At 43.5% G+C, this 112423-nt stretch overlaps 1 protein-coding gene, 1 non-coding gene and 2 pseudogenes across 5 annotated transcripts; all 4 read left to right on the top strand.

Moving 5' to 3' along the window:
• The first annotated feature begins 17023 nt into the window (after window positions 1-17023).
• On the top strand, window positions 17024-17537 carry LOC132226289 (large ribosomal subunit protein uL22-like; annotated as a pseudogene).
• Window positions 17538-19706: 2169 nt separating this feature from the next.
• LATS2 (large tumor suppressor kinase 2) lies at window positions 19707-111506 on the top strand. Of its 4 annotated transcripts, none has more exons than XM_059684199.1 (8): window positions 19707-19929; window positions 41507-42032; window positions 95023-95155; window positions 96512-97800; window positions 100176-100758; window positions 101941-102123; window positions 105785-105891; window positions 109237-111506. In XM_059684199.1, the coding sequence occupies exons 2-8, from the start codon at window positions 41697-41699 to the stop codon at window positions 109729-109731; spliced, it is 3126 nt and encodes a 1041-aa protein (XP_059540182.1). In that variant the 5' UTR covers window positions 19707-19929; window positions 41507-41696; the 3' UTR covers window positions 109732-111506. The 4 variants fall into 4 exon arrangements, with proteins under 4 accessions (XP_059540182.1, XP_059540181.1, XP_059540184.1 ...); XM_059684198.1 differs by having other exon boundaries at window positions 41503-42032; XM_059684200.1 differs by lacking the exon at window positions 19707-19929 and adding an exon at window positions 70917-70992 and having other exon boundaries at window positions 41893-42032.
• Window positions 41893-76088, top strand: LOC132228209 (ATP synthase subunit O, mitochondrial-like; annotated as a pseudogene).
• On the top strand, window positions 42706-42812 carry LOC132228882 (U6 spliceosomal RNA). The gene has a single exon (XR_009451492.1). It is a non-coding gene; the product is annotated as a U6 spliceosomal RNA (small nuclear RNA).
• Window positions 111507-112423: the final 917 nt, after the last annotated feature.

Genomic DNA, 112423 nt, shown 5'->3' with positions numbered 1-112423 from the left:
CAAATATAAAAAAATTTCTATATGTGACACAGCACCAGAGTTAAGTTAGGGTTTTTCAAAATGCTGACATGCCGAGCTCAAAAGGTTCGCCATCACTGCCTTAAGCCAACCTGGAAGGGACCTGATCCAGTCGTACTAACCACCCCCTCAGCTCTCAAAGTTGCAGGACTGAACACCTGGATCCACCACTCCTGGGTAAAAGCAGCCCACCAGCTGGACAATCAGCATCCAGAGTGGAAGGGGACCTCTGACCTGAACCACCCGCTGTGGATCATCTTCAAGAAGACGGTGGATTGGGTTGACCCGACCTGAATTTCTTTATTCCCTCCTATCTGGATAATTATTGTGTGTGTTTTCTTTCCTAACAGTTTTATTCTGTCTTCATACAAGTGTCACCAGAACCCCAGACTGGTAACAGGAGGAGAACCTCTCTGCCCTTGCTACTTGGATGACCCCCTTGGGGAAGATGAGGAAGACTTGGGATACTGAACCCCCATTTTTGTCAGCCCCCCTTCAGCAGGAAGTAGCTAGAGTGGTCGTTGACCTTATCTCCAGTTCCTGAGTCTTTTGTAATCCCCAAGGCTAAGAATAGCTTGTGGAACAAGAGGGGAGAATGAAAAGGAAAATGGGGGGGCTTGCAACCTAGTTCAGTATCTGGTTAAAATTGTAGTCTTGCCCTAGCCCAGTGGTCGGCAAACCGCGGCTCACGAGCCACATGCGGCTCTTTGGCCCCTTGAGTGTGGCTCTTCCACAAAATACCACGTGCTGGTGCGCACGTTCAGTGCGATTGAAACTTTGTGGCCCGTGCGCAGAAGTCAGTTTTCCAGCCTGGGCGAGTCTATTTTGAAGAAGTGGCATTAGAAGAAGTGGGGGGTGTCGGTCGGTCGGGCGACAGGAGATGCGGCGCAGGCGGGTCGCAGGATACGCAGTGCGGGGGAGGCGTGCGATTCATGCACGAGTTGAGTGAGCCAGTCAGTCAGCAGTCTCATGGGCAGTGGTTAGTGCTAGTCACATTCGCAAATCACGCACGGGTAACAAAAGTACCTACTCGAAGCATAAAGTTACCTGTATTTTTCCAACCAGCTACAAATCCTGCAGGTATTTTTGTCATCAATTTAAGAATTGTAATTATTTTGTGTTGGTGGCTTTATTATTATAAAATGAAACATTTTTTTAGGTGCCCTGTTTGACATGGCTACAAAGAAGAAGCAAAGAAAAACGGAAGACGAAAACCGTGAATTTAAAGTTGAATGGACCGAGACTTTCGCGTTTATTCAAAACTTAAATGGCCTTCCGACCTGTCTTATTTGTCAGGAAAAATTGGTGCATAACAAGAAATCAAATTTGGAGAGACATGTTACAACTAAACATGTGTCATTTAGTACTAAATATCCTGTCGGTGATGCAAGGAAGAAAGCAGTTGAGGAACTTCAGAAGAGTCAAGAAAAATCAAGTTCTGTATTTAATTACTGGATGCAATCTTCCAACAAGGTTAATATTGCAAGTGTTGTGGTTAATCAAGAGATTGCTAAGAGAGGAAAACCAAATACAAATGGCGAATACATAAAAAGTTGTTTTATAAATGCATCCGAAGAGCTATTTTGGGATTTTAAGAACAAAGCAGATATTCTAAAAAAATTTAAAGAGTTACCATTGTCTGCTAAAACAGTGAAAGATAGAACAGTCAAAATGTCTTCGAATAAACCAACCAGCAAGTCGAAGATCTTAAATTGGTTTCAGCTTTATCAATAGCGGTTGACAAGTCTTGTGACATAAATGATACAGCGCAAGTTTCACTTTTTGTGCAATTTCATCTACAGGTCCTAAAGAGAACTTTTAGGATTATTGCCACTCAAAGGTCAAACACGTGGAGAGGATATAGCAAATGCTGTAATTGAGTGCATTGGAAAACATCATATTCCACTTGATAAAATTGTCTCAATTTCAACAGACGGGTCGAAAAGTATGACTGGCATAAGAACCGGGTTTGTTGCTATTTTGAAAGAAAAAATTAATCACGAGATACTTACTTACCATTGCATCATTCATCAAGAAGCGATTTGTGTGCAGACATTTCCAGAAGAAATTTGCAAAGTTATGGAATTGGTGATTAAGATTATCAACTCCATTATAGCTAAAGCTCTTAATCATCCCCAATTTAAAGAATTTTTAGTTGAAATGGAGAGTGAGTACGCAGATCTTCTGCTGCATAAGAGAAAACGTTTTGAAACATTTCGCTTCCTTATTAACAGAAATTAAAGCATTTTTCCTTGAGAAGGGTGTTTACTATCCAGAACTAACGAACGATCAGTGGATCCAAAAATTTTATTTCATGGTAGACGTTACGTCTTGAAAGGACAAAGCAGAAACGAACTCTCCTCCACTTTATCTTGTAGGACTGGGCCCTCAGCCTAAACCCCCTCCTCTTTCTGAGAGTGACCAGAAGAATGCCAGTAATATCCTAACTCCCCCAGCCACCACCTGAGTGGACCAATGAAGCTCCAGGAACACAGCTAAGGTCCTAATAAGGCTATAGTGGGGGACGGCTCAAACCTCAGGATGTGTTGGTCACTTCCTGACCCTTATGCTGTAAAACCCTGCTGAAAAACCCTGACCAGAGTGACCAATCTCTGTAACTCATGTCACTTACCTAAGCCCACCCAAATGACTAGCCCTATATAACCTTTGTTCTCTTGGGACTCGGGTTCTCTCTCGCATCCAGTAATGGAGGCAGAGGGGGACCAAGCTGGCTTGAATAAAAGACTCTATGCTTTTGCATCGGATTTGGCGCTCCCTGGTGGATCTTCGGGAGATCTTGAAATCTGGGCATAACAGTCTCATCTAAATCAGCTTAATCGTAAACTACAGGGGAAAGGAAACACAGGTTTTTTGATGTTAGAAGAAGTTATTTCATTTGAAAACAAATTATCTCTCTTTGCTCAAGATTTTGAAAGAGAAACTTTGATTCACTTTCCAAGCCTGTTGAAACATCGCCAAGAAAATAATTCTGATATTGACATTTGCTATTTCAAAACAACACTTTTAAATATGAGGGAAGCTTTTCTCAACAGGTTTCAGGAATTCAGAAACAGCAAAGCGACGTTAGCCTTTGTTAAAAAAAACCTCTCAATGCTACTGTAACAGAATTAAATTTTTCTCCCTTTAATATTGACATTGGCAACTTTGAAATGCAATTGCTGGATTTAAAAAACAAAGAACTGTGGAGCTCGAAATTTGAACGTCTTTGTGCTTATATAGAAATACTGTAGAAAAACAAATGTGAACTTAGTTCACAGCACAAGTGGTCTGCTTTGAAAGACCTGGAGAAGGAAGAGATGTTGATTTTTAACACCTGGAATAGTATTCCTGACTCACATAATCAACTGAAAAAACTAGCACTTGCTGTTCTTTCCTTATTCAGGTCTACATATTTATGGGAACAATCATTTTCAAGCATGAACCGTATCAAGAGTAAATTGAGAAGTCGTCTTATTGATGAGAACCTGGAATCGTGCCTAAAATTAAAAACAACAACATACAAACCTGACTTACCCAAAATATCCAAGGAGATGCAAGGCCATTGTTCACATTAGTGTTTGTCAGTCATTGTCATGATTTAATTTTATGGATATTGTAAGGTAAATTGTAAGGAATTTAATTTTATCAATAAATAATATCATTATTAAGTATGATATAAAGTTTTATTCAACGTACCTATAGTTTAACTAAGACTTAAAACTTTAAGTAAAGTTTATTAACACATTGTTTGCGGGTAGTTTTTATCATGCGCTAACAGGTGGCACGGGCCATTTTTGCTAATTTTTTGCGCAAATGGCAACATTCAGTAAAATTATGATAACTTTAGTTTTACATATTTTTTTCAATGAAACTTTTTGTGATTTACTATAAAATGTATACTGAATTATTTTTCTTAGAATCGCACTGACTGCATGGCGAGGCAGAGAATTATGTGAAGGGATGACTCTACGCAGTTGAATAGATTACCGTTATACCTGGAAGTACATACATAATTCACCATTGTATGTGTTAGAGACCCAAATTTTGTCCTTTGGAATTCGTATATCTGCATGTTAGCATCCTTTTAGAGCAATAAAAAAGTATAAAAATAAATCTATTTATACGTTACCCGCATTCTACCGCTAGTCTATAAAAAACGTATTAATATGTGTCCCGCACTCTACTACCAGTCAACGTAAAACGTATAAATACGTTTCCCGCATACAATGTGTTAATTTTAGGGAACGTTGTGGAGTGAAAGAAGAGGTAGTGTCAAGGATTGAGAAAGGTATGTTGAGATGGTTTGGACATATAGAGAGGATGAATGAAAGGAGATAGACGAAACAAGTATACAATACGAGTGTGGATCGAAGAGTTGGAAGGGGTCGACCTCAGCGAACGTACCTCAATCAGATTGAGGACGTTTTTAGCAAAGGCCAGCTTAGGAGTTCCCTAATTAAGTTAATAACAATGTACCTACCTATATAGTTTAAGTTTAAAAAATTTGGCTCTCAAAAGAAGTTTCAATCTTTGTACTGTTGATATTTGGCTCTGTTGACTAATGAGTGTGCCGACCACTGCTTTAGCCGGTTTGGCTCAGTGGATAGAGCGTCAGTCTGTGGACTGAAGGGTCCCAGGTTCGATTCTGGGCAAGGGCATGTACGTTGGTTGCAGGCACATCCCCAGTAGGAGGTATTCAGGAGGCAGCTGATGGATGTTTCTCTCTCATTGATGTTTCTAACTCTCTATCCCTCTCCCTTTCTCTCTGTAAAAAATCAATAAAATATATTTTAAAAACAACAACAACAAAAAAAAAACCCAAAAAACTGTAGTCTTACTTCCCCACTCTGACTGTTGAAGTTACTAGAAGCAGTCTGGGAGCTCAAGGAAATAGCCCTCATATCTCCTGTCTTTTTTTTTTTTTTTTTTAATCCTCAGGTGAGGATATTTTTCCATTGATTTTTAGAGAGAGTGGAAGAGAGAGGGAAAGACAGAGAGAAACACTGATGTGAGAGAAACATATTGATTGGCTGCTCTCCCACATGTGCCCCTAGGAGGAGCCTGCAATTGAGGTATGTGCCCTTGACCTGAATCAAACCTGGCACAGCTTCTGTCCGCAGGCCGACACTCTATCCACCAAGCCAAACTGTCTAGGGCTCTTCTGTCTTTATTTGAGCCTGGTTTAATTTTCTCTCACATCTGTGATATTTCCCAAATAATTTTTAGCTCTTTTCTTCTCCCAAGTATTAATGGGACAATACACAGTCCCAGAACTATGTCATCTGATCTCCCCTTCTTCTGTTTACTCATGTGCCTATTTCTCTAATTCCCTCTGCATGCCTTAAATACCAGGCTTCCCCATGACTTGTTTCTGCCCTTTCCCTTCCAAATATCTGTACCTCCAACTGTGGTTCTTCCTTAGCTCTAGGGCATTTTTTGGTTCTAACCCCAAACCCAGAAACTCTTCTTGTCCTGGGGTTACTGCCGCTCAAATACAATCTGCATGAATGCTTCCTGACATTTATAGATTTCCCTTTGCTCTTTGAAACTTGGCAGCCTGTCTGCCACTGGCTTCCTTCCACTTCTACAATGAAATCGCCTTGTCATAATCCCGTCACAGCTTTCCTTATCAAAACCCATTTATCAGGCATCTGAAGATAACACTCAATTTCTCTTTTCAAATCTAGTTGATAAAGCAAAATACTTGGTCTGAAAAGCAACTGTGCAATAACAACCAAAACAACATTTAGTTATTAATTTAATTTAATTTATTATTATTTTAAATCCTCATCAAGGATATTTTTTCCATTGATCCTTAGTAGTCATTAAATTTAAATTAAAAGTTAAAAATAGACCGTGAAAGTGTTTCTTTTAAAATTACACAATTAAATATCTATTGTCAATTTAGATTACCTCAAACAGTTCTCTTTGGAAATTTTAATTTATTATAGAAATTAATTTTGTTGAGACAAGAGTTTGAGTCTTACACTTTTTGTTCTTTCTAAAGCAAGTATTACCAGTGTTAACTGCAAAAGATTAGATCAAAATTTTTTTTGTTTTCTTAGTATCACTTATTTATTTATTTTTATTTTTTTATTTTATTATTTTTTTAAATTAAATCTTTATTGTTCAGATTATTACATTTGTTCCTCTTTTTTCCCCCCATAACTCCCCTCCTCCCAGTTCCCCCCCCCCCCACCCTCCGCCCTCACTCCCCACCCACTGTCTTCATCCATAGGTGCACGATTTTTGTCCAGTCTCTTCCCGCATCTCCCACACCCCTTTCCCCCCCAAGAATAGTCAGTCCATTCCTTTTCTATGTCCCTGATTCTATTATGATCACCAGATTACTTATTCACTTGATTCTTAGATTCACTTGTTGATAGATACATATTTGTTGTTCATAATTTGTATCTTTACCTTTTTCTTCCTCTTCCTCTTCTTAAAGGATACCTTTCAGCATTTCATATAATACTGGTTTGGTGGTGATGAACTCCTTTAGCTTTTCCTTATCTGTGAAGCTCTTTATCTGACCTTCAATTCTGAATGATAGCTTTGCTGGATAAAGTAATCTTGGTTGTACGTTCTTGGTATTCATCACTTTGAATATTTCTTGCCATTCCCTTCTGGCCTGCAAAGTTTCTGTTGAGAAATCAGCTGACAGTCGTATGGGTATTCCCTTGTAGGTAACTGAGTTTCTTTCTTTTGCTGCTTTTAGGACTTTGTCTTTGTCTTTTGCTCTTGGCATTTTAATTATGATGTGTCTTGGTGTGGTCCTCTTTGGATTCCTTTTGTTTGGGGTTCTCTGCGCTTCCTGCACCTGTAAGTCTATTTCTTTCACCAGGTGGGGGAAGTTTTCTGTCATTATTTCTTCAAATAGGTTTACAATATCTTGCTCTCTCTCTTCTTCTGGCACCCCTATAATTCTGATGTTGGTATGCTTGAAGCTGTCCCAGAGGCTCCTTACACTATCTTTGTATTTTCGGATTCTTTTTTCATTTTGCTTTCCCAGTTGGGTGTTTTTTGCTTCTTCGCATTTCAAATCTTTGACTTGATTCTTGTGCTCCTCTGGATTGCTGTTGGGAGTCTGTATAGTATTCGTTATTTCAGTCCATGTATGCTTAATTTCTAGTTGGTTCTTTATCATAACATCAAGGGTCTCATTAGATTTCTTGTAGATCTCATTAAGTTTATCGGCAGCTTCTAGACAGTTCTTGAGAGACCTTAAAAGTGTGGTTCTGAACTCTATATCTTCCATTGACAATTTTGTCCTGTTTCTTTGTCTCCACATTTTTTATGCTTTCTTGGTGCACCCCCTAGTGGTCTTTGTGCGCAGTCTTGTTGTAGTTAAGCCTTGATTGTTGTAGTTAATACTGGGGGGATTTGACCTCCAGGCCAACTGGCTGTGAGAGTCAGCTGTGTCTGCAGTGGGAAAATTTCTGTCCTCTGGGGAGGTGCTAATCTAGCCTTTGCCTGAGGCTATCTGGCAAATGGCTCTGTGCAGGGCTTGGGCGGGGTGGGTCGCACGGGATCAAACAGGGCGGGCCAGAGGGAGCAGTTATGGCTGCTCTCAGTTCCGTCCCTAGGGGCTCTGCCTCACAGAGTCCCAGCAACTGCTACAAACCCTGGAGAGAAAGCTGCCTTCGAGTTCCGACCGAAGCCAGACAGTCCCGCTTCTCCCGTTTGAGTCTGGGTCCCTAGAGACTCACCCAGATCTGGAGCTCAGAGTCTGAACCTCCCTCCTGATTGAAACAGACAACCGCGCCCTCCACCGCCAGCCCGCTCTGCGCGCACTCTGCACCTGAGTATTTCACTTCAGCACTGCGCCTCCTCTGAGTCTGGGTATGATATTCTCTTTCCTCCTAGTTGTAGAATTTCCACTCAGCCAGCCTTCCTGTGTTTCTGGATGATGTCCGTTCCGTCTTTTAGGTGTACCCTTGAATTGGTTGTTCGAGGCAGCAATCTCCGGTGTTAACCTATGCCGCCATCTTGGTTCTCCTTTATTTATTTATTTTTAAACAAAGGCTTTCTTTTTAAATCTTTATTGTTAAGAATATTATAGATATCCTCCTTTTTTCTCCCTATTGCCCCCCTTCACCAGGTTCCCGTCCCACCTCAGGCCTTCATCACCCTACTGTTCCTGTCCATAGGTAAGATTTTTGCTTAATCTCTTCAAACTCACCTCCCCTCTTCCCTCTGAGATTCATCAGTCTGTTCCATGCCTCTGTTTCTATTTTATTCACCAGTTTATTTTATTAGATTTCTTCTTCGTTTATTTTGACTTTTAAATTGTTGATAGAGATGTATTTGCTACCATTTTGTTCATATTTTTTATTCTCCTTCCCCTTCTCCTTCTCCTTCTCCTTCTTCTCCAAGAATACCCTTCAACATTTCATGTAATACTGGTTTGGTGTTGATGAGTTTTTTTTTTAGCTTTTTCTCATTTGTGAAGCTATTTCTTGTTTCTGACCCTCAATTCTAAATAAGAGCTTTGCTGGGTAGAGTAATCTTGGTTGTAGGTCCTTACTATTCACCACTTTGACTACTTCTTGCCACTCCCTTCTGGCCTGCAAAATTTCTGTTGAGAAATCAGCTGACAGTTTTATGGGTGCTCCCTTGTAGGTAACTAACTACTTTTTTCTTACTGCTGATTCTCTCTTTGTCTTTAACCCTTGACATTTTAATTATGATGTATCTTGGTGTGGGCCTCTTTGGGTTCCTCTTGTTTGGGACTCTGAGCTTCCTGGACTTGTGAGTCTCTCTCACCATGTAGGGGAAGTTTTCTGTCATTATTTCTTCACATAGGTTTTCAATAGCTTTCTCTCTCTCTTCTCCTTCTGGCACCCCCATAATGTGAGTGTTGGTTGCTTGAAGTTGTCCCAGAGGCTCCTTACACTATCTTCATAATTTTGGATTCTTTTTTCTTTTCGCTCTTCTGATTGTGTGTTTTTTGCTTCCTCATATTTCAAATCATTGATTTGATACTTAGGATCTTCTTTTTTTTTTTCTAGTATCTTCTATTCTACTGTTGAATCCCTGTAAATTCTTTTTTATTTTAGTTAAGTGTGCTTAATTTCTTACTGGTCCTTTTTCATGTCTTTGACATTCTCACTAAGATCCTTGAAAGTCTTATGAAGATCCTTGAGAAACCTTATAACCATGGTTTTGTGCCAGGGTCCAACCCCAGCAGGTCCAGGGGTTCCCAAAGGCGTAGACGGAGTCGGCGAAGAAGGAAGGACACGGAGACAGTGTTCAGTTGATCAGCAGCCTAACCAGGATCTCCAGCCAGGATCTCCAGCCAAGTTCTGGTCTGGATCTCCAGAGAGGTTCTGCTCTGGATCTCCAGCGAAGTTCTGGTTAGGATCTCCAGCCAGGTTCTGTGTCCATGTTCTCTTGCTAGGTTCTCCAGGTTCTCCAGCCAGGTTCTGTAGCCATGTTCCCTCACTAGGTTCTCTAGCCAGGTTCTGTCCAGGTTCTCCAGCCAGGTTCAGTCACAAGGTTGTAGTCAGGTTCTCTTGCCAATTTCTATAGTCAGGTTCAGTCCAGGATCTTTTGCCATGTTCTCTCGCTGGGTTCTGTCTCTAGGTTCTGAGGCCAGTTTCTGTCCAGGATCTTTTGCCATGTTCTCTCCAGCGAAGTTCTTCTGTCTCTAGAGAACATTCTGTGTAGGTTCTGTGCCTAGGTTCTGTCTCTCTTGGTTCTGTCTTCTAAGTTCTGACTTGTTACATCTGTATTTATACCAGTTGATTCCAATCCTATCAATCTCTATTCCAAAGGTTAGGGCGTTTCTTATCTCCATTCCAGGGAGTAAAGATTATGTAGCTTAAGCATGATTGTTCGTAGTTAAAGTGATTAATTACCCGCCTGGCATTTAGTTAAGAGGTTTTATTCCCTCCCTAACTTCAGGGGAAAATCCCTACCTGGGGAAACCACCTTTCTCAGAGACCTTGGTTAAAACACATAGTGCCAAGAAGGTGAGCAAACATATTAAGAACAGTATGCCATATATGCTAGGTCCCTTGAAACAGCAAGCATGGACCGGCTCCCGGCAGTTTTGAACTCTATTCATTAGTTTGCTTGTTTCCATTTCTTTTGTTTGTGACATGTTTTTTTGTCTCTGCATTTTGGCTGCTTCCCTGGTTTTGTTTCTATGTATTAAGTAGAACTGCTATGTCTCCTAGAATTGGTAGAGTTGCCTTGTGTAGTAGGTGTCCTATAGGGCCCAGTGGCTCAGTTCCCCCAATCATCTGAGCTGGGCACTTTAGGTGCATTCCTGTGTGGGCTGTGTGCCCAGAGGAGGCCCAGTTGTGAAACAAGGGGGACTGATGCTAGTGCTGAGTCTTGGGCCTTTTATTAGTAGGTTTGGGGCACCCTGACACCAGCTGCAGCTTTAGCAAAGTCTGAAGCCTGAGCCAGGACAGGCCTTTCATTTGAAAAAGCTGCTGCAGCCCTAACTGGTTTGGCTCAGTGGATAGAGCGTCGGCCTGTGGACTGAAGTGTCCCAGGTTCAATTCTGGTCAAGGGCATGTACCTTGGTTGTGGGCACATCCCCAGTAGGGAATGTGCAGGAGGCAGCTGATCGATGTTTCTCTCTCATTGATGTTTCTAACTCTCTATCCCTCTCCATTCCTCTCTGTAAAAAAAATCAATAAAATATATAAAAAAATGAGTCTTTAAAAAACACACAACTGCTGCAAATAGCTTGGGTGGGGCTGCAAATTAGACGGGGTAGGATCTTAGGGAATCCACAGGGTGGAGCAAATCATGTGATCTAGGCTGATGGAGACTCAGATATGGCTATCAGTCAACCCTGCAACAGGAACAATGACCCCTGTGACCACTCACATCTGGGACAAAGCTACTCTGAGTTCCTGCTCTTATGCCAGGCAATCCAATTCCTCCCTGTATGTCTGGATCCCCTAATGCTGTCTGGTGCTGGGAGTCCAAGTAAATTAGTGCTCTGGCCCTTTAAATGGAACACCTGACTCTTTAGCAGCCTCCATGTCACTCAACCACAATCCCTGCTGGTTTTTACAGCTCATAGTTGCAGGGACTTCTCTTCCCAGTCTGGAACTCTGGGCAGGGGATCTGGTGTGGGGCTCAGACCCCTGGCTCCTCACAGGCCGCCTCCACAGAGACATCTCCCTCCTGATTGAAAAAACAGCACAACATGGGTGTTGGACCAACCCATTTGGTACCTCTGCTCCTCCTACCAGTCTCTATGTGTTTTCTTCTTCATTTCTCTTGTTGTAGGACTTACATTCAGGAAGCTTTCAAGTGGTTCTGAATGATGGCTATTCTGTATTTTAGTTGTAATTTTGATGTGTGTTGTGGGAGGCAGCATGTACTGGCATTTACCTACACCACCCTAGATTAAAATTTTGAATGGAAGGTTTTGGTGAAATTTTTCTTTCAATTACTTTCAATTCTGCTCATGTCTGCAAATGAAATAGAAATTGCAGCCAAATATGAATGTAATGAAAAATAAGTCAATAGTAGGTGTTGCTGTCATAGTTCACTCAGTGCAAAAATAAGCTAACAGAGTATGTGGTAAGAAAATAAAATTTGTTTTTATCAATTTGTCTCTTAATAACATAAAGTGACAACATAAAATTCTTTAAATGCAGAATGTGATTTTTATCTTGACAGATTCTCTTTGACATCTTCTGAGAACAAATCTTGTTAAATTATTGAGCAATTCTGACTTATGCAATGACATACTTCATTACTCATCTCAGCAGCAGGTTGGCAATTCAGAGAATGAAGCTACCCTGTGTTGTTAGAGGTGGTTGGAAAGGCAGGTCCACGGAGATGGGCAAGGTGGCCACCCCAGAATCCTTGCTGAGACCTGGGCCTTCCCCTAAATATGCACTAGAGGATTTTTATCGTGTTTGTGTTTTTTGTTAATCCTCATCCGAGGATATTTTTTCCATTGATTTTTAGAGAGTGGAATGGAGATAGCGGGGGTGGAGTGAGGTGGGGAGGTAGAGAGAGAGAGAGAGAAACAACAATGTGAGAAAAACACGTGGATTGGGTGCTGCCCACATGCTCCCTGACCAGGGCCTGGGATGGATCCTGCAATCCAGGTATGTGCCTTGACAAGGAATCAAACCTGAGATTCTTCAGTGCACAGGCCAATGTTCTAACCACTGAACAATGGCAGCCAGGGCTGCACTAGAGGTTTTTACCAAATTTTCCAGAAGGTTCTGTTTTTCAAATGGCTAAAAGTAAAGCAATTAGAAATAAATTAAAATATGAGAAAAGTTTACTCTCTCATGATTTTAATGCTGGAAAACAGACACGTAAGAATTGAAATTTAATACTGGGGATTTCCCCCCCTGCTATCAAAATTGTTTTCATTATTGTAAAAAATAAGTGTTTGTACACTTAAAAATTGTTAAGGTGGAAATTTTATGTATATTTTCCAAATATATATTTTTTTAATTTTAGAGGGAAGAAACAAGAGAGAAAAACATTGATGTAATGAGGGAAATATTGATCAGTTGCCTCCCCCACTTGCCCGACCAGGGATCAAACATGTGCACTGACTGGGAAGTGAACCTGCCACTTTTTAAAAAATAATAATTGGTTTTATTTAAAAAATATATTTTTATTGATTTCAGAGAGAGGGAGAGAGAGTTAAAAACATCAATGATGTGAGAGAATCATTGACTAGCTGCATCCTGCATGCCCCACACTGGGGTTCAAACTCGCAACCTGGGCATATGCCCTGACTGGGAATTGAACTATGACCTCCTGGTTCATAGGTCGATGCTCAACGAGTGAGCCACACTAGCCAGGCTGAATCTGCCACCTTTTGAGTGTATGGGACAATGCTCCAACGAACTGAGCCACAACAGCCTTCGCTAAAATTATTTTCAAAAGAATCCTAGTGGTGAAATCTATTAAATAAAGGCTTTTAAAAATACATGCTAAAAGTCAATGACAAGCCCTAGCTGGCTTGGCTCAGTGGATAGAGTGTCGGCCTGCAGACTGAGGGGTCTCAGGTTCGATTCCCGCCAAGGGTACATGCCTGAGTTGCAGGCTCGATCCCCAGTAGGGGGCGTGCAGGAGGCAGCCGATCAATGATTCTCTCCCATCATTGATATTTCTATCTCTCTCTCATTCTCCCTTCCTCTCTGAAATCAATAAATACATATATTTTTTTAAAAAAAGTCAATGACAAAAACAAAACTAGGCCCTACTAGGCTGGGTAGCTCAGTTGGTTAGAGCATTGTCCAGATATGCCAAGGTTGCGGGTTCAATCCTGGGTCAGGGCACATACAAGAATCAACCAATGAATGCATAAATAAGTGGAACAACAAATTGATGTTTTTCTCTCTCTGTCTTTAAAAAAAAGAAAAATCAGTGAATGCACGAATGGGTGGGACAATAAATCAATGTTTCACTCTCTTTTGCCTTCATCTCTCTCTCTCAAATAAATAAAAATTAAAAAACAACAACAAAGAAAAAGACAAAAAATACAAGATAGAAAACATTTGTTTACTCATCTACTGCCTTTTCATCTATTACTCTCTGAAAAATAATAGTAATCCACTTTTCCATATATCTGACTTCCAATAATATAAACTTTTTGGGACATGTCTGGGAACTAAAGAAGCAAAAGGTCTTTTAATGGTTGAAGTAGCCATCACTGATAAATTGAGTCCCTGAGCCCATAGCTCCAGCATCATCTCTGCTCTGACTAGTGCTAGAGATACAGTCTTTGAGCTGATCTCTTCCTCATTCCACAAAAACCACTCCTTTCCCCTCAAAGTATAAAGGGGTAAATTTGGTTGCAGTTTCCTAGTTATAAGTACACAAGAGGCCCGATGCATGAAGATTTGTGCAAGAATGGGCCTTCTTTCCCCTGGCTGTCGCACCGCCTTCGCTCTGGCCAGAGCCGCCTTTCCACCTTCCCACGCTGCCCAGAGGCCTAGAGCAGCTGGGGCCATGTGGAATGCCTGCATCATTGCCATCGTGACAATGCAAGCATCCCGCCCCGTCCCCAGCCACTTGGTGCCTGCATATGCAAATTAACCTGCCATCTTTGTTGGGTTAATTTTCATACTCACTCCTGATTGGCTGGTGGGTGTCACAAAGGTATGGTCAATTTGCATCTTACTCCTTTATTAGTATAGATTGTAATCCACACTTTGTGGAGATTCCCTTTAGAGAGCCTATAATTCAGTGTTTCCAAGCTCTGGAGTTATATCTATGAAGGTTCGAATCCCAGATCCTTGATCTGGGGCAAGTTGCTTCGGTTGTCCATGTGTTAGGATCCTTTTGTATAAGATGGGATTAATAATATGGTTGTCTAGAGGATTGAATGAGATAATACACAAGTTTAGGGCAATACCTGGGATAGAGAAAGACACACACACATCCTCACACACATATAGATGCTATCTTAATAAATTAATTTATACGCTGTAGCATTGCCACTATTGTAGGCTTTGTACTCACCTGGCCTTGTGTTCTCTTTTTCCACCTTCTCAGCTGGATGCATTATGTGGATGTACTTATTTACCTGATTATTTAATTTCAACATAATTTTTGTTGTTTAAAATCACACAGAATCACTATACCCCTTTATCCCTTTTAACATTTGGCTGCATCCTTTTCTGGAATATATATTTACATTGTTTCACAAAATTAGGTACTGTCACTTGCTTTTTTTCTTGAACAGACTGTAAATCCCACCAGGAAATAGATCATATGGTTTTGCTCACCCCCCTGTACCTGGTTTAGCCCATGGATCATAGCAGGCACTCACAAAATTAAAAAAACAAAAAGCCCAAAGGAAGGAATGACACCATGTTAATAAACACTTATTCACAGAATCATTAATCATAATCACATACCTATATAGGTATGTCACAGTTTCCCCAAGCAAGCTTCTAAACTTATTTCCAATTTGTTTCATATATATATATATTTGAAATATTTTAAAAGATATTTTTTAAAAGGAACAAGGAATAACAGCACACATTATTAAACCTAATCATCCAGAATCAAATTTTAAGATTCTGACAGTTTTGCTTCACTTTTTTAAAAATTTTTTTAAATCTTTATTGTTCAGATTATTACATTTGTTCCTCCCCCCCCCCCATAACTCCCCTCCTTCCAGTTCCCACCCCACCCTCCTCCCTCACTCCCCACCCACTGTCCTCATCCATAGGTGCACGATTTTTGTCCTGTCTCTTCCCGCATCTCCCACACCCCTTTCCCCTCCAAGAATAGTCAGTCCATTCCCTTTCTATGTCCCTGACTCTATTATAATCAACAGTTCATTCTGTTCATCAGATTATTCATTCACTTGATTCTTAGATTCACTTGTTGATAGATGCATATTTGTTGTTCATAATTTGTATCTTTACCTTTTTCTTCTTCCTCCTCTTCTTAAAGGATACCTTTCAGCATTTCATATAATCCTGGTTTGGTGGTGATGAACTCCTTTAGCTTTTCCTTATCTGTGAAGCTCTTTATCTGACCTTCAATTCTGAATGATAGCTTTGCTGGATAAAGTAATCTTGGTTGTAGGTTCCTGGCATTCATCACTTTGAATATTTCTTGCCATTCCCTTCTGGCCTGCAAAGTTTCTGTTGAGAAATCAGCTGACAGTCGTATGGGTATTCCCTTGTAGGTCACTGAGTTTCTTTCTCTTGCTGCTTTTAAGATTCTCTCTTTGTCTTTTGCTCTTGGCATTTTAATTATGATGTGTCTTGGTGTGGTCCTCTTTGGATTCCTTTTGTTTGGGGTTCTCTGCGCTTCCTGGACTTGTAAGTCTATTTCTTTGACCAGGTAGGGGAAGTTTTCTGTCAGTATTTCTTCAAATAGGTTTTCAATATCTTGGTCTCTCTCATCTTCTGGCACCCCTATAATTCTGATGTTGGTATGCTTGAAGCTGTCCCAGAGGCTCCTTACACTATCTTCGTATTTTCGGATTCTTTTTTCATTTTGCTTTCCCGGTTGGGTGTTTTTTGCTTCTTCGCATTTCAAATCTTTGACTTGATTCTTGCGCTCCTCTGGTCTGCTGTTAGGAGTCTGTATAATATTCGTTATTTCAGTCCATGTATGCTTAGTTTCTAGTTGGTTCTTTATCATAGCATCAAGGGTCTCATTAGATTTCTTGTAGATCTCATTAAGTTTATCGGCGGCTTCTAGACAGTTCTTGAGAGCCCTTAAAAGTGTGGTTCTCGCCAAAACCGGTTTGGCTCAGTGGATAGAGCGTCGGCCTGCAGACTGAAAGGTCCCAGGTTCGATTCCGGTCAAGGGCATGTACCTGGGTTGCGGGCACATCCCCAGGAGGTGTGCAGGAGGCAGCTGATCGATGTTTCTCTCTCATCGATGTTTCTAACTCTCTATCTCTCTCCCTTCCTCTCTGTAAGAAATCAATAAAATATATTAAAAAAAAAAGTGTGGTTCTGAACTCTATATCCTCCATGGACAATTTTGTCCTGTTTCTTTATCTCCGCATTTTTTATGCTTTCTTGGTTCACCCCCTAGTGGTCTTTGTGCACAGTCTTGTTGTAGTTAAGCCTTGATTGTTGTAGTTGATACTGGGGGGATTTGACCTCCAGGCCAGCTGGCTGTGAGAATCAGCTGTGTCTGCAGTGGGAAAACTTCTGTCCTCTGGGGAGGTGCTAATCTACTGCTTCACTTTTTTGGATAAAAGAAATAAAGCATGGCAGATAAAGTTTAAAGTCTGCATTTTTCTTTCCTCAGTTTAATTTGCCTTCTTCTTACATGGCCAATAGCTGTTATGGATTTAGTGTGTACACCTTCAATCCATGTTGATACTTACAAAAAGTATGTGATTCATATGGATTCTGTGGGATTTTGTTTATTTATAAATATGGTATCTTAGTGTATATCTAGTTCTGCAACTTGCTTGTTTGTTTGTTTTGTTAATCCTCACCCGAGGATATTTTTTCCATTGCTTTTCAGAGAGTGGAAAGGAGGTAGGGAGGGACTCTCTTCCCCAAAGCAGCCACAAGTGACCTCTGAAAATGGTTTGCTCTTCGCTTGACCCCGAAAACCCCACAAAATCATGCAAATCAAGAGGCTCAAATCTTCGTATTCACTTTAAGAACACTTGTGAAACTGCTCAGGCCACCAAGGGTATGCAAATTTGAAAAGCCACTAAGTATCTGAAGGATGTCACTTTACAGAAGCAGTATGTGCTATTCTGTCATTACAGTGGTGGAATTGGTTAAGTGTGCCCAGGCCAAACAGTGGGGCTGGACACAGGGTCAGTGGCCCATAAAGAGTGCTGAATTTTTGCTGCATATACTTAAAAATACAGAGAACAATGCTGAACTTAAGGGTTTAGTTGTAGATTCCCTGGTCATTGAGCACATCCAGGTGAACAAAGCTCCCAAGATGCAGTGTAGAACTTACAGAGCTCATGCCACATTGAGATGATCTTGATTGTTTCTAAACCAGAAACGGAGGTGCACAGAAGAAAAATATCCCAGAAGAAACTGAAGAAACACAAACTTATGGCCCAGGAATAAATTCAGCATAAAATAAATACTAATAAAAGTAAAAGCAGACAGAACCTAGAGACAGAACCTAGCGAGAGAACATGGCAAAAGATCCTGGACAGAACCTGGCTACAGAACTTGGCTGCAGAACCTGCCGACCAAACCTGGCTGGAGAACCTAGAGAACCTGGCTGGAGAACCTAGCGTGAGAACATGGCTATAGATCCTGGCTGGAAATCCTGGATAGAACCAGGCGAGAGAACCCAACCATGCTGGTCAACTGAACGCTGCCTCCGTGTCATTCCTTCTTCACCGACTCCGTCCACACCTTTGGGAACCCCTGGACCTGCTGGGGTGGGACCCTGACAAATATGTGCTTCACTCCTTCCTGATGCCAACTCCACCAGCTTCAGCCACTCAAGAGCTCCACAGGCTCCCTTTGTCTTTGTAAAACATCAGGCCATAGTCTATTAAGCTTAGCAGGATATGGAAGGGGTAGTATTCTTCAGTGTTTAATTACCTACTGATTTTGTGTGTCCTAAACCTTTCAGTTTATGACTGAAATGGTAGAAATACTGTATGACATTGAGAAAGTTGATTAACCTCTAGGTGCCTCAATTTCCTCATATGTAAAAATGGGAATAGTAATTTCTTTTTAGGGTTGTTTTATGTAATAAATGAGTTTACACTTATAAAAAAAAAAAGTAAAAGCAAAAGAAAAAAAAAAGGAGAGAGGGAAGGGGAGAGAAACATCATTGTGAGAGACACATTGATTGTTTGCCTCCCTCACCTGCCTGATCTGGGTGGGGATTGAACCTGCAACCCAGGTATGTGCCCTGTGCCCTTGACTGGGACTCGAACCACGATCCTTCCATGAATGGGCCGATGCTAACTGCTGAGCCACACCAGTCAGGGCTGCAAATTTCTTTTTTCCACTCTGCGATTATTTTGACTTTTACCCACAATCATTTATCCTTTGAAAAGTATCAAGCTATTTCATGTGTCATCATTTGAATACCTTTCATTTTCCTCTTATTCTCTACTGCTGGACATGTAGGTTCTTGATTTTTTACTATTGCAAGCAATGCTATAAACGGTTACTGTCATTGCAACATTTTATTGTTTTACACATACATCTTAAAGCCAATTAAATTATTTTTATTTACAATATTTCATTTGACAAAAAAATCTTTTATGATTACATCTTTGAAGACAGAGCAAGGGTAGGACCTTTAAACACACACAAAGGAAAATTGGCAGCCTGTCTTGTGGCTTGGGACAGGGGTGGAGAACATGTGCTCAGTGTGTGAGTAGAAGATACACTAGATGAGTGCAAAAGGGACCCCCACTACAGAACATTCCCTACTTGTTCTACTCCAAATACCATGCAGGATGCCTGGGAAAGTACAGGATAAGACTGCAAAATGAAATTGAATTCTGAGCTGCACAGTAATGATCTAATAATCCAAGCTCAAAGGAGAGAGGAAACAGGAGATTGGTGTGAGGAGGTTCCCTGGAAGAGCAAAGGTAGAGGCTGAAAATCTAGATGGGGTTTCTGGACTGGAAAGGTTGCTAAAGTCATTCCTAGAAAATGACCTTCACTACTCAAATGTTAATCATTCGAGATTAACATTTAAACATTCAGAAGGGTGCATGAAAAAGGAAATTGAGTTGGCTTTTAAAATGATATTAGTCCTCAGCATCTGGGACCACAGTGTGATATTAGGTTGAGGATTTGGCGTCCAGTGTGACTTCTGTTCCCTGTCCCTGCACATGTCCCAGCACCAACTCCAATGTTCCCAGTGCAAAGACAGCTCAGCGGCTGAGATGTCACTTGCTGGCGAATACCACTACACCATTGTGTACCTCACACAACACTTCTACACAAAATGCGAAAGGCACTGGACGAGACTGAGTTAAATCGATTGAATTTGGGCGTTTATCTCACGCCCTCTTCTGTGGCTTGATACCCTGGCCTGAAAGCTGTGTCTGCGCTCACTTTCGATGGCTGACACCGACTTGATGGCTCCCCGAGGCCTGTTGACTTCCAGTCCGCACGGTGGCTGGGTGAGAGGACAGTGACCTAGGGACAGCGACCAACTCTCACTGCGCGCCGCGCGGGCGGGGACAGCGCCGGGCCGCAGGTGGCGGCCGGACCAGGAAGCGCGGGCGGGGCAGATCGAGCGTGACGCGCGGTCACGTGACGCCCGTGGAATGCCAACAATGTAGCGAATGTCCCACTTGGGTCTGCGCGTCGGAGCGGAGCCACGAGCACCCGGGAAGATGGAGCCGCCGCCGTCTGCGCCGCCGCCCCGGTCTCCGCGGGGCTACCAGCCGCTGCCGCCACCGGCGCCCGGTCACTCGGTGCGCGAGGCCCCGGGGCCGCGGACGACGGCGCCCCCGCGGCGGTAGACGGTGCCGAGGTGAGGCGGGCGAGCGGGGCCGGGAAGTTCTTCGCTGGGGCCCCGCCCGGAACCGCCGCCGCGTCGTCGTGGTCCTGGTCGCGTCGCGGGCCCCAGTCGGCGGCCGGGAAGTCAGGGCGGGCGGCGCCGCTTTGTTGCGCCGGCCGGGCGGCGAGGGACTGCGTCCGCGCAGGGCCCACCTCCACCGGAGTCCGGGACGCGTCCCTTCCGTGGGCCGCGCCGTCGCAGGTCCCCTCCCCCTCATCCTGGGGCCGCGCCATCTCGTGTCCCCACCCCCTCCCTCAGGGCCAAGCCGGCGCCCCGAACGTTCCGTCCTCACGGCCGCCCGGGCTCCGGGGGTTTCGGGCTGGCCACCGTGACGCGGCCTCTCACGACTTAGCCCCCGGGACTGGGGAGGGCGGGCTCCGAGGAGCTCACACTCCCCTGCGCTCCCCCTCGAGCCTCGCCTGGAGCGCTAGGAACTGCGTTCCGGTGGGGGACGTGCTCGCTTGCTCTGACCCGACCTGGTCCCAGGTCCCAGCCTCGGGGTGGCGGGCCCCGGGCCCCGAGCACACTTGCCTGCGCGGGGTAGGGTCCCGGGTATGCGGCCGCCGCCTTGCGCTCCGAGCCCTCCGGTGACAAGTCCCCCCTTGCTGGGACAATCGTGGAAGTACACGTTGTTTGTGCATCTATTTATGTTGGCAGTTTTAAATAAAACTGGCATTTTCACCCTCATGTGGGACATAAGTGAGAGTGTTCTGAATGTCAGAAGAATCTGGACTTAAAATGATTTAACCTTCACTTGTAAACCACAGCGTCCCTGCCGCAGGTAAAACCCAAGGACCCTGCGGTGCTATTCTCCTGAAATTTTTACTTAGTAGTTGAAGAGCCTTTCAATAATGGGGAAACTAGCTGGTGGCTGATTATCAGGAAATTTGTACTAAATCAGGCTTCATATTTTTAGTGAAATCTCCGCTTCAGTCCCTGCGTGATGGATCATCGTTTCTGAGTGCCAAATCAAGAGACAACGCTGCTTTATCTTTTATGTTTTTTCTTTAGCTGTTGTAATGAGGAAGTAACAAAAATCTTCCAAAATAAGAATGCAGATACTATTTAACAAAGACTGTTTTCAGTTATAATTAACAAGACACTATTAGCTTCAGACAATTTGGTCTCATTATCCAGGTACATAGAGTGCTGTTTAATGAGTAAATCAGCATTCCTTTGAAATTAAAGTTGCTGAATATTAATAAACCTACAACAGCCGAGCAATATAAAGTGGTATCTGAGCAGAAGACGTTTTGCAAAATTATTAGTAAATTTCTAGAATCATGGCATTTTAGAACTGGAAAGGGATTCTTCTAGCCTCTCTGTCCACTTTGAAATAGTTGGACACAAATGTAAATTGGAGCTGTACACATTTCTTTCTTTTTCTTAACAAATCACAAAGGTTGGTGGGAGGGATTTTCCTTTGATGGGAGGCGAATGCTTTTACAATAAGATGCCTTGCTATTTTATTTATTTGTTTTTTATATATTTTGTTATTGATTTCAGAGAGAGGAAAGGAGAGGGAGAGATAGAAATATCAATGATGAGAATCATCACTTGGCTGCCTTCTGCACGCCCTACTACTGGGGATCAAGCCCCCCACCGCAGCCAACCGGGTATGTGTCCTGACCAGGAATCAAACCTCCTGATTCATAGGTCCAGCCCAACCACTGAATCACGCCCCCGGGATATTCCAAATGCCGTGTTGTAAATAGCCAGACCTGGGCTCCTAAATCCCACTGTGTGTGTGTGGAGATGGGGAGAGAATTGACGCTGATAAATTTGCGTAAACACACAGGAAGAATTTTGGGAAGAGTTAAATCCAGACCAGCACAGTTTTTGAAAAGCTGCTTTTATATTTTATTTTATTTTATGATTATAATAATATGAAAGTTTTAAACAGTATTTCTTATTGATTGCTTTTAAACTGTGGGCTTGAAATACAGAAGATGATTCTGTGCATTTACTTTGTCGTGACTGTAAATCTGCTGTAACAAAGAGCAAAGTATCCTAATCAACAGAATGAAGGGTTGGCCTTGATAATCCTTACAGTGATGGATTGACTCATAGGTCGATGCTCAACCACTGAGCCGCACTGGCCGGGCTCCATTGATTTTTTTTTAGACAGAGTGAAATGGAGGGGGAGAGAGAAAAAAACAGATATAAGAGACTGACCCTGCAACCAAGGTACGTGCCCTTGACCCGAATTAAACCTGGGACCCTTCAGTCCCTGGGTGACGCTCTATCCACTGAGCCAAACTGGCTAGGGTGTGACAGGTGATTTAAGTTAATTGTATACTTTTTGTTCATGTGCCAGTATTTGACATTCATTGGAATTTTTCTGGAGGCTAAATGAAGACTCATATTTAGTAGCAGTGGTTTGTATGTAGTGTTAACTAATGGGTACAATATTGTGGTATAGGCATATGCTATAGTCTCTAAAATAGGCATATGCTATAACCTCTGAGTTAGCCTCATATTATTCTCACATTGTTTTACATGAGCCTCCTATATAGGCACTGAGCCAGGCTGGCTGGGCCTGAGGATCTTAAGAATTTAAGTTGAGCCGTGGCTTGTGTGGTTCAGTTGGTTGAGCATCGTCCCATGCACCAAAAGGTCACTGTTTTGGTCTTTGGTCAGGGCACATACACAAGTTTCGGGTTCAATCCCAGGGTTCAATCCCCGATTAGGGTGCATGAGGGAGGCAGTTATCGATGTTTCTCTAACTCCTTCTCCCTCTAAAATCAATAAAAACATATTTAAGAAAAAAAAGAATGTAAGTTGGCTTTTGAATGGTGTGGGCTTCCTTTTGGAGCGTAGGCCTCTGCCTCCAGGCAGTTATCTTGAGCATGAAAAGCTAAGGACCAGCATGTTCCATTACTAATTAACTCATCATACCTCAGGAGTCTCACACTCCAGTGTTTCCATTAAGGGGATTCAGTACCTGCCTCTTCTCCAACATTATCTGTCCATCTTTCTCTTCTATTTGAGCCTTTTTTACCAGGAGTTCCAGATTCCAAGAATAGCCTCACACTTCCTCTGTCAAATCACATCCCTTTAGCCTTTCCAATTTTGGTGAACACTCCTTTCTCTAGGTTTTCTCCAAATAGGCACATGCACTGGGATTCTTTGGAAAGTTACAGTATTACCTCTGTTCTGACTTCCTATCTGGGGGATACCGAAATTTGGAGGGAAGGAGGTGTACAGGAGGGAGGCCTTTCTGGGTTATGGAGTGGAGTATAAGGAGACCCATCCTGTGCCCTATATCATACGGATATCGTGTACAAAGGTAATGGAGAATGTGACGGTTTGCTTTTCCCCTGATTGTAAGTTTAATTTAGAGGTGAGACTTGTTCTGCCTGGATGAGACCTCATAATGTCCAGCAGAGTATTTGATACACATATGGCACTTAAAAACCCCATGTGGCCCTGACCGGTTTGGCTCAGTGGATAGAGCAGCCGTGGGCAAGCTACGGCCCACGAGCCGGATACGGCCCGTTTGAAATGAATACAACTAAAAAAAAAAAAAAAAGACCGTACCCTTTTATGTAATGATGTTTACTTTGAATTTATATTAGTTCACACAAACACTCCATCCATGGTTTTGTTCCGGCCCTCCGGTCCAGTTTAAGAACCCATTGTGGCCCTCGAGTCAAAAAGTTTGCCCACCCCTGGGATAGAGTGTCGGCCTGCAGACTGAAGGGTCCCAGGTTCAATTCCGGTCAAGGGCATGTACCTTGGTTGTGGGCACATCCCCAATAAGGGGTATGCAGGAAGCAGCTGATCGATGTTTCTCTCTCATTGATGTTTCTAACTCTCTATCCCTCTCTCTTCCTCTATGTAAAAAATCAATAAAAATCAATAAAAAAAACACCGGTGTGATGACACTGCTCATTGGAGAGTTTTCCTGGATTCCCAGAGGAATGTAATCACTGATTTCCCTAGAGATCCTCATTATGAGGGTTTCCGGGCCTGGATAGCCCTGGGAGGTACATCAGCCTAGTAGTGGCTTATGACTCTTGACAGGCCAGCATCTGGCTGGAGGCCTGGTCTGTCATCCTGATTCAGTTTATCTTTGCTAGGTAATTATAGTAAGGACGTTATTTAAAGAATAAATGGAATTTTAGGTCTAAGAAATTATGTTTTTAAAAATACCAGCGGGTGTCAGTACAGGTCCTGTAATACACAGGTTTGGTTTGTTCCTTGGTTGGTGCTTGGTTGTGTTTGGCAGCTGGTGTGGGTTCGTGAATCATTAGGAGAAATTAGAATAAAGATTCTTGAACATTTTATAGCATTTTCTAGGATTGGATTGAGAACTGGGATTGGAGTGGGTAGGGCCAAATTAAGGGATGCTTAACATATTGCTCTCACATTGTTTTATATACTAAGCCACCTATATATGCTAAGTGTAGGATTTAGTACCTGTCTCAGCTCCAGATATGAAAGTGAAGTGTTTTTGTTCTGTGAGTTCTGTTACCATTTTAAAATTCCAGTGTCATGAAATTTTTGCTAAAGTATACTTGCCCTAGCTCAGCCGTGGGCAAACTACGGCCCGCGGGCTGGATCCGGCCCGTTTGAAATGAATAAAACTAAAAAAAAAAAAGACCGTACCCTTTTATGTAATGATGTTTACTTTGAATTTATATTAGTTCACGCAAACACTCCATCCATGCTTTTGTTCCGGCCCTCCGGTCCAGTTTAAGAACCCATTGTTGCCCTCGAGTCAAAAAGTTTGCCCACCCCTGCCCTAGCTGGTTTGGCTCAGTGGATAGAGCATCAGCCTGCGGACTGAAGGGTCCTGGGTTTGATTCCAGTCAGGGGCACGTACCTTGGTTGCAGGCTCCCGGGCGAGTGCAAGAATTGATGTTTCTCTCATATCGATATTTCTCTCTCTTTCCCTCTCTCTAAAATTCAATGGAAAAATACCCTTGGGTGAGGATTAAAGAAAAAATGATGTTGAAAAATAGATAAATAATAAAATAAATTTTAAAGTATACTTAAATTAGTTGATGCCAAAGAAATGTCCAAAGTTTATTTTGCTTAATACCCCTGTATTTTTAAAGTTCACATCAAAGAGGCCTTATGGTCATATTTATAAAATTTGTGATGAAAGAAAATGTCCATGTGTTAACTCTTATTAAAATAATTTAGTAGTGCCGAAACCGGTTTGGCTCAGTGGATAGAGCGTCGGCCTGCGGCCTGAAAGGTCCCGGGTTCGATTCCGGCCAAGGGCATGTACCTGGGTTGTGGGCACTTCCCCAGTGGGGGATGTGCAGGAGGCAGCTGATCGATGTTTCTCTCTCATCGATGTTTCTAACTCTCTATCTCTCTCTCTTCCACTCTGTAAAAATCAATAAAATATATTTAAAAAAATAATTTAGTAGTGTGTCAGAGTAGCTCATTTCTAGCTACAATCTTAATTTGACTGATGAGTATTGTCATGAAAAACCTTTCAGAAGTTTAATTTGGCCATGAAAGCCACTGTCTTAAAACTAAAGTCTAAAATACAAGATCTCAAGCTGAGAAAATACTTCCATTCTTTATGAGACGAGGAAAGTTTCATCCTTTCCAAATGATTTGGGCAAGAGCACAGTTTGCTCATAGGTGCTATTTTACATATTTTAAAGGGCAGGAACAATACCTCTGGTATTCCTAGGACCAGTGCATCCTATCAGCCTGGAGGAAGATGGAAAGAAAATGAGAACAGGCATGGTATCCTATTCCTCCCTACTCACAAGGAGTCCTCCCAGTGGTGGGTTTATGGAGTGTCACTGAATAATTCTTCCAGCTTTTCTGTATGTTTGAAAAAAATATTTTTTCTGTTTGAAATTTTTTATTATGAAGTGTTGAAAGGGGAAAAAACACACCAGGATATCTGACCTAGATTCTGTTTAGGGGAGCATGCAGTTGGTATTTCTCAGTTCAGGCATAAACATAAACAGCACAGAAATGTGGTGTCACTTGTGCAGGTTGGCTTTTATAACTGGAATTTTTGTGGGACATGTGGGCTGTAAGAGTGGAACTCTGCAGAAGCCGCTCCCCATGTGTTTCAGAGTCCTCACAAGGAGATGACAGTGTGTTGGGGAGGATGTGTGCAGTACACGGCAGCTTCACTCTGCCAGGGAACTTTGAACCCAGTCCCTAGGTCCAGTCTTTTCATCAGTTAGCTATGTTTGTAAAGGAAACTATTGTTCAAACACTACTTAGCTAGATGTGAATAGGTAGGCAACTTATTTTCCTTTTTTAAATCAAGGTAAAATACACATATGGTAAAACATACATATTTATCATTTTAACCATGTGCAGTTCACTAGCATGAAATACATTCACATTGTTGCTGCAATCATCACCATGCTCTATACCAGCGGTTCTCAACCTGTGGGTCGCAACCCCTTTGGGGGTTGAACGACCCTTTCACAGGGGTTGCCTAAGACCATCAGAAAACACATATATAATTACATATTGTTTTTGTGATTAATCACTATGCTTTAATTATGTTCAATTTGTAACAATGAAAATACATCCTGCATATCAGGTATTTACATTACGATTCATAACAGTAGCACAATTACAGTTATGAAGTAGCAACGAAAATAATTTTATGGTTGGGGGTCACCACAACATGAGGAACTGTATTAAAGGGTCGTGGCATTAGGAAGGTTGAGAACCACTGACATACTGTATTAGGTAGAATTGCTATATCTCCTGGAATTGGTAGAGTGGCCTTGTCTATTAGGTGTCCTTTAGGGCCCAGTGGCTCAGACTCCCCAGTCACCTGAGCTGGGCACTCTAGGTGTGCCCCTTTGTGGGCTGTGTGCACAGTCTTGTAGTTGAGCCTTGATTGCTGTTGGTGCCACTGGGAGGAATTGACCTCCAGGCCAATTGGCTGTGAGGACCAGATGCAAATACAGTGGGAGAGCTGCTGTGCAAGAAACCCCCCTATGGAGCAGGACTTGGTGATCACTGAATCTGCCTCTTGAGTGTGTCGCTTGTGGATGTGTAGAATTGTAATCTGGTATGGTCTGAAATTGTTTGCCAGGTGCACTGGATCTAGGGCCTCCACAGAGGTGCAAAGTCATCCACTGCCTGGGGCCACCTGGCAGGAGCCATAGAAGGATCTGCAGATGGCTGCTATTTGTATTGAGAAGTGCCCAGGTGAGGCCCAGTTGTGAAGCAAAGAGGACTGGTGCTAGTGCCAGGTCTTGGGCCTTTTATTAGTAGGTTTGGGGCACCCTGACACCAGCTGCAGCTTGTTTGAGAGATTTCAGCAAAGTCTGAAGCCTGAGCCAGAACAGGCTATTCATATGGAAAAGCTGCTGCAAACAGCTTGGGTGGGACTGCAAATTGGATGTGGTGGGTCTCGGAATCATCAGGGTGGAGCAAACAGTGTGAGCTAGGCTGATGGAGACTCAGATATGGCTGCAGGTCAGCCCTGGAACAGGGGTGGGGGTCGGGGAGGTGGGGGCGTAGGTCCCAGCACAGGAACAATTACCCCTACGAGCATCCCTGTCTGGGAAAAAGCCACCTCTGAGTTCCTGCTCTTATGCCAGACAGTCCAGTTCCTCCCTGTATGTGTCTGAGTCCCCCAAAGCCTCCCAGTGCTGGAGCTCAGAGGGATTGAGCCTGAGTAAGTTTGTGTGCCTGCCCTTTAAAAGGAACACCTGGGTCTCCAGTAGCCTCGGTGTCACTCAGCCACAATCCCCGCTGGTTTTTACAGCCCATAGTTGCAGGGGCTTCTCTTCCCAACTCTGGCACCCTGGGCTGGGGGTCTGGTGTGGGACTGGGACCCCTTGCTCCTCATGGGTGGCCTCTGCAGAGACGATGTCCCTCCTGATTTAAAAAAAACAGTACATGTGGGTATCGGACCAGACCATTTCATGCCTCTGCCCCTCCTACCAGTCTCAGTGTACTTTCTTTTTCTTTAGTTGTAGGACTTCAATTCAGGCAGTTCTGAATGATGATTGTTCTGTATTTTAGTTGTAATTTTGATGTAGTTGTGGGAGGCGGCGAGTAAAGGCGGTTGGTTACCTATGCTGCCATCTTGTTTTCTCTGCATCTTAACTTCAGAAAGAGCATAGCTACTTCCCGAGTGCCTTGCCCATACACAATCATGTAGTACTCAGTGCTCTCTTGCATCACCTTTTTTTTTTAAAAAAAACAACTGATTTTTAGAGAGAGGAAGAGAGAGAGAAAAAGAAACATCAATGTGAGAAACATTGATTGGTTGCCTCCTGTACACACCCCAATGTGGGATGGAACGCGCAACCTAGACATGTGCTCTCTACCTTTTGGTATATAGGATGAGCCACTCAGCCAGGCAGCATCACCTTCTTTGCACCACCTTGGTGGCAGGGTTCATCACTGGTTCAGGATAGTAGGGGTAGGTGACTTCATGTATTCATTTAATATGCTTCCTGGGCCTGTGGGCCTGTGTGACAGGCATCGAGTAGGTGCTCCTGGCCTCACAGAGCTTGCAGTTCTGGTGATTGAAGAGGAAACAGGCACATCAGTCACGTCACACTGTAATAGTGCTGTTGTGGGGTTGGGGGTATGAGTGAACAGGGCCATTGAGATGGGGGAGCAGGAGGGCCCTTTTGATGAAGGGGCTTTTAAGCTGAGAATTCTAGAAGTATAAGAGTCCAGCAGGGAGGGGAATTTGTTCTGAGCGGAGAGAACAGTCTTGTCAAGTTCCAGAGGTAAGGGAGAATTTGGTGCCTTTAACTTGCCCAGGGTCACCCAGATTGAACCTGGTTCTGGGTGTTTGGGACAGCGGTTGCCAACCGTTTGGACCTCACAGACCACCAGTGGTCCATGGACCACCGGTTGGCAACCACTGGTTTGGGAGGCAGGTAGTTCCTTGAAGCTCAAAATGCTGCTTAGGACAGAGCACCTTGGACCTAGTTGCAGGCAACTTTCAAGCAGTAAGTCTAACGACTTCAACTTTTCCTCTCTGCTTTTCTTTCAAGTAAAGAAAAAGATACTTTACCTTTTTTCAAAAAAATTTTTAGAGGACATTTATTAAAGCTGGGGACAGTGAAATAAGAAAGGGTTGGGGAGCCCTGGCCAGTATTTTCAGTGATTAGAGCGTTGGCCCTCACACTGAAGGGTCTCGGGTTTGATTCCTGGTCAAGGGTAAGTACCTGGGTTGTGGGTTCGTTCCCCGCCCCGGGTCGAGGGATGTGTGGGAGGCAAACAATCTAATCTAATATATCTATTACATCGATGTTTCTCTCCCTCTCCCTCTCCCTCTCCCTCTCCCTCTCCCTCTCCCTCTCCCTCTCCCTCTCCCTCTCCCTCTATGTCTAACCCCACCCCCCCTTCCACTCTCTCTGAAAAGCAATGGAAAAAATATCCTCTGGTGAGGATTAACAATAAATAATAAATAAATAAATAAATAAATAAATAAATAAATAAATAGCTGGGGAAATGAGCCCAGGCTGGTCTGCTTTGGCTCATTAAGAAGTCAGAGAAAAGGAGGCCTTGGGGACAGGTTCAGGGGGTGTGCCTGGAATGAGCTACTTCTGCAGATACTTTAACTTTTTTTATATATATTTTTATTGATTTCAGAGAGGAAGGGAGAGGGAGAGAGAGATAGAAACATCAATGATGAGAATCACTGATCGGCTGCCTCCTGCACGCCACTTACTGGGATGGAGCCCACAACCAAGGCATGTGCCCTGGCCAGGAATCGAACTGTGGCCTCTGGTTCATAGCTTAGCACTCAAACACTTTGCTACATCAGCCAGGCTACTTCGGTACCTTTTTAACTAAGCCCATCTGCATTTTGCCCTGTTCTTGTCTCCTGACTTTATTAAAGCCTTTTTTATTTTGAATTCTGAACTTACTAATAATTCTAATCATTGTCCAGTGTGTTGTGCATTACAGATGAGTGTGATCTCACACGCACCTGTGATCTTCAGAGCAGCCTTGTCAAATACACAAAGCAAGGCTTGACAGCAAGCAGGAAACTGAATCTCCAGAGAGGTGCAGTGCCAGCCCATATCACACAGAGCTAGTGCCAGAGCCTGGCAGAAGTCAGGTTCCCAACCTCCAGCTGGTTTTTTTGCTCTGAAACAGCCATCTTCTGAATCAGCCTCCCCCAGCCGTCCTCACCTCCCAACAGCTGCCCTCCTCCATCCACACTCTGGTTGCTCTCTTGAAGGTCCCCACTGGCTCAGAGAAGGCACCACCATCAGCTCTGGCTCATAAGCTAGAAACTTGGGCTTCATCTTTCAAGCCCATCTCTAGTGTACACCACCAGCTTCTGTGGGTTTCACCTCTTAAGCACTACTGAATTGCCTACTTCTCTCTATCCTCCAGCTACTACTCATACTTCAGACCCCATAATTCTTTGGGCAAAATTTTATTGTCACTTGTATTATACTATATTTAAATAATGTATTTATGTGTCTGTCTTCCCCATGTTAAACTGTGAGCTCCTTAAAGTCAGAGGCTGGTCATTATTTTCTGTATCCCTAAGACCTAGTAACAGGGTCACCTGTGAAGTTGTTCAGGTTGTGCACTGCTCAAGGACTGTGCATGTAAACGGGCATGCTTCACATCATACAGATACTTGTGTGAGGGCATGTTCAGCCCACTTGGAGACTCTGAGCCACTCACAAAAGACCTGAGCAGCAGTAGAGAATCAGTGGCACACATGTCATGTGACACGTCTGGAGGGCACATGTGATCACACTTCCCCTGTATGACCGTACTAAGGCCATTCATTACTTTTTCTCCTGTGCCTAAAAGGTCTAGTTCCTACTCTCCATTTGATTTAGACTTTACTTGCTCCCTCTCATCTGGTGTGTGTGTGATGTATTGTGACATGTGGTATCAGGGTATGTCTAAGAGTGGGCCAGGCTGCTGTCCCCAGGGCTCCCCAGGGCAGGAGCTCCTCATATTGTACAATAATATGGTAGCAAAACAATTTACTTGAGGAAGGAGTACCTTTTTATAATCCCACAAAGGTACCAGATGAATTATCAGGGGCTCTGCCATAACTACACAGTAAGCATTTGTTATGGTGATGAAGCAAGATCTTGGAGCTGACCACTTACTCAACTTCTCACAGAATCACAGTTTGCAGTAGCCCAACACCAGAAACAACTAAAATGTCCCCCTGTGGCAGAATGGATAAATAAGTATGGTATAGTTATGCCATGTAATATTACTCAGTAATGAAAAGTGGCAAACTGTTGCCACACACCACATGTATAAATAACCAGACATGGTATTGAATAAAATCAATGGGACACAACCCAACTGGTGTGGCTCAGTGATTGAGCATTGACTCATGAACCAGGAGAGCACAGTTTGATACCTGTTCAGGGCACTTACCAGGCTTACGGTTCAATCGCCAGTATGGGGTGTGCAGGAGGCAGCTGATCAATCATTCTCATCATTGATGTTTCTATCCCTTTCTCCCTCTCCTTTCCTCTTTCTGAAATCAGTAAAAACATATTTAAAAAAATCAGTGTGGTCCTAGGTGGTTTGGCTCAGTGGATAGAGCATTGGCCTGTGGACTGAAGGATCCCGGGTTCGATTCTGGTCAAGGATATGTACCTTGGTTGCAGGCTCTATCCCTGGCCCTGGTTGGGACGTGTGCGGGAGGCAACCAATAAATGTGTCTCTCCCTCCCACTCTCTCTAAAAATTAATTGGAAAATAACAGGTGAGGATTAACAAAAAAAATAAAATACAATACATCAAGGGGACAAAATACAGACCATGTAGGTCCATGGATAGAAAGTTAAAAAACTGGTCAAACTAACCCTTGGTGTTAGAAATTGTAAGGGTGGTTCACTGAAGTGTTGGTCTGTTGGTGGGGGCTTTGGGATTGTACTGGTAGATTCTGTGACCCAGATGCTGTTTGTAAGAGTGTGCTCTTTGTGAACATTTGTTGATTTATGTTTTGTACATTTAAAAATAAAAGTATGTTTCTGGCCTGGTATCTCAGTTGATTAGAGTGTTGTCCCTATACACCAAGATTGAGGGTTCAATACCCAGTCAGGGTGAAACTGGACAATAAGTGGGTCCAAGCTGCCTGTCACTACTTGAGCCAATTAAGCAGGGATAGGGTTGAATCGTATATGATTGTTTTTATTTTCCAGTATTACTGGCAGCATGGGAGAGCAGGAGGTCATCCACAAAAATCTGCTTTGCTCCTCACCCCCATAAGCCAGCTGCTTATATTGGGTAGAAGGACAAAGATTACTTGGGGAAGTAGGCAACAAGAATAATAATGGGTATAATGGTTACAGATGACAGACAATGCAGGCTTGGGGGTTGCAAATCTTTCCAGGCAGTTTTCAGATAAGAAGAATGGACCACATTTCCAGGTCCTGGGGTATATAACTCCCAGCCAGGTCAGAATGTGCTTTCTTTAATCAAAACAAAATGATCACGGTTAACAGAGGATGATTAATTTTTCTCATAACTATAGTTAGTCCCCACTATTCTATTTCTCCCTCCCAACCCTCACAATGGCACATACAAGAATCAACCAATGAATTTGCATAAATAAGGGGAACAACAAATTGATATTTCTGTCTCTCCCCCCCCTCTCCCTCCTCCTCTCTCTAAAATCGATCAAGCTTCTTTTGCTATCCCTGACTCCCTTTGTGTCTGCCAGTGAGGCTAGGCAGTGAGGCTATCCCATGTCCTGGCTCTGACTTCCTCACAGCTTTTTTTCTTAATGTGGGCCATCTCTTGTGGCCCTTGCCCTTTCTTAGCTCCTTCTCTTTAGTCTGCTGGTGTCACTCGATGGTCATTGACTGCTGTTCTAAGAGATGCCAGTTGGGAGGGACAGGAACTCTTCCTCCCTCACCTAACTGCTCCATTTCATGGCTCTGTAACTAGGTTACTAGCTGGGTAAATGTTCTATATGCTGGTGGCTCCCCATTTATGTCTTTAAGCCCAGACCCCAGGTCAAGGTGTAACTAGTTCCTGAGTACAACCCCTCTTGCTCCCACGGGTTGCTGCTCCTCATCCAGGTTTCATCATCTACCTAAAGTGCTATGGCTTCCAGGCCACCTTCCCCCTAGCTTCCAGACTCAACTAGCAGGGGTGGGCAAACTTTTTGACTCGAGGGCCACAATGGGTTCTTAAACTGGACTGGAGGGCCAGAACAAAAGCATGGATGGAGTGTTTGTGTGAACTAATATAAATTCAAAGTAAACATCATTACATAAAAGGGTACGGTCTTTTTTTTTTTTTTTAGTTTTATTCATTTCAAACGGGCCGGATCCGGCCCGCGGGCCGTAGTTTGCCCAAGGCTGGCCTAAAGGGTACTTCTGGCCATATTACTCCTTAGCTTAACTACAGACAGTGGTTCCCCATCTTCTGCACTGAGTCCAGACAGTTAACATGGCCTTGGGAAAAAAAACCCAAAAAAAACAAAAAAAAACATGGCCTTGGAGAGCCTTCCAAATCCAGCCCCTTTGTACCTCCTGTTCTCATCCCTTCTCTACTCTTCAGGAAGAGCCCCCACCCCACATATCTAAATCTGGTGGGTGGGTGGTGCTACAGCCTTCACATTCTTCTGCTGTTTTGTATATGCTGTTCCCTCCGGCTGGAATTTATTCTTCCTATCCTCATATTTGGTTATCTCTGCTTCAAACAGTTTTCTGACTTTCCCCTTTATTCTCCCATCTGTTAAATGTTTTGTGTGTTTTTTTCTCCTTTTAGGCATCTCTTTTTCTTTGAAGCTGTTTGTTTGCCCACTGCACCTTCACTTCTCTCTTGACTGTGAACTTGCTAAAGGCAAGGTTTTATTCTTTAACTCGGCAGTGCCTGAGATTTAGGCATTTGGTATGCAGATAGCATGTGGGTGGGGTAGATGAGTAGATTGGGGAGAGGGGAGTGGGGATGAATGCATTTGGTTATTGTCAGGCCACTCCTTTGCTTTGTTTATTGTGAAGATTTATCTCTTCTCTGTTTAGGATACAAGTTATATGTTTGTAAATTCTCCTACAGTGGTCGGCAAACTGCGGCTCACGAGCCACATGCGGCTCTTTGGCCCCTTGAGGGTGGCTCTTCCACAAAATACCGACTTCCGCACATGGGCCACGAAGTTTCAATCACACTGTACATGTATTTTGTGGAAGAGCCACCCTCAAGGGGCCAAAGAGCCGCATGTGGCTTGTGAGCCATAGTTTGCCGACCACTGCCCTAGGAGAAGCCATACCTTGTGCCTCAGTTCTCAGACACCATCACTGAGGAATCTCCAAATGTGTTTTGTTGGAATGTGACCTTGGGTTTCAGAAAATGAGATGCTTAGACCAGGAAGTCACTGAAAATGAGTGGTTGCAATATGTCCCATTTTACACTAATTAAGCAGAGCTCTAGGGTTCTGGCCCATGGCCAACACAGAACTACGGGACTCAGTTCCTGCATCTGTAGTTCACTATCTGCATAGCCTTACAACAGTCCTTTCAGTGACTTTAATATGGTAGATGTCATGCACTAAAATATGGGTTTCGTGTTGAAAATTTATTTAGTCTGGTATTTTCTTTCTAAATGAAGGCAGTCTTTTCTGAGCTACCTTAAGAAAGGGATGGTTATGACTCTCCATCCTCCCACTGAAATGAGACTGAGTTGAGTGGTTTTTCTCTGAGCAGGATGCAAAGGTGATTTCTTTCCTGGGTTCTTGTCCAGGTGGATTCGAAGAATGAAGCCACAGACAAAAGGTGGTATATGAAAAGGTGGAAGTTTATTGGAAACAAGCACAGACTCCCACATAGGCAGGGGGTACTAAAGGGGGTAGCCCACTAAGCCCTTTTATATAAGGTTTATAAAGGCTATAGTTCTTTGTGTCCTGATACTCCCTTCTGATTGGTCACTACAGCAGCTTCAAAGCTCAAACCCCACATGGGGCCCCTTCTTTGTCTCCCCCTTCAAGTGGTAGAATTCTCTATCTCCTGTGAAAATCTGTTTTCCTCTTCCATTTGTCAGCATTTCTCTATCCCCAGTGGCTTTTCCCTATCTTCTGTGAATGGGTGTCTTCCTCCTGTGGCACCTTTTTTTCTTTGTGAATGTATGCCTTTTGGCAGCTCCATGGCCCTCACCTTTGTAGTCCTCCCCCCATGGACCCACTTTATTTCTAAAACTCCCTAAACCTGCCTATTTTACCCCTAAAAACTCCTTTCACCACCTTTAAAAAAGTGGTTTCAGTGTCATCTCTTGGGGTTTTCTGTTGTATATGGTTATGTAATAGATATATTTATGTTAATTCACATAAAACTCTTAGAACAAGCCTGACACAGTAAATACTGCTTAAATATTAGTTATCCTGATTTTTCTCCACATGAGAATGTCTGAAGCAGTTTCTTTTCACAGTTCTAAAATTTCTTCCTTTTATTATTATTATTATTTTTAATGATTTTGTTATTTTTGAAACATAATTTTTAATTGATTTCGGAGAGGAAGGGAGAGAAAGATAGAAACATCAATGATGATCTACCTCCTGCATGCCCCCTACTGGGGATTGAGCCCACAACCCGGGCATGTGCCCTGACCAGGAATCAAACCATGACCTCCTTGTTCATAGGTTGATGCTCAACTACTGAGCCACACCAGCTGGGCCATTCTCTCTTTAAAGAATGCTCTTTGGGGAAAAAAAAAAAAAAAAGAATGCTCTTTAGGTCAGTTTTTCTTTGAGCCTGGAGGGCATGCAGGCTATTGCCTTTACAACCTATGGGCCTCAGAGCTCAGGTTGTGGCAGTTAATTTGAATAAGACACAGGCATTGTCTCACTAGGTGTCCTTACCAAGTGTTATCATCTCCTTTAGAGGGAGGGTGTAGAAGATTAGGTGACTTTCCCAAGGTCACCAGATAAGCAAATTGAGCTAGATACTTTGCTGACTGCTAAGGGCAGTGTCAGTGGTTGGTCTTGATTTTATTTTCTGAATGCAAGAACAACAGCATACAGTGAATTGGACCTGTGGAAGGTTGGTATAATCACTGTTGGAAAATGCTGAAGTCATTGCTGATCTATGCTTACAACTTTAATTTGTTCTTAGTCTGGTCACTCTAAGAAAACACCCACCTGTCTTTACTATATAATTGTCAATTTCTCCAAGAAAGGTATCTTTACTTTGATATTTAGGAAAAAATGGTGACAAGAAGTTGACATATTTATAAACAATCAATGAAGTAGTTACCTTTGTCAATGTAAAAAAACACTGAAACCTGTAAAGAATATTGTGAGTTTATTTGAGCCAAACTGTCGACATATGCTGGGAAGCAGAATCTCAACGAGTTGAGATAATGCTCTGGAGAATGGCGGGTTACATCTGTATTTATACATTGCAATCAAAGGAAAGTGATGTAATTGAAATTCATTGGTGATAGATTAAGGAGGTGGGATAAACCAAAGCGGGGAAACTTCTGGGATAGGGTAAAAAGTGAAATGACAGACATGTGCTTCTTTTACACACATGGGTACAGGATAGTTTTACATAATTAACAGTTGACAATTAACTTGATAACAATAACAATGAGGGAATGTCCTGGTGCCATTTGTTGTGCCCTGAGGGGTCTGGAAAAAAGGGAAGTTACAAGTTACCCAGACATTTCACAGGTATGTTATCTTAGAGCAGTGGTTCTCAACCTGTAGGTCGCGATCCCCTTTGGGGGTCGAAAGATCCTTTCACAGGGGTTATTGTTTTTGTGATTAATCACTATGCTTTAATTATGTTCAATTTGTAACAATAAAATTGGTGGTCACAATAACATGAGGAACTGTATTAAAGGGTCATGGCATTAGGAAGGTTGAGAACCACTGTCTTAGAGGCAAAAAGACAATGGGCTCAGTAAAGATCTAAATTGATCTTTGTCGGGGAAAATATTGGCCTAGGACAGTGGTCGGCAAACTGCAGCTCATGAGCCACATGCGGCTCTTTGGCCCCTTGAGTGTGGCTCTTCCACAAAATACCACGTGCGGGCCCACACGTACAGTGCGATGGAAACTTCGTGACCCATGCGCAGAAGTCAGTATTTTGTGGAAGAGCCACACTTAAGGGGCCAAAGAGCCACATGTGGCTCGTGAGCTGCAGTTTGCTGACCACTGGCCTAGGACATGACTACCCACCATAACCTCCTTGTAGTTAAATATTTAATCTTCAGACCATCTTTTGTGGTTATTTTAGGTCTTTGAGTCTGTACAACTGCCGTGCAGGCCTTCCCTAAACTAGTCAGGTTAGCATATGGCCCCTTTCGTCCACACCTTAAAAGTCTCCTGATACATTGTGCTGGAGCTATTTTCAGTTGCAATATAGGACATCTTCAATGTGATAATTTTGTGGTATCTTTCAGGAAATTTGGGAGGGTTTTATAAGGAAAACTTTCCAAAGAGATAGAACAACCACAGCTTTAGGTGAGTGAGAGATTGGTGAAGCCCCAGGATAAAGGACAACGGTATGAACCAGACATTGATTGCTTATATAGGGGTGGGAACATCCGGCCTGTGGCTGTATAAGCCCATGAAATCATTTGGTCTGGCTCTGTCAAGGCATTAGTGTAACTGGACTATCAGTGGGTCTGTGCTGCCTGTCACTACTTGAGCCAATTAAGCAGAGACAGGGTTGAATTCTTTATGCATGTTTATTCCAATACTAGTAGCCCGGTGCACAAAATTCGTGCACATTGAAAGGGAATTAATTAGAGGAATGTAATTTGGACTCACTATCTAATATCAATAATATGTGAGTGTGAGGCAGTCCGCATTTCTGAAATTCAATGACGTGAATTTTAGCTATTACTTTGCCAAATAAATGGACTTTACAGATATCATTTAAAAGAGCATTCAGCTTAATATTAAAAACTCTGGCTACCAAATCCGGTCTGTTTTCAACTTTTTGCCAGCATTGTAAATTGTTTGCAATATCTGCCCATTTGGGGTTGCATGTCATGGTTACGAATAAATCGGGCTTGCCATACTTTGTTACAATTGCCATAGCATCCTGATATCGCTGCTGCCTATTTCTGGGACTACCCTCAGAAGATGATGGAAGTATCATTTTACCAATTGGCACATTGTCATTTTTCAGATCTAGATTTGAGATAATCCATCAAAACACTATATTTTTCAGCTCTCAACTTAGATTGGCTTGCTTTGATGAAATTTATCCAATTGGCCTCCATGATAAACTGTTGAGTTAATTTTCCTGCATTTAAAATAGGATTGAATGTGAAATGAAATCCATAATACTGCATTTGTGTGACTCGTATCCTTACATTTTGTCTAGTATTATTGTCGATTACACTGTCGTCTCTGAGTCTTAATGCAATATCTGTTCCCCAGCCTTTTTCACCATGTGGAAAAAGAATAGGATATGTCATTGCATCTAATGTAGGAAACAGGGTATTGATTTGTTTCATTTTAGTGGCACTTGGATTATTGGGATCTGGTTTACAATGAATGAGCAAGTCCCTTTCAAAAGGAGGTTTTCCATCTTCGTTTCTGAATATGACAGCAACCTCAGTTACACGGGGAGAATTATATCTACCCGGGTCACTGTTATGCTCGTATTTAATCGCCATTGTTACTTCTCTGGGAGCAATACCTTTTGCTGCTGCTTCAGATTGGACTTCCTTTTCTACCTCATGTAGCATCTTGTACGATTTTGTTAATTCACTTATTTCATGCATGAGGTTGTTGATGTTGATCATGAGTCTTTCTGAGCAGCCCTGGTTTTCTGGCATTGCTAATCTTTTACTTGTAGCTTTGGCTGTATCCAAAATACAGAGTTGAGCAAACTTCCAAGAAACACCATCCGAAGGATGTAAAGTTCCAGTTCGGTGATAAACTTGTCCGTGTATTCTAAAACAGTATGGCCCATATCCTGATGGTGATGCAGTATTTGCACCCATGGAAGCAAAAGCAAAAGAACTATTTATGGAACGAATATTTTCCATGCAATTTTTACTGTCAGAATCTTCGTTTGTCATTAATCTTTTTAAATATGCCGGGTAATCTGGAAAATGTATATCATTTGGACAGACTTTCCCTTTGCTACAACATCTAGTAAATTTCTCATCAGATGGTTTTTCATCAGAGAAATTTAGTGATAGGCAAAATTCACATCAAACAGTCATTCCATCACAACTGTGAGGATTGCATTGTCATGTACTCCATTTTCGCTGAGAAGGCAGTTCCTACCGGTATTCGTAGTACTTGTTGATGACTGTTCTCTAGACATATTCTGTCGTCACCACCGCCTTCTTTCAACTTCAAAGGCACGTTGGTCTTTAGACATTTTCTGTCGATAACGCCAGTGTTTTTCGGCATCAGAGCGACGTTTTTCCCGTAGCTGGTATTCAGATACATCCTGTCGCAGGCGCCACCTTCTTTCAAGATCAGACGCACTGATCTGCAGACACGTTCTATCGATAACGCCGGCATCTTTCGGCTGCAGAGCTATGTTGTATCAACAGTTCTTCTTTGGACATAGTCCCACCTCCCTACTGTCACAGTCTGAGATGCAGGTGAATGAGAATCCTGGCTATCAGGCTGCTGAGAGCTGTCTGACCAATGGCTGATTCTGTGGGAGTGGGCCTTTCTCCTCCCTGCTGTCAGTTTCCACAGTTGTGATGGGGAAACTGGGGTGACAGAGGGAGCCGCGCCCTCCAAGCTGCCCTTTCTCTCGCTCTATGTCCAGTGGTCTCCTGCTCTGCCAAGTCCTCCAAACCTCCTGCTCTCCGCAAGGTCCCAGGAGCCCGCGGGCTTGGCTAGGCGCAGGTGGCCTCGGTTCCCCGACCCGAGAAAGTCCTGGGAGCCTGCGGGCGTGTCTTGGCGCACCTCCCGGGGCTGGTGAAGGTCCTGGGGGCCCGCAGCTGTGGCTGCCGTTTCTTTCTGGGGCGCTTGACACTTGAGTAAGCAAATTAACTGCCATCTTTGTCAAATAATTTGCATAGTCACTCGGATTGGCTTGTGGGCGTGGCTTATGGGCGTGGCTTGAGCGTAGCGGAGGGATGGTTAATTTGCATGTTTCTTTCTTATTATATAGGATTGTCAGCAGTATGGGAGAGCAGCAAGTCATTCATAAAAATCTGCTCTGCAGCCCCCCATAAGCCAGCTGCTTATATAGGGTAGGACAAAGATTATATGGGAAAGTAGGATATTACAGGCATGGGGAAGTAGACTATGCAGGCTGGGGTGGGGCTTCATTGTTTGGACAACAAGGTGGTTAATCTTACCATGATAATAGGCAGGTCTTGAATGAGAATGAACCAAATTCCAAGGTTGACTCCCAGGTCTCGGGGGCATACAACTTCCAGCCAAGTTAGAATGTCCTTTCTTTAACCAGAACAAAGCAATCATGGTTAATCCAGTTAACTGCCAAGATATTTTTAATTTAATTTAAAAAGATCCACCACTTGTGTCTATAGATGCTATGGTGTTCAAATGGTTAATAGAGCATGATTAATATTTCCCATAACCATAGCTAGTCCCCAGTATTATATTTTTACCCCTAACATTAGGGTTGAGAATTAAATGTTTGATCAAACTTTTAATTTGATAATTTTATATGGTCCTTGAATTATGTTATAAATATCTAAATGGCCTTTGGCAGAAAAAAGATTCCCCACTCCTGATTTATTAGGAACAAGCCAGAAATTCAACACCTGTGTAAGAAAGTTTTACCCAGATACTCAAGCTGTGGATTTAGAAATGAAATATATAACAATGAAGTATTCTTGCCTTGAGTTGAATATTTATTAGTATCAGTTTGTGGAGATTGGCTTTATTGTAGATTACATAGTCCAGGAAACATCTTGGGACAGCCCTGGATATCACATGCTCTAACCGGAGTCAAACAGCTTTGTAATTTCTGAGAGGTGATGGTAATATGGAATTTTTGGACTGGAACCTGGCTTCTTTGTCTGCCGGAGTCGAAGAATGAATCCACGGACAGAAGGTGGTATAGCAAAGGTGGAAATTTATTAAAGAACAAGTACAGACTCCCATGTGGGGAAAGGGAAAGATTCTCACAGCACAGACTCCCACGTGGGGAGGGGGAGAGAGTCCCACAGACTTTCTGTTTCCATGGTTTATAAAGGCTGCAGTTCCTGTGTCCTGATATCCCCTCTGATTGGTCAATATTCCCTTTTGAATTGGTTACTATAGTTACTCCTGAGGCCATCTTCCCTCATTGTCCTCTCATTCCTTCTGGGCTTTTTTCCTCCTTTTTTATTTGGTAAATATAGACCTCTTGGCTACTCCCATCTTATGTAGATATAGCTGTTGCCTCTCCCTTGTGTTATGGAGAGGTACCTGTTACTGCTTCCTTATCTTACGTAAATATAACTGCACCTGGCTTCCTTGTGTTATGGAAATGTACCTTCTTCCAGTCTGTAGCCCTGTGCTTTCTCCATGGACCCCAGTTCTAAAAGTTCCCTAAGCCTGCCTATATTCCCCTAAAATTCCTGTTTCAATGCTTTCTTTCTTGATCTTTCCAAGTGGAATATTTTCAAGATGATTGTCCATTTCTGAAAAGTGTTATGTGAAAACCACAAATGAACATTGTCTTCCCATCTTTTTCAGATAGTGATGATCTTCAAATTGAAGGCTCTGGAAACTTTTGGTTCTCTATAGGAACTACAAAAATTGAAGGAAAGAAAATGTTTTAAAGGAAATTGTTTTGAAACTATGTTTACAACTAACTGATACTGTTCAGTTTTTAAAAATAAAACCCTTTAAGAAGATTGTACTTATGGTAAGAAGAAACTGGACTTAAAATGAGGCCAAAGACTTTTCCTGCCACAACTTACTCTGGAAACAGTCGGCAACGACTGCAGGAGATTCGTGAGGGGTTGAAGCAGCCCTCGAAGTCTTCCACTCACGGGCCACCTGTAGGACCAAGCGACACTTCCCTGGACACCAACGTCCTGGGGGGCAAGGATATTGCCCGTCAGCAGCAGCCAAGAACTGCCCCAAAGTTTGGCCCGTACCAGAAAGCCCTGAGGGAGATCCGATACTCCTTGTTGCCTTTCGCCAACGAATCAGGTCCCCAGGCCACTGCAGAAGTGAACCGACAGATGCTGCAGGAGCTGGTGAACGCTGGCTGTGACCAGGTGGGTGAGATCCCAGGGGCTGTGTGGCCATCACAGTAAGGGTTCCTCATAAAGGTGCTTTGAGTGGTTCAGTATTCAGTATTCAGAGAAGGGTTTCCAAGTTATCCAAATTAGACCCTTTCTCTCCAAAAGGGTCTCCCCCCCCCCCCCCCGCACCCCCCTCCCCCCAAAGGGTCTTTTTAGCTGCTTTTCCTATTCAGGCAAGATCCAGAAGTTGGGTCACGTGTATGTCCTGTTTTGTCCTTGAGAAGGGCTCTCACATGGAGCTCTTTCTGTGGGGTTTAGTTGGGCTTATTCTGAACTGTCATAGGGAAGAGGGGAATGGTTTCCCTTACCTTGTTTTTGGTTTGTGCAAAAGGGGAAGCTTGATTAACACAAATTGGCAATCCTTGACTGTTTTCTGCTATTTAAAAAACAGTTGATATACCATTATAGGAGATGCAACTATATTACATCTAACTTCGCATATTAAGAGAAAGACTAGAGAAATCTTTGAAATGGTGGCAACACAGGCTGATTTCTCAGTTGCTTAAGAACAAGGGACACATTAGTGGAGGTGGTACTGATCATGCATAAATACACAATTTATAGCTATACCTTTATGATACTGTTAGCAGTTCACAAAGCTAAATAAAACCCAGGTTGAGGGGCAGGGCCATATAAAATGGAACCAGTGATCACTTCAGCAGCACGTATACTAAAATTAGAATGAAATAGAGAAGATTAGCATGGCCCCTGCACAAGGATGACATGCAAATTCGTGAAAAAAATTCTATTTTTTTCTTTTTCTTTTAAATATATTTTTATTGATTTTTAGGGAGGAAAGGAAAGGGAGAGAGATAAGAAACATCAATGATGATGTTACAGAAGACCAAAGAAATACCAGGCACACTTCCTAGAGAAAGGGAGGGACCCCGTTTATTAACACTAGTGGATTCTGGGAGTAATTTCCAAATCAGAGTGAAGAAACATGCAGAGGGCTTCACTTTTTATAACCTTCTGGGGTCTTTGTCTTGCAGATATGGTTCCACCCCCTTTCATGGGCTTACAGGAAGGCCCCCAGGTGTTGGGGGTCCCCAGGCCATATCCGATGATCTGTCCTGAGGCCAGCGATAAAGACCTTCCCCCCTCCCCTCAGGGCAGTGCATTGTTCACAGTTTTTATGGCCTGACACGCCTTTCAAGACCAGTTTCCTCCTCAGTGAGAGAGAATCATTGATTGGCTGCCTTCTGCATGCCCCCTACTGGGGATAGAGCCTGCAACTTGGGCATGTGCCCTGGCCAGGAATCGAACAGAGACCTGGTTCACAGGTCAGTGCTTAACCACTGAGCCATGCCAACAGACAGAAGTGTTCCATATTTTTATTGGTGATTACAAAGTAGTCACAGGGATGTAAAGTATAGCATAGGGAATAGGTGCTAGGTAGGTACTAGAAATGTTGTGTTGGAGGGACGGACGCTTTCTAAAGTATATGATTGTTTAACCATTATACTGTGCAACTGAAACTAATACAATATTGAAAATAATATTGAAAGCAAGCTGTAATTGAAAAGTAAAAATAAAACATATATACAAATAAAATGGAACCAGGGTTGAGCCAAGGTAAAAATTAATTAGTAAAATGTAACTAGTAAAAATGTAGTTCCTTTATAAAATGACTACTGAAAGCAAGTCCTTAATTACCATCTGTCATTGTTGTATCACAAATCAGTGAGCTGGACAAGACACCTAATGAACCAATTAGTTAGGAGTCATCTTTATTGCATGCAGGTTCAGAGCAGATTACCTCTGTCAAATTCTGAACAAACACAGGAGGGAGTATTTCCTTTTTATATCCTTCTAGTTCTTTGTGTAAGACAGCTTATAATCTTGAGTACATATTGTATCTAATCAAACACCTGTCATATCCATACAGACAACTTGTAACTTTGAGTACCATATCATATCTATACAGACACCTGTAAGCTTGGATGAACAAACACTTGGCAAATATGTGAATTAATATCAGTATCAGTGTATCAGCCCCTTTAGATGGCTAGCTTGCAAGGTCAGACAGTTAAGTTTATCTTTTCTATTCAAACAAAAAAACAAAGTTATTTTATAGTCTAAAAATAACAGAGTTGACCTATAGAATAAGAGACTGTCTAAGAATAACAGAGTAGTTCAAACAGCAGTTTTGCAAAGGCGGGATTACTATGCTTCATCATCTGAAAAGTCACAGTTGCATGAATTTGGAAATAACAGGTATTTTTGCTGCCTTGGAAAATTATGATTTCATGGTCTAAGCACATCAGGATAGCTTCAGCACTTTTGGTTTCTTAGAAATATTCTGAGTATGCACTCCTGGCATCACAGTCACAGGAAAAGGCTAACTGCCCTCTGTTATGTCCCAAAGTAATCTCAACCCTCCTGTTGCAGTGTATTACTATAGAACTTACCTAGAGAATTTACATGTTCATGAAATGAACCACGTATTTTGTAGGGCCTTCCTTGACACTTTGGGATATACTGCGACTAACTTGTGTATAGAGAGCATTGTTATGTTGAGAGTTGCTTTTATGAAGCCCAGAGTCATGAATGATGTAGTGTGGAGTATTCCAGCAGTGGAAGCTGACAGCAATGGCATGACCTTTCTCATTCTGAATATATGAAGTTAGATATGCTGTCAGGTACTGCCCCTGCTGGACTGACATTGCTGAGACTTGCAACACAACAGTAAAGCTAAAACTCTTCTCCTGCAAATCACTTGCCAACAAAAGAGGTACTCAGAGCTGGGTATTCTTTGCAGTTGTATTTCAGCTCTGACAAAAAGAAACAACTCAAACAAATAATCAAAAATACAGGTGGGATCTCATTGTGGTAAAATCCATTAGTGATGATTACAGTGCAAGAAATAAAGCTGGTGTTGTTTCTAATACAGTAAAATACAAGTACAGTTAAATTGAGGGTCACGACACCAGTAAAGTTCCCATAATCATTTAATTTATGTTAATTGATGGTAGGAAAAACTCCGTTTACCGTATTTTAATACTCTTGAAATAATTCAGTCAGTTGGGTGTATAGTGTTACTTTATAAAACTTAAAATAGCTGTGCCTTCACAGTTATCCTCCAACTCAGACTCTTGGTTCAATAGAGGTTGCATTTGCTTTCAGAGAATTCTAGTCAGAAAGTAACTCACTCTGTGAACCCAGATAATGTGAGAGGAAAAGATCAGCAGCACCTCTAAAGCAGTATATACTAGTATCTTGAATAAAGCAGATTGTTCCAATTCCAATATAATAGGTACAGGGAATTCCTATTATTGGAGCTTTTCCCCTTTGTCTTCCATTGTAGTGCCTTTTAATTGAGGTGGTTTTGCTCTCTTGTAGTTTGAGTCTAAGTAACATTTTAAACCTTATATAGCAACTAGAGGCCTGATGCACAAAATTTGTGCAAGAGTAGGCCTTCCCCTGGCTGCCTGCGCCTGCTTCCCTATGGCACCTGGGACCTGGGTTTCTCTCACAGCCCCAGCTTCGTCTGGAAGGTCGTCTGGAAGGACATCCAGTCTAATTAGCATATTATGCTTTTATTATTATAGATTAGTAGAGGCCCGGTGCACAAAAATTTGTGCACTGGGCGGGGGGGTCCCTCAGCCTGGCCTGTGCCCTCTCCCATTCTGGGACCCCTTGGGGGATGACCACCTGCTGGTTTAGCCCTGCTCCCTGTGGGATTGGGCCTAAGCTGGCAGTCAGACATCCCTCTGGCAGCCCTCGGTGGATGTCCATTTGCCAGCGGGGAGAAGGCCTAAGCTGCAGTCGGACATCCTTAGCGCTGCTGAGGAGGCAGGAGAAGCTCCCACCACCACCACTCTACTGGCAGCCATCAGCCTGGCTTGTGGCTGAGCAGAGCTCCCCTTGTGGGAGCGCACTGACCACCAGGGGGCAGCTCCTGCATTGAGCGTCTGCCCCCTGGTGGTCAGTGTGTGTCATAGTGACCAGTCATTCCCAGTCTTTCTGCTGTTAGGGTCAGTTTGCATATTACCCTTTTATTATATAGGATAGAGGCCTGGAGCACGGGTGGGGCCGGCTGGTTTGCCCTGAAGGGTGTCCCGGATCAGGGTGGGGGTCCCGCTGGGGTGCCTGGCCAGCCTGGGTGAGGGGCTGATGGCTGTTTGCAGCTGGTCACACCCCTTTAGGGTGGGGGTCCCCACTGGGGTGCCTGGCCAGCCTGGATGAGGGGCTGATGGCTGTTTGCAGCTGGTCACACCCCCTTTCAGGGTGGGGGTTCCCACTGGGGTGCCTGGCCAGCCTGGGTGAGGGGCTGATGGCTGTTTTCAGGCTGGCCACACCCCCTTTAGGGTGGGGGGTCCACACTGGGGTGCCTGGCCAGTCTGGGTAAGGGGCTGAGGGCCGTTTTCAGGCTGGCCAAGCCCCCCTGGTGACGGAAGCTCCTAGCCTTTTCTTTTTTTCTTTTTCTTTTTTTATTCTGGAATTTATTTACCTTCTATAAATGAAACTTTGTTGCCTTCAGTGGAGCTCAGAGCTGGTGGGAAGCTTGGCTTCCTCCATCACTGGCGCAACCAAGCCTCCTGCTCACTTCAGCTCCGTGGCTTCCAGCCGCCATCTTGGTTGAGTTAATTTGCATATAGTTGCTCTGATTGGATGGTGGGTGTGGCTTAAGGCATAGCAAAGGTACAGTCAATTTGCATGTCTGTCTTTTATTAGATTAGATTATAGATCAGCCGTGGGCAAACTATAGCCCGTGGGCCGAATCCGGCCCGTTTGAAATGAATAAAACTATTGAAAAAAAAGACCGTACCCTTTTATGTAATGATGTTTACTTTGAATTTATATTAGTTCACACAAACACTCCATCCATGCTTTTGTTCCGGCCCTCCGGCCCAGTTTAAGAACCCATTGTGGCCCTCGAGTCAAAAAGTTTGCCCACCCCTGTTATAGATAGACTCCGTGTTTTCCTCATTATAGGTGTTTAGTGGTGATGCACACTTTCATATGCTGTATTCTGTCTGTTGCACATGCATACATATAAACACACTTTTCCATTTTATTTGGACTAAGTCTTATTGAATATATTTGAGTGTTTATAGATGAGTTGTTACTTTTTTAATTGTTACAATGAAAATTATGTAAGAAAAATACATGATTCTTAAGCATATAGCTCAGGGACTTTTTTACCCAGCAAATTACACCTATGTAACTAGCAGGTATGGGTAGATTTTTAAATAGCAATTTCTGGAAAAGTAAAGGACTTTATAAGTATTTTCTGTGTAATGACATAATGTAGATGTCAAATGATACAATGTTCATAAATGTTTTGCACATAAATTACTAAAGACATGAAAATTTTTGTGGGGGAAAAAAAACAACGCCAATAGACTAATCCTTAAGGAAGGAGCTGTTATTTAAATATAGATGTAAGGAAGTGGAAAGATAAGTATTTTGGTTAGAGTATCATTGGACACTTTAATTACTGAAATAAATAATAACTTCTATTTAGCTTTTACTTTTTATTTTATTTACTAGGGACCAAGTGCACAAATTTGTGCACCTTGAAAGGAACTGTGGGCTGCAAGGCTGTGGTAGGCACAGGGGCAGGTCCTGGCCCATCCTCCGTGCCCCTGCCCAGCCACTCCTGCCATGGCTCCTGGTCCCCTGTCTGCCAGCAGCCCCGGTCCTGCCACTGCTGCCGTTGCTCCCATGCGCTGACGGTGCCGGCCCCACTTGCACCCGCTGACAGCGTGGAGTGATTGGAGCTGGCGCCAGCAGTGGGTGTGAGTGGGGCCGGGGCCGGCAGTGGGTGTGAGCGCTGGGTGGGACCGTGGCGTGCAGGAGCAAAGAATTTTCAGTGACCACCAGAGGCTCGCCCTGATGACAGCGACTGGCGCCCCACCTTGGTGAGGTGCCCCCTCTCAACTGCTCCACCATCCTGCTGTGGCCAATGCCTGACATGTTCCACACACGCCCCTTGGTGTTCAGCGCACGTCATAGTGACAGGTTATTTAGTTCGGTTGTTCTGCTGTTCGGTCTATTTGCATATTAGCCTTTTATTATATAGGATTTTTATCTTTTATTGATTTTAGAGAGAGGAAGGGAGAGAGGGAAACATATATTTGTTGTTCCACTTTATTTATGTCCTAGAGGCCCGGTGTACAAATTCGTGCATGGGTGGGGGTACCTTGGCCTGGCTGACGATTGAGGCCTATCGGGGGGGCCAGCCGGCCACGGGGAGGGACCCCAGGAGGTTGGCCAGCTGGCACCCCAATCGGGGCCCATGTGGGGGGACCGTGGGAGGTAGGCTAGCCAGTTGGGGGGCCAGCTGGGCGTGGGGAGGGACTGTGGGAGGTTGGCTGGCCAGCCCCCTGATTGGGACCATCTTGGGGGGTCGGCCGGCCAGGGCAAGGGGCTGTGGGAGGTTGGCCAACGGGGGTGGGGAGAGGCCATGGGAATTTAGTCAGCCAGGGGGATAGGGGCAGCGGGAGGTTGGCTGGCTGGCGAGGGGGGATTAGGGACCACGGGAGGTTGACTTGGGAGCGCACTGACCACCAGGGGGCAGCCCCTGCATTGAGCATCTGCCCTGTGGTGGTCAGTGAATGTCATAGTGACTGATCGACCAGTTGTTCTGGTCGTTCGGTCATAACAGTCACTTAGGCTTTTATATATATAGATTCATTGGTTTCTTCTTGTATGTGCCCTGACCGGGGATCAAACCCGAAACCTTGGTGCGTCAGGATGATGTTGCAGCCCACTGAGCTACCTGACCAGGGCAGCTTTGACTTTTTAAAGCATTTAGTTTCACTTTTTCTGTTCATCCTTATGGTCTCAAATGTTCAAATTACCAGGTTTTCCCTCTTTTTCTTCCTGACAAAGTTTTAAAATCACTTGCTTGATTTTGCAATGATGTTAAAATATGTAACATTTCTGCTTTTCAGAAGCATGTGACTTGTGTTCCCAGTGCATGGTTGAGGGCTAACAGGTGTGAGGGTGCTCACTGCACTCAGACTACAGTGTGTGCAGGGAAGGTGAGGCTTAGGAGAGCCAGGAGCTAATTCAGTGGCTCTCAGACCCTTAGAATAACAAAGCAATTTACCACGTATGTCCCCTGAAGGAAGACAGGTGAGAGATGTCCTTCAGTCGGATGCGCTAGGAAGTGCTTTGAGCAGTTGCTATGTGCTTTTTCTCTGTGGACAACCTACATCCTGACCTCCCTGAGCTTCCCTCACTGATCTGCATGAGGAGTGCTAAGTCTGGCAGTTTTGCAGACTCTTTAGAGCCCTGGCCTGACATGCTACATTTCTCTGGTCTAGAATTTCTGTGTTAATCTAATTTTCCTAATTCTGATGTAATATTGTATGTGTTTAAATGATTTAAATCTCTAATGGAGTGAGGTTAGGAAGAAATGTAAACAAATAAACCGATTTATTACAACAAATGCAGCAGAAGGAAAAAGTCAATGGTCAGGATGTACATTCAAAGGCAAGTTTCCTGAGAACAATGGTCATAGCACCGAGTTAAGTTAGGGTGATCGGGTAGTAGGAAAAGGGGGTGAATTCTTTGCATTCTCAAGCTAAAAGGTGCAGAAAGTCAAGCTTCTCAATTATCCTATATAATAAAACTCTAATATGTAAATCGACCGAATGGCAGAATGACCAGTCGCTATGGTGTGCACTGACCACTAGCGGGCAGAAGTTCACTGCAGGAGCTGCTCCCTGGTGGTCAGTGCACTTTCTCAGGGAGAGCACCAATCAGCCAGAAGCCGGGCTCACGTCTGGCAAGTGCAGCAACGGTGGTGGGAGCCTCTCCCACCTCTGAGGCAGCGCTAAGGACCCCTCGGGGGATGTCCGACTGCTGACTTAAGCCTGTTCCCCTGAGGGGTCCTGGACTGGAAGAGGGCACAGGCTGGGCTGAGGGACCTCCCCACCTCCACCCCCAGTGCACAAATGTCGTGCATCGGGCCTCTAGTCATATGTTATTCCTCGACTTTTTTTCAAATAAAGGAGACCCGCAGAGGGGTGAGGTCTTCTGGACCCTCAGATCCCCCGCCTCATGCATGGTGTTTGAACAGCCCTCGGGCCAAGCGCTATTGTGGTTCTGAGCACTGGTTTGACATGGACTCCATTGGTCCTCTCAGCATTTCAGAGGCAACTATGACTTGGTTTCGGGGATCACACAGGTAGCTGGAGCTCTGCCCTGCCCCCATTGTTACTGACCCGTGTCCCCAGCAAGTGCTGGTTACATGTGCTTGTCTCATGCATGTGACAGGAAGGACAGCAGTGCTCCCTTAATGTGGCCCATGCATGCTGCTTATCTCCTCACTGTGGACTACTGCGGCCATTGCCAGTGCTTTGTTTGCTGATGTGTGTCCCATTCCCTGGTGGTTATTCTCTGGGACTTCTTTCTGTCTAGCTCTGGCCCCCTGCAGCCCACCAGGCTGGTCCTTCCTGGGGAGCCCTCTCACTTTTCCCCTGTGCCCTTATGGCCTGGCCTGCTCCCAGGCACTCCCGAAGGCTTCTTGTGAAGAACTTTTGACATCTTTTTTTTTTGGCTGGTTATGTTGCTTCCCACCTTCCTGTGTCTGGATTTGGGCATCTGTTGTGGTTCAACTCAAATTCTTGTTACCACAAGGTCTTCTTGATTCTTCCAGCTGCATATGAGCTGCTCCTTCCACACAGTCATTTATTTCTAACTCCAAAGGGGCCCTTGTTGGCAGATTACTGTGCCCTGCCCATTCTCCTGTGTATAAAGTGCTGGGGTTGGGAGTGGGGGCAAGTGCCTCTGAGATGTGCTCTGTCAGAGGTGAAGAGAGAACTTTGCAAAGATGGGTCCATGGACCAACCCTCGAAGAATCCTCAGCTCACTCGTCAGATGCTGGCATGGACAGAAATATGACTTTGCATCATTTACTTTGTTTAGCTCTAACAGTGTGCACTATCAGGAACACTCTAGAGATGCTGTGAGAAAGGCTAACATTGAGCCACTCTTCCTTTATTTCAATGACAAGATCCTGCCTTAGGATTATTTCACTGTAATATAAGCATTTTGCTAATGAAAAAGATAAAGTCGTTCCTCTTGGACAGGAATGACTTTTCAGTGTTACTGAACACCCATTGCTACCCTGAATATTAATAAGAGAAGGAAAAAAGAAACACTTTAGCTTAGGAATGTCAGTAATGTCACAGGAAATTATATTACAATAGATTTTGGGTGTAGCAGTTCCTTGCCTCTCTTCCCCTCCTATTTTTTGACTTGCAACTTAAATTTGGCCCTGCCGAAAGATAAACTGTATACCTTTAAAAGTAGGATTTAAAATTACTTTGACAAAACACAAACAAGTCATACCTTTGTACCATACTCCCCTACCCCACTTCTCCCTAATTATTAAAGTAATATGTGTTATTGTATAAATTTGGAAAATACAGAAAAGTATAAAAAGAAAATAAAAATTGCCTATAATTCTGTTAGCCCAGGTATGACCACATTTTGGTGTAAAAGAGGCCAAAATTTTTTCTAATGAAAGGAAATTAAAGTGAGGAGGAATGTACCAATGGTGACAGGTGGAAAAGAGTTTATCACAAAACAATATATACAATATAATCCAAATTCTTCTGTTACAAAATATGCATATGTATATTTCGTTATCTAAGTTACCACCAGACCCAGTCAGTGCGCTTCCAGAGTGTGTCTGGCACCTGTCCACCTCCCTTTGTCCCACCACCACGCCTCCACCTTCACTCATCCAGATGGCCGTGTCTCCTGACTGTTCCTCCCGCCCTTGTCCCCATCTGTTCCCTGCACAGAGCCCTCCAAGTGGTCATCCTGAAATGGAAAAGATATTGTCATTTCCCTTCTGGAAACCCTTCCCACTGTACTTGGGATGAGTTCTTCGCTGGGCAGGCAGGGTCCACCCTGCAGCCTCTGGTCACATCACTTCTCCTGCAGTTGATGCTCTGTCCTATCCAGCTTTACTGCCTTTTCCCAGACTTTCTACACTGGCCCCCGTCTGTGTAATGCCCATTCTTCCTCAAAGGCTTGTCTTGATGTTGTGGTCTCACAAAGCCTTTCTGATCCCTGAGACTGAAACAGATCCCTGTGTTTTATCCTCTTTCATTACACTGTAAATTTCCCTTCATAGCATTGATCAGAATGTGTTACTAAGTAGTGATTTTGTTTAATATCTATCTCAACTTTTAGATTTCAAGCCCCATGAGGCAGTTGCTTTGTTCTGGTTACCATTCTCTAGGACAGTGGTTCTCAACCTTCTGGCCCTTTAAATACAGTTCCTCATGTTGTGACCCAACCATAAAATTATTTTTGTTGCTACTTCATAACTGTAATGTTGCTACTGTTATGAATCGTAATGTAAATATCTGATATGCAGGATGGTCTTAGGCGACCCCTGTGAAAGGGTCGTTCGGCCGCCAAAGGGGTCGTGACCCACAGGTTGAGAACCTCTGCTTAAACTGATCTGATAAATAAAGATCTGATAAAAAAGATCTGATAAATCAGTGAAAGGATAAACATTTTGTTATAAATATTTTCATTAACAAATATTTTTATTGATTTTTTTTTAGAGATAGAGGGAAGGGATAGAGGGAGAAAGGAAGGGCGGGGAGAGGAGAGAGACACACAGACATCTATTTATTGTTCCACTTATGTATGCATTCATTGGTTGCTCTTGTCTGTGCCCTGACTGGGGATTGAACCTGCAACCTTGATGTATGGGGCCTAAGCTCTAACCAACAGAGCTACCCAGCCAGGGCTAAATATTTTCTTTTTTAAAATCTTTATTATTGAAAACATTACATATGTCTCCCTTCTCCCCCATTGACCCCACTAGCCTGCCACTGCCCCGCCACAGGCCTTTACCACCGTATTGTCTGTGTCCATGGGTTATGCAAATATGCATACCAGGTCTATGGTTGATTATCTCCCATCCACCCACCCCTCCCCCTTCCCTCCAAGATTACATACTCTGTTCCATGCTTCCCTGTCTCTGGATCCACTCCATTCATAAATTTATTTTGTTAAGTAGAATCCACATATGAGTGAGATCAAGTGACGGACTTATTGCATTTAGCATGATACTCTACAGGTCCCTCCATGCTATCTCAAAGGGTAAGAGATTCTTCTTTTTTAATGCTGCGTAGTATCCCATGGTATAAATGTACCACAGCTTCTTTATCCACGCGTCTACTGATGGGCACTTGGGCTGTTTCCAAATCTTAGCTATTGTAAATTATGCTGCTATGAACATAGAGGTGCATACATTCTTTCTGATTGATGTTTCGGGTTTCTTAGGATATATTCCTAGAAGTGGGATCACTGGGTCAAATGGCAGTTCCATATTTAATTATTTGAGGAAACTCCATACTGTTTTCCATAATGGCTGCACCAGTCTGCATTCCCACCAGCAGTGTAGTAGGATTCCCTTTTCTCCACAATCCTTGCCAGCACTTGTTGAGTTGTTGATGGTAGCCATTCTGACTGGTGTGAGGTGATACCTCATTGTCGTTTTAATTTGCATCTCTCTGATGATATTTTATTATATAAGTGAGCGACTAAAACCAAAGTGAGTGACTTTAAACATTTTTTCATATGTCTCTTGCCCATCTGTATGTCCACTTAATGAGAAGTGTCTATTTAGGTCCTTTGCCCATTTTTTAATTGGATTGTTTGTCTTCCTTTTGTTACGTTGTATGAGTTCCTTATATATTTTGGATAATAATATATATAATATATTTATCAGATGTATCATTGCCAAATATGTTCTCCCATACATTTGGCTTCCTTTTGGTTTTGTTGATGCTTTCTTTTGCTGCTTTTTATTTTTTTTTGTAGTTCTATTTGTTTATTTTCTCCTTAGTTTCCTTTGCCCTGGTAGATGTATCCTCAAACATATTGCTATGAGAGATGTCTGAGATTTTGCTGCCTATGCTTTCTTTTAGGATTTTTATGGTTTCCCGACTTACATTTAAATTTAAGTCTTTTATACATTTTGAGTTTATTCTTGTGTATGGTGTAAGTTGGTGGTCTAGTTTCATTTTTTTGCATATATCTATCCAATTTTCACACCACCATTTATTTTTTTTAATGAAATCTTTATTGTTCAGATTATTACATTTGTTCCTCTTTTTCCCCCCATAACTCCCCTCCTCCCAGTTCCCGCCCCACCCTCCGCCCTCACTCCCCACCCACTGTCCTCATCCATAGGTGCACGATTTTTGTCCAGTCTCTTCCTGCATCTCCCACACTCCTTTCCCCCCCAAGAATAGTCAGTCCATTCCCTTTCTATGTCCCTGATTCTATTATGATCACCAGATTATTTATTCACTTGATTCTTAGATTCACTTGTTGATAGATGCATATTTGTTGTTCATAATATGTATCTTTACCTTTTTCTTCTTCTTCCTCTTCTTAAAAGATACCTTTCAGCATTTCATATAATACTGGTTTGGTGGTGATGAACTCCTTTAGCTTTTCCTTATCTGTGAAGCTCTTTATCTGACCTTCAATTCTGAATGATAGCTTTGCTGGATAAAGTAATCTTGGTTGTAGGTTCTTGGTATTCATCACTTTGAATATTTCTTGCCACTCCCTCCTGGCCTGCAAAGTTTCTGTTGAGAAATCAGCTGACAGTCGTATGGGTATTCCCTTGTAGGTAACTGGGTTTCTTTCTCTTGCTGCTTTTAAGATTCTCTCTTTGTCTTTTGCTCTTGGCATTTTAATTATGATGTGTCTTGGTGTGGCCCTCTTTGGATTCCTTTTGTTTGGGGTTCTCTGCGCTTCCTGGACCTGTAAGTCTATTTCTTTCACCAGGTGGGGGAAGTTTTCTGTCATTATTTCTTCAAATAGGTTTTCAATATCTTGCTCTCTCTCTTCTTCTGGCACCCCTATAATTCTGATGTTGGTACGCTTGAAGCTGTCCCAGAGGCTCCTTACACTATCTTCGTATTTTCGGATTCTTTTTTCATTTTGCTTTTCCGGTTGGGTGTTTTTTGCTTCTTCGCATTTCAAATCTTTGACTTGATTCTTGCGCTCCTCTGGTCTGCTGTTGGTTGTCTGTATAATATTCTTTATTTCAGTCAGTGTATGCTTAATTTCTAGTTGGTTCTTTATCACAACATCAAGGGTCTCATTAGATTTCTTGAGGATCTCACTACATTTATTGGCGGTCTCACCAGTCTTTTCGAGGGCCTTACTAAGTTTATCGGCAGCTTCTAGACAGTTCTTGAGAGACCTTAAAAGTGTGGTTTTGAGCTCTATATCTTCCATTTCTGACATTTGCGTCCTGTTTCTTTGTCTCCGCATTTTTTTATCTTTTCTTGGTGCACCCCCTAGTGGTCTTTGTGGGCAGTCTTATTGTAGTTAAGCCTTGATTGTCGGCAATACCAGGGGTGATTTGACCTCCAGGCTAACTGGCTATGAGAGTCAGCTGTGTCTGCAGTGGGAGAGCTTCTGTGCTGGATCTCTAGGGCGGTGCTAATCTAGCCTTTGCCTGAGGCTATCTGTCAAATGGCTCTGCGCAGGGTTTGGGCGGGGCAGGTCCCGGGGGATCTACAGGGAGGGCTGGAGGGAGCAGTTATAGCTGCTCTCAGTCCCGTCCGCAGAGGCTCTGCCTCTCAGAGTCCCAGCAACCGCTCCAAACCTCGGAGAGAAAGCTGCCTTCGAGTTCCGACCGAAGCCAGACAGTCCCGCTTCTCCCATTTGAGTCTGGGTCCCTAAAGACTCGCCAGGATCTGGAGCTCAGAGTCTGAAACTCCCTCCCGATTGAAAACAACAACCGCGCCCTCCACCGCCAGCCCGCTCCGCGCACACTCTGCACCTGAGTATTTCACTTCAGCACTGCGCCTCCTCTGAGTCTGGGTATGATATTCTCTTTCCTCCTAGTTGTAGAATTTCCACTCAGCCAGCCTTCCTGTGGTTCTGGATGATGTCCGTTCTGTCCTTTAGTTATATCTCTGAAGTGGTTGTTCGAGGCAGCAATCTCCGGCGTTTACCTATCACCACCATTTATTGAAAAGACCATCTTGACTCCATTATATGCTCTTGCCTCCTTTGTCATATATTAATTGAGTGTAATGGCTTGATTCAATTTCTGGGTCTCTGTTCTGTTCCATTGAATTATGTGCCTGTTCTTGTGCCAGTACCAGGCTGTTTTGATTTCAGTGGCTTTGTAATATAACTTGATATCTGGTATGTGATTCCTCCAACTTTGTTCTTCTTTCTCAAGATTACTGCAGTTATTCAGGCTCTTTTTAGGTTCCATATAAATTTTTGGAGTATTTATTATAAATCTGTGAAATATGCTATTGGTATTTTAATAGAGATTGCATTGAATTTGTAAATTGCCTTGGGTATTATGAGCATTTTAATGATGTTTATTCTACCATTCCATGAACACGGAATATTGTTCCAATTGTTTATGTATTCCACTGTCTCTTTTTTCAATGTCCTGTAGTTTTCTGAGTACAAGTCTTTTACTCTCTTGTTAAGTTTATTCCTAAGTTTCTTAAATTTTTTGCTATAATGGTAAATGGGATTGTTTGTTTAGTTTCTCTTTCTGAGAATTCATTCTCCTGTATAATAAAGAGCTAATATGCTAATTAGATCAGACGGCAGAATGACCTTCTGGAACGACCAGCGGGTAGGGGGCCGTAATGGGGGGTGGTCTTCACGATCAATCACCCCACAGCGGGAGGCAGCAGCCGGGGCTGCAAGGGCCTATACTTGCACGAATTTCGTGCATCGGGCCTCTAGTTGGTGTATAAAAGGCCATCCATTTTTGGGTGTTGATTTTGTATCCTGCTACATTGCCAGATTCCTTTATTAAATTGAGTAATTTTTTGGTGGAGTCTTTAGGGTTTTCTATGTACAATATCATGTTATCTGTGAATAATGAGAGTTTTACTTCCTCCTTTCCAATTTGGATGCATTGTACTTCTTCTCGTCTTATTGCTGTGGCTAGGACTTCCCTTACCATCCTATATAATAAAAAGCTAATATCCAAATAGACCGAATGGAGGAACAACTGAACAACCGGTCACTATGGTATGCGCTGACCACCAGGGGGTGGACGTGGAACATGGCGGGCTTCAGCAGCAGGTGGCAGAATGTGGAACATGGCGGGTGTAGGCTGCGGTGGGATAGTGGAGCAAGTGAGTGGGGGCGCCAGACCAAGGTGGGGTGCTGGTCGCTGTCATTGGGGCAAGCCTCTGGTGATTACTGAAAATTCTTTGTTCCCATGAGCTGTGGTCCTGCCCAGCGCTCACACCTGCTGCTGGCTCCGGCCCCGGAGCCGCCGCTCGCATTCACTTGCCTCTCAGAACTGCTACTGCTGTGTCCCAGCTATTTGGGGTTGTTGTGTATTCGTTTTCATTTGTCCAAGAATTTTTTTTTTATTTTTTTTCTTGATCTCATTGGTAACCCTTCATTGTTTAATAACATGCTATTTAGCCTCCATGTATTTGAATGTTTTGGGTTGTTTTTATTGTAGTTGATTTCTAATTTCATTCCACTGTGATCTGAGAAGATGCTTGATATGATTTTAATCTTCTTGAACTTGCAGAGGCTTGTTTTGCATCCTAGCATGTGGTCTACCTTTGTGAATGACCCATGAGCAATTGAGAAGATTGTATATTCTGCATCTTTGGGGTGAAATATTCTATAAATGTCAATTAAGTCCATCTGATCCAGTGTGTCCATTAGAGTCACTGTTTCCTTGTTAATTTTTTGTCTGGAAGATCTATGCAGTGAAGTCAGGAGGTGTTAAAGTCCCCTACTATGCCAGTATTGCTGTTGATCTCTCCCTAAAAGTCTTCTAGAAGTTTTTTATATATATTGAGGAGCTTCTATATTGGGTACTTATATGTTTACCTGCATTATAGCCTCTTATTGGATCGATCCCTTTAGTATATGTAATGATCTTTGTTGTCTCTTGTGATGGCCTTCATTTTGAAGTCTATTTTGTCAGATATGAGTATTGCTACCCCGCCACATTTTTTCGTTTCCATTTGCATGGAATATTTTTTTCCCATCCCTTCACTCTCATCCTGTGTCAGTCTTTTGTTCTGTGGTGGTGTCTTGTAGCCAGCATATAGTTGGGTAATGCTTTGTATCCATTCAGTACCCTATGTTTTTGATTGGAGCATTTAATTCATTTGCATTTAAGGTTATTATTGATAGGTACTTATTTGTTGCCATTTTAATTCTGTATGCCTAGGTTTCTCTCTCTATTTCTTCTCATTACATCATCCCTTTTAATTCTGCCTTGATGGTGACGAACTTCTTTAGCCTTTTTTTTTTTTTTTTGGTCTGGGGAGCTCTTTATTTCACCGTCTATTTTGAATGATAGCCTTGCTGGATATAGTAATCTTGGTTTCAAATCCTTGCTCTCCATTACTTTGAGTACTTCATGCCATTCCCTTCTTGCTTGTAGAGTTTCTGATGAGAGATCATATGACAGCCTTATGGGAGCTTCTTTTCAGGTAACAGTTTGCTTTTCACTTGTTGCCTTTCAGATGATCTCTTTGTCTTTGATTTTGGGCATTTTAATTATGATGTGTCTGGGCATTGCCTGTTTAGGTTCCTCTTTCTTGGGAATATCTGTGCCTCCTGAACTTGTCTGACTTTTTCCTTCACCAGGTTGGGGAAATTTTCTGCCATTATTTCTCAAACACATTTTCTTTTCTTTTTTTTAAAATATATTTTATTGATTTTTTTTTTACAGAGAGGAAGGGAGAGGAATAGAGAGTTAGAAACATCGATCAGCTGCCTCCTGCAAACCCCCCACTGGGGATGTGCCCGCAACCAAGGTACATGCCCCTGACCGGAATCGAACCTGGGACCCTTGAGTCCGCAGGCCGAGGCTCTATCCACTGAGCCAAACCGGTTAGGGCCACATTTTCTATATTAATGGGTCACAACATGAGGAACTGTATTTAAAGGGCCAGAAGGTTGAGAACCACTGTCTAATGTGTTCTTTATTTGTTCTATGTTGTTATTTTTGTTTTCATATTTACTATATCTTTTATCATGCTGTTGAGCATCTTTACCATCATTATTCTGAGCTCTAGATCAGATAAATTGCTTATCTCCATTTCATTTATCTTTTCTTCTGGAAAAATCTCTTGTTCTGTCATTTCAGGGTTGTTGTGTGGTTTTTTATTTTTATTTATTTATTTATTTAAAATATATTTCTTTATTGATTTCAGAGAGGAAGAGAGAAGGAGAGAGAGATAGAAACATCAATGATGAGAGAGAATCATTGATCGGCTGCCTCCTGCACATCCCTCACTGGGGATTAAGCCGCAACCCGGGCATGTGCCCTTGGCCAGAATCGAACCTGGGACCCTTCAGTCCGTAGGCTGATGCTCTATCCACTGAGCCAAGCCAGCTAGGGCTGTTGTGTGTTTTTTTATCTCCTCATTTTGGATGCCTGACTGGGTTTGTGACTGTGTATTAGGTAGATCTGCTGCACCTCTCAATCCTTACTGCAAAACAGAATCAAACATTGTTTCAGACTAATTAGATCAAGAAAGACTCAAGGTCTCGAGAGACCCCCCCACCTCTGCCTGCAGACTGATTGGATTCAGTATTGAGTAGCCCTCAGGCAATCATCACAGGTGTGGCAAGAGTTTTGCCAACAGGGGTGGGGCAATTGCTTCTGCCTAGAGCAGTGATGGCGAACCTTTTGAGTTCAGCATGTCAGCATTTTGAAAAACCCTAACTTAACTCTGGTGCCATGTCACATATAGAAATTTTTTGATATTTGCAACCATAGTAAAACAAAGATTTATATTTTTGATATTTATTTTATATATTTAAATGCCATTTAACAAAGAAAAATCAACCAAAACAATGAGTTTGCGTGTCACCTCTGACGTGCGTGTCATAGGTTCGCCATCACTGGCCTTGAGGCTAATTCTTATTCTCAGTCTTTTTTAAAAAAAAGTATATTTTATTGATTTTTTACAGAGAAGAAGGGAGAGGGATAGAGAGTTAGAAACATTGATGAGAGAGAAACATCGATCAGCTGCCTCCTGCACACTCCCCACTGGGGATGTGCCCGCAACCAAGGTACATGCCCTTGACCAGAATCAAACCTGGGACCCTTGAGTCCGCAGGCTCTATCCACTGAGGCAAACTGGTTAGGGCTATTCTCAGTTTCTTAATGGGCCTCGGAAATTCCACACTGTGGGGCAAGGTGATTTTCCAATAGGGTGGGTCGACCGTCTTCTCCCCTGCAAAGCCACCTGGACAGCAAATGACTGCATGAGAAAGATGACCTCCACAGTATGAGGGAATGACTCAGGCCAGGAAACTGGGGTGTCTTCCTTCTACGCTTTAACCACAGAGCCCCCTACCCTGGCTTCTGCTTACACTGGTCAATCTACTCTGCCCTTCCACCTGCCAGAACAAAAGGTGAGTGGCTGCATATGGAATTTTGTGTGTTCACCCTTTAAGAGTATGCCTGCATTTTCAGCCATCTCTCCCTGGCAGACAGCAACCCTGCTATTTTTCACAGCCAGATGTTATTTGGACACCTCTCTCAGTTCTGGTGCTCTCTGCTGGGGGGCCCAGCTTGAGGATTAGACCCCAGATCCCCCACAGCTGAGATATCTCTCTGGAACTTGAGCTTCTGTCTGTGGGAGCCCGGCCAGCCCTGGCTCCTCCTACCAGTCTCTATGCAGACTCTACTTTCTGTCCTTGGTTATCAGGGTTCTCTCCAGCTAGTCTTCAGCTGATTATTCAGGATGTTGTTTTGTATTTTAGTTGTAATTCCAGTTTGGTACTAAGAGCATGTGTGTGTACCATCCACTTACTCTGCTACCATTTTTAATCTTCTCTATTTTCATTTTTAACATCTGCATTTTATTCCATATTTAAATAGATGTTCTATGATTTATTGCAAATAACTGATGTTAAAAGGCAAACTGAGGCATATTGAGAATTTTAAGATTTTGAGCCAAAATTGATTTGAATTGGGCAGCACCTAACTGGAAGTGGTTAGGGGTGTTTCACCCCCTGGGGCTAGGGAGAGACAGTTATATATATTATTATTATTTGATTTCAGAGAAAAAGGTAGTGGGAGATAGAATCATCAATGATGAGAGAGAATCATCAATTGGCTGGGCTGCCTCCTGCATGCTCCTTACTGGGGATCGAGCCCACAACACAGGCATGTGCCATAACGGTGAATCGAACTTTGATCTCCTGGTTCATAGGTCGACATTAAAACTTCAGCCGAAACCGGTTTGGCTCAGTGGATAGAGCGTAGGCCTGCGGACTGAAAGGTCCCTGGTTCGATTCCGGTCAAGGGCATGTACCTGGGTTGCGGGCACATCCCCAGTGGGAGATGTGCAGGAGGCAGCTGATCGATGTTCTCTCTCATCGATGTTTCTAACTCTCTATCTCTCTCCCTTCCTCTCTGTAAAAAATCAATAAAAATATATTTTAAAAATAAATAAATAAATAAATAAAACTTCAACCACTGGTTGGGCCTGGGAAAGACTTTTTTTGATTGATTGTCCTTAGGTTTTGGTGTCTTAACTTTGCAGCACTTACAGGCTTAGGTTTGAGTTTGCCTACATGGGTTGCTGAGGCATTAGAACTACCTCAGTCTGATGGCCTCATCATTTAATTAATTTAACACTGGTAATGAACAACCTTCTGCATAACTCTTTATGGATATCACTAACTTCCTAAAATGTATTTATTCTAAAATTTAGAATAAATTTTAGACATGGAATTTTTAAGGCAAGTGATGAGAACATTTTTACAGTTTTTATTTGTATCACCAAGTTTCTTTTTAAAATTATTAAATTGCACTTGTATTTCCAACTTGCCAACAATGAATACTATTACTACTACAAAGCAAACAAGTTTTTATCAATTTAATAGTTCTGTATTCTTTTTTTAAAATTAAGGTATAATTGACATACAATATTATATTAGTGTCAGGCGTAAAACATAATGATTCGATATTTATGTATATTGTGAAATGATCACTATGGTAAGTTTGGTTAACATCCATTACCACACAGTTACACATTTTTTACTTGTGATAAGAACTTTTAAGATCTTTCTTAGCAAGTTTCAAATATACAATGCAGTATTATTAATTACAGTCACCACACTGTACATTATATCCCCATTACTTACTCATTTTATAACTGGAAGTTTGTACCTTTTGTCCCCTTCACTCATTTCTCCCACCCTCTCCCCCCTGCCTCTAGCAATCAATAATCTGTCCTGTGTATCTGTGAGTTTAGGTTTAAAAAAAATTTTTTTAAAGATTTTTTTGTTCGTTTGTTTTCTGTTAATCTTCACCCAAGGATATTTTTCCCATTGATTTCTTTTTTTTTTTTTTTTTAGAGAGTGGAAGGGGGAGCGAGGGAGAGAGAGAAAGAAACACCCATGAAAAGAGACACATTAATTGGTTGCCTCCCGCATGCACCCCAACCAGGACGGGATTGAACCTGCAACCCTTCCATGGGAGGGCAGATGCTCTAATCATTTAGCAACACTGGGCAGGGCAATATTTTTGTTGTTTTAAGATCATATGGTATTTGTCTTTTTCTGTCTGACTTATTTCCCTTAGCATAATGCCCACAGGGTCCATCCATGTTGTTGCAAGTGGCAAGATTTCATTCTCTTTTATGTCTGAATAATATTCCTGTGTGTGTGTGTGTGTGTGTGTGTGTAAAATATGTATCACATCTTCTGTATCCATTCATCTTAGAAAACGTAGGTTGCTTTTATATCTTGGCTATTGTAATAATGCTGCAATGAACATGGGGATGCAGGTATCTTTTTGAGTTAGTATTTTCATTTTCTTCAGATAAATACACACAAGTGGAATTGTTGGGTCATAAGATAATTCATATATATACATATATATACATATATATATATATATATATACATATATATATATATATATATATATGTATTTTTTTTTTTTTTACTGATTTTAGAGAGGAAGGGAGAGGGAGAGAGAAATAGAAATATGATTGATGAGAGAGAATCATTGGCTGCCTTCTGCACGTCCCCCACCATGGATTGAGCCCGCAACCCGGGCATATGCCCTGTCCAGGAATTGAACCGTGACCTCCTGGTTCACAGGTCAACCACTGAGACATGCAGGTCAGGAAAGTAATTCTTTTTTTAATTTTTAGAGGACCCTCCACACTGTTTTCCATAGTGGTGGCACCGATTTACATTCCCACCAACAGTGCATGAGGGTTCTCTTTTCTCCACATCCTTGCCAATACTTGCGGTTTCTTGTCTTTTTGATAATGTGCATTCTAAGAGGTGTGAGGTCATATCTCATTGTGGTTTTCATTTGTATTTCCCTAATGATTAGTGATATTGAACATTTTCTTATGTGCATGTTGGCCATCTATATGTCTTCTTTGGAAAAATGTCTATTCGGATCCTCTGCCCATTTTTAATTGGAGTATTTTAGGCTATTGAGTTGTATTAATTTGTTATATATTTGGGATATTAACCCCTTATCAGATATATGACTTGCAAATATTTTCTCTTATTCAATAGGTTGCCTTATCATTTTTATGGTTTGTTCTGTATTCTTAATTGTGACAGCAATAGCTATGTGCTAACAAAAAGAGGGAGAGGAAGGAAGAGGGAGAAGGGAGGAGAGAGAAAGAGAGTGAGAGTGAGAGAGAGAGAGAGAGAGAGAGAGAGAGAGAGAGAGAGAGAGAGAGAAACACTGATGTGAGATAGAAACATGGATTACACGCATTGAGGACTGGAGATTGAACCCAAAACCTGGGTATATGCCCTGATGGAGAACGTAATCCGCTCCAACCACTGAGTCACACTGGCCAGGGCTACCCTGGTTTTGACATATATTTGGCCAGTTATGACTGTAGAAGAATTATTAATCATACTAGAGGCCCGGTGCACAAAAATTTGTGCACTCGGGGGGGGGGGCATTCCTCAGCCCGGCCTGTGCCCTCTCGCAGTCTGGGACCCCTCGGGAGATAACGACCTGCTGGCTTAGGCCTGCTCCCGGGTGGCAGAGGGCAGGCCCAATCCCTAGGTGCAGCCCTAGGTCCGGCTCAGAGCAGGGCCGATTGGGGAGTTGGGGCGCCGCCCCCTGTCATGCACAGAGCAGGGCGGATCAGGAGGTTGCAATGCCACCCTCAGTCACGCTCAGGGTAGGGCCGACTGAGGGGTTGGGGCACTGCCCCCTGTCACACTCAAGGCAGGGTCGATGGGGCGGTTGCGGCGCCACCCCCTGTCACGCACAGAGCCGCAGGGCAATCAGGGGGTTGGGGAGCTCCCCCCTATCAGGCACAGAGCAGGGCTGATCAGGGGGTTGGGGCGCCTTCCCCTGTCACGAACAGAGCAGGGTGGATAGGGAGGTTGTGGCCCCACCCCATGTCACACACAGAGCCGCAGGGCGATCAGGGGGTTTGGGTGCTGCCCCCTGTCACACTGATCCCGGTGCTGGGAGGCATATTACCTTTTTACTATATAGGATAGAGGCCTGGTGCACGGGTGGGGGCCGGCTGGTTTGCCCTGAAGGGTGTCCTGGATCAGGGTGGGGGTCCCACTTGGGTGCCTGGCCAGCCTGGATGAGGGGATGATGGCTGTTTGCAGCTGGTCACATACCCTTCAGGGTGGGGGTCCCCACTGGGGTGCCTGGCCAGTCTGGGTGAGGGGCTGAGGGCTGTTTTCAGGCTGGCAGGTGACTGAAGCTCCTAACTGCTCCTTTTTTTCTTTTTCTTTTTATTTTGGGCCAGCTTTAGCTCTGAGGCTTGGCTCCAGCTCTTAGGACTCGGCTGCTGAAAGCAGGTATCTGGTTTGTTTGGGTTCTATAATCGAAACACTGTTTCAACTCCAGCTCTGAGATCTTGGCTGGCTGAAAGCAGGTTTCTGGGGTTTTGTTTAGCTTCTGTATTTGTAACAATGTTTCAAACTGCAAGCTCAGAGGACGGCAGCAGCAAGCGGGGAATGTTACTGAAGCAAGCAAGCCTCATGTTTGATTCAAGCTGCCTGGCTGCCGGCCGCCATCTTGGCTGGCAGTTAATTTGTATATTGCCCCGATTAGCCAATGGGAAGGGTAGTGGAGGTATGGCTAATTACCATGTTTCTCTTTTATTAGATAAGATGGCACAAATAAAGGTTGTTTTGTACAAAAGTAAATGATTAACAGTGACAAAATTTCCCCAGCCAACAAGTAAACATGCAATGTAAATTGAACCACACTTCATGTGGTTTATAAAAGCTTTTATTTATCAGAGTGTCATTGTAAAGATAGTGGCATTTGGCATCTAGGAGGCCCAAGAATGTGGCCAAGCATACTGGAGCGGATCAGCCTCTGTGCCAGCCATTAACCTCCAGTGACTTAGAGGAGGCTTCAGGCTAATGCATGCCTGTTGCCTCTCCTTCCCTACTCCTTGCTAAAGGCTTCATTTGACATCAAATGAATGCTGTTTTGCATTCCCACTGTCTTGCTGGTGTTTTTGGCTGGAAATATTAGCACAAGAGGTCCCAACCTGTAGCTGGGGATCTGTTAGTAAATCTTGATATGCTTGTTTACAATCTGCCATATTTTCGTCCATTCCTTTTGGGCTAAAGCTTCTGAAATCCCTCATAGAAAGGGGTTTCAAGGTGACAAAAGCTTTGGCCTTTTTTCAGAATTTTACTGGTAGGTTCAGAAATCTCCTGTGGCATGAAGGATGTATGCTCCCTTGTCTTTCCATTTACTCTCTTTCTTCACATCTCTGTCTCTTCATGAAAGACTGAAAGTAGTTCCTAAAAAAAGGTTGGAACCTCTTAGACTTGTTTTTTACTTCGTCTCTACTTTAGTCATTATGTTAATGAGTGCTTTCCCCCAAAACTGCTATTTTTCCTCCTAGTAGCTTTCAAATCTGTCTTTTCAATGCTAATAACCTGTATATGTGGATTCTTCTAAGTAGTCTCCCTGACCTAGTGTTTCTTCCAATGAACTTTTCTTAAAACGAGGACATTAGTCACTGTCTTGGTAACCATTGCTCTTTCCCTCCTATCATCTGATCTCCACTTACCTATCAGACTTCATTGTTTCTCTTAAGACTAGTCTGCCTGCCGGCTCCAGCTGTGCCTATCCCTGTACACACCAACTGCCATCCAACGGTGTAGCTTTCTCCCACACTGGTTTCACTCATGCTGTTGTTACCTCACCTGGAATTTACTCCCCCTAGCCCAGCCACATTCCACCCACTCAAGGCCTGCTTCTTCCATGACTCATCCTTTGACCTTCTCCAGCTACTCACTCCAGACCAAGCTGAATTCTCCCTTTTCTCAATTCCTATTTCTATCAGTACCATCCAAGCAACTGCTGTAGGCCTACACAGCTCTTTTCATAGGTGAATTACTGAGACCCAGAAAGGTGATGTAGGGTGGGGTGCAGAGCTGTACAGCAGGTGGGGTGGGGGACAGAGCTGAAGCGAGAAGTAGCTCAGCCTGGCCCATGAGGATTGAAAAAGAGAGAACAACCCTCCCCCTCACCCCCCAATTATAAAACTAAGATAGTTTCTTATAGTAAAACTAGAGGCCGGATGCACAAAATTCGTGCAAGGGTCTTGGCCCTCGCAGCCCTGGCTGCCTCAGCCGGCCCTTGCAGCCCCAGCCGGCCCTCACAACCTTGGCCGGCCCTCACAGGCCCTCACAGCCCTGGCTTCGTCAGGAAAGTCATTCAGAAGGTCTTCTGGATGGTCCTTCTGCTGTTCGGTCTAATTAGCATATTAGCTCTTTATTATATAGGATTATCCATCAACCCACTATTTAGAGGCCATACGTGTGTGTGTGTGTGTGTGTGTGTGTGTGTGTGTGTGTTTGTTTTCTGTTTTGGTTAGCTTTTAGTTTGGAAAATTTTTTATAAGTAAAACAGCATAGTGAAAGGCCCATATACCCATCAATTAGCTTCAACAGTGGTCAATATTCTTCCTTTCTTGTTTTATCTGTCTCTGGAGTCGTTTTTAAAATAAACATTTAATTCAAGTATAATATCCAGGATATTTTATTGAATTTATTTTTATTGATTTCAGAGAGGAAGGGAGAGGGAGAAAGAGAGACATCAATGATGATGAGAGAGAATCATTGATCTGCTGCCTCCTGCACGCCCCCTACTGGGAATGGAGGCTGCAACCCAGGCATGTGCCCTTGACTGGAATCGAACCAAACCGGCTAGGGCTCCAGGATATTTTAAAAACAAATACTAGGCATCATATCATTTATCACCTATATATACTTAAACAGCTCTCTAAAAGACAAAACAAAAAAGATTGAAACACAAAAGACAAAGTAAAAACATAATCCTCATACTGTTACCATAAATATAAAATTAACATATTTAATTTTAACAAGATTTTTATGACTACTTATTTAACATTTTACAACTATTTACTGTATACGTGAAATTAATATTTTTTGAGCAATTGTTATGTGGATATCACAAGCCCATGAAGAAGGTTCTACCATTGTCAATATTTTACAGGTGAACAAACCGGATCATAGGTTAAATTGCACAAGGTGAATAGTGTAGGTACTAAATAGTGGAACTAGAAATCATATCCAGATCTGGTTGTTTTTATTTTGTAACTTGAATTCTTTCCCCTCAAATTAACATACAGAACATTTCTTCATACCAATAAAATCATTATTCTAAAATGTTTCACATATCCTATGGTAGTCTACTATCTGCCATAATTTAACAAGTCTCTCTTTTTTTCTTTTAGACTATGAGATTGTTTCCAATTTTTACTATCCAAGAACTTTGTTCTGTCATTGTTTCATGCAAGTTAGTTTTGCCTCGAGGTTGAGTAACATTGAATAGTAGATTACATAGTAGTAAATGACTGGTGAACTAAAAGTAAACCCAAGTCATGTTTGCAGTCATCCTTCAGCAAGTGTTTACTAAACACCTGTTAGGTGCCATGCACTGTTAAGCATCGAGGACTCAGAGATAATCTGAGCCTAAGACCCTTCCTTTTAATGCCTGATTGATTCTGGACTCTCTCATTTACCAGTTAAACTCTTTGGTAGGTGTTTCCACTAATGGTAGAGGAGTTGTTAGGGGGTGGTGGGAACCCTCATTCTATAACCATTATAAAAACTAGATTTTAAAAATTAAATACTTAAAGACACTGGAAAGTGTCCATAACAGACAAAACAGGAGATGTTTAATCTCCAAAACTTAATGGGAAATGATAAAAATTGGGAACTTGTGGCTTTCTAGCTCAAGGGTCTTAGACGTCTAACTCCCTTAGCTACAGAAAATGGGACTGGGAGAGGGAGAAAAACCTCAGCCTTACTGACCAGAGTTCAGGCAGCTGGGAATGTAATCGGGAATTCTAGGCAGTGAAAAAATTACGGAAGGCATGAAGCTCAAATTCTGAGTGCAAACTCCCCCAAATCCCTGGCAACAGTTGAACAGTATGTGTGGGAAGAAGCTGGATACTCAGTCAGAAAGCAGGCATAGGCCAAAAAGAAATACATCCTTGATAGAAGAGCAATGTGGGGCCAGACGTGAATTCTTACTGTGTTTTTAAACCATGTGCAGTGTAGATGGCATATAGTAAAACCCTTATGGGCTTAAAGTTTCAGAGGACAGAGCATCTGGAAATTAGTGGTGAAAGGGGAAGGAATCCCTAGAAGCAAGAAAATTACAGAAAAAACAAGTCTCAGCTCTGAGCCTCTGCTTACGACTCATTACATAGGTATGAGAGAGACCACCACAAAGATGCTAGGTTAAAAAAATGAGAAGCCATAAGAAAGAACAGAGATATCAGTTCCTATGTGCTGTGGTTTGGAACCAGTCAAGTTACTGCCTGTGATAACAAAATCGCTAACCTCAGAACCCACGCAGAATGAAATGTTGCTGTGATGTATTATCCACAGTGTTCAGTTTTATGTGTTTTGGTTTTTGTAAATCCTCATCCAAGGATATGTTTTTATTGATTTAAGAGAGGGGGGAGGGAGAAAAAGAAACATCTATGTGACAAACATCAATTGGTTGCCTCCCATACTCGCCCAACCTGGGGTCGAACCCACAACCCAGGTATGTGCCCTCCCTGGGAATTGAACCCACAACTGAGTTACTTAGCTACTCAGCCAGGGCTACAGCGTCCAGTTTTTAACATGCAAAGTAAAAGGGAAATGAGAAGTGAGACCCTTAGGAAATAAGACAGTCAATAGTAACTAACTTCTGGTGGCACCAGATGTTGGCTTTAGCATAAAGATTTAAAATACCTGTTTTTAGCCCTATCCACTTTGGCTCAGTGGATAAAACGCCGGCCTGCGGACTCAAGGGTCCCAGGTTCGATTCCGGTCAGGGGCATGTGCCTTGGTTGCGGGCACATCCCCAGTGGGGAGTGTGCAGGAGGCAGCTGATCGATGCTTCTCTCTCATCGATGTTTCTAACTCTCTATCCCTCTCCCTTCCTCTCTGTAAAAAATCAATAAAATATAATTAAAAAAATAAAATTAAAATTAAATACCTGTTTTTAAATGATTTAGGTGGTAAATTATATGTGCTTTTTAAAAAGGAAACCATAATTTAAAAAACTATTAAAAATATATCCACAAGCCTGGCCAGTGTGGCTCAGTGGTTGAGCATTCAACTAGGAACCAGGAGGTCACGGTTCAATTCCCAGTCAGGACACATGTCTGGGTTGTGGGCTCGATCCCCAGTTTAGGGCATGCAGGAGGCAGCAGATCAATGATTCTCTCTAATTGTTGATGTTTCTATGTCTCTCTCCCTCTCCCTTCCTCTCTGAAACCAATAAAAAAAATATTTTTAAAACATATATATTCAAAAAATGAAATGAAAATGTGTCAAAAGAATTCAGAGAAAATATAGTAGTAAAGAGTACACTAAAAGAAGTACTAAAGGATATATAAGCAGGAATGAAGAGCACTAGAAATGGTAGATATCAATAAATTTAAAAGACTAATTCTTGCCGAAACCGGTTTGGCTCAGTGGATAGAGCGTCGGCCTGCGGACTGAAAGGTCCCAGGTTCGATTCCGGTCAAGGGCATGTACCTGGGTTGCGGGCACATCCCCAGTGGGAGATGTGCAGGAGGCAGCTGATCGATGTTTCTCTCTCATCGATGTTTCTAACTCTCTATCTCTCTCCCTTCCTCTCTTTAAAAATCAATAAAATATATTTTTTTTAAAAAAAAAGACTAATTCTTTACTTTCTCTTAACTTTTTAAAGTGATATGTCAGTATTTAAAGGAAAAATAACACTACTAATGGGCTTGTCACACATAAAGGTATAAGGTAGAACAATATGGATAGGGATTAAATGGAATTATATTGTTGCAAGTTTCTTTTTTTCTCCTGACAATATAAATAAACATTCAAGTGGATTGTGATAAGTTAAAGATGTATGCCGTAGTCTTTAGAGCAATCACTAAGATATAATTTGAAGACAAAGAACTAGTCAATTGAGGAATTAAAATGGAATTTTAAAAAGTTGATTAACATGAAAGGAAATAGGGAAGGAGGGACAAAGGAACAAAAACCAGATGAGATAAATAGAAATGGCAGAGCTAAATAAAATCATATTAATACTTATACTCACTGTAGAGAGATTGTCGTCCTGAATAAAAAAGCAAGATCCAACTATATCCTGCCTACAAGACACACTTTAAAAAATTCTTTTAGCCTTGGCTGGTGTTGCTAAATTAGAACATTGGCCGTTGCACAGAAGGGTCGCTGGTTTGATTCCTTATCAAGAGCATATATCTGGGTTGCAAGTTCAATCTCCAGCCCTGGTCGGGGTGCAGGAGGCAACCAATCGATGTGTCTCTAAAATCAATAAAATAAAATAAGAAAGATGGTTCTACTCATCTTGGTACCTTTCTTCTCAAGAAATCCTCCACAGGTGTTCCTGCAAAGGTGTCTACCAGTCCCTCCACTGATGCCAACCAGAAACTTCTCCATCAAGGTACATAAGTATACTTCATTAAAGGTGTACAGACACAAAGGGAGAATGATGTAATTGATAATAAATTCACACAGTATACATGGGAAGCCCTAGTCTACTGGCTTCTGCATATATGTCAGTGGCTCAGGGGACAAAGTCAATGCCTGTAGGCCTACACTATTCAGTCCTGGCCTGAGCCCTGGAAATGGGGATTGTCTGAGTTGAAATGCTGGCTGAGTCTGTGATACACATTTGACTTGGAAAACTCCAGGCAAAAATAGAATGTAAAACATCTCAGAATTTTTTTAAAAAGATTTGTTAAGCACCTGTTTTCTTTTTTTAATATGTTTTTATTGTTTTCAGAGAGAAGAAGGGAGAGGAAGAGAGAGATAGAAATCTCAATGATAAGAGAGAATCATCGATCCGCTACCTCCTGCACACCCCCCACTGGGGGAGATCAAGCCCAAAACCCGGGCATGAGCCCTGACCAGGAATCGAACTGTAACCTCACGTCCCACAAGTGGATGCTCAACTACTAAGCCACGTCAGTCGGGCCTCACTTTTTTATTTGACAATCTAAGGGAAAAGAGGTCAGTGCCCCTGACTAAAATAGTCAGATGTTGCATGTTTTAAAAAATCTGTGGGCCCAGCTGGCGTGGCTCAGTGGTTGAGCGTTGACCTATGAACTAGGAGGTCATGGTTTGATTCCCGGTCAGAGCATATGCCTGGTTCAGGCTTGACCCCCAATGTGGGGCATGCAGGAGGTAGCTGATCAATGATTCTCTCTCATCATTGATGTTTCTATCTCTCTCCCTCTCTGAAATAAATAAAAATATATTAAAAAAGAAAATCTTGTAGCTCACCAGTTTAAAATTGCTGCTTTAGAGGTTTTCTGACCAGACCACTGGCACTATAGTCATCCTCATTAAAACTTCAACCCTTCAACCAAGTTAGAAAGGGTAACTTTTATAATTTTATAATTGCTTATTATCATTATTTTAAATGGTAGTTTATACTCATTATAGGAAACATTAGGCACTGGAGGTGAAGAAAACAAGCAATTGAGAATCTTACCTCTGAAAGACAACTGCTAGGAAGATTAAATTGTTAACAATATATTTTGATACTAGAGGCCCGATGCACAAAATTCCTGCATGGGGAGGATCCCTAGGCCTGGCTGGCAATCAGGGCCTATCTGTGGGATGACTGGTGGGGCAATCAGGGGGCCCCTGCTAGCACCCGCTTTGGCTGGCTTGGGGCCTGTGGGCTGGGGGCAGTTCCTGCATTGAGCGTCTGCTCCCTAGTGGTCAGTGCATGTCATAGTGACTGGTCTTTCCACTCTTTGGTCAATTTGCATATTAGGCTTTTATTATATAGGATGTACACACTTCATTCTTTTTGTATGTATATATTTTATAAGAGAACAAATTAGAATCACATTGTTTTGGAATCTCACCAACTTTCTGATTTTTACTAAAGGCTTTATAAAGGTTTATCATTTTGTGGATTACTGCTACTTCTCCATATTCCACTTCTTTCTTTCTTTCTTTCTTTCTTTCTTTCTTTCTTTCTTTCTTTCTTTCTTTCTTTCTTTCTTTCTTTCTTTCTTCCTTTCTTTCTTTCTTCCTTTCTTTCTCTCTTTCTCTCTTTCTCTCTTTCTCTCTTTCTTTCTTTCAAGGGAGAGGAAGAGAGAGATAGAAACATCAATGATGAAAGAGAATCATTGATTGGCTGTCTCCTGCACACCCCACACTGGGGATCAAGCCTGCAACCCATGCATGTTCCCAGACCAGGAATTGAACGGTGACCTCCTGGTTTGTAGGTTGATGCTCAACCACTGACCCACACCGGCCAGGCCATATCCCACTTCTTTTTTCTTCTTGTATTTAAACCTATTCATGTCATTTTTCAGATTGATGTGTTCATAGTTAAATATTTTACTTTTTGTGTGAAGATCTGTGAATTCACTTGGATGCCACAATGCCAGGGGACATTTTCCCAAAGTCCCCTGATCTTTTTCTTAGCCAATAGCTAAGAAAATGTGTCATTAATTGGACCTCCTTTCTATCCTTTTGGAATTCTAAGATCTCATTTAGTTGCTGGTCCTGGATTTCAGCAGACTCAGGGACTAAGTGTTCTCATTAAGGGTGTTCCATCACTGCCTACTTTCATTAGGTGTCCTGAGCAGATGGTTTTGAATGAAGACATTTTCAGACTGCAGGTGGTCTGTGTGGAGTGGAACCACAGACTGAAAGCCCAAGGATCTGTTTCTCTTGCAGTTGTGTTTTATTCTTCCCCACGCATGTTTCCAACCTTTAAAACTCAGGAGTTTTATTTAAAAGATTAAAGGAAAAAGGAGCTAGAAACTCACATATGAAACCTATATGTTCATGTTGACCAATGTCACCCCAATAAATTTAATAATAATAAAAAATAATAACCAGGAGTTTTCACATTAAAATTTGGGCTTTTTGCTTCCCTTGAAAAGCAGAAGCCATGACTCATCTCTCGTGTGGAAGCTGGTACCAGGGCTCTTGGGTGACTTCTGAGCCCTCTGTTGGTGCTGACACAGGAGGAGGACTCTCTACCCCAAGCCCAGGGCAGCTGCTTACCCAACACAGCAGTGAAGGATGGGCTGTGCTGGGGACCACGGTGCTGGCTGGAGGAGCACCCCAACGGTCATCCCTTCCAGAAACTGCCCACTCCTTCCTTTAAGCAGATAGGAGCTCAAAACCTTTGCTTAAAAAAAGGAAGATCAAAATGCTTAGGTAGGGGACCTATAGCCCACCAGGAGAAGATGGCCTGTCCATGCTCTCTCAAAAGGTGCTATGCTTCAGCACATCTGTGGCCAGGCCGTTTGCCAAGCTTGTGCAGCCACCTGTTCAGGTATATGGTATCAAAGGTAGCTATGACACTGCTCTTTATTCTGCTGCATCTAAACAGAATAAACTGGAACAAGTAGAAGAGGAATTGTTGAGAGTAGCACAAATGTTGAAGGAACCCAAAATGGCTGCTTTGATTTTGAATCCCTTTGCAGAGCATTCTGTTTAAGAGAAAAGCCTGAGTGGCATGATCCAACCTGATCAATTTGCTTGCTGAAAATGGTCACTTGACCAACACCCCAGATGTTATTTCTGCCTTTTCTACCTTGATGACTGTCCACCATGGAGAAGTCCCATACACAGTGACCACTGCATCTCCTTTAGATGAAGCTATTCCTTCTTAATTAAAAGCAAAACAAAACAAACAAAAAAATACAGTCCTGAATAACTTCCCAAGTAAAAGCCAAATTGAAATTGAAAGTTAAGATTGACTCGTCAGTCATGGGTGGAATGATTGTCTATATTGGAGAGAAATACATTGATATGTCTGCAAAAACCAAGATTCAGAAGTTGAGCAAGGCTATGCAGGAGGTTTTCTGAAAGTGTTGATTTTTCTGTCAGTAAAATTCTTAAACTGGGAGAAACAATAAAATGCTTCCTGAACAGAAAAAAAAAAAACTTTTTTTTTTTTTTTAATGCTTAGCATGGGGACTATAAAACACCAGCCACTGGCAAACCATCCAGCTGTAGAGTAAAAGGGGAATTTTTATATACAATCAAGATAATAGCTGTGTCCCAGAAAAGTGCTCTTATCTTTTAAAGCAGGGCAATGTGGCTTGTTTATCCCCCAGAGAGTATCTGGTATCTGGAAAATCCCTTTGTGGGGATAATGAGGATCTTTTATTCTCCATCAGAGTGAGTAACTTTATAGCAATGTCAGTTTCTCAAAAACACATAAATGAACCCTCACACTCATATCTACGTTGACTTTGTGTATGTTTCTGTAATGTTCCTCATCTCTGTTCCCTTTCTTGCTTGAGTTTTTAACCTCTCTGATTCAGGTGTTAAAAACAGGTTTCCTAAAAGCTCCTCGACAATGAAATAGAAAGCTTAACTCTGACTTCAGTGTCGCTTCCTTCCGTCTCTTCAAACATTTAGAAAGGGGACAAGATTTACTCTGTTTAGAATTAGGGCCAATGGGAGCAAGGTCCTATGCATGATAGGGGACGAGCTTTCTGACAGTATGGTCTGAAAATGGCTTGTCGGGGGTTAGACTCCACGGGCATTGGGAGAGGAGAGGTCAGGGCTTGTGCTGAGGATGTCTAGAACATCAGGCTAAATGCATGGCCTGGGCAACAGTGCTTTACCCTTACCACAGCGTTATTAGACTTGTGTGGAGCTCCGAAAATCACGAGCAAGGAAAGACACATATATACATGTACATATACATATACATATACATACACACACACATACACATTTACATACACTGCATATACATACTTGCACTCACATACATATACACATTTACATTTACCTACAAACACATACCTTCAAATGCACACATGCAAACTCACATATGTACACACACATTTACATGCAAACACATGCACACTCACACATATACACACACTGACATATACCATTCTCTCACATGACTCATGTGGGTACAGGTCTGGGTTCCAGCCCTACAGGTTCAGATTTAATTGCTTGAGGGTGAGTTCTGGCCACTGGTATTTAAAAACCTCTTCAGCAAGTTTGAAGACCCTCTTTACTCCAGTCACTTAGTGTCACAAATGAAACCAACTCCTGTGATTTGAGGATGACAGTATGAAGCAAGTCCCTGTGCAGGTTTTGTTATTTCCTGTCATAGTGGTTTGTAGCACTGAGGAAGTGGAGGAGTTTTTACTGACTGCTTTGTGACAGTGGTTTTGTGAGAGGCACTCTGGAGCTATCAGAGGAGGCCAATTGATTTGTGCTAGAGTGCGTGCGATGTCAGCAGGAGGCCCAAGCATCGGGGGTCCTGGAACAGGCGTGGGAAGTTTTTACTGAAAACAGTAGGAAAACTGAACATCTGAGTTAAATAGAAGCACGGGAGAGTTAGGGCTTGGAGAGGGTTTTATTTTCTCTGGAACCTTTACCAGTATGTGCACATCAGAAATGGCCTCTGAAAGCACTTTTAGTTATGGAAACTTTTAGCATGTTCAGAAGTAGAGAGAATGTAATAATGAGCTCTTTTAATACTCGTTACCCAGCTTTAACCAAGACCCATGTGCTGCTTTGTCCATCCCTTCCTCGCAGGCTCCCTTCAAATAAATCCCAGACACCAAACCAAGAAGTACCCTACAGTGTGTTGGCAATCAAGGATATCTCCCACCAATGACGTGGCTTAAAGATGATAAAGTGAATGTGGAGAAAACAGAAAGGTTAAGCAACTTCCAAGTTGTGGGCCAGTGTATTTTGAATACTTGTGTGACGGAACTGATAGTGGTCATGTTAGTAACAACACCACCAGGATGGCATGTTCATAGGAAAGGTGCTGTGTGAAAGGATAGGGGTTAGCTCCTGTCCCCTGGCCTGGTGCAAACACTTCCTGAGGACAGAAGTGCAGTGCTTACCAGTGGGAGGGACTGTCCACAGGGCTGGGCAGTGTGACTCAGGTGTGCTGGCTTCATGCAGGGCAACATCTGTGACATTGAGCCAGGTTTGAGAGCACTGTGTGGGGATTTTTCCCACTTGATATTCTGTTTTAAGTAGAAGCAAGGTCTTGTGAATTGGAAATGCCATTTTATTTATGGAGATTGGTTTCCTCACATATATTCTCTGAGATGCTTCCTAAGTATATTGCCTGGACCTAGAGGCAGTGCACTGAGCACTGGATTTTCTTTCACTAAAAGGATTGGAGTGGCAACTCAGAGGCACAGCAGCCACTTCCCAAGCTTCATCTAACTGGTACACTGAGAAGTGGACTTACTTATGCCACATGTGCCTTCTTCCTTTGACGAAAATCTTGCCAGGCTCACCTGTATCACAGGAAGACTTTGTGTTGTGTTTCCAGGTACATTACTTAGTACTTGTGAACTGGCTGACTTGAGGTCTATGTGGAAGAGAAAGGATATTAACAAGAGAATCCATGTTCCCCTTCTCTAAAAAATTGTACCACTGAAAAAACAAATGAGCCTAGTTTTGTTTTGAGGGATTAAAGTTATTTAATAAAATATTCAAGCAAAAATACAACATGATTTTATTTTTCTAAATGTGTAATTCATCAAAACCTTTCAGCGATATGTTTGTCACTATAATAGCTGACATTCACTGGGTGCCGACTGTATACCAGACATGAAGAAGTAGGTGTGGTTGGTAAATCTGCTTCTCAGAGGAGGCATGACAGTGATTAAGGGTGGTTCCTCATACCATACAGGTAGACTGAGGCTGATCCATTGTTCAAACCTGGAGGTTTGGCTCCTGACTACTTAACCGGCCACTTCCAGAACACAGTGGGTAAGAGGAGGGCTACAGAAGGAGAATTAACCAGAAAGAGGGACTTTGTACTTTTCTGAGAGTATTGATATGAAATTGTCTCTTCTTGGGCATCTAGATGACAAATGTCAGAAAAGTCTTCCTTGCCTCCTGCTGCCCAAGCAGTGTGTTTGCCAGGTGTTTCCTGGTCTTCCCTCATCAAAGCCCAGATAACCCTGTGGGAGTATCCTTCCCCTTCTGATCCCTTACTCCCTCACACAGTATTTTCTTTCTTTTTTTAAAAAAAAAAATATATATATATTTTATTGATTTTTTACAGAGAGGAAGGAAGAGGAATACAGAGTTAGAAACATCGATGAGAGAGAAACATCAATCAGGTGCCTCCTGCACACCCCCTACTGGGGTTGTGCCCGCAACCAAGGTACATGCCCTTGACCGTAATTGAACCTGGGACCCTTCAGTCCGCAGGCTGACGCTCTATCCACTGAGCCAAACCGGTCAGGGCCCTCATACAGTATTTTCATCTGCCCTTTGGCAAGGTGTTTTGCCTTACTACCTCAGAATAATAAATTCCTCCATTGTCATTGCAGACCTAGCTCATTAGCTCACACATGCCAAGTCAAGAAGAAACTTGCCTTTATTTATTTCCTTAAAAAGTATTTTTTAAAATCAATGTTTACTTTCCCATCAAAGTCTGAGTATTTTACACATTCCTAACCTGATTGTCTTAGGTTTTAGAGACCTTTTTTACCATTAACTTACATTTCTGTTAACTAGCTGGTGATCCTATGAATAAATGAAAAGGACCCAAAAGAGTAAAACTAGGCCAACTTACAATGGCCTGCTTCTACTTGGTAGCTTTAAATTTAGAGGTTAAAAGAGGATTGAGGGGATCGCATTTTCCAAAGTCTCACATTATTTATTAAATTTTAGAGAGAGAAAGAGAGCAAGAGCGAGAAACATCGATTTGTTATCTCACTTATTTATGTACTCATTGCACTCATTGGTTGATTCATTGATTTATTCTTTTTTGTTTGTTAATTCTCACCTGAGGATATTTTTCCCATTGATTTTATTTTTTTATTAATTAAATCTTTATTGTTCAGATTATTACATTTGTTCCTCTTTTTTTCCCCATAACTCCCCTCCACCCAGTTCCAACCCCACCCTCCGCCCTCACTCCCCATCCACTGTCCTCATCCATAGGTGCACGATTTTTGTCCAGTCTCTTCCTGCATCCCCCTCACTCCTTTCCCCCCCAAGAACAGCCAGTCCACTCCCTTTCTATGCCCCTGATTCTATTATAATCACCAGTTCATTCTGTTCATCAGATTATTCACTTGATTTTCAGGTTCACTTATTGATAGATGTGTATTTGTTGTTCATAATTTGTATCTTTACCTTCTTCTTCTTCTTCCTCTTCTTAAAGGATACCTTTCAGCATCAACACTAATAAAAGAGAAAAATGGTAATTGGCGTACGAGCTACCCTTTTCATTGGCTAATCAGGGCTATATGCAAATTAACTGCCAACTAAGATTGGGAGTTAACTGCCAACTAAGATTGGCAGTTAACTGCCAACAAGATGGCGGTTAATTTGCCTATGTAGGCACAATGCAGGGAGGCGAAAGGGAAAGCAGGAAGAAGCCCCCTGCCACTGACAGTGATCGGAAACCCAGGGGGGAGCTAAGAGCTGGGGGGCAGGGCAAAGGCGGCCCTGGGGCCGCCTTTGCCCTGCCCCCCAGCCATGATCGGAGAATCAGGTGCCTTTGCCGCCTTGGCCAGTGGTAGCAGGAAGCAGGGGTGGAGCCAGTGATGGGAGCTGGGCACAGTCGAAGCTGGCAGTCCCAGGAGCTAGGGGTCCCTTGCCTGGGCCTAAAGCGAAGCCCACGATCACGGCGCCCCCACTGCCACTGCAGGTCCCCGCTGCCCGGGCCAGATGCCTAGGCCAGAGGCGTTAGGCCTGGGCAGGGGCGGAGCCTGCAACCGCGGGGAGCTGGGGGTCCCCTGCCCAGGCCTGACACCTCTGCCGGAGGCCTCAGACCTGGTCAAGGGGCTGATTCGGTGATTGGTGATCGGAGGGTGATGAGGGTCAACTCCTCTGGCCGAGGCATCAGGCCTGGGCGGGGGGCGGAGCCGGGGATTGGGGGGATATGATGGTCCCCTTGCCCAGGCCTGAAGCCTGGGTCAGAGGCGTCAGGCTTGGGCGGGGGGTGGAGCAAGCGATCAGAGGGAGATGGGGGTCCCCTGCCCAGGCATGATTCCTGGGCCAGAGGCCTCAGGCCTGGGCGGGGGCCAGAGCCAGTGATCGGGGGAGATGGGGGTCCCCTGTCCAAGCCTGACACCTCTGGCGGAGGCGTCAGGCCTGGGCAAGGGGCCGATCAGGCGATCGGAGGGTGATGGGGGTCTACGCCTGAGGGCTCCCAGTATGTGAGAGGGGGCAGGCTGGGCTGAGGGACACTCCCCCCCCACACACACCCAGTGCACGAATTTCGTGCACCGGGCCCCTAGTTTCATATAATATTGGTTTGGTGGTGATGAACTCCTTTAGCTTTTTCTTATCTGTGAAGCTCTTTATCTGACCTTCAATTCTGAATGATAGCTTTGCTGGATAAAGTAATCTTGGTTGTAGGTTCTTGGTATTCATCACTTTGAATATTTCTTGCCACTCCCTCCTGGCCTGCAAAGTTTCTGTTGAAAAATCAGCTGACAGTCATATGGGTACTCCCTTGTAGGTAACTGACTTTCTTTCTCTTGCTGCTTTTAAGATTCTCCCTTTTTCTTTTGCTCTTGGCATTTTAATTATGACGTGTCTTGGTGTGGTCCTCTTTGGATTCCTTTTGTTTGGGGTTCTCTGCGCTTCCTGGACTTGTAAGTCTATTTCTTTGACCAGGTAGGGGAAGTTTTCTGTCATTATTTCTTCAAATAGGTTTTCAATATCTTGCTCTCTTCTTCTGACACCCCTATAATTCGGATGTTGGTAGGCTTGAAATTGTCCCAGAGGCTCCTTACACTATCTTCGTATTTTTGGATTCTTTTTTCATTTTGCTTTTCTGGTTGGGTGTTTTTTGCTTCTTCGTATTTCAAATCTTTGACTTGATTCTTGCAATCCTCTAGTCTGCTGTTGCGAGTTTGTATAATATTCTTTATTTCAGTCAGTGTATGCTTAATTTCTAATTGGTCCTTTATCACAACCTCGAGGGTCTCATTAGATTTCTTGTAGATCTCATTAAGTTTATCGGCAGTTTCTAGAAAATTCTTGAAAAACCTTAAAAGTGTGGTTTTGAACTCTATATCCAGTAGTTTGCTTTCCTCCATTTCTGTCATTTGTGTCCTTTTTCTTTTGTCTCTGCATTTTTTATGCTTCCCTGTGCTGATAAAGTGGTTTTCTGTGCTGAGTGTCCTCTAGGGCCCAGTGGTTCAGCCTCCCCAATTATCTGAGCAGGACACTCTTGGTGCATCCCCTTGTGGTCTTTGTGCACAGCCTTGTTGTAGTTAAGGCTTGATTATTGTAGTTATCACTGGGAGGAATTGACCTCCAGGCCAATTGGCTGTGAGAATCAGCTGTGTCTGTAGTGGGGGAACTTCTGTGATGGAGACACCCCTCTGGGGCAAGACTTGCTTCAATGGGGCTTTGGTGCTCACTGAGTCTGCCCCCTGAGTGTGTCCTTTATGGTTCCATGGAGCTGCAAACTGGATGGTCCCACTCTGACCTCTGGGTTTCCTGGCTCCTGGATCTCTAGGGAGGTGCTAATCTAGCCTTTGCCTGAGGCTATCCAGCAAAAGCCTCCCTGCAGGGCTTGGGCGGGGCGGGTACCACGGGATCAACAGGGTGGGGCTAGCAGTTATGGCTGCTCTCAGTCCAGCCTTCAGAGGCTCTGCTTCTCAGTGTCCTGGTAATTGCTGCAAGCCCCTCGGAGAGAAAGCTGCCCTAGAGTTCCAACTGATGCCAGACAGTCCCGCTTCTCCCGTATGAGTCTGGGTCCCTAGAGACTCGCCAGGAACTGGAGCTCAGAGCCTGAGACTCCCTCCTGATTGAAAACAACAACCACGCCCTCAGCTGCCAGCCCGCTCCGCATGCACCACCGCACCTTAGTATTTTACTTCCGCACTGCGCCTCCTCTGAGTCTTGGTATGCTTTTCTCTTTCCTTCTAGTTGTAGAATTTCCACTCAGCTAGCCTTCCTGTGGTTCTGGATGATGTCCGTTACGTCTTTTAGTTGTATTTTTGAAGTGGTTGTTCGAGGCAGCAAACTCTGGTGTTTACCTATGCCGCTATCTTGGTTTCTCCCCTGAACCCTTTTTTTTTTTTTTTTTTTTTAGAGAGAGAGAGTTCCAGGGAGGGAGGGAGAGAGAGAGAGAGACATAAAGAAACATCGATGTAAGAGAGAGACATTAATTGGTTGCCTCCTGCATGCACCCCAATTGGGCCAGGGATGGAACCTGCAATCCAGGTACTTGCCCTTGACCAGAAATTGAACCTGTGACCCTTCAGAGCTCGGTCTGATGCTCTAACTGAGCGGCACCGGCCAGGGCATCATTGGTTGATTCTTGTGCCCTTACTGGGGATCGAAGCCACAACCTTGGTGTATCGGGACAATGCTCTAACCAACTTAGCTACCTGGCCAAGGACAAAAATCTCACATTATTAATGTGAAGAAATGAGTTACCTTTAGGGGAAGGTGTTGGTTGATGACAGCTCCCAAGCATTTTAGCAAAGTGTTTTTTCCAAATTGCAGAGAAATCCTTGAATGGATCAAAGAATCAATGTAGGTTGTGAATAGCATTGCAGAGAATCACATTACAGTTAAATATGGGGGCTGCTTTTATGAAATAGTCATAGTAAAACACGCTTCTTGATAGAAGGCTGATTTTTCCTGCATGGGAGGATGATGAGACAGGCTCAGTGTTTTATTTTAAGTACCAGGCAGTTTTTGACAGCTTTGCTAATGGAGTGTTGCCTCCTTAAACTACCACGAGACTTCACATTCCTTAGAAACCTGGTAGAGAAGCACTTAAAACCAACATGAAATTATTTCCGGTTTTGCCTTATTCTCCTCTGTAGAACGAATTTTTTCTCATGAGTAATTTGGTGCCTAATTATTCTTATGTCTGAGAACAAATGCACGGCTAACAAATGCAGGGTTTTGTGATGTGTTGTCCTTTTGTCCAGACTTGGGACAAAGGGAGTTGGACTTAACAACAGGAAATGGAGGTGGGCAGGTACCAACTCTGTCCTGTTATCGAGTTACTTCAGGTGTTCCAAGGAGTTTTATAAATGAGGTTTTCTGGCCAATTTCTTACTGTGAAATTAACAAACCAGTTGCCTGCTGTAGGTATAGAGAATGCTTGACTTTTACTTGAGGTCACATAAAAGGCTGCTTTCAGTGTCTTAGTATTTGCGGCAGAATGGTGATGTTTCCAGGGTGTAGGATGAGGGTGAAATGAGAAGGAAGATTTCCCTCCCATTTTTAAAGGAATGAAATGGTATAAAAAGGGAAATGGAGCTTTTACAAACTGCTGGTTATAGAAAATAAATTGCACAATTGCCTGAACTCTATTTTAACATACACCTAAGAAAGTTTTAAAAATTGGCCATTAATGAAGCCATAGATATTTTGGTTGTCATCTTTTTTTGTTTTATTTTTTTGTTGTTGTTAACCCTCACCCAAGGAAATTTTTCCATTGATTTTTAGAGAGTGTGGAAGAGAGAGGGAAAGACAAAGAGAAACATCGATGTGAGAGAAACACATTGGTTGCTTCCTGCACAAGCCCTGACCAGGGCCCGGGCTAGGGAGGAGCCTGCAACTAAGGTATGTGCCCTTGACTGAATTGAACTCGGGACTCTTTGGTCTGTAGGCTCTGCTGAACCCAACCAGCTAGGGCAGTCATCTTTTTAATATATATATGTGTGTGTATATAATATATATATTTATTGATTTCAGAGTGGAAGGGAGAGGGAGAGTGAGGAAAACATCAGTGGTGAGAGAGAATCATTGATTGGCTGCCTCCTGCACGCCCCTTACTGGGAATCGAGCCCACAACCCAGGCATGTGCCCTAACTGGGAATCAAACCATGACCTCGTGGTTCGTAGGTCAACACTCATCCACTGAGCCACACCAGCTGGGCACTTGTCTTCTTTTTTTTTTTTTAAATATATTTTATTGATTTTTTACAGAGAAGAAGGGAGAGGGATAGAGAGTCAGAAACTTCGATGAGAGAGAAACATCAATCAGCTGCCTCCTGCAGAGCCCCTATTGGGGATGTGCCCACAACCGAGGTACATGCCCTTGGCCGGAATTGAACCTGGGACCCTTCAGTCCACAGGCTGACACTCTATCTGTGGGGGGCTGTTTCTCTCTTTTCCATGTCCCGCATGGAAAAGGAAACAGTCCATTTGCTGAGTGGAGGAGCTGGGGATTAAGAAATTAAAGAAAGACCAAGACGCAGAAATAGATTTTAAGCTGGGGCCAGGTGGGCGCCATCCTCTCTGATGGAGAGGCGGCAAAAATCGGGCTGAGCCACACAGCAGGTTTATTTTAAAGGCCTAGATTTACATATCTAGTTCCGCCCCTGCCTGATTAACATGTCCACCCTTATTGGGGAAGCATGTTCCCAGGGCGTGGCTCTGCCTATGCTCTGAGTTCAGCTGACAATAATTATATGAAAATGCTTAGGTGCCTCCCAGACAGCCCTCTACACTATCCACTGAGCCAAACCAGTCGGGGCACTTGTCTTCTTATTACAGAAGTTTGGGAGTAAGTTTTGTCTGGGTTTTAGGTGAGTTAATATATGCATTACTATACGGACTGCTAGTTATGTTAGATTGTCCTAAGGATGTATGGGTGTTAACTTTCAACATATCTCAGAAATTGTGAATAAGCGGGTGAAATATCCGACCCCTGCCAGACTCCTGTCCTCACTGACTCTGAAACATGTGGCCTCTTCTAGGACAGGATCCTGGCAGGAACAACAATCCCCACCCAGCATGAGAAGCAGCTTCTGCCGGCCTCAGTCAGTCTTCGAGCTGCCTATGCCTTTATCTCTTCAGCCAGCCTGGACTTACTGCCAGCAGCTGGTATCCAAACTCCTCACAGTGAGGGATTTGATGCTGGAAGGAGAGTAAAGAATGTGTTAATAAACCATTTTTGCCAAAGTGCAGGAGAGCTGACCCTTGGAACAACAAAATGTAAACTGCATGGTTCACTTATACATGAGTTTTCTTCAATAAATACTGAGAGTGTATTTTCTCTTCCTTACAATTTTCTTAGTAACACTTTCTTTTCTCTAGCTTACCTTATTGTAAGAATACAGTCTATTATACATATAACTTACAACATATGTTGTTAATCAGTGTTTCAGTAAGGCTCCTGGTCAACCATAATCTATTAGTTTACATTTTGGGGGAGTCAGAGTTGTATGTGGATTTTGACTGCATGGGGAGTCAGCACCTCTAACTGCCACGTGTTCAAGGGTTAACTGTAAGCTCTCAGTCATCATCCGAATATTATTGGACCAAGAGAGTTATACAGTTTTACCTGTCATTGATTCAGCACACAAAGGTGCCTGCTGTGTATCAGGCATGGTATTAGGCTCAGACATACAATAATGAACATAAGAGACCTGACAGACCCTCAAGGAGTTTATAACCATCCAACAAATGCATTTTCAATATCTTTTTTCAAAACTATCGTAATTATCATAAAATAGACTTCTTGTAATAATTTAGATTGCCTAGCAGGAAAAAAAAGAATGTTATGTGTCATTAGTGAATTTCTGAGAAAGGAGTTTTATTTAGTTGAATCTGTAAAATTAAACCATTCAACAAATATATTTTTTTAAAGTACTATGGTCCTTCTTTCCTTTGCCCTGTGATGTTTATTTGTATTGCTCAAATTGGACTTTGAGGCTGATAGCAGCAGCGCTGACTGCAAAAACAGATTTTTTCAGTTGAATAAAATCAGCAAAACTCTGAATTCGCTGGCTGACAGTCTTCCGGATTTGGATTGCCATTTCCACACACCTTCTAAGCACCTCCACCATCTGAATGAGTTTATTGCAAGACCTTCCCAGGTGTGATTTTCAAGTATACATCAAGCACATCCTTTCCATTCAGACATACTCCCTTCACCCCAGTTCCTTAGGGAAGGTCATGCCTATCAAAATTCCAGTATTCTATTAAGCCAGAACAACGTGCATGAGGGGCGGCTTTCAGGTTTGTTCAATCTGATTGTTTTATTGTTTTCTCTGGCTGGTGTGTCTCAGTATTGGAATCTGTTTCCATCAGATCACTCAGCCTGAGAGCATAGCTAATTGTCCTCTGTGGTCTCTCATCTGTGAGGGAACAAATAAGAAGGAAGGCTGCTGGATCCCGCACGCAAACCTCACATTGTCCTGTTCTTGTTTGTAGAATCATTTTCTTTTACCCTCTTTTTCTAAATTATAATAGCACTTTAATTCCACTTATTTCAATTTAATGACCTACGCAAGTTTAATGCGAGGACAAGAAAAAGGACATTCCAACATGAGCATAAAAGTGACTCAAGTGAATCAGAACTCTGTGTGGGCCTTGAAACAAAGGTCTGGACTTTTATCACTTCAGCCTTATTAGTGAGCCTTTCAGACAAGCCTGCCTTTGTCTTTTCTGTCTGCTTTAGATATCATCTGTAGAAGCCTGGGCTCATCCCATGGATTTTGGAATTCACAAACACTGATCTTTGCTCTTTTTTTTTTTTTTTGTTAACCCTCACCCGAGGAAATTTTTTTTCATTGATTTGTTTTTGTTTTTTTAGAGAGAGAGAGAGTTGAAGTGGGGGGGGGGGGGGGAGAGAGAGAGAGAGAGAAACATACATTGATGTGAGAGAGACACATCAATTGGTTGCCTCCCTCATGGATCAAATCTGAAACCCAGGTACGTGCCCTTGACCGAGAATTGAACCCCTGACCCTTTGGTCTGTGGGCCGACGCTCTAACCACTAAGACAAATCAATCAGGCTCCGTTTCTAAAAGGCACTGAACTCCCTTTTCACTGTGATAACACATAAGAGCTATGATGACACATTAAGCAGAATAATCGGATAGAAATTTGGTGTGGCTAGTGCACACATATAAGCTGAATACTATGTGGTACTTGTTTTTGTGACCCACTCTTGCATGTTTTTATAATAGTATATTATAAACATCTCCCCATGTCATTAAAGCAAAGAAGAAAGCTTGGGGTCTGGGACAGAGCTTGTCAGGGTAAGGTGAGCCCGGGTGTGATTTCAGGTGAGGTGTCTTCATGGCAGAGCTTATAGGCAGCATTATCTGCAAGAGAGGGCAGTCAGTCTTCCTACAATCAGTTGACGCAGTCTCAGGAGCCAGGTTGTTCCAGAGTCCCATTCAATGTTTCAACATTGATGACTCTGGTTTGCCTTTGGGCCACCAGTCATGGCACAGGTGGTCCCTCCAAAATTCAGTCTCTTTGCCGCTCATGATTGAAGTGCAGACGATCTTCACAGAGCTGACCCACACTCGCTTGCCCTTTTTGAGGATATACACAGCAGACATCAGGAACCAGGGTTGGACACTGCTGCCTTCGATGTTCACGTGTATACCTGATGATCTGCTCACCAATGACATTTCCCTGCCTTGATTACAGACCATTGGCCTGTCACCTTTCTTGCTATGACTTTTCTTCCTCAAGCATCACAGGCTGAAGAAGAAACTAAATTCTTTCCTTTATGAAGACCTTTTTCCTCTGAATGTACAGTTCCCAGCAGGAGTGTGAATTAAAGTTACAAATCCATTCCCTTCTTCATTCACTCCTGACCATTAAGCAACACTCCTCCAGGCACCAGAGATAAGGGCAGGGGGCCTTCTGTTTTATCTTTAGTATCTTATCTCCATCCCTGACAGAGACGGCATTGGAAGTTCAGAACTGAGTTTGCAGACGGCCCTGAGCTTGGCAAGCCCCTCTTTCTGGACACTTTTCCTGACTCTTAACCTTCTTTGAAAGGGTGAGAAAGCCACACTTAAGTCTGGAATCAGTACAGTCCAGACCAGCCTGAGCCCTGCACAGCTTGGAGCAAAGAAGGCTGGCTTTGGGCTTCTTAGCATCTGTCCAGTTTAGACCACACTCTGTCAAGGTCATCTGTGTACTTTCCAAGTTTGCTCTATCTACTGTTTTTTCCTATTTACCAGAAACTGATGAGCTACCTTCTGAATTCTGCCCGCCCCTAGACCCACCTTCTACCCAGAGTCCTTTAGCTCATTCTTTGAAAGCGTGTGTCTCTCTAAATGTAGTATTAGGTTTTCTTTTGTGTTGGGAAAACATGGACCTCTACCTACTTGTGATGTCAAATCCTCAGAAGTGCAGTGGGGCTGAAATTCCAAGGCTTACCGGGTCCCTCTTTCCAGCCACTTAGGGATCCCGGAGTGACAATGGAAGCAGCTAGGCCTCTTGAAAGCTGGGCTCAGGACAGGCACAGTATCACTTCTGCTCACGTTCTATTGGAGCAAGTCTCAGGCCATCCACGATTCAGGGAAGGAGAGATAGATGCTGCATCCCAGTGGGAGCTGTAGCCCATGCAGATGGGGATGGCGTCATCATTCATTGTTGGACACAGTTAGGGACACAGGAATAGAAATACAGGATCCAGAACCCCTGAAACTGTGTGTGTGTGTGTGTGTGTGTGTGTGTGTGTGTGTGTGTGTGTAAACTAATAGGAATTTCATGTATTAAGTTTTAGTACAGATCTGTCTGTCATGCCTCTGTTCACCTATCTTGATAGTGGCAAAAGTAAAATCTCTAAAATTTTGGCAATCCTCGAAATCATGGAATTTTAGAGTACACAGAAACTTTAGAATTACCTTGTGAAATCATGCCCTGCATTGACTCAACTGTGACAGGGAGAATTTTTGTCTGCCAACAATTATGTAACAAGATAGTATAACCAGTTTTATTAATTTGGGAATTTGACATGCATCAGTATTCTAATTATCTTACTACTTTTTTAACAAAAAGAAATAGTTGCATATTACAACATAAAATTAAGTCAGTTTTTTATTTCTCACTAGAGGCCCAGTGCACAAAATTCATGCACGGAGGTGTGTGTCCCTCAGCCCAGCCTGCACCCTCTCCAATCTGGGATCCCTCTCACAATCCAGGACATCTGGCTCCCAACTGCTCGCCTGCCTGCCTGCCCCTAATTGCTTCTGCCTGCCAGCATGATCACCCCCTAACCACTCCCCTACCAGCCTGATCAATGCCGAACTGCTCCCCTGCTGACCCGATTGCCCCTAACTGCCCTCCCCTGCCAGCCTTGTCACCCCCAACTGCCCTCCCCTGCAGGATTGGTCCCCCCCCCTCAACTGCCCTCCTCTGCTGGCCATCTTTGACCACATGGGGGTGGCCATCTTGTATGTTGGAATGATGGTCAATTTGCATATTACCTCTTTATTATATAGGATGTTTTAATCAAACCTTGTTGATATAATTAACTTGTACATAGTTATGATGCTAAGAGACATAGAATTTTATACATAAACATTTTTTTGTGTTTACATTATTGAAAGTTGCACATTTTGTTCATGTGTCGAGAGCACTAGTAGATGCTCAGGAAATGTTTATCAAGTAAAACGACTGTGGCCATAAAAGTAATTTTATGGATGCACTGAGTGTAATCTAGGGAATACATTTATTATAATTATCGTGATTATTCTGTCATTGGATATTGAAGCGCTTCCCAACTCCTGCTGACCCCTTCTATTTGAGGTGCTGATTTATTATGCCTAATTCTGAAGACATCTTGATATAAATTGTCTTTCAAATATAATTATCTTAAATTAGCCTGAAAATAAATTTCAAGAAGTGAAATTGTTTGTTTATGTTAATCCTCACCTGAGGATATTTCTCCATTGATTTTCAGAGAGAGTGGAGAGGGAGAGACAGAGAAACATGATGGGAGAGAGACACACCAATTGGTTGCCTTCCACAGGAGGATCCAGCCTGCAACCAAGAGGCACATGCCCTTGACCGGAATAGAATCTGGGACCCTTCAGTCCAAGGGCCCACACTCTATCCACTGAGCCAAACCAGCTAGGGCAAGAAGTGAAATTATTAAATCAGGGTACAGATTTAATAACTTTAGATACTTATTAACATATTCACTGCAAAGGAGTTTTAGGTTTATATTGGCACCAAAAATATATGACTGTGAAGTTTCATTAGCCCATTATCTTTTTGTTTATTAATATATTTTTATTGATTTCAGAGAGGGAGAGAAAGATAGAAATATCAATGATGAGAGAGAATCATCTATCAGCTGCCTCCAGCACACCACCTACTAGGGATTGAGCCTACAACCCGGTCATATGCCCCAACCGGAAATCGAACTGTGGTCTTCTGGCTCATAGGTCGATGCTCAACCACTGAGCCATGCCAGCCATGCTAGCGCATTCATCTTTAAATTGTTTATTTTGGTGCTAACAATAGTTATAAAATGCTGTTTTATTAGTGTTTCTTTGATCATTGGCAAGATTGAAAACCTTTCATGTTTGAGACCAAATTTCTTCTTAATAACCTATGTATAAGTTACGCTTAAAAAATATTTCCCCACACAAGTGCTAAGTGGTTACCCTACCCCAGGCCACTTGCTGTGTAATACTTTCAGGTGTGGGTGCTATGGCTTCATCCAGCAGGCCTTCACAGGGCCACCACCAGAGGTGGAAGTCACTGTAGTTGCACATCAGTGACGTAGTGATTAATCTTCTTTTCATGTACGCACATTTACAATTCAAAGGTAACTTCTTTTTTCTTTCACTATATTTTTCCACTATTTTTTGAGCACCTACAAAACAAAGAAGCCTTAAGAAGTTGCATTCCCTTTGGGAAATACATAAAATGCAGAGAGTGGTGGGAGCTGGGCCCACCCAGTTGGCCAGTGGTTCCCACACATTCCACTCAAGGCCCATGTTTCTGATTAAGGCTTGACAGTTGAGGCAGTGTTCCACTGTTTCTAAAAGAACTGGAAGCATTCCCTCCAGGGAATGAAATGCAGCAGCAAACCTTGTGAGAGCATCTGGGCTTTGCTTTATTCATTGCCCAGACACCTTTCCTCTCGGAATTGTAACTTGTATGTAAGCCTCTTCAGAAATCCCGTACTTTCTAGTTCTTTAGGCTTCATCTCTGTCCTCAAGAAATTAGTTTTGAATGAGATTTCTTTTGTTGTTGTTGTTTTTTAATTGATTTCATAATGGAGAACCATTGTTTGAGTGCCTCTTGCACGCCCCCTACTGGGGGATTGAGCCTGCAGCCCGGGCATGTGCCCTGTCTGGGAATCAAACCCGTGAACTCCTGGTTCATAGGCTGACTTTCAACTACTGAGCCACCATTGCTGGGCTTGGATGAGATTTCTTTTTAAGGTGAAGAAGAGGAATATCACCCAATTGAAGAGTTGGCTGTGCTGTCTTCTTTTTCCTTGGCAAGCTGAGGATGTGCCTATTTATTTTAGGGCACAGTGTCTGAGGCCCTCAGAAGCTGCTGAAACTATTACCCCAGGTTAGCAGCAGCGCTCAAATGGCTGCCAAGTCTCAGCCTCTTTGGTGAGCCAGAGCTGGAGACTTTTCCTCCCCTTGAAGTTGAACGTGAATTGCTGGTGTGTGTGAGAAAAACCCTGAGGCAGGCAGGCAGACACACAGGAGGCCTACATAGACCCAACAAGGCCAGAGTTGTTCATTTATAATTTTCTTGCCAAAATTTATAATTGAATTACAGTGTAGGGATATAAATTTGCTAACATTTGGAAAATGCTTTCCTACCAGAAAGGGGTGGGAGAGGATCTCCAGAGGAAATTCTTTACTTCGTATATCATAATTTTTCACTGAAAAACAATTTAAATTGCTGTCAGTCCTATGTTAATGCCGGAAAACAGTTGAGCTATATGGAATATTTGAACCTTACTTCTGTCTTCCTATGAGTTATGAGCCATAAATTGTAGGAGCATGATGGAGTGTGCCTCAGCTCCACTGAGGGTGACAGGTCAGGAGAGTGAAGGCAGGTGAGCTCACACCTAGTCAGACCACAGCCTTTCCATGAGGCCGAGGCAGAGCATGTGGGAGAGGCCACGCTGCATCTGGGTGCTTCAGGAGCCAAAGAACAGCATAGCTGACCACCTGTCCTCTTCAACCTGCTCTGCAGGTTGCAGGTTGGTCGGCCGGGTCTTTTGGGGCCTGTGACAGCTGGAGAGCTGGTCACTGGTCAAGGTCACCGTGAGGGAGTCTCCCTGAAGTGCAGAATTGGGACACTCTTGGGTGCCCTAGAAACGATATGTGTAATGGTGCCCCCGCTATACTCCCAGACCTGTGCCAGGAGGGGCAGCTGGATGCTGGCATGTTGGCACCTGGGAATACCTGAGGTGCTAGCTGCACCCCCTCACTCTGCACCTCTCCTCCAAAAGGGTTTGAAGTCACGTCTCTCAGTGACACTCCAACCTGCTGGTTTGGTATCTGAGGACTGGAGTCACAGAGCCTGGGTGTCATTCAGCCACCCACAGGAAGCAGGCTCTGTTGTTTGATGGTATCAGGCCTCAGTAACATCTTGCTGGGGTCGTGAACAGTCACGGCAGACTGGGAAATGGGCTGCATGTTCCTGGTGAGTTTGGGTGTGGCTTTGCATTTCCTTTGGCTTTGACAGCACAGCTGTGTGCATGATATAGTAACATCTTCAGACAGTTCTTATAGAATCTACATTAGTTCAGTAAGGGGCAGTGTGACAGACAGATTTGGGCAACTATGGTTACAGTGTTAACTGATAAATGAGCTGGCTCATTCAAGGGGTGAGGTGTTATGACTTGAAACCTTCCTGTGAATATAAGTCATTCTTTGTGGTCTCTTAGTGTTGATGTTTCTTGGTTAAGTTCCTCAGTTTGTAGCACAATAAACATACAAGTCTTGTAGCTGGAGTGCCCAGTAAATAGGGAGAGATTGGAATATGTGCACATTTAACTTCGTCAATCCCTTAACATGTGGCAGGTTCTGGGGCAATGAACAAGCCTGGCAGTTCACCTTGAATGAGACAGGAGCTGTTGGCCAAGTTGCAGACAAAGCACGTTGAACAGTTCCTGCTGATTGAAGGACTATGGTCAAGGTCCTTTCCTAATGGCACACTTTTAAAAAAATGTTGTTGTTGTTGTTATTGATTTCAGAAAGGAAGGGAAAAGGAGAGAGATAGAAACATCAATGAAAAGAGAAAATCATTGATCGGGTGCCTCCTGCACGCCCCACACCGGGGATCAAGGCTGCAACCCAGGCATGTGCCCTGACTAGGAATAAACCATGACCTCCTGGTTCATAGGTGGATGCTCTGAGCCACGCTGGCCGTGCCCAATGGCACACTTTTAAACGAGCACAAAAAGCTCCAGGGTGACACTGATAAGCGGCAGTCTCACATCACATCCTTCTCCAAGCTTTGGAGACTCCTTTGCAGATAGGACCTCATTGCATAACAGAGCTGTGAGGTAGGGAACCTGAGTCTCATCTCCCACCTTCAGGTGAGGAGGCACTGAAGTGTCCACTTTCTGAACTCTGCTCCCTCACAGCAGCTCTTCCAGATTTCAAACATGTGCCCTTTCTGTTGATCCAAGAGCACTTATAAAATACAGCTCTGTCCTTATGCCATCTCCCAATCTGTCTTGTAAGCTGTCACTTCACATTCCTCCTCCCTAACATCGCCTCTCCAGGCCTTTGATCTTAGGATGTCTTTCCTAGCCCTTCCCTGACCCCTCTCTGCCCACCCCACCCCCATCATCTTGCAGTGTTGCACACTTGCGCCACTAAGAACAGAGGAACAAGTTATAGCCAAGTATAGCCTATGTGTTTTGTCCTGCTCAGTTGGAATGTTGCCAAAAAGAGCAAATTTGATTTTAATATGATATAATCAAGTGGATATTAAATACTTAAGTTGTTCAAGTCACAGTGGTAGGTGGGTGAGTACAGCCATGAATGACAGGGAGTTTCAGGCCAACTTCTCCCAGTGCTTAAGGAGGAGACAGTCTGACAAAGGTTACAGGCATGTAATGCCTGTCCTGGGGCAGCAGGAACACGGGCCTGGTCGGGCTGAGTTAGCCTCCTCAGTTAGGAAGGAGGGATGTCTGGGACAGTGGCTCTGTCTGCCTAGTGGACTTTTGTAAACACAGCCACTCTCTTCCTGCAGCAAAACAGCCTGAGCCTCCATCTCGTTGTGCTGGGTTCCCTCCACATCCTCACCTCTCCCTTCTCCCAGTCTTACTTCCAGGAATGCTCTCCCACCCTTGTGCCCTCAGACACCCTCTCATCTCCTGTCATCACCCCCCTCTTCCAAATTTTCAGTTTCCTTCTCCCTGTTTGCCCGCCCCTCGACCTTCAAAACAGCACATCCCTTTATTCTGCCTCTGCCTGCTCCACTCCTGCCTCCAGTAGGCCCGGTTCTGTGGTCATCCTCCCCTCTCCCCATCTTTTCTCTTGGTCCACAGCTCTGCAGAGTGAACTCCAGGGTCCCTGGGCCACAGCCCTCACTGCCCTGTTCCCTTTTGTTTCCTTCTGCTCCAGCTGCCTGCTTGATCTCCCCCATCTGACAGAGCTTCTCTGCCCCAGGTTGATCTTCTCATTGACCTATGTTCCTCTTAGAAAGCTTCTGCAACTGCCCCCAAATAGGGGCAAAATTCTGGGGTCAGCTGCCCAGACAATGGTCCCTCTTTGCTGCCTCCTCAAAGCCCATCTTCCCATTAGGCCCCCTTCCTCACTGTACCATCTGCCAAAAATACCTTTTTTCTGCTAGGCTCCCCGTCTGCCCAAATTGTCCTTGAAGAGCCATCTCTTCCATGAGCAGTCTCTGGTACCCACTCCCTTGATGGGAAGAGTCTGATTCCTCTGACCCTTCTACCTGTATTTCCCCGTGGTGGCTACTAGTGTCTGTCTTGTAGTTATCCTACAGCAATTCTGTTCTCTGCTGCCCATGGGTCCGTGGGCTCCTTTCCTTCTCACACTGGACCAGAGTCCTAAGCACAAGTCCATTACTGCTGTAGACAGCACGGGCATTGTAAACAATGGGCATTCAGGAAGTTTTTAATAAATGATTTTTTTGGCAGCCCTCCCATTCTCTCAGAGGAGATCACCTGATTCTAACCACAGCATTGAAGATGCCCCTCTCCCATAGTCAGCCTGGGGGTAAGCTAGGTCACAGCAAGCTTCTCTGACTTCCACCATTCTTCACTGTTTTAGGTTTAGGCTTATCCCCAGTCTCAAAGTTTTCTGAGAAACAGAATTTAAGATTCTTTCAGGTCCACCATCAAAATTCCTGTATGTCTTGACACGTGCTAAACAGTCTATGGTTTCGTACAGGTTAGACCAGCCGTGGGCAAACTACGGCCTGCGGGCCGGATCCAGCCCATTTGAAATGAATAAAACTAAAAAAAAAAAAAAGACCGTACCCTTTTATGTAATGATGTTTACTTTGAATTTATATTAGTTCACACAAACACTCCATCCATGCTTTTGTTCCGGCCCTCCGGTCCAGTTTAAGAACCCATTGTGGCCCTCGAGTCAAAAAGTTTGCCCACCCCTGGGTGAGACTCTTGTCATCAGGCACCTAAGGACATGTAACCAACTGTCACCATTCTGAGATTTGTCTGTGGCACCCCCACCGTCAAAGGGAGATGAATGTCACAACAGTCAGGAGCTGGGCGGGAATGGAAGTCACTGGTGGCTTTGAGATGACCATGAGCTTCCTGCAGGAGATGGCGGGCCGGGCGCTAAAGCAGACGGGCAGCAGGAGCATTGAAGCTGCCCTGGACTACATCAGCAAGATGGGCTACCTGGACCCAAGGAAGGAGCAGATTGTGCGAGTCATCAAGCAGACCTCCCCAGGTGAGCTGAGACCTGTGACCTGTGAGTGAAGATGGTTTGTGATTTAAAAACACAAAAGGCGGGGAGGGGCGCGCAGGAAGTGGTTAACCAAAGAACATACTAATATATACATCTATGCATAGCCTATGGACACAGACAATAGTGTGGTGAAGGCCTGGGGAGGGGGCGGGAGTGGGGTGGAAGGTGTCAATGGGGTTAAAAGGGGGACATCTGTAATACTTTAAACAATAAAGATAAATTTAAAAAATAAAAAAAAACACACACAAAAGGGAGGTCCAGTGTGGCCTTGATCAGCAGATTACCTCTGGGCACATTGCCAATTGTCTGTAATGGGTGAGCCTGTCCTGCTCTGACATTTGGGCCCTGAAAGAAGGGCTGGGGGGGAGAGGGGAGGGCGGGGGGAGGGAGGGTGGGCAGCGGAGAGCAGCAGTAGATCATGGGACCTACCTGGGTGCCTCGCATCTGAAATAACCTCTGGTACTTACTATGGGGGGAGGGGGGAGTACTTGTTTGGTTTTATAAAAGATTAAAAAAATCATTGGATATTAAAATTAGGCAGAATGAGAATAAAAATGTTCTTTTTACTTTCTCTTAGGCCTGTGGAGGGGTCTTTCAAAAGGGAGGCTTATTTCATTGATTCTAAAACACTTCTTCATACTGTGAGAGCTGCTGCCCAGTGGCAGAGGGTGGTGGTGCTGGGGAGGCCAGAGGCTCCAGAGCAGACACTTTGGAGCAAACACAGCTTCTCTGGCTGTCAGTGATAGTCCTCTTCCAGGATGGAGCAGATGGGACAATTTTCTGGTGCCTGAGACCCCTGAGTGTGATAGGGACTCATGATATTTAGCAAAGGCGTTTCTCCTATTTTGTAGAGTGATAATTGTACAGGCTTTGTAAGCTGTATCTTTGCTGTTAAGAGGACACAAACTGTGTTTTCTTCTTGACAGAATGAGTTTCCTTACTAGTTTCCTTGATATGGATATGAGTGTCCATATCAAGGTGCTTAGCCTCTCTGGTTTTGTCTCAGAGCACAGATTCCAGGGAACTGACCCAGGGCCATGCTCTATGGGGATTTTCTTCTGCATTGGCCTTTGGTATTTATTCAGTGGTACAGGAAACAGCAGTGTTTCACTATAACTTCTGCCTGATGTGGTGGCTGTGGAGGGTCTTGGCTTTGCCAGGGGTTCCTGTGAGGGCTCTCTGTGGGCAAGGCAGACCTTTGATTCAGGGGCAGCCTGGAGCTGCCCCAGCAGAGTTCGGCCTTGCCCAAGTGCCTTCATTCATGGAAGAGCCTGAAAGTGCCAGAAGCCGCTGGATAGACCTCTCTAATGCCACTTCTGTTCTTTCTTTCCTCTGCAGGAAAAGGCTTGGCGTCCACCTCTGTGCCACGGAGGCCAAGCTTTGAAGGAGGGGGAGATCCCTTCCCCCCCTACCATTCGATGAGCGGGGCCTACGAGAGTAGTGGTGTACTGGAGGAGGTGCCCCGACAGTACATGGACTTTCTCTTTGCCAGTGTCAGTCCCCACAGCACGCTTGGTGGCCTCCAGCACCAGTCCAAGGGCTACTCTGCAAGTTTGGAGACTGCCGGGATGAACTTCCCTGTGGACGGGCCTGAGGGCCAAGGCGTCCTGCTGCAGAGCCCACACTACAGGCCACACCTGCTGGTGCCCGGGGCACCCCTGGGCTACGGCGTCCAGCGCAGTCCTTCCTTTCAGAACAAGGTGCCACCGGACACTGCAGGGTATGCCAGTCTGGCTGCCAAGGGCCCGGCTGGGCAGCCAGGGGCCGGCCACCCCTTCCCAGTGGTGGGGGCCACAGCAGGTTTATACATGTCGCATCCACACCACAAACAGGCCCCTCAGGTGCACGTGATGGCACCCCCGCAGAGCCTGCTGGCCCCCTCCAGGAACAGCCTCAATGTGGACCTGTACGAGGCCAGCAGCACCCCTGTCCAGTCGTGGCCGGTGCCCACGCTGGCCCGGCGAGACTCTATGCAAAAGCAGGCACTAGGGCTGGAGGGCTCTGTGCCCAGCAGAAGCAGCTCCTTCAGCAACCACCAGCAGCCTGTGGCCGCGGCTTCCCCCAACACCATCACAGCAGTGACAGCGGCCCACATTCTGCACCCAGTGAAGAGCGTTCGTGTGCTCCGGCCGGAGCCACAGACGGCTGTGGGGCCCTCCCATCCGGCTTGGGTGCCCGCACCCACTCCAGGGCCTGAGGGGCCCGGTTCCACTGATGAACAGCCTCCACCGTTGGTGGGTGTGGGCCCCTACCCTCGGGATGTGGACGTGAGGTGCCCGCCCCCACCCTACCCCAAGCACCTGCTGCGGGGTGCTGTCGAGCAGGTGGACATGGACTGCCTGTGTGCGGGGGTGGAGCAGCGGCTGTGGGGTACCCCCTCTGAACCCCCCAACAGGGGCCACAAAGGTGCCAAGGCAGACCGAGCTGGGAAGGATAAGAAGCTGATCCAGACCTCTCCCGTTCCAGTTCGCAAAAATAGCCGTGATGAGGAAAAAAGAGAGTCTCGAATCAAGAGCTACTCACCCTATGCATTCAAGTTCTTCATGGAACAGCACGTGGAAAATGTCATCAAGACCTACCAGCAGAAGGTCAACCGCAGGCTACAGCTGGAGCAAGAGATGGCCAGAGTAATTTCTCCTTTCAGTCTTCCTAAGCTCTTACCAGTAGAATCCCTTTTCTTTCTGTTTTATGCACCCTTGGTACCAACCAGTTATCCCCTGGCCCTGGTCTGGTTATGAGGGGAGGACTTGGAGAATTACAGGTGTTCCAGCCTCCCTTCCCCCTTCCCTGGACTGCAGGGATCAGCTATGACTGTACACCATGTGCCAATGGGAAAATTATCAAATGGGCTTTTATATGTTGTTATCATTAGCAAAGTTCATTAAGTTTTATTAACTAGTAACAAAATACTTTGGGAAGAGGTTTTATGAATTGAAATTGTGGGATTTATAAAGAAAAATATATCTAATAGGGATTCATTTATCCTTCCTTTAAGTCTATAATTAACAAGTAATGTTTTGGTTTTTTTTAATATGTTTTTATTGATTTCAGAGAGGAAGGGAAAGGGGGAGAGAGATAGAAACATCAATGATGACAAAGAATCATTGATAGGCTGCCTCCTGCACACACCCTCCTGGGGATCAAGCCTGTAACCCAGGCATGTATCCTGAACAGTAATCGAACCCTGATATCTGGTTCACAGGTCAATGCTCAACCGCTGAGCCACACCGGCCAGGCAGCAAGTAATGTTTTACTTGACACAAAACTGCTAAAGGAGGTAATTAATGAAACTATTTAAATTAAATGTTACAGTAAATTAAATCACATTAAGCAATAGTTTCAAGTCTAAAACTAAAATTTGTACTTTCTATGCTCTTCCATTTTCATTGATTTTTTTTCTTTTATGTTTTTTCATTTTTCCCTGAGCTTTTATTAAAATACTAGAGGGCCGGTGCATGAAATTCATGCACGGTGTGTGTGTGGGGGGGTGTCCCTCAGCCCAGCCTGCATCCTCTCCAATCCGGGACCCCTCAGGAGATGTCCGACTGCTGTTGTGGGGTCGGGCCTAAACCAGCAGTCAGACATTCCTATCTCAATCGGGGACCATTGGCTGCTAACCCCTTGCCTGCCTGCCTGATCGCCCCTGACCACTCCACCTGCCTTCCTGATGCCCTCAACTGTTCCCCTGCCAGCCTGATCCCCCTAACTGCCTAACTGCTCTCCCCTGCTGGCCTGATTGCCCCTAACCGCCTCTGCCTCAGCCCCGCCACCATGGCTTTGCCCAGAAGGACATCTGGTCTAATTAGCATATTACCCTTTTATTAGTATAGATTAGGTTGCTGCCCAGCCGGTGTGGCTCAGTGGTTGAACATCAATCTAGGAACTAGGAGGTTAGGGTTCAATTCCCAGTCAGGGCACATGTCTGGGTTGCAGGCTTGATCCCCAGTAGGGGGTGTGCAGGAGGCAGCCAATCAATGATTCTCTGTCATCATTGATGTTTCTATCTCTCTCCCTCTCCCTTCCTCTCTGAAATCAATCAAATATATATATCCTATATCAGTGATGGTGAACCTTTTGAGCTCAGCATGTCAGCATTTTGAAAAACCCTAACTTAACTCTGGTGCCGTGTCACATATAGAAATTTTTTGATATTTGCAACCATAGTAAAACAAAGATTTATATTTTTGATATTTATTTTATATATTTAAATGCCATTTAACAAAGAAAAATCAACCAAAAAAATGAGTTTATGTGTCACCTCTGACACACGTGTCATAGGTTCGCCATCACTGTCCTATATAATAAAACCCTAATGTGCAAATCGACTGAATGGCAGAATGACTGGTCGCTAGGATGCACACTGACCACCAGAGGACAGACGCTCAATGCAGGAGCTGCCCCCTGGTAGTCAGTGCACTCCCACGGGGTGGGGGGTGGGGTGGCGCCACTCAGCCAGAAACTGGGCTCACAGCTGGCTAGCGCAGTGGCAGGTGGGTGGTAAGGAGCAAGGGGTCCCAGACTGTGAGCCCCAGACTGTGAGAGGGATGTCTGACTGCCAGCTTAGGCCTGATCCCCCCTGAGGGGTCCTGGACTACGAGAGGGCACAGGCCAGCCTGAGGGATTCCCCCCCCCCCCGCCCAAGTGCACAAATTTTGTGCACCAGGCCTCTAGTATTTCAAAAAAATTAGGTTGTTCTTAGAGTTCCAGGAATTTTGTGGTCCCCTTTCCACAGATTTTTGTTCATAGAGATTTCCTTTAGTTTTTAAGGGCCTAAAGTCACAGAGAGATCTATTTTGTCTTCCCTTTGGATTCTGGATTTGTGTCTGTATATGGACATAAAGAACAAAATGGATTGTTCTCTTGCTTGGAGTATATTGGGTCCATTCTCCTGTCTTCTCATTCTTGTAGGTCAAGTCAGGGTCCTGTCAGTTCTAGGGCATCTCCTGCCAGCTATTTTCTGTCAGGGTTCCTCTGATATGACCCTTATTTTCTTTCTGTGCAGGCCGGACTCTGTGAGGCTGAGCAGGAGCAGATGAGGAAGATCCTCTACCAGAAGGAATCTAATTACAACAGGCTGAAGAGGGCCAAGATGGACAAGTCCATGTTTGTGAAAATCAAAACCCTGGGGATTGGTGCCTTTGGGGAAGTGTGCCTGGCGTGTAAGGTTGACACTCACGCACTGTACGCCATGAAGACCCTGAGGAAGAAGGATGTCCTAAACCGGAATCAGGTGGCCCACGTGAAGGCTGAGAGGGACATCCTGGCTGAGGCAGACAATGAATGGGTGGTCAAACTCTACTACTCCTTCCAAGACAAGGACAGCCTATACTTTGTGATGGACTACATCCCTGGGGGCGATATGATGAGCCTGCTCATTCGGATGGAGATCTTCCCGGAGCACCTGGCCCGCTTCTACATTGCAGAGTTGACTCTGGCCATCGAGAGTGTCCACAAAATGGGCTTTATCCACCGAGACATCAAGCCAGACAACATTTTGATAGATCTTGATGGTCACATCAAACTGACAGATTTTGGTCTCTGCACTGGATTCAGGTGGACTCACAACTCAAAGTACTACCAGAAAGGTACTGTCTTAGACATACCACACCTGCTTTACACATCTAGACACAACTGAGCCATTTAAGGCAACTGTTTCCTGCCCTGGTGGCTCCTAATCATTATGAAATTATGTGTCACTCCATCCTATATAATAAAAGGCTTATATGCAAATTTTCCCCTTGGGAGTTCGACCAACTGGGAGTTCAACCGCTCCCTATGATGTGCACTGACCACCAGGGGCCAGCATGGAATGAAGGAAGGGCCCGGCCGGCAGCCAGCTGCCAGGGGAAGGAAGATCCCAGCCGGCAGCTGGAAGGCCCTGATCGGCTCTGATCACCGGCCCGGCCTAGGGACCCCACCCATGCATGAATTCATGCACCAGGCCTCTAGTTATTTTATAATTTGGTGTGACATCCTTTTCTCTCTAAAGATATGTGTGAGTGTATTTAAGTTTTACTATGATATTTTTAGGCCAATAGGCAATGAGATGCCATGGGGCCTTTGTGAGAACCATCACTCTGCCCTAAATAAGCCCTAAAAAAGAAGTTTTACAAACTCCCGAGGAGTATTTGTACAGCCAGCCTCAGGCGTTCCACACTATCTGAAGTATCTGCAGTATCTGTAGAATCTGTAGGTGTAGATATGGATATAGGTATGATAATAGTTAACTCTGGTTCCTGTAGTTCTGCTATTTTGAAAAATCAAAAACAGCTGGCCATTATTTATGGCTTGGATTCTTAAAGTAGTTATTTTAATACTGTAGCTCAGGCTTCAGTTTTTATTTTAACTTAAAACTAATCCTAAACCATTTAATTTATTCCCATTTTCTGGCATTTAAGTCATTTTATTATCACATTTTTAAAATCCTCTTATGCTTTTCCATGCTCATCTTAAAGCACATCCTGTCGAGACTGACCTGAGATGGGCGCAGAGTTCCCTCAGTTATCCAAGCCTCCAGTGCAGCCTGCAGCTGCTGTCACCACACCCTTGCAGCCTGCAGCTGCTGTTTCTGCCATGTTGCTGTGTTCATTTCACATGGGGTCTCGGACCCAAGACCTCAGGCCACCCTGCAGAGCAGTTGGACAGGGTTTTTAGTGTGTCAGGAACTGAATTGAATTACTCTTCAGTTTGAAGCTATGGGTTTGTTGAATAGTGAATACTTTGTTTTGTATTCTCTTCTTTTGCTTCCCTGATTCCTGGTGCAAAAGGGAGCCACATCAGACAGGACAGCATGGAGCCTGGTGACCTATGGGATGAGGTGTCTAATTGTCGTTGTGGAGACAGGCTGAAGACCCTGGAGCAGAGAGCCAGAAAGCAGCATCAGAGGTGTCTAGCGCACTCCCTGGTTGGGACCCCAAATTACATTGCCCCGGAAGTGCTCCTCCGAAAAGGTAGGTGCCTCAGGCACTCGCTTCAGGCATTCCATGCTCCTGCTCCAGAGTTGTGGAGCCAGAGGACCTCTGATTCTCTCCAGCCCCAGATTTCTAAGACACTGAATATTCCCACTGTAACTGTGTACCCACGGAAGCACGTATCACTTCCTTTTGGAATTGCTCTCGCTCCCAGGGTGACAGAAGACATGCACCTTTAGGCCAATCTTTGCTCATTTCTCCTTTGACTGGGAAGTGAGAGACTGAGTGGAGGTGTGGACTTTCTACCTGGAACCCAAGAGAATCACTGCAGAACTGGTTTGACAGTCATATGATAGAAATAACTCTGAGGGTCATAGGGACTCTATTCAGTCTGCCTAAGCCAGACATTTCCAGGCTCTAGCTGTAACTTTAAATTTTTTTAAATTTAATTTTTTTTCAATTATAGTTTACATTCAATAATATTTTGTGTTAGTTTTAGGTGTAAGCACAGTGGTTAGGCAATCATATACTTTACAAAGTGGTCCCCCTGATATTTCAAGTACCCACCTGGCACTGCTGTACATAGTTACTACAATACTAGAGGCCCAGTGCACGAAATTTATGCACTGGTTTGGGGGGGTTGTCCCTCGCCCAGCCTACACCCTCTCCAATGTGGGACCTCTCGGGGGATGTCCGACTGCCTGTTTAGCGGGCCTAAACCAGCAGTCGGACATCCCTCGCACAATCCGGGACTGCTAGCTCCTAACCGCTCGCCTGCCTGCCTTCCTGATTGCCCCTAACCGCTTCTGCCTGCCAGCCTGATCACCCCCTAACCCAGCGGTTCACAACCTGTGGGTCGCAACCCCTTTGGTGGTCGCCTAAGGGGTCGCCTAAGACCATCCTGCATAGCAGATATTTACATTACGATTCATAACAGTAGCAACATTACAGTTAAGAAGTAGCAATGAAAATAATTTTATGGTTGGGTCACAACATGAGGAACTATATTTAAAGGGCCAGAAGGTTGAGAACCACTGCCCTAACCACTGCTCTGCTGGCCTGATTAACACCTAACTGCTCTCCTGCCAGCCAATCACCCCCAACTGCCCTCCCCTGCCTGCCTGGTCGCCCCCAACTGCCCTTCCCTGCAGGCCTAGTCCCCCCCAACTGCCCTCCCCTGCTGGCCTAGTTGCCCCAATGGCTCTCCCCTGCTGGCCTGATCTTGCCCCCCAACTGCTCTCCCCTGCCAGCCTGATTTCGCCCCCAACTGCCCACCCCTGACGGCCTGATCTCGCCCCCAACTGCCCTCCCCTGCAGGCCTGATCTCCCCCACAACTGCCCTCCTCTGCTGGCTAATTTGGTTCTGATTGGTCAGTTCCTATGCCAGTCAGTGTCAAAAGCTCTGCCTCCTAGACAGCCATTGGCTCCTCACAGTTGACTCAGATTTGGTTCTGATTGGTCAGTTTCTATGCCAGTCAGCGTCTCTAGGCCTGTCAACAGGGCCTGATCAGAAAGGCGGGGCTGATCAGCAGCCCTGGTGGAGGCCTGGAGAAAAGTGGAGCTGTGGCTGCTGGCGAGAAAGAGAGGCAAGTGCTGATCAACAGCTGCCACAGAAGCTACAGATCAGACTCTGCTTCTCTCTTCAGGCCTCTCTTCTGACCTGATACGCAGCCCCCTCAGCAGTCAGTGCTGGGTCGCCACAGCAACCCAGCACTGACTGCAGGACTGACTTCGGCTGGTCGAGCCTCCGGTCGTGACAGACCCAGGGTTTTTATATATTAGAATCATTGACTATGTTTCCTATGCTATACTTTACATCCCTGGGACTATTTTGTAACTGCCGATCTGTACTTCTCAATCCCTTCACATTTTTGACTCAGTCCCACAGCCCTCCTCCCCTCTGGCAACCCTCAGTCTGTTCTCTGTATCTATGAGTCTGTTTCTGTTTTATTTGTTTATATTGTTTTTTAGATTCCACCTACAAGTGAAATAATAAGTTATTTGCCTTTCTCTGACTGACTTATTACACTTAGCATAATACCCTACAGGTTCACCCATGCTATTGCAAATGGTAAGATTTCATTTTTTATGCCAAGTAATATTCCATTGTATGTATGTGCCAAAGCTTTTTGCCCAAGTTTCGAGCTGGGTTGTACCATCTCTAGCTGGTTATTGAGTATGACAGAAGACAAATATTCTTTTCCTCCAGTTCTCCCTTCTATTCCAGAAGCACCGTGAAGGTCCGATTTGGGGACATGGTTGGCTAAAAACTACAAGTGCTTTGTAAAATTGGTCCTGGATGGATGCTCTGTTCCATCAAATATGGCAGCTAACTGAACACCAAAGGAATCTTCCATTATTGACCTGAGTTTGTGCAATAAATTCAGGATTGGTGGCCTATCTCTTCACATGTGTTGTTTCAAGTCTTTGCAGCCACCCAGACTCGGTTCAAGTCTGTTTTCTTTGTTAGCTGTGGTAATCCAAAGCAAGTTAATTAACCACTCAGAGCCACATCTATAGCAATAACCTTGCTGCCCAGTCACACTCTAAGTAGGAGGAGGGGTTGCCGGACTGTGGGGGACAACATCCTCTCCAGTATCCAGCATGTACATTCTCCAGGAACCAAGGGTAGGGTCAGTCTGCAGCCCCCAGTGCCAGATGGACAGGAAGGAGAAGGATGGAGAGCACCGAGGAGTCTGAAGGAACTAAACTGGCAGTACTGCCAGCAGGTCTTAGGTTCCAGTTCATACTTAGAAAGGGTTAGGTGACATAAGACTGGAACATAGATTGCACTGGGGCATGAGGCCCTAGTGGGAAAATGGGAGAGAATCAGAAAAAAAATGAACTGCTCTGCAACTTCTTGGGGCTGGCTCTGACTGAGCTGCAGGATGTCCTGCTTCAGCTCTGTTTTGGGAGCACTGTGAGGAAGAGCCTGGCTGGCTAGTGCCTCACGCAGAGATCATATCTTCACTGACAGTTGTTCCCTTTGCCAAAGTGCTCCCTTTCCTCCTCCTCTTCTCCATATTCTTCAACTTTCTCCAAACCGCCCAGGAAAGCCTCGCCAGAAAGCCCTCATGACAGGACACACTTGTTCACAGGTCTTAACACTTCTTGTTTTGTGGTTACTACTAATTTTAATTTGTATCTGTTTGTAGATTCTTTAAGAACTTAAAATTCTGGTTAGTATCGCTAGTAACAACAACAGTAATCTTTTTTTTTAAGTTTTTTAAATTTACTGATTTGAGACACAGAACCATCGATTTGTTGTTCCACTTATTCTTGCATTCATTTGATCCCCACTGGGGATCGAACCCCCAATCTTGGCATATTGGGACAATGCTCTAACCAACTGAGCAACCCAGCCAGTGCAACAGTAATCCTTTTAAATTAAGTTATTTTCTTATTATAAAAGCATCCTGTGACACACCAGTGACTGAAAATAAGAAAAAGGACAAGTGACCATCCTCCTCCCCACATGAAGACTGTTACCACCCAGCACATGCCCTTTCCAGCCTTTATTCTGAGCCACACATGCAAGGAGACTCGTTTTGTGTAGGGTGGTTTTCTTTTATGTAATGTGTGCTGCTCGAACATGTTTCCCCACATGGCAGTAAAGTAATACTTGAGGATTTGTACAGTTCCTTTCCGAGAAGAGCACATGCCCATACTGGAATTGAAAGTGGCCTTGTCTTTCTTTCAGGGTACACTCAGCTCTGTGACTGGTGGAGCGTTGGAGTGATTCTCTTCGAGATGCTGGTGGGGCAGCCACCCTTTCTGGCCCCCACTCCCACGGAAACCCAGCTGAAGGTAACGAAGGAAAATGCATCTGCTTGCTGCAAACACACATGGTTTTCGGACCTTTTATTCTGATTGGTGTAGGAATCTCAGTTGTACATAATGGGAGTTTTTAAAGTATTGTTTACCTATTTTGAAAATTTTTATTATAATAAGTAAAGCCCCAGAGTTAGACTTGAGTTTTGTTGTTGTGGTTTTATCCTCTCCTGAGGATCTTTTTTGATTTTAGAGAAAGAGGAAGGGGGAGAGAGAGAAACATCAATGTGAGAGAGAAACACAGATCCATTGCCTCTCGTACTTGCCCGATCTGGGATTGAACATGCAACATAAGTATGTGCTCTGACCAGGAATTGAACACACAACATTTTGGTGTACAGGATGATGACACTAAGCAACTGAGCCACCCGACCAGGGCTAGACCTGAGTTGTGAAATACAGTATACATGTGTATGAAATTTTACTTGAACCATTTGGTCACCTGCCATCTTAGTATTTCTAAGTGAGAACAAAGAGAAGCGGTAAGGCGTGGTCCGATCTAGTTTCCACTGCCATTTTGCCCACTGTGCAACAAAAGAAAACTTTATAAACTATCTCTGAAATAAATCAGCTTATTTATTTGAGTGCTATATCATTACTTTTTGCAAATTATAAGCTATGAGGTTAGGCTAGGTGTGCATATTCCTAATGTTCACTTATTTAATGTAACTAAATAATTAGTTTTAGAATGATGGCCATTTATTCTCTGACATAAATTATTTGATTACTTAACAATGATTGAATTGAGAATCTGATGAAATCTTTGTAATTTCTCAGACAGTGCAGTTACCCATTGACACAAGTTTACTAATAATTCTAGGAAGAATTCATGCCCTGAAGTTCATGGTAGACCCTAATTTAATAGTCTCTTAGTTAGAAGAACCCTAAATTAAGACTTGGTTTCACGCCAGTAACAAGAAAATTGGAAGTTAACGTTATCTGTATCATCACTGAATAGCTAAACCACTCACTAATTTGCCTGCATAATCATAACCCAGTTTCTATTGTGATAAAATGTACCATTTTAAACTATTTTTAAGTGTGCAATTCAGTGGCAGTAAGTACATTCACAATGTTGTGCAACTGTCACCACTGTCTATTTCCAGACATTTTCATCTTCCCAAACAGAAACTGTACCAGCGGTTCTCAGCCTGTGGGTTGCGACCCCTTTGGGGGTCGAACGACCCTTTCACAGGGGTCGCCTAAGACCATCAGAAAACACATATATAATTACATATTGTTTTTGTGATTAATCACTATGCTTTAATTATGTTCAATTTGTAACAATGAAATTGGGGGTCACCACAACATGAGGAACTGTATTAAAGGGTCGCGGCATTAGGAAGGTTGAGAACCACTGAACTGTACCCATTAAACAATAATTCCCTATTCCCCCTCGCCCAACCCCTGTAACCTCTCTTTTACTTTCTGTCTCTATGAAAATGACTGCTCTGGGTTCCTCAAATACTGTGTGAAATCACACAGTATTTGTCCTTTTCTGAATGGTTTATTAATCCATTCAAAGGTCATCCATGTTGTCTCATTTGGAAGAATTTCTTTCCTTTTTAAGGCGGAATAATATTTCATTGTACATATAGACCACATTTTGTTTATACATCATCCAGCAGTGGACACTTATTTGGTTATTATGAATAATGATGCTATGAACATGAGTGTGTAAATAAGAATTTGTTTGAGTCTTGCTTTCAATTTTTTTGACTATATATCCAGAAGTGGAATTGCTGGGTCATATGGTAGTTCTGTTTAATTTTTTCACAGTTTTCCATAGTGGCTGCACCATTTTACATTCCCACCAACAGTGCATGTGGGTTCCATTTTCTCCACACGAACACTTCTCCGCCCTCCCCCCCCCCCCCCCGCCCTCCCCCCCCCCGCCCCCTTTTTCTTTAATAGTAGCCATCCTAATGGTGGCTGCACTTCATCCTAGTGAAGTGATATCTCATTGTGGTTTTGATTTGTATTTCCCTAATGATTAGTGATATTGAAGCTCTTTCCATATGCTTACTGGACATTTGTATGTCTTCTTTGGAGAAATGTCTGTTCAAGTCCTTTGCCCTTTTTTAATCAGTTTATTTGTTTTGTTGTTGAGTTGTAGAAATTCTTTTTATATTTTGGGTATTACCACCTTATAAGATACATGTTTTGCAAATATAGCCTTCCATTCTGTGGGTTGCCTCTTCATTATGTCATCAGTGTCCTTGATGAACAAAAGTTTTAAATTTTTATGAAATCCAATTAATATATTTTTCTTTTGTTGCCTGTGTTTTGGTGTCATATCCAAGAAATCATTGCCAAATCCAATGTCATGACGATTTTCCCCTATGTTTTCTTCTAGGAGTTTTATAATTTTAGCTCTATTAAAACCACTCAGGGTTCGACCAACCCTCCCACCCACACAGCCACCTGCCTATATACCTCACCTGATGCTCAGTCACCCATGCAGTAGACAGTTATGTTTGCCTTATTTTATCCTGATTTAAAGCATGAACAATAAAGTCTTTTAGCTTTTCTCCTCACTATAGACACATCTCTGTTACAAATGTATTTACTGAGCATTTAGATGGCTGGTATGCGTGGTTGAGCATCAGGAATAGGAGACCAAGGCCATAGGGTAGGTCAGCTTTCTTCTCCGTGAGGTTGCTTTTTTTATTCTTTAAACATTTTTATTGATTTCAGAGAGGAAGGGAGAGGGAGAGAGAGATAGAAACATCAATGATGAGAGAGAATCATTAATCAGTGGCCTCCTGCATGCCCCATACTGAGGATTGAGCCCACAACCTGGGCATGTGCCCTGACAGGGAATCGAACTCCAACCTCCTGGTTCATAGGTCGACACTCAACCACTGAGTTCCACCAGCTGGGCGATGTTGCTTTTTAAATTACAAAAACCCAGCAGACCATCTCTTGGCTACAATAAGCATTGAGTGAGAACCATGATGGTTCAACAGAAATCTGTTGCCATAGCTAAAGCAATGACTCAGAAAGGGTCAGTGTCTTCATTTTTCTGGAAGGCACAAAATTCTTTTGCTAACCAGTCTTTCTGATAGAAGAAAATCATTCTCTTTTGGTCTGTATTTGGCTTCAGCATCCCAGGCCTCAACTGTGTGCCCCAACCTAGAACACTGACCTTCAATAGCTGATCAGATCCACAACTGCGCTTTCTGAGTCTATCCTGACTTTTCTTCCATCATGAAACTAAAATTATTTAAAAACCACATCATCACATATTGTCCTAGAACTGCCCATACAGGCTTTGAAATGTTGGAAGAAACTAAAACTTTGGTTCTATTGTCTCTTGAGGTGATAAACTGGGAGAACACGCTCCACATTCCAGCCCAGGTCAAGCTGAGCCCTGAGGCCCGGGACCTCATCATTAAACTGTGTTGTGCTGCTGACCACCGGCTGGGGAGGAACGGGGCTGACGACCTGAAGGCCCACCCATTCTTCGTCACCATTGATTTCTCTAGTGACATTCGGAAGCAGCCAGCCCCCTACATTCCCAAGATCAGCCACCCCATGGACACCTCAAATTTTGACCCCGTAGATGAAGAAAGCCCTTGGAACGATGCTAGTGAAGACAGCACCAAGGCCTGGGACACGCTCACCTTCCCAAATAACAAGCACCCTGAGCATGCATTTTATGAATTTACCTTTCGAAGGTTCTTTGATGACAATGGCTACCCCTTCAGGTGCCCAAAGCCTTCAGGAGCAGAGGCGTTACAGGCTGAGAACTCCAATTTGGAAAATTCCAATCTGGTGGATCAGACTGAAGGTTGCCAACCAGTGTACGTGTAGACAGACTTGGCACTGACGACACCCAGGTGCCCATGGCTGGTTCCTTAAAAGACCTGATGGAAAGTTAGGGCAGCTTTGTTTTCAGTTAACCCATTGATTACTTCACTTGAAATTCTTGTCTTCACTAAGAAACCCAAAACAAAAATGCTTTTTAAAAAGGACTCAAGTATAGCATCTCTTCATTTCTAGATTCTGGTTGATAAGGGGGATGGTTGTCAATATGGCTTTGAATTGGCTTTTGAGGACCTTCACTGTATTGAAACAAGTTTTTAAAAATTTAGTACAGTTTAAAAGAGCACTTATTTTGTTTATAGTCATTTTTATTACTAAGTTATAAGGATTAACTCTGACAAATTATGCTGCTGTCATTTTATACATTTGTATTTTATCACAGCACTTACATTTAGGAAAAGAAATAACTGAAGAACATGTGATAAGAAATCTCTGTGCAATAACTTAAAGAAAGATAACACTGTTTTGATGTTACTGATACCATTTTATTCACACAATGGTTTTGGTTTTATGTTTTTTCCTGCATTTCAAAATTGTGATATGTTAAAAGCTGCTTTATTTTATTATAATTTTTTTCTTTTTGCATATTATAGTGTCATAGACAGTGTGAGCAAGGTGATTCCATGGGTGTGATTTCTGATGTCTGATGTGTAGAGAATGTTGCATGAGTTGGGTCTTCTATTATAAATGACCATGTCTTGCCATTCACAGCAGGTTCTGTGAAGATGTTTTTATAAAGTATCTATAAATGAGACATTGTAGACAGTGTGCGATGACATGTATGGGTGACTTCACTGTGATTGTATCCCTTACTGTTTTGTTAAAGAAATGCAGGTGTGTAACTGAGAAGTGACTTCTGTGTGTCTTGGTTATGGCTGGATTCTTTGGAGGCTAAACTTAAGAATTTGTCATATACTAAACTTGTGATTAATTTAGCTATGCCAAAAAGTTTAACATTAATCATGGAACTCTGTCTTGGTGTAGCTGATGTATGGAATCCAACAGCTGCCACCCTACTGTCACCAGATGGGCCCCGTCAAGAGGTCTGCCTGACGCCATTCATCCCGCTGTCAGACAGCTTCAGTCTTACCATGGTGAAATGTAGTAATCTCGGCATTCTTTCACTTTTTTTTTAATTGTGCTTTGAAGTGTCGATCTTAACTTCATTTTAAAAATACATTTTCCTCATCTTTGTAAAACAGCAAGGATTATTTAAAGTAACATTGGAATAAAAAAATTAAGCCATACAATTTTCTTAGATGTGTAGATGCATATATATATATATATAACTACATAGATAAACGTACAAAATATTTCTTATTTCAAATTAGTATGATTTTTATTTAAAGTGATATATATTTGAGTAAAAAGTTCAGTTATTTTTTGCTTTTTAAGAATCTGTTGCATCATATTTTCATTATACTCCACATATTTTTTTCCTTGATGTTTTCAGCACAATATACTCATTATTTAGTGTATATCTAGGCAACAACACTTACAAGTTTATCAATGTCTAAAAAAAAAAGGTTCCTGTGTACCGGTTTACATTTTGAATGAGTGGCAACCCAACATCTGCTGTGCTTATACCGTAACTGTCAGTATTTCCGTGACTTTACAGTAATACCATGTTGTTATTTACAGCATTCTGACACACTTTTATGTGGTAGGTTCTTTCTCAGGAACTCAATTTATTATTTATTGATATATCATTGCCTTTGAAAAGCTTCTATGGCACAATTTATTATTAAAATTTTGAATATAAACCCCTTGGTGTGTGTCATTGGAATGTGTGTATTATTGGAATTTGTAAGTTCTTGCATTTATCAATGTCATATGAGACTGTTAAAATAAGTTTTTTGTATATCATTAGAGAAATGAAACTTTATACATACACAGCACAAGAAAATATGTGTATACTTTTTTGCCTCTTTTACACAAATGGGAGAATTATGCATATTTTCTTGCATCTGTTTTCTTGGCAATTTAAACCAGCACATAAAGAAATTCTTCACCCTTTATTATTACTGTGTAATAGGCCACCATGAGGGTCTATTATAATAAGACCAGTCTTATATCAATGAACACTTCACTTTTTCTGGTCTTTTACTATTATAAACTGTGCTGGAATAAATAACCCCTTATAGCCATCATTTTGTGCACATGCAAGTAAATATGTAGGATAGACTCCTCGTGGTGGAATTACTAGGTCAGAAGCTAAGTGTCTGTGTGATTTTTATTGCAAAGTAGTGCTAAGCATTAGTGGGAGGAACCTCCAGATTTTCTCCTACACTCCCTGCCAAGTGGCTTAGAATGTCCTTTACCTGTCTGTGTGGACCGTTTCTCAGGGTCAAGTTTGCAGTGAGCAACCTCAGGGCTGAGGTAACGCGTCCTTTGAGGACCAAAAAACAGGCTTCCTAACTGCTTGCTGTAAGAGGGGCAGCTCCCTGAGCCTCAGCAGAGTCCATCTGGGCCTCCTATGCTTCCCTGGGTTCTTTTTTTTTCTTTTTTTTTAATTCGAACTTATTTAATTTCATATTTCTTTCTATACCTATAATTATGCTATTGTTAAATAAAATTAAAATGTCAATCCACCTATTTTTTTCTTCTTTTGTGACCTTTTGCACACAAAGTTTATCATTCTGACATATAAACGTCCTCTTCAATCTTGACACTTTTTTTT

Source organism: Myotis daubentonii, chromosome 2 (assembly GCF_963259705.1).
Source record: "Myotis daubentonii chromosome 2, mMyoDau2.1, whole genome shotgun sequence".
NCBI classification, from domain to species: Eukaryota; Metazoa; Chordata; class Mammalia; order Chiroptera; family Vespertilionidae; genus Myotis; species Myotis daubentonii.
The sequence above is the reverse complement of the archived record's forward strand: the minus strand, read 5'-3'. Positions and strand labels throughout refer to the sequence as shown.

Excerpts from the sequence above, each read along its gene's own strand:
- LATS2 (XM_059684199.1), top strand. The coding sequence starts at position 41,697 with ATGAGGCCAAAGACTTTTCCTGCCACAACTTACTCTGGAAACAGTCGG. Across the intron at positions 42,033-95,022 it reads TGAACGCTGGCTGTGACCAG|GAGATGGCGGGCCGGGCGCT; the intron begins GTGGGTGAGATC and ends AGCTTCCTGCAG. Across the intron at positions 105,892-109,236 it reads CCACGGAAACCCAGCTGAAG|GTGATAAACTGGGAGAACAC; the intron begins GTAACGAAGGAA and ends TTGTCTCTTGAG.